Source organism: Genypterus blacodes, unplaced genomic scaffold (genome assembly GCF_046128005.1).
Source record: "Genypterus blacodes isolate CSIRO-AG114 ecotype Tasmania unplaced genomic scaffold, CSIRO-AGI_Gbla_v1 ptg000072l_1, whole genome shotgun sequence".
Lineage (NCBI taxonomy): Eukaryota > Metazoa > Chordata > Actinopteri > Ophidiiformes > Ophidiidae > Genypterus > Genypterus blacodes.
In genome coordinates this window covers 2,212,053-2,353,238 of record NW_027466882.1, presented here as the reverse complement: position 1 = coordinate 2,353,238, position 141,186 = coordinate 2,212,053, and the positions used below count along the sequence as shown (strand labels likewise).

The following is a 141,186-nucleotide window of genomic DNA, read 5'->3' as shown; positions in this document are numbered from 1 at the left end:
AACGTTTTTGTTTTATATTTTGTAGCTGTTGACCAGACAATCAGTAACCAAGTCAGAACCAGCAATCACAAGACAACATCTCATAACAATAGGATGTTTCCCAAGCAGATTTCCAGGAAATTATCCATTTGATTTCCTTCTTAGGCTTTATGACTTTATTATAAATAATAAAGAGCATAATCTGCTCTGCACGTCGTGATTAATTTGCGCATAATTTTAAATTAAATTATTTAAGTTGGTTTACATGAAAATGACACATTTGAGCAATGGACACAAATTAGCAACACGTTAAAGCAGGAATTTAAACTCACTTCTAAAGTTCTATCCCGTGAAGTCATTCTATTTTCATTCTGTGGACTTTCAATCATGTAAACAATACTTGCCATCCACTTCCTTTCACTTTTTTTCAGCTTTTATTGTTTGGTATTATCTGGAGTTTCCTGGCATAGCATTACACGCTTGCTCAGGGTGTCGCTGTTACTCTACACGTCATTTGTGCACTCGAGTTTGATGTACACATGCTCAATTTGGCACAACTTTACTTTTGTGCAGCAATTTTCAGCTTATCAGAGACCTGACATAGCCATTTCCTGATGAGGTGAAAAAGAAGCCAAGAGTTCCTTAATGACCTGAAGAAATATTGTGACTGTGTCATGAGATTTGCATTGATAAGCCATTAGCTGTACATCAATTTGAAAAGAAATATTAGTTTAAAGCAAACATGCACTCCCAGTTTATCAGCAGAAACAGAGAAACCCACTTTTTATATTTGAAGTGATATTTTATACACCAAATATTGTGTTTCTATTCGATTAAAGTAAATAAGTATTTATTATTTATAGGAACTGCATCCATGAAGCCAAATTTGATATTCAACAAGGACAACTTTTTAATAGATAAATATTTTAGTGTGCCAGAATGACTAAGGAAATAAACAGTTCAGTTTAACTACCAGGTTGCCTAAATAGCATCATTGTGCCCTTCTACACTTCTGAAAACACATTGACATGCCTCTGGTGCCTCACTAACATACTGTACCTCTTTGGCGAGTCTACGAGCTTCATAGTAAGGCCTCGCTTTCTCAATACATGCACCAAGCTGGGAGCCTTGAGCATTGAGCTTCCTGGCAGAATCTGTGAGGATCCTCCTGTAGCTTGACCTGGCATCCTGAGGGAAGCAAGCACAGCAAAACACATTCAATCACATTCAGTCCTGCCATTTCAGAAGGTTTTCATGTACACTACATGACCATTTTTGTCTGTGCTACACTTATGACAAGATGGGTTGGATACGATTTTATAGTTCACCAAACACTCATCATGGTTAAGACTGCATTGTATTGAAAGGTGTTTCTAATATTCTCTCCCACCTGCTTAGACACACGATGGAGTCAGAATATTGGAACACCTCTTCAGTACAACAACAAAACACATCTACTTTGTACCATAATCAGATTCCAATGTCCTACACAAAGTGTGTGAATATTTTGTCATGTCTTCAAATATTCTGACTGGCATACAAACAACTTTCTCACATCCAGCTGCAGCTCCAGCTTGTTGATTTCGTCACTGGCCTGGTTGAGGTGCTCCAGCTCCTCCTGGAAAATAGAGAGAGGAAATGACAAAACAATACAACCTTGGAGGGATAATCAAAATATGGGATTGTTCCACTGTTTAACAACGGCAGACATTTGCAGCTCAGCGCTTGACGTTGCTCATGACAGTCACGTTTATTGCTGTGAAGTCTGCTCAGTCAGAATACACTGCGATTGGAATGAAACTTGATCATTTCTGAATACATAAGGGGAACGGCATCGTTTCTATTAAAAGCTGACATATAAAATAAACTCAAATTATTTCAAAATGTTCTATTTCGCAACATGCCTGAATTCTTGGATCCAGTTCCTCTTCATATTTTCCAGCATCTTCTTCACCCACAGTTTGAATCTGGTCCTCCGCATTTCCGTCCTCCTCACACTGGACTTTGGTCTTTTCTGACGTCTCTTCGTCGCCTCCTCTTCGTCTCGACATCCCGGCGTTGCCCTCCCCGCATCTCGCCTCCTCTCCCGGGGTCTCCTCCCGCAGCCCGCCTTGTCTAAGGCACCGCGAGGCACCCGAACGTTCACCCGAGCTCCCCGGATCCATTTGCGGCCTGCCGTTTAGCGTCCTCTTCGACACAAACTCGCCGTGTCAGATCGGTGCATACGTGCAAATGTGTAACTTGATGCACATGTGAAAATTAGAACCGCTTAATGTTGAAGCGTCACGCTGCGGCTGCAGAACAAGCAGTTGAGTCCTGAGAGCGGCACTGAGCAGCAGCGGCGCATCCTCCCCGATGCTGCAGCCTCCCCGCCTCCACTCACTGCGCTCTGACATTAACATGATGATGTGCTGTGTGTGTGTGTGTGTGTGTGTGTGTGTGTGTGTGTGTCTCTCTGTCTGTGTGTCTTTTGAAGTTTTAAAGTTTAAATTGTCAGCTTCAATAACATGGATAAAACATTGTATTATTAATTATTAATTGAAATTGATTTAAGTGATTATGTATGTTGAAAGTCCAATTTCTTTGTGTAGCCCAATATCACATCCAATGTCTCAAAAGGCTTTACAAACCCACAACATCAGGAACATTCCTCACCCGTGCCAAAGCTCTCTAGGAAGACGAGGAAAAACTCCAGAGGAAACCTTCATGTATCAGGAAAAAAGGAATAAACCTCAAGAGGCAACTCCAAGAGAGATTCCCTCTCTGGGAAGGGCTGACTGAGTGATAGGAACTTCCAGTGGAACAAAGATTGAAAGATGCTGAAATAGATGATGAATGTGAAAATGTTTCAGTGTCGATGTGAGGGAAACGTTAAATCAAACAGGAAGGTTATAAGCTCAGACAAAATAAGAAATCCTGCTTCAGGAAATCTGAGTTCTGAGTCTCTTTGTTTCCTTTTTTAGTAATTCTACTGTAAGTCAGGATGAAAGCTGCAGCAGGTGGAGCTATGGAACATTCACTCACACTTAGGAGGAAAGTAGAAACGCAGGTGTCCTCTTAGAGCACAGGAGAAGCTGTCCTCTTCATCAAGAAGTCCCCTTGTAATAGTCTGTCCTTCATCTTCCACACACAGTTCAGTCGTGATTTCTTAGATATTCAAAGTTTGTAGATATTGAATAGAATCAATCTAAGGAATCAGATGAAACTGTTACCTGTGGCAGTCAAAGTGACTCCGGGTCCTCCAACATCTCCTCCGTCCTTCTGCTCTGGTGTGAGCTTGTACTCACCTGCGTCGCTGTGTCTCAGCTCTGTGAGTGCAGGTGTTTGTCTCACAGGTTTGAGTCTGGGTCCACATCCCCCATCCTTCTTTACCACTTTGAATGTGGATGGGCATGTGCAGTTCAAGGTCATGGTTGAACCATTCAGAGCACAGATGTCAGTAGTAGTGCAGGTCACAGCCCAGACATCCTGACCTGTATAGATAGATAGATAGATAGATAGATAGATAGATAGATAGATAGATAGATAGATAGATAGATAGATAGATAGATAGATAGATAGATAGATAGATAGATAGATAGATAGATCCCAAACTGGTTCATTAGTGAACTAAGTCTTCTAGTGTAGATGTATAGTGGCAGTACCTGTTACAGAGAGAGAGAGAGAGAGAGAGAGAGAGAGAGAGAGAGAGAGAGAGAGAGAGAGAGAGAGAGAGAGAGAGAGAGAGAGAGGAGGATGACTACACACACTGCTGCTGTTACACTCACAGCTGCTGGAGCTTCACACACTCAAACCCAAAGTGGTGGGGACTGGAAGAGTCAAAGATGAATTAAATGATTAGTATTTATAAGCTCAATCTGGTTAACAAGTGTACAATTTAGTCAAGAAGTGTGACATCATTGCTGTGGTAACAATTTTCTAATTTTTCTGATGACCATTTCCTTGTTGGAACTTGTTTGCTGGATGACATCACCTTCAATCCAACAGCTGTCATTAAGATTTACAAACTAAATGTGCGGCAGTAGCTCAGTCCATAGAAGACTCAGCTGGGAACCGGATAGTTGCCGGTTTGAGTCCAAGAAAGTGGACTGGCAGCTGGAGAGTTGCCAGCTAACCTCCAGGGCACTGCCGAGGTGTCTGTGAGCAAGGCACCGAACCCCCAACTGCTCCAGGGGTGCCGTAGAATGGCTGCCCTGCACCCCCTCTGTAATGCATGCGTTTGTGTGTGTGATATGTAAGAAGAGGTGCAAGACAATTTGAAGTTACGTGTGATAAACATTGTGAATTGTATGTAACCTGACCAAAATAAAGTATCTTATGTGAGCAGTGTAACCTTATTCAAAATACACAACACACGTGGGTTTGTATTCATGACATACGGTGACTATACTAATGTAGGTAGGAGGCAGTAGCTCAGTAGGGCTTCCGCTTGGGAACTGGAGGGTCGCCAGTTCGAGTCCCTGCCGAGGTGCCCCTGAGCAAGGCACTGAACCCCCAACTGCTCCCCCCCCCTCTGTAATGGGTGGTAATGTAAGTCGCTTTGGATAAAAGCGTCTGCTAAATGATCGTTATGTAACGTAATGTATATTGCTTATTATTGACGTTGCTCTCCTTGACTACGAGTTAGTAAGTTGTTTTGATGAAGTGTATACCAGCAGTGTTTGAGGATTTTTGTACGTTTCATTCATTCATTCATTCTCCATAACCACTTATCCTCCAAATTTATCATCCAAATCTACACGTTGATGTTGAAGAAGACAATAATTACCCTGCCTGCAAATCACATTCAAACAGGGGAAGAAACAACATTTGAGCCGTTATTAATAACAATTTAATGAAAATACAAGACAGTAACATTTCATTAAAAACATTACATAATATAATAATGATGTCATCTTATATCTGTGGAAGTAGTAGTCTTTTGTGTCGGTATACTGACAGCAGTGAACAAGCAGCTAAACAGGAAATCCCCTGTATTTGTAAATCACCAGCACAGGAATAACTGTGATTATTGTGACACCGCTGTTGCTTCATCGTCTTCCTCTGATGTGTTAGGAGTGAGATTTCTGTCTTTTCCAGAACCTTTTGACCTCGCTGTGTCCCTGCGGCGATACCACCATCACTCTGTGAGCCACGTCCTGCCAAACCAGACAGCCCAGCCCCTGCTCGAAAACATGAGAGAGCTTTATTAAACTCAGGCTGCTATTGGATCGATGGTACAGTAAACAAAGGACTAGAAGTGGATGAGGCGTTCTCCCTATCCTGCAGACCAGCTCCAAACAGCCGTATGAGTTCTAAATGTTAACAGGTCTTAAGACAAAATGATTCACTTTTGGAGATTGGAGAAGAAGAAAATATCCAACCTGAGCTCGGTCTCGCAGCACCTCAAAGTCAGCCTGGGAGAGGAACTGGTTATAAAGCACGCCTGAGGGCGACGACATCACAAACAAGAGTGGAGAACACAGAAACATAAAGAATTATGTTGAAGGTCAGCAGAATGTCAATATTCATCCTCTCTGTTACAACTGTCAAACGTGCTGTCAGCTGAAACTCTTTCAAATGTTATTGCAGCATAACACACACTCACACAACAACAACAAACAAACTGCTTATCAACAGTGGTATCTAGTAATCATATTGGAAAATGACTCTATCACAAATCTCGGCAAAGTCCCCTCACATTTTTGAGGCCTAACTTTTCTAATGGACATTTAAACATACATGATCACTTAAATCACTTTCAATTAATAATAACATGTTTTATCCATGTTATTGAAGCAGACATTTAAAACTTCAAAAGACACACACACACACACACACACACACACACACACACACACACACACACACACACACACACACACACACACACACACACACACACACACACACACACACACACACGTACGCACGCACAAGCGCACACACGCACACACACACACACACACACACACACCCTCTGAGAATTGCAGTCGGTCCCTTTCCAGCTCCCAAAGTCTGATCTGGTCTGTGATGGTTGGGGGCAGCACTGGGCTCTGAAGCACACACACAAGATGATGAACACACACACACACTGATCATAGAGCTCAACCTGTCAACATCACTGGGATTGACAGTGTGAGACGGAAGAGGGGGTTTACCTGCTTGAGCATGACAGGGTGTGCTCTGGTCCTCAGAAAGTGAATAATCTGAGAAAGACAAAGAATTGTTACTCAAGTGTGGAGGCAACTCATTGATGTTGGATGTTCTGAGTTGGTAGATCCCTGAAGGTTGTTGCCTGAAGGAGGCTGAAGGAAGCAGACACCTGCTGGGCGGTGATGCCGTTGGCTATGGCTTGTTGCACAGACTCCCGCGTCACGTGAGCCACGACCACATTGGGGAAGCGGTAAAGCATCTCACTGAAGAGAGCAACCAAAGCGATCTGTAGTTCAGAGTCTGGGAGACATAAGATAGGTCAGTACACGCTCCTTTAGGCATGTTCAAATACCAAATCCATTATTAATTAACACTTGACATCGTTGAAGACTTACTTGTGTAAGCGTAGATGCGATAATTGGTTTCCACCACAATGAAGCTCGCATCTCCTGAACTAATGCTGGAAGCCCCATTAGAGGAGGAGGAGGAGGAGGAGGAAGCAGATTTTGCAGTGACTCCTGCAGCCAGCGTAATAGCCAGTCTGGTGGGATAGTACCGCCTTGACTTCCTCTAATGACAGAACAGCATTAAATGAAACTTGTAAAATAGCAAAACCTTTTATACAACTTACACCCATTATCTGGTATGCATGACTTTGAATGACATCATGCGCTCAAGAATAGCAACAACAATGAGGGGCAAGAAGACAAAGGCGACTTCTGATGTCGTGCAACGTAACATAAAGTGATAATCTTCCCTGATAAAGACTTGTAATGAATTTGAAATATAAGAAAAGGATACCATTTGTTACAATGGAATAAAAGTGTTTTTGGATCTTTACCTTCCTCTGGAAAACCAGTCCAAACTCCCGCAGATGCTGCAGGAAGGTGAGCAGTGACTCACTCATGCCCTCAACTGAGTAATCCTGAGAGGAAGAGCCGTCATGTGAAGACAAATAAAGCACTCGCACAGATAAACATACAATACTGCAGTGGGAAACGTTGTACTCACTCTGCCCAGAGTGGAGAAACTCAGCTGGAATAAGAATGACAGGATTTCCACCAGGTCCATCCCCCGAGTCTGCCAGACCAAAAAAGGAATTGAAGCAATTCAAACAAGAGGGAAATTATTGAAAGTAAGCCGACTTAAAACAGAAGTTTTCATATAGGAAACACTGAATCCCACAGTTTCTTCTGTGCACTTCTCTTGGAGGAACCGTTTCTCTCGGGATAAATAAAGTTCCATCTCATCTTAAGTCTAAATAGAGATGAATTTCATTTGAAAGATTTGTTAAGAGTTGTTCAAATGTCTGGATTATTTCGTAACCTCTTTGAATATAGTTACATGCCACCATATACTAAGATAACAAGTAGTTTCCTAGTAGAATTGCTACCCAGAGCTGTATTCACACACTGATCATACTCACTTAGTACCTCAATTATGTATTTGTGTATTCAGACTTTTGTGCAAAGGCATCTGCTTTACATTCTGGGGACACATTACATTTACATTACACATTCTGTTAGTTTCTCCATCCCTTTATACGGCTCTCAACATTTCAGAGCCGTTTACTATTTGTACACCGTTTTTGTCCCAGCATAACAAAATGATGTCTGATTGAGTTTGCTTCTTTACTGGGAGGTTTGGAGGTTTTTAGGCCACAGCTACGGCTACAGCTGCCCAATACGACAATACACAGAATGGATTCGTGTAATATGATGCGTCGCATTGCAGTGGAGCCGGCATACTCTTTGTAAAGACTTCAGGATTGTGTGTAGTATAGTTAGTACAATCAAAGCCTACCTCAGTTTAAATAAAGTTTTAAAATGAATGGGTAGTGTACATCGCATTTGTTTTGGAATACAAACTCTTAAATGTAAAACTAAAACTAAGCCCCCCCCCCAATAACACATTAATCTCACTCATCAACAGATCAAAGCAGTCGCTGTGCAAAGGCACCTGTGCAGTGTTCAGGTACTGCAGTGTGAAATACCACAGCTGAGACGCCGTGTCCAGCAGGAGAAACTGGAAACCGGCTGAGGTGATGTAGGGCGCCTCTCCTGGCTCACTGAGAAAAAAGATGATAAGCACAAAAAGGTTACAGTAAGTATAAGAGACAGGAATGACACAAATGTAGGTTTTGATATAGAATCCCTAATAACACATGCATTTAATCAAGATGAGGAAAGCAAACCAACATGCTTTCCAACTATTTTGAGTGTGAGTATGGTTGGGTGTGTGTGTGTGTGTGTGTGTGTGTGTGTGTGTGTGTGTGTGTGTGTGTGTGTGTGTGTGTGTATCGGGAGCGTGTACCTTCTCATGAGGCCTGCTTGTACCAGCAGCTGAGCCAGGTCCTGACTGACAGCGGCACTGGGTGAACCCACCATAAATTGCAGTATGACCTCCCAGCGCTCCATGGCGTAGCGGTCCAGACTCTCGATGTCTCGTGCGTGGCGATCGGGGCCGAGCGTGCTGCCCTCATCTGCCCAGGCTTTGCCACTGGAGATCAACACAGCGGAGGAGTTGTTCAGCTAAAATGCCTTTCAGAGTATAAATATGGATGTGATATGAATAAGAAGAGCAAGGTTTAGATTTCAAAAACCAAGTGTACCCTCCGAGCAGAGCGATCCTCAGGTTGTCCTTGAACACTGGGTTTAAAGTGTATCCCTGCAGACCTCCCTGCAGCTGCTGACTGTGCCAGAGGCGAAGTCCTGCCAGCACTGACACACACTCATCATGATCCCTACAGCAGGAAGACAAAGAGAAACACCTCAAGATCAAATAAACAGGTGTCCACACTGCAGTAGCCAGGTTTGTTCAGTCGCCAGTCCACCTCATTATGGTGACATTTGAAAGAAAGTGGTGTCAAATCTGAGCATTTTCAAAGTTCTTACATGAGTATAAACGTTCTTATTCTTCAGTGACGTCTCTAACTTACTTCTGACTGTCTTTGCGCACCCACAGAGCCACAGCTGCCTGGGGGAGGGGCTGATCCAGGAACAGCATACGCATCACATAGTTCTTAGCAAGAGAGGGGAGCTCCCTGTAGAGGATGAGACACAGTATGACATTAGACACTGACATGTTGCCGTATGACCTCTATATCACACAGTACAGAGCAGACAGTATGTGATCTGTACCTGTAGACAGCCAGACATGTGGCAGGGTGGTTGTATAATTTGTCCAGAATCTCAGGACTCAACTCTCTCAAATATTCATGGAGGTTCTTGCATTGCAGCTGGACCCGCAGCTTCATTTTCTACAAACTAAAAGGGAAATGTGAATTAGGGTTGAATCCAACACACACACACACACATATAAAGACTGAAAGTGGGATAAAGCATCAACCTTGTGTAATACCTTGTATGTTACAAGCTAAACTCATTAAATATTCTTTCTTTTCCTTGTTTGTTGAAAATTGTTTACCATTACTTTTAGTTTTTCCTCTCACATATGCGAATGATCGATCTTCAGAATGTGTTTTTGAACAGTCCCATCACTGACCATGCCCACCTTCTCTCTCCTCCTTGTCACCACGCCACATTCCAGTCCACACACTCCACTCCCATTCCACCCAGAGCCCACTTACACCTTCTGCAGCTAGAAAGATGATCCAGATCATGAAATACACACTTTAACTGTGATCACAGTGTTATTCCACTCATTGTGATCAAATGTAAGTCAAAGCTTGTACAGCTGGGTCACATGCATGAGGCGATAACAATAGCAAACCCACCTTGTCTGGACTCTCACTGATAGGTATTTTGATTCAGAAGTTGTGAGTTGCGGTACCTACAGCTGGTTAGTGAATAGAGATACAGGGATACAGTATGTAAACAACAACAACTCTAATGCGAGCTGGAAACACAAGTCCGTATAACGTAGAAAGTATATCGATATCACTACTCTATCATTTCACTTCTTCAAATTAAGAGACAAACCTACTACATATTAAAGTTCGTTTACCACAGAATATGGGAGTTCTCCGGAGTTTGAATTACGATATATTAATCAATTAAGGGTTTGTTATCGTCTGACAGCGTGTGCGGCATTGTCAGAGCCAGTGTTTGGGTCTATCACGTGATTTTAAACAGCGTTGGTTATTGGTCTTCACCTTCTTCAGGGGATCACGGAGATCGTTTAACAACCTAAAGTGTGCAATACCGCCACCTAGAGCTCTGGCATACACAGAACAGTCTAAAGAAGTCCCAACCCAACTGCTGTCACAAAACCAGAGACGCTGTGCTTATCTATTTATTAACTCTATTCATTCATAAGTGTTTGTCTTCGTTACTAGTTGATGTTGACATGATGTATTTTGTGAAGCATTCCGTTAGTGTCAAAATATATTTGAAATGTTATGTCAGCCACATTCTTCTACGCAATACTTAAGATTTAAGATACTTAATTCTAGTCATTTTGCATGCAATATAACCAAGGTTTTATCAAAAAGGTTGATTTTGACACAATACGTTAAAGTTAAACCACCTTTTTCAGGGACTTTGTAGGAGTTGGACAAATCCATTCGGTTGAATACTGATTATCTTAATAAAAAATGTCACATCAACGCATCTGCCTCAATACTTGTATCTCTCGTGTCCTCCTGTTCCTTTCCTCTCCTACACTCACTTTCTATCATGGTTGCACTATTTTGGAACTGCATTCATTTTGAAAAAGGGACCAGGGACTTACCATCTCCTCAAATCATTACATTCTCTATATCCAGCATCCATAACAGCAAATGTACTAAATTAAATAAAGTCCAGGGGGTGTTACCCCTGATCTAACAGAACAGTGACGATATGGCTTCACTATTATCACTCTGGTACAGAACAGTTACCACCTGTACAACCTGTGTCAGTCGTTAGCTCAAGTCACTGTTGCTTTATCTCCTTATGCATCTAATCCACATGTGTATCACATCTCCTAGGTCTCAGTAATATCTTTCTTTTCTCGCCCTCTGTCTCCAAAATGTCTCATAACTGCATGCTCACTGTCATGTCAAATGCTTTCGTCATTAAAAAAAGTCAACAAATAAATGATATGGTGGAATTTGTTCTGTGGGGTTTGTCACCGGAGATTCAGCTCATTGGTAAAAGCAAACAGGAGGAGCTTTCTTTCTCCTTCAGTGTAATAAAGGGTGTGTGGTTTTGTAGTTTAATGTGTATACCTTTACTGACACCAGATAAGAAAAACAATAGGACAAAAAGGGAAAATATAGGCATTTAATTTCAACCCGCCCTGCTGTGATCAGCACCATCATGTAGAAAATGAAGTTAATGTATACCAAAAGCACAACATACATGCTATGCAACCAAATAAAAATAAGATTAATGGACGACCAGTTCTAGCAGGAAAGACATCAGAAGAATTCAAACTAGTGTCGTCCGCAACAAAAACTGTGCTGGAACAAAATGAATGAAGGAAATCCTTCTCAGACGGTCCCTTGTGGACTAAGTTAAGGTTAAGTTTAGCAAAATATTTCGCCATATTGATGATTCCATATCCAGAAGGTTTTATCATTTTGCACTGTTCCCGTTATTAAATGGCTTCAGCAATAAATTGCAGAATGTTACCAGACACATAGTTCCTCGAATTGCTGTTTGTTTACATCCAACCATCTGAAAGCAGAGCTCATGTGTGAAACAGAATGCAGATCAGGAGTCCTCTTTCTCTTGATATCTGCAAATGCAAAAGAATCAAAGAAGATCCATTAAAGCGTGTACTCATCTATGGATGTGTAAAGTATATACATATACATAACTAAGGCAACTGAGCTATTTGCATTACCTGCAGTGTATACAGGTGAAGAAGACTGTCTGGCCTTCGTCTGCAGATCTCATCTGTCTGGTGTGATAAACCATCCCCTCTTTATTACAGCGGGAGCAGCGTCGGTCAATCTACAAGAGCAACAATGACACATATAAACACTCAGTCTGAATCCTCATTATGACAGTGTGCCGGACCCGACAGCTTGATTTACATTGTGCCAAATGCAAAAAATGAAAGCTTGCACTCATGTTAAATAAAGAGTTTCTACTCTCATTTGCAGATGCAATGCCAAAACCATTCTATAACTTTATTATAACTTTAAAATGGTGTAATAGTGAAGATGTGAGTGTGTGTGGTTGTGTGCATTGTAATGTTAACGTGTTACTGTAAGTGTGACAGACTCGAACAATCAATCACAAATGTAGAAGATCAACAACCTGTGTCTGCAATATATTCAGTCATAATTTAGATTTTAACACCGACAACTCCATAAAACCCAAATGGCCGAAAAAGAATTTAACTCAGATATCTTTGTTAATTCAATTAAACCTATAATTATCAAAAATACACATAGGAATCAGTAAGCGGAACATAGATTTTCATATTTCCTCACCACAGCTCCCTTCAGCTCTGAATCATCTTTATCCTCCACAGACACTGATGACTGCTCCACTGGGTTGAAGACGACTGTAGAGTGAATCTGCTGTCCTGAGAACTCTGAGAGAAAATGGTGTACGATCAGGAGGATCCATAATAAGGCTGTCATCAAAAGTATTGGACGTCATTGCTATTGTGCTTTCAGACAGAGCAGTCTCACGCACAGTTGTAGAGTTCATGTTTGTTGGGTTCAGTTAACTGTATATAGGAGACACCTGTGCAGTATGTAGGGGATCATAGCACAAACATAGCGGATGATTTCTTGCTCTACTCAACTGACCCCATAGCTAGTCTTCCAGCTGTCCTATCCATCCTTGACACATTCAGCAGTTTTTCTGGGTACAAAATCATTATTTCAAAGAGCGAATGTTACCCCAGTAATACTTGAGGTTTGCAGCTCTGCCGAACACACTTCCCCTTTAATCTCAGTAGCTCACAGTTGAAGTATCTCTGCATCAATGTGACTCGGCCACCTGCCTGCCAACTACACCGCGCTCACCACAACCCTGAAATCTGACTTTCTAAGTTGGAGCAGTTGCTGCTCTCCTTAATTGGGAAAATAAACATGACCAAAATGAATGTTCTGCCAAGATTTCTTTACCAGTTTCAATGTCTTCCTCTATTCCTACCATTTCTTTGACTCTCTCTTTGACATCACTGACGCCATCCTGGACTCTCCGCCCACACTACTGTGCCATGTTTTCACAACCTCCAGGGGCCGTGGCTTCCTGCTGTTCAAATTTCAATCTACTTGTACCTCATATTGCCTATTTTACGTCAGGGTTTACGCAATAAAACAAGAAAGACAACAACAATACTAATAATAATGCTACCTTCTTTGTCTTTATCTCGCTCTCCTTTCCCCCCTCTTTCTGTATAAAAATGATCTCCAAAATGTCCTGACACTGTATGCACACTGTCATGTAAAGTGTGTGTGTGTGTTTGTGTGTGTGTGTGTGTGTGTGTGTGTGTGTGTGTGTGTGTGTGTGTGTGTGTGTCGAGTGAATGGGGAGGTAGGACCCGGCTCTGAACTGTACCTGTTACAGGGATGGAGAAGGAGCATCGTGGGCAGCAAACTGTGTCCTGCATCCCTGGGAGAGGAAGAACATTCCCGCACTCTGGGCAAAAGTTGAGGTCAGCACTAAAACAGGACATCACTGTGCAGCGATACCACAATGCATTAGATCAGTGCAACAACAAAAACAACTGTTGCATTCATCTGTTATTTAGAGACATGAGCTGCAAAAAGCAACTGTTAAAACTGTTGATCATTTTCAGATTTACTGAACAATTCATCTTTTCAACAGGTATGATAAAATGTTTATGTCATATACATGATTGACCTGCATTAATCACAGATTATCGAAGTACGTCATTCCAGGTGGCACGTGTGTGTGACTTCGGAACTTTTGGATGTTGATAACGTTTAAATACAGCATGGTCGTTTTTTTTGGGTCACAAAACAAAGAATAGATATAAAGTTAACTGATTTACCTTTTGATGTATAAGATCCGCTGACAATGCGAAGCCGGAATACTAATAATAAGTGTTCGAGTTCAGCGTTTCTGGCGCAAGTCTGGCATTTGCATCGACGATCTGTTTTGGGTCCTTCAGCTCCCACAGTCGCACGCTGATGTCGTTGTTAGCGTCCAGCTCGAACGATGTTGTCGCCGTCAGCATTATTTCCCTGGAAGAGAAGAAATGGAGAAAGAAACAGAACGTTCATGATGTTGCGTTTCTTCCTGTCATATAATGATTGTTATGTTTGTTGTTAATATAATATATTTTGTTGTAATTGAACTGATTCAGATATTCCTTTTATTGTGATACTTATTGTTTTGCAGAAACAGTAGTATCAGTATGATAACCATTGAGTATACCTTTTAAAAAATGTAATACATTTTTTTACACAATATTAAATCTAATGGTCCACTAGGGATATGAATTTCAATAAATCACGGGATTTCATTACTCGCATTAGCGATCAGGATCAATATACACACTACAGCAATAACTGCATTGTTTTTTACAAGTCTACTTTCAAACATTATTAATGGAGACAACATAACTATTCAACTTCAAAAACTATATATATGATATATGTATATATATATATATATATTTAATATATATATATATATATATATATATATATATATATATATATATATATATATATTTAATATATATGATATAAACAACTGTAAAGGAAGTGTAAGTTGAAATGTTGAAATAGGATAAAAACGAAGACGTATGCCTGATCCAAATCAGTTTCACAGATCCAAATGTATAATTCTGGACAGGGACGACAGATGGTTTGATAGAGGCTATGTATGTAAAGATAGTAATAGTGAAAAAGATAGTGAAACCATCTCTGAACAGGGGAGGAGGTCTACGACACCACCATCAGTCCGCTGGGTGGGCAGCTGGTAGAGGTGGTACAACTCGTAGCTGGTGAGTTGTCAGTTTGCCTCCAGATAACTGCCGAGGTGCATGTGAGCAAGGCACCAAACCCCCAACTGCTCCATGGGCCCCGAAAAATGGCTGCCCTGCACCCCCTCCGTAATGCATGTGTTTGTGTGTGTGTGATATGAAGGGGTGCAAGTTAAATTTCAATTGCATGCAATTTGCTGTGAATTGCATGCAACATGATGATGAATAAAGTATCTTATTTTATTTTATCTTACAATGCTGTTCTCTCATCCGTCCCTGTCCTACACAACCACTCAGCCTCCAATGACCATTGTTACAGCAGAGAGGAGAACCCCAACCACTGTCGTCATTATCCACACCTGACCACAGTGGACTTTAATCACTCTAACTCCATCATTTTAAACATTTTAACCAGGAGTATGAACGACACTGAATATGACTCCACAGAGGTTAATCTCCACCTGTCTTCCTGATTGTGAAGGAGCCTTTCTGGTGAGAGGTGAAACGTCATCAAGCTTTTACTGGCAAGTCCAGTTGTTTCTGATTAACTTTTCTTGGATGGCTCAGTACAATTTATATACAAGCATAAAAATAGACCAATACAAGCTCCTCTGACGTGAATGACGTATCTGCACATGACCGTTATGTCTGGTGGCAGAGGTAAGTTGATCTTCCAATTTAGTAAACCTCATGTCTGAAAATGAGGCCAGAAGTGTTATTCTTCCCCTTTAAAGATCGGTCCTTGGGAATTCCCTTAGACGGGACCCCAGCCAATAACACAGTTAGGGACAGACTGGCTAGAAAGGACCCATTACTCAAAACACATATCAAAGCACGTCATGTAATTTCTCTGCAATGTCAAGTAAAAAAAAAAAAAAGTGTAAAAAGCAATTTCAATGGGTTCATAAACTCTGTCTTCAACTACATTCTGGGTAGAGACTGTGAGTAGAGTGAATATCTGAAGTTTTTGTGAGTGTTTCGCCTTGTGGTCTGTCACTTTCACTGTGTCTCCCTGCAGTTGAGCCGGCGTGTTAGATGTGACAGATCCTGCTGCGGATCTTGCATATCCACTGTGCAGTGGACCACTGACTGTGAATGCAGCTTGTCTTTATGTCGACATAAACATGTCAAACAGCACACATCATCTTCCTCTTCCTGAAGGAGTCCTGTGACTTTTGCTTTTGGAAAGACTCAAAGCAGTAGAGTGATGAAGTAGCCTGCCTGAAAGCTGCCTCACTTCTGATGGCACTTGGTACGGCAGGGTGACTTATGTTCCTCAGCTAGCTTGGTTTAGAGCAGCATATGTTGGGTCTTGAAGAAAAATGAAGCACTTTGCTTGGAAAGTAGTGTCAGGGTTCATGCAGGATCTTGAAAGGATCTTTCTTGGGTTTCCTAGTATAAGGCAGGGCAAGGATATTTAGAAAATGGAAAAATGCTTGATTTCCAGTGGATATTCTATACCAACGCTACAGATTCACGGCAGAAGGCAGACATTTATGTTCACTCTTTCCTTGCTTTGCCGTGCCTTTAACCTACCGGGATTGCAACTAAAACAATAATGATGAGAACAACGCTTAGTCCAAGGTACTGATAACAAGATATAATATTCAATCAACAAGATACAGTAATGACACTGAAGACAACTTCAGAGTCAGATCAAATCCTGGTTTATTTGAGTGCATTTGACATGACTTGAACACTTTCCATAAAATCAAAAAAAGTAGGACAATACACACACGCACGCACACGCGCACACACACCACACACACGCACACACACACACAAGCTCCTCTGACGTGAATTAGGGATGCCGCACATGAACACAGGAACATCTTGCTCCTGTAGGTACTTCTTCGCAGACATGCCCAACGCCACTGCATTAAGAAAGCTGGCATTGACAAAGTTTATTAATTAGCACTGTTGCCATACTGATTAAACCAGATTGTGGGGTTTCAATCTTGTAAAGTCAGTTTATGTGAACATGGCCGAGGTCTGTTGAGCTTCCTTCGTAGTTCAGGCCCCAGGCCATTCAATTCAGTAGACTTCTACATGTTGGTGAAACAGGAAGCAGCATGACGGGATGACAGACAGGAAGCAGGAAGAGAAAACAATAATGAGTCACAGCCGGTGTGAATGAACTGTTGCAGGTATGACACTCCTGCAAACAAAGAGGGACTCCTGCATGTGGACAAATATCAAAATAGTTCATTTTATTTATAATGTATTAAAGTTATAAACACATCAGGCAGTGGTATTACACATCACCATACATTGACATGGAAATCAATCAATCTGGATAATCTCCCAAAGCTAAATACAGTACAATGATAACCACGTATCAAGGTCTGGTCCAATCATTAGCCTTCTCATTACATAAACTAATAAAAACCCATCAAACTATCGGTTTTTTAACAAACCTAAACTTCCCCAAACAATGTCCCTGTAAGAGAGGTTTAGGGTGAAAATATTTCAGTAAAATGTCTGACCCAGCCATGTTGAATCTCAGTTGTGGTGTGGCAAACTCATTACACAGTTATAAATTCCAGAATAGCTTCACCAACATCCTGTTTAAACCTTCATTTGTGTTCCATTAATACAGTTTCATCCCCCTGTAGTGATCGCTGCCAAGGGTCCTTCCTCTGAAATGACCAACCAGTGCAGTTCTGTCCATCACAATGATGGAATTCAAACTGGGCTCTTCAGAGCAATACAAACAATGACATTACAAACGTTCCAAAACCAGTTGGAGGAGATCTGATCTAATCTGATTTAGTGCTGTACCCCCTCATCAGATGTTGAGAAAGAGGACAACGGTGCTGATAATTAAAGAAAAACTTCACCATTAGACTCACAATGTTTTTAAACAGCTAGTCACCAACAAACCAAATAATTCTGTGATAAAGTGTCATTGTAATCTCCCCCCATTGTCCCTTACTGAAAATGTACTGAAATCCTCACAGCCCCTCTGCTGGATTACACCAATGTGACACCATTTAACTCAAATCATTAATGGAACTTTTACTGAACTAAACCACCTAAGCCGGAGCTAAATTGTTTTGTTATGTTGAGGGGTGTGCACGCGCATACGCATGTCTAAAATATAAATGTCCGATGTTAAGATTAACAGAAAACTGGATAATTTAAAGGGACTCCCAAGTTCCCTGAAATAAAGAACATAACCCAGATTGTCCACTGAGGGGCGCTCAGGAAGAGGGGGCAGTTACTATCCTTAAACAGAGAAAGTCCCTTCCTGTGGGTATGAAAGCTGTCAGCCCTGGTGGAAATAACTCTGCAAAGCCTTTAGTGGAGTGGCAAGTGCCCCCTTACCCAGAAATGTCTGCAGGAGTTTCACAGGCTGCAGGAACAGAGAGCAGAACGAGTAAACAGAACTGGAGTTCTGCTCCATTGAACACAGCTGCTCCAAATGACAGGCAGTTAAACTTGCACAAAACATGTAAAGCCAATGTTTTATGGTGACAAAATTGAGGTGTTCATTGAGTGTGACATAACCATTTATGGCGGGATGGGTTCAGTTTCCCATTTTGCATTAAGCCAATACTGAAATATCTTGAATGTGAACGTTCCAGATTTCTTACTGCACGTTGATGTTTCATATGTAGCTGCTGAAATATGTGGGTGCAAGACTCCCTTAAGTCACATTTGACCAGTTGTTGGCAGCAAACAGTCTATGTGGCCCATAAACCTGACATTTCCCATCCTTCACTGCTCCCGGACTCGTTGCATGTATCCTTCATGAACAGTTACAAATACAAAGTAATATTCTTTGGTTTGAGAGGGCGTTTCTCCCTCTTCAACACCATTCACATGATATAGTCTGATAGACAATAGATCTCTCAGCTCCAGCTGATGTCGTAGTGTGTCCAGCCTTCTGGTGGAGCCAAGAACACCCGTCGCCCCCGGTACAGAAAACTGACCACACCCCTGTAGCCTGTACGAGGAACCCCGGATTTGAAGTCATCCATCACTCCTAAATTTCGAGCAAACACCTTAAAACTATCCCGACTTGAGTATTGCACCCGATATGGACCTTGTCTATTTACAACACTACCTTGCTGCAGGGCCTCAATCTTCACCAGCGGCGCACTGTAAACCTCTTTAATGAAGTTTTCATCATAGTTCTCTTTTAACAAATAAGACAAGTTGTGTTTGGTAAAAGGCACAGAATCAGTGTTTAGCTTAATGTAGCGTAGGTATTGGTCAAAGAATTGACCTAAACTGACACCTTTTCGACCAAAGGTGATAGTCCGGGAGATTTCCGGCCGGATGCAGGAGCGTTCCTTGCGCTGTTCTGGCTGGCGCATCCAGTCATCCCAGAAGGCTGAGGGCCATTTGGGTTCTAGCTCATCCCACATTTCCTTCAGAAGCATCCAGCCCAGACCGGGGAAGAAGTCTGTTCTGTAGAGGAGCTCTGCCTTGGCTGGGTTCACCAGGGCATCTCTTCCATTATCGTTCCAGGCAGAAACGCACCACAAGGATGGATCAGAGCGGAGAATGGGATAGAGAGCTCTGAAATACTCAAAAAAGTCCGGTGCTACCTGAAGGAGAGAAGAAGCACAGATCTGTGAGACGCTTCATCATTACACTAACTAGAAGGCACTGTGCATACCTATGCCAAGGCAGAGTAGTCCTACTGACAAACCAACTTTGGAAGCCAATTATATCAAAACTGAACAAGTCACTAGACTCTGGCAATGCTGGACAGGTTGAGAGACACTTAAGTGTGTGTGGTGCTGCGGTTATAAAGCTCAGTGAGGAGACGGTAGGCAGAAAAAGCAGGTTGCAAATTTACTTTCCTTTGCAAATCGACCTTGTAAGGTGTTTGTATTTGGGTCAACGACGTGACATGCATATTTGTGTGTCCAAGCGCAACTGCCTTCAAAAAAAAGTTTTTAGTTTCAATACATTTTCAGTCATTTTTAGCTCCTCAAACCCTTAAAATGGCAGAAGGCACAGCTGCGAAAACAGGTGGTAACAGAACTGTGATTAAAACTCTTGTCTTAATAGTGTAAAATGGACAATCCAGGCAAACACCTGGACAGCTTAGAGACATGTTTTGATCGTGTTACAATTCTGGGAAATGTGGTAGAGACTGGCTCATGCGTAGATAAACAGGACACAGGTAAAACCTAGGGAAAAGAAAATTTGGCCACGAAAATGTTACAATGCAAAGACAACAGATGAGAAAAACATGCAACCAATTTGCAAAGAATTTAACCAATGATGATCTGGAAAATTAAAAACGGTGTGCATTTAGAAAAAGCTATTTTAAAGTTTGAGTGTATAAACCAGTTCAGACTTGAATCTCACTGGTTGATTGCTGTACACTTTATGGGCAATAAACCTGGACTGCACCCGATTATGCCTTTTTGGACTGTTTCTTCACTCTTTTGACTCGTATTTTTGAGATTTTCACTTAGTGTTGGGAGAGAGCTCCAGAACTTGTAAGGTTACAAAAAGCAGCAAAATGCTACGGAATTGGACGCTGCAATCTTCTGCACTGAGCAACTCATGGGGGAGAAACATTTGGCAACAGTCACGTCATCTCATGATTGCGGGTCACCACACTTAATAGCAACGCCTTCTTTGAATTGCCTGGTGCATACACAAAGCACAAGACCCCTGTGATTTGCGACAACATTCACCGACAAGTGCTTGAAAAAAAAAAGAACCTCAAGAGTGGTATTTGACTGCAATGCAAGGTTTCGTCACAGATCTATAGCAGTGACTGATATACAAGCAATGTATCAAGTATGAAGCCAAAGTGGCAACATATGACGTAGATTTTCTTCACTTCCTGTGGTTGCCAAATGACTGACACAACATTTCGCTGAATACAGCACAATTGTTCACCTGTTTGTCGCAATATCGTCTCCCAGCTGTGTCAGTTCTGCCCTAAGAAGTTCCCAGCATATGTGATTGACACCATCAAACTCTTGGGATGATCATATTCCTCAAACATACCAGCTGCAGAGGGAGGAGTGGCTAGAAGACCTTCAGTGTGCCGAGATGCATCAGGCCCAAAGATTTTGGACAGCTTAGATGCCCTATGACATCACTTCTCAGTCACTAGTGCGGATGGTTACAGTGCAGTTTCAAAATGAGTGCAAAATGAAAACAAGAGGCTCTGTCGGGATTTGTTGATCAATTCCTCCCAGGAAAGTTGGAAAGAGTTGTTAAAGTGAAAAGAAAAAGTGAAAATCAGCCGCTGTGCTTGCAATGCGATGTTGAAAGCAGAACTGCAGCTAGAGCTGGAAAATCCAACCTTCTGGATGGACAGCAACAACAGTGCTTAAGTGCATTAGGAACTAAACTAAGATGTAAGTTCAGTGATTCCCCTGCATCTAGCCTGGAACAGACTGGAAGCCCAATCCTGCTGCACTTCATTCTTTGTCATACTACCCTCTATCACTCGTCTCTCCCAACCAAGATCTCAAAGTGCACCAAAAACCCTGTGGTACTCAATACAGGTACCACTTTGTAAATGCATGTCCCTTGGGTTCAGTTCATAACAACTACCTGTCCCCTCCATCATATTTGGATGAATTTGACTAATGGAGTAGGCCTGTTTTTTCTATTTTTCTTTCTTCCCTTTATCTGCCGCAGCTTGTTGCGTCCATGATCTGTTCAGTTTTCTGCACATCCATTTTTGTTTCACCTAAATCTTTCTGGAATGGTAAATGATGCCATCCAGCACACCTACACCGACCATATCATCATACTAACAACAGTGATATCCAGCAGGTTTACACTGATATAACCATAACGGATTGTTTTTTTCCCCCATTTCTTGTTTGTAATAAATATTATTATGGTTCTTTTTCCCTCTCTATGTATAAAAACCTCACAAAGTGAACCCATACTCGCTGATGACCTTTTTCTCTTCATGGAAAAGGCAAAGAGATCTCAGTCACTTTGCTTTCTTAGGGAGAAAAGGGTATTGTAGTTGTTGTGTCAGAGGAGGAAAGAAATACAAACTAATGTGTCCAATGGACTGGATTAACTCAACAGAAGAACACAGCGGAAAAGGAGATGTAGAGAGCCACACTAGGTGGTCAAACCTTGTCTCTTGAAGATATTGACTAATGCTTTATGTGCCATCATTCAGTACTGCCAACTGGAAAGTTTCAGTGTTGACATAACTGCTTTGAAAAATAGAACATCTGGAGCAGGGGTCAGCAACCTTCACCGTCAAAAAAAGCCATGTTTGACCATTTGGGCCCTCCAAAAAATATTTTAGCCTTATAATGAAGGTAAGACAACCTATTAAGGCTAAATTAGCCAACATCATAATTTTCATTTACATTGTTTATGAGCAGTCAATAAATGTTTTACCACATCTGACTTATGGTTCTCATTCTTGTATATTTGCTCTACTTCGCCTATCGCAGCAGTTCCAGGGAAAACAGCGGGAACAGGTAGGTACAGGTAGGTGATGCACGGTGTAAAAGCTACACAATTTTACAATTAAAGAAGGTAAAAATCCCTTACGAATACAATAGATGAAAATCCAAAATTTTCGACAAAATAACCGTTGTTCCTTTCCATAGATTTTTTGTCAAAGCCACAAGGAACCACTGGAGGGCAAAAGAGCCACAAGTTGCTGACCCTTGATCTGGAGTGAAGAAAAGCGGTCACATTTACACACTTGAGCCAATGTTGGAAAAGGGCAAGGCCTTGAGGGTGGGAAGGCAGGCTCAGCAAAGTAGCAATACCTGATGGAAACACCCAGTCTTTCTTGCTAAAGATTAGCACATTCTCACTCTCAACGTATGCCACTGACATGAGCAATCAGGACATTGCAGAAGAGATCACATGCTTTCCAGATTTCGTCTGCAGGACAGGATCAGAAGCATTAATGCAGCTGCCAGACAGATCCTCTCTTCCTGCGTTGTTTGCAGACATTATAGGGGAAAGCTGGGTGGACAAAAGAGGGCAGATTTTCACAAGGAAAGACTGAAACCTGACCCCCCACCATTCACAAATGTGGATAGTGATTATTTTGCCCTGTCAAACACTATGGAGTTATCTTCAGCCCCTTGGCCAGCACACATGGAAATGGCACACACCAGTTCTTGCAACAATGCACTACGCATTCATTTCCAGAAGGGGCCAACTTAGAAAGCCTAACTTTCTGGAAACAGAACGTGAACTGAGAGAAGCTCTGAATCACATTAAAAATTCAAAATCCATAACTTCAGTCTGGAGTGAAATGGAGTTGCAATACTCCATATACCGGTGTCACATCATGTCAAAGCATGGGAATGATCTATTTGCATAGTCACAAAGGTGCTCAACTCTGTACTTCATCAGCAAAAGCTGGATGATGAAGGATTCCAAACTCATCTGTAATGTGGAAGCCATATTGAATGGACGTCCCCTCACCAGGCAACAATAAGGAGCCGAGTAGTCTAAGCCGATTTTGATGTGTTGGGTATAATATATTCTATATTGCTCAACAGAGGGCGTGAACAGAAAGAAAAGAAAAAGAAATTGAAAGCCTTACCCCTTCCACATAAACCTGGCCAATCGCTGTGTGAAGGGGGCATGTGGTGGTGGTGTGCTTGATATAGGTAAAGTTAAGTTAAATATATATATATATCTGAAAGGACACATTGAAGCTCAAGGCCAAAGTACACTTCATCCATATTGCTTGTGAGAGAGTCCAAAACTGGGTTGAAAGTACTGATTTGTCAGCTGGGGTTTCTGTCTTTAAACTTTAAGCTGGAAGGACGGTTCAAGGTGCTGTGTTTGGTGCATCTGTTGTTGTTGTCAAAAAATAACTCCAGTACATTAGATAATTCAATTGTTTCAAGTAATGCTGCAGTATCAAAGTCATACTAATAATAAAAGTGATTTGGTGCCAGTTAGGACCAAATGATCTTTTGAACAAAAGTATCGTTTTAGGATTCTTGTGCCTGGCTAAGATGACCTCTGTGAAGGTTAAAAATAATGTTGACTTGTTGTACAGACAGACAGTTTTATTTAATGAGGTGTGTTTTTGTAGAATGTAGAACTTGCAATTGGCAATTGGTTGAAATTGTTATTGCATTAATTTCCATTAAGTAAATGCAAGTACAATATCGGCAGAAATATTTTGCTGTTATGACATTTGCTATTTGCAGTTATCCTGTACAATCTGATGCATTAGAGAGGGTTGGCTTTTACACTGATGCATTACCATCATAAATTATAATGTGACTAAGATTTTTGGTCGCACACTCACCTCCAGGTCATCCTCCACGATGACCACCGTCGACTGGGAGAACGTGTTGAACACTTGGTTGAGTGCCCAGCGGTAATGTCTGGCAATTTTGTAGTAGCCCTGGAACTTCCTGTGCTCTGGTCGGACTCTGATGTCAGACAGATCTGGTTGGCTAATGTGCGTCACTTGCTCACCGTATGAGCCAATGACACGAGCTGTCTCGCCGTGGCCACAGTCCTGACTGACAATGATTGGAAAGAGTTCTGGCGAGGGGCGGTATTGTATCAGTCTGTCAAGGCTTCGTTTTACCGTGACTCTGTCACAAGCGATGACCAGGATGGGAATAACAACTGGGCTGGCAACAGAAACCTCTAACTTGTTCTCATCTAGCTTATCTTTTATTTCAGAGTCCTGCACAGAATGCGGCGCTCCTGTAGTAATATGATTCTGTGTGTCTTTTATTTCTGCTTGGTCCTTCTTATCCACATTGTCTTCCAGAGGAACAGGAGTCTCAGGCAACTGGAGAACAGTTTCTTTCTTGTGGTCTTCTTTTGCACCATCTGTTTCTCTTTTCCCAACATCCTTCTGCCGAGCCCAGGCAGCCCTGTGACTTTCAATCTGTTTAAGGAGCTTCTTCTGGGTCTCCAGCTGGACTTCAACCTCTTCTGCCAATCGGATGACCTCGCCAGCTAGGTTGACCTGCCCCGCTTTCCCTCTGCCCCAGTCCCACTCTTCCTTTCCCCCCGGTTCAGCTCCTCCACCTTCTCCAAGGCGGCCAACTGGAGGACGACCCCACAGATAGAGCAGGAGCAAAGCATTCCAGGCGACGAACAGGAAAGCACCACAAAGTATAAGAGAACCTTTCTTGCGAACCATGGCCCAATGACGCCACAAAATGGATAAGGTTGAGTCAAAGGATGCAGGTTGGGAAGAAATGATGGAACCAAAGTGGGACAGATGTGTCAGTTTGGGATGAAGCTGAAAATGAAAATACTGAATAGGAAACTCATTCCATGTTTTGGTAAGGAGGATGTTTTACATGCTTTTACTTTGGAGCGCATGTAGAAGGAACACTGAAAAAGGGGGGTTCCAGAAGAAAGGTAAGACTAAAAAAGAGGAGGGCGGGGTTAGGGAAAGTGACTCGTTGGATGTTATCCTTCAGCCATCGTCCTGCAAAGAGAGCAGAAAAGGAACAATGAGCAGCTGAATCGCATATTTCCCCAAAGAACAGAAAAGGGTAGAGTGATGGCCACTTTATCTGTGATGTCCAGCAATGCTGACAGGATTTCCTGTTCTTCACCCTGTGATGCACAATCCATCACTGCACATCTCAAACAAGTCAAAAGATCACGAGTCGTTTCCTGGACTGCTCTTTACTTGTCCCCAATGGTTCTCTTCTGAGAGGAACACACTTGATTCAGAGTTTTCTTTTGTTTTCACACTGTTCAGAGAGCTTTAGTAAGAATTATTCCCCTAAATCCCTCATATCCAAAAATGAAAGAATGTCTCTTTCGTCACAAAGAATTTCAATGTACAATATTAACCTGTGTTTTTCTATGCAAATGACAATAAACTCTTGAAACTTGAAACTTGAAACTTGAAACTTGAAACTTTACTTGCATGCTAAAAAAGTGACCCCGTACCGATACTGAAATTCTACTTCCTGAAAATTTATACCAGTATTATTGCAAGAGTCGAAGATTAACTAGATTTGGCTCTGCCATGGGTTGTCGTCTTGGAACAATGTACTATTTTCAGGCAGCTCAGACTCACAGAAAGAAGCATAATAGCACAGTACCCAAAAGTTGTCATTAAAGCTTTCTTTTAGACTCAAGACTTCGTAATGCCAAATGCTTGGCTGAAAAAGTCAGCAGTTCATATATTTCGGTGATCCTGGGATATTAGCTCCATTCAATCCGATAAATTGAATTCATAGTACACATGCAAAGGCTGTATTCTCAAATAAAACATCAGCAAGACAAATTTTAAAATTTAAGGGAGATAGTGCTGCACCTAATTATTTTTTTGATAAGTTGATTAATCTACAGATTTTTTATTACTAAATTTAATGTAACAATTAATTTCCTCAAAACAAATATCAAGCTTGTGTCATTAATATTTACCTTTTTTATTCAATCATCTTCTCTCAACAAGAATCAAATGTAACAAAACAACACATGCACTGCATTATTCCACAACAAAAAATAGCCCGGTTTTAACTGACAATCTCCGTTTTTCAGTCCAAAATTAAATTAAAGCAAGTGCTTATTCAATTCAAGCCAACAAAAATAAATGTGGCAATGTAATATTCAAGTCAGGAACAAATGTGCAACCTCAAGCTTAGTAGCCCAAATCATCTTGCAGTAAAATTTGAGCAATTCAAGTATTCTTGTGTTACACAAGAATAACTAAAACTTTTAGTCTGAATCAACAACATGAACATTAACAAAATCCATTTCAAGTGACTACTACAAACAGAAACCCGTTCCGCGTGTCGATAATTCTAATATATCATGCTTGGTGGGTGAGGAACTTACAGCGCTGTCTTGCGCTTCGGGATACTTTCGCTTCAGGTGTTCGTGCATAATAGTTGTACTGCTGTGATAAGTAATTTTCGAATTTGCAGATCAGGTCTACATTGTTAGGTGTCTTTCTAAGATACTCCCTAACATGATTGTGGGCGAGTTTTTTTCGCCACAGCTTGTTCTCCGCTGGAGTCTATGCTTTTACCTGGAGTCGCCATTTTATTCTATTGTGACGCATTGACGAACTTTATGCAAATCGATGTATTTTCGTAATCGATTACGTCGACTACTTTGAAGGGTTGCCCCAGGGAGTGTCTACTTTTGCCAAGTAGAAGATAAGTAATTATTGTAAATTATTGTATTTTAAAAGCCTAAATAAGTGAGGTCCAGTCCCACTGTAACTCTGATTTGTGGTGTTCAGTGTTTTCAGTAATAGTGCGTATAAATCTTAATGACTGCATACTCCCTGTGCTTTGAAAGGGAAGCATTGTAACTTCTGCCTATAGTAGTGTGGACAATTGACCAATTATTGATCAACAAAATGCTTAAAAGGTTTGGTTAAGAAGAAGACGATCAGTGAAGAAGCCTTTCAGATGAGAGGTGAAACCCCTTCAAGCCTTTACCGGCAAGTCCAGCTGACTAAGATGAACTTTCCACCCGCTGAAACCCTGACCTGGATAACAGGGAACCTTCACAGACAGTCAAGAAAAAAGAGAAAAATGTGCATGCCTAGTAAGTGATTATAGTCTGTTCATCTAGCGGCATAGCAAATCACATTATGCTTACAGGATTTGTATTCTTTGCAGTATAGAGCTGTTTTTTTTGGAACTGATGAATATTGCTTATTATCTTACTGATCGCTGTTGGAACAATTAGTGAGCAGCAGCGTTGCAATAGCAAAACACATCTGTGCTGTACAATTTAGCATATAACATAGCAGCTCAGAAATAACAGACGTTAGTACAGCTGCTGCACCATCATCAGCTGGTTGCAATGTCCAAACTAAGCCCATGAATGCTAACCAAAGATCAAGAGTGCAGAATTAGTGGCATTTAATACCTACTAACATGATGCTAACCAACAAGAGTGTATGCTAGGCTACCTGCCCGTATCATATACAGGTCAGTTAGTCAAGATGGCTGGTTCTGTCACCTGTGAGGGACTACAAGGACCGGCAAGAGCTTGCAAAGAATATGATTTTCTTACAATACCATTCTATGCCGCTTCACAGAACTGCAGTGGCCATAAACGTCAGGTCCGAGAATGCCACCAACATTCACTACAGTGGGTCTTTTTTTAATTTTATTTATAAATCGAGCAACGCTACAATTTACATCGGCAATTCGACAAAAACTCAGAGCCAAGTATGCTACGCTTAGCCTAAGAGAAAAGCAACAAAAGGTACAATTAAAGGCAGCCTGCATTCTCAGCAGAATGTTTGCAAAAGTTACAGCTACAAATCATGCAGCAGTGAAAGACAGCTTTAGTGTGGCTGAAGAAATCAACCAAAAAGTAAAGGTAATAAATAGGACTTGATAATATTTGCCTGATGGGAAAGCGCAATTAACAATGTAAATCATTAAATTGCTTCTCCTGTTTCTCTGTCTGTCAACACAACTTTTTTTGGCCAACTTCCACCTTTGACTTCCCTGTACAAATGTGGAAGTGGTGACACGGGTCTATTCAAACAACAGCCACTACCGATAGTCTCTGTCCGTGACAGTAAATGTATGTTGTGTTGCTGCAAAGTGAAGGAGGGTTGAAGAAATTAACTCTGTAGAAGATGAAGGTCACACCACGTCCTCCTCAGGATTGGAAGTGCCTAAGCCAATTAGTGCTGATAAATACAGACCAACAATAATCCACTAAGGATGCTTGCCTACACAAACTTTATGCAGGTCAAAACAGTTAACTTCTCCACCTTAACCCTAACAAAACAACAAAGACACCAACTTGTATACTTTGTGTATTTTCCCATGTTTATATTGCATGTGTTTATATTGCTAAGTTAGTTAGACACCTCATTTTGCTTGCTGCCGTACCTCCGTAAATTTCTCTGTGTGGAACAAATAAATGTGTAGCTTATCTAAAATTATCTTAACTGTTCGATGGCTTCAAGGAGGACTGGTCAACTCTGACAAGTCAGAGGACCATCAACATCATTTCTACTGCACTTTACTGCTACTTTCATTTTTAAACATATGTTAATGCTGCATGGAAAGCTGCATTGTTCGCCTGACCTCAGTAGAGTTGTTTTGCATTGTGAACTTCTAATGGAGAGACCTGTCCTGTATCTGCATGCTGATTTTACTATAGTAAAATAGGATCAATGGCTGCCTGGAAGACAGGAAACACACAAATATCTACAATAAACAAATCTTGGTAATGGTTGGCTCTGACCTTTACTAAAGAATCTAATACACTTGTATAATTAGTTAAAACATACACAAGCAGTCACTTCTGTGTGTGTGTGTGTGGGGGGGGGGGGGGGGGGGGGGGGGGGGGAGAGAAAGAGACGTACCGTTGGTAGAGTTGTACAGTAGTTTCGAAGAATAGCTGCTTTAGCCAAAGAAGGAGCACTAACTATTCCCAGCTGCAGCTCAACAGTTGCAAAGTTAAGCTTGAAACCACAACTCGTTCTGAAATACTGAGACACTGGATGCAGTAAGAACAGCAGAAGAATTAGTCCGATCTTTAACAACAGGAAAGTAAGAACTCTACTAACTAAACGGATTAAATCGCCAACAATAGATTAAAATCTAACGTAAAGTGTACCTTCAACTCCTTGGAGATCTGTCACGGCTCCCTGTCCAATTAAAGTAAGTTAGAGACAGAAGGAGGTAGGATGGTAAACGCAGGAGCAGGATGGGGGAGTGGGAGGAAACTGTTAAATCTGCTCCTCCCTCCCCCAGACAACGTGGAGTTGACTGGTGGAATCATACCGGACAGCTCACCGGGGCATCATACTGTGAACCAGCTGCCTCGCATCTTGTGGACATTGTGGAAAGGCAACTCTGGCGCTCAGGCCTCCGAAGCTCGGTGATATTTTGATCTAATCTGATGCAAAATCCCACTATGAATCACAGTAAAGCCCAAAGCATCCGACTGCTTGTAATCGGATACAGATACATTTACAGTCTGACAGTGTTTACATTACCTTTCTTTCACGTTCATCATTCTGACTGTCAGCTCCACGTGAAAGCACACAAGACCCGCTATACGGGCGTACAGTTTGCTAGCTTGTCTCCGTTCACCAGCAAAAGCAGAGCTTTCTGAGTGAAGGCACGGAGGCAGCTGGACACACTCACCTCTCACTAGCTTCGGAGCGGCTCTCTGTGGCTGCCATCCTGGAAGCTGCTGTACTGTGCGGCTAGCTGACTGGCTAGCTAGCTAACGTCAGCTATTAGAGCCAACCTGGTGTTTTCTTCACACACAGCACATCTCTGAACGGCTCCGGTGCAGCTGGACTTCCGCCTCCCATTCCGCACGACTAGCTGCTAACGTTAGCTGCTACCGCGGCGGCTCTCCACACAATGTTCTGCCGTCAGCAGCTCGCACGGTGCCCGGTCAGCTGCTCTGCTTCAGTCCGCTCATACATGGCAGTATTGCTCATCTGACTGTACACACAAACTACACTTCCGGGTTATTGACTCGTTTTAGGACTGAGATGAGCCGTGTTATTTTTGCCCACCCTTGCTCCGACAACAGGGATGTGATTGGTCAATCACTATCGTACTTAATTCAGGTTACACATCGTTGTCGATGATAAATCTAGGTTTGTCTGTTTTCGATTGTGGTGGGCTTCATGTCAGTGAGTACTCCACGAGCCGCGAAACCGTGAGACGGGGAGCGGAAACTTACAAAATGTGTAACAGTCGTTTAGGCTCGGCGGATATCTTCGGACACAAGTCACTCACACTATCATTACGAGCGTGGCAAGCAGCGATTTTTTCCCAAAACAAACACTCTCACTGATGGTGCCACTATTTATTACAACGTAACTACATCTTAAAGTTAATAACATTAAATACTACTATTAACAATTAAAGAGAACGTTCATGTGAATAACAGTTACTACCACTATTATTGAATAATTAAAGAAACCAATCACAGTACGATAAAACAGTAAACGCACTGGGGATTATGTGGATACTTGGTAATTATGGGTTAGGGACTTCCAATAATCCCTAAACATGCTACATTAACATTTGAACAGCGCAGAAGTCTGCAGGGGTTTCAGGGCTGTGTGTTCAAAATGTTAAGTAATTGAATTGAACATACTTTTTCACTGTCACCAGGATTACCGCCAATCCAGTACACTAATAAAGAGGAATTTCATGATATTGCATTAAAACAAAGAACACATATATTAGTACTTTTAATAAGACGTTATTGAAATAAATTTTAGGTGTATCACTTACTTACACCATGATTTAACCAAGGTTTTTTTAGACACCACCTGCTTTTGCATTGGAAATCCCTCACCCTCCTGCTATTTATCAATGGCTGAAGGACATGATGATTTTTCGTAAACTCGAGAAGATCAAGTATACTATGAAAAGACACACTAATAAACCATCAGAAATTACCTATTTCACAGATCTACATGCTTTTCTGTAGCTGCTTTAACCACTGGTTGACATCACCCTGTAACAACTGTACCTATGAGATCATCCCGTCCACACTACTGTGTCATGTTTACACAACCATGGCTTTCTGCTGTTGCCGTTTGTCCCTCTATTGTTTCAATTAATTTGAACATTACATTGCCCAGTTTGCTTCAGGGTCTCAGTTCTCCTTTCTGGCTCTGTGCCCCCCCCCCCCCCACACACACACTGTCATGTCAAATGCTTTCTTTGATAAAAAACAACTAAAATAAGTCAGTTTTGAGTAATAGGCAATTCGAGCAGAGTTCAGTGCTTAAGTAAACTATCAGACCAGTCGGAAAACTTTAAGCTTGGTCAGTGTCGTGTTCAAAATCTTCTTCAGGCCGGCAAGAAGGACTTCAAGTTGAGAGAGGTCACACTTAAGCTGTTTATTAAGCAATAGAGGTTACAGCAATAGAGGTTACGGAGTATTGACTCAGCTGAGGTCTCATGGTCTCAGCTGAAGTCTCATGCGTTTCAGTGGTCCACAGACTGCAAGCAGTTAGCTGGCTACACTTTCACTTTAGGCCCAAACTCAGGATTTTATAACAATATATGTGCAATGTGGATGTGTCTCCTCCTTTGTGTTGGCTTCTGGTTGGTGCACAGGTCATTCCTTTTCTCGCATCCTGTGCATTGCAGATGATATGGAGGTGGCGTCTTCACCATATTGATTATTCAATCACCACCTCTACCTGTAAACCCGGTCCAATGATCACACCGTGCAACATCCCCGATGTGCAACATGTAATGCATTCAGTCATTTGATTCACTCATTGACCCAGAAACCCTTTGTACTTAATACAGCTGTCCTTTGATAGGCTTTTTACTTCGTTAGGCTCTTATCCTAACAGTGCTCTTTATTGCCTTGCACTATCCACTCCGCTGTTGCAACATGTGAACTTCCCTGCTGCGGGACGAATAAAGGACTATCTTCTCTTATCTTGTCAGTTATAGATGACCTTAGTTGGACCTTGTTACTGTGCTCTTTGAATTCCTCCCTCTCTGTGTCAGCAGGCTCTTCCTCACTCATAGTTTACACACAGACAATTCTTAATGAGAAAGCACAATTAAATGGAATAAATATGATTTTACCACTTCATCAGACACCACTTCCGATTCTAGCTGTCTGCTGGTCTGCTTAAGCCAACGGATGTCACTTGTGAACCAGGTGGCCAATTTGTCCCGTTTGTGAGACCTTAGCTCTTGACCTGGCAAGCTCTAAGCTAGCGAGTTTTGTGCACAATCTATGTTTTTTGACAGTAGGTGCACTCCAGAGGCATTGCGGTGCAAGCCATTGCCCCAGGAGGAGGACCAATTGTCCATAAAAACTAAATTCTGCTCCTTGCATTTATCCAGGCACCGGATCAAAAACGTCAGTCTACTAAAGCGCTTATCATTACCCTTTGTGGGGAGGGGGCCAAAGACAACTAATCGATGCAGACACATCCTCCTAGCAGGGTCACAGACCCTTGTTGATTTGGTGACCATCGACTGCCTCATCCTAATGTCATTAGTGCCGACGTGGATTACTATGTTGTCGAGAGGTTTTGTGCTATGAGAGCTACGTATGTGTATGGTGAATGGTTCCTGGCTGTATTAGCCCTTGCATCCACCAGCAATCTAAGTTTATCCTCCACGTGAGGAGCTCTGCCCCCCCCGGTAAACAGCAAATCCGTGGCGGGCCCAGCTAGTCTTCGATCAGGCTCCGGCGTCAATAGCGTCCATGGTGCTAGGTCACGGGGGGAGGTAGAGACACGCCGGCTAGGAGGGCCAGCTTGGTTGAGGCTGGTAGGCTCAGCAGACAGATGAGTACTGGTGTGACCCTCTCAAAAAGGCAAGTAAGACCTTCAGGCTTAAATGTTTTATGTGTTTCTGCATCCACCAAAACAAAATATACATTAGAAATATGCAATAAAATCCTCAAATGTCTTCAGACTTGTGTTTAAATTCAAGCTGATCTATACCGACAATCAATATACACATGCTATCAGGTTTGGGGAATAAATAAATAAAACAATTAAAAAGCAATCATCTTTAATTCATTTTGTGGACAAAGCATTTTAAAGGGGAGCACATGATTATTTGCTCATCAGGAATGAGCCATCAATTGTACACTACTGCAGTATCTCGAATGACCAACGCATAATGACGATGGCGTGTCACATTAACTCAGGAGTTGATGGCCAGTGATTCAGGTGTGATGTCCTTCAGTGTAGAGACAAAGCTGTAGTTAATCTGCCATCTGAATCTCCTGCAGCACCCTGAGCTGTTCCTCAATATTCTTCACTTCCTGCTGCAGGGCTGACATCTGAACAGGAGAACAGTGGAGAGGGTTAAAAACCAGAACTCACACCAGCAAACAATTAGCTTGCTTTAAACTTTAAAATTCTAGGTTATGGAAAGACAAATGTAAGTCTCTGTGAGGCCTTGGGAAGTGACCTGGAAGGAACCAATCAGATGTGATCTTACTCATCATTCACTAGTAAAAGGAAGGTAATTGAGTGCTTAAAGCTTGAGAGCTGGCTTTACACCTAGGGAAGGAAAGCTGCTCTCACAAGTTTCTGACTTCTGTTTCAACATATCATCATATTGGGACCATTGCAGATATTGATCCGGATGGGGGACCGTCCTGCGTAGTGATCTGACCTGTGTAGTGGTCATGGCTTTTAAACTGCATCGTTATATGCCACACCTGTGTAGGAGATTATCTTGACAAAGGAGAAACGCTAGTTTACAGTGATATAAACAAATTTGTGGGCCACATTTAAGAGAAATATTAAATATTAAATAAAATATTTGGGGAAAAAATTTGACAAAATAAATTATGTAGACAATAGAAACAGGTCACATTATTGCAATGATCAAATTAACCAGTTTGAGTTGAGATCATTGGGAAAAGTAAGGGTTGATGGCAGCCAGATGACACTCTCCTGCATCTTGATTCCTACCTTGCTTTCCATCTGCTCCCTCTGACGCTCTGGAAACTTCTGCAGGTAGTTTGGAGCTCTGGTTCTGCAGAGGATCTTCTCCAGCTTGGAAAGAAGTTTCTCTCTGCGATGGGAGAGCTGGGAAACCATTTGTTTTTCACTGTGCAGTCCACCCTGAGAGAGGATATAATATGTATATGAAATTATCAACTTTATCATTACATTTTTAAGTATATTTCACATTTTCACACAGTTCATCTATAATGTTTATCATCATCATCATCATTTCCCACAGGATGTTTCATTAAACAGATCAATACCACTGGTTGCGATAAATAATTCTTCATTCAGATCTACAATGAACACACATCAGTCATTTTACCCTGATGATGACTCAGCTGAACTAAAAACAAGATAACCAAAGTTTCTGCTGTTTGTCCATTCAAATGTTTGATTAAACTTGTGATATGCTAGTGTTTGTGCAGTCTACTGTATGAGATCAGCTGTAGCAGACCTGTCCAATCAGAAACAGAATGTAGGCTGCTCTCATGTTTGCAAGTCAAAATAAGGGCTACTGGAACCTCCCAGATCAGTTTATGCTCACAGGAGAATCAAGCACAAACCATCTAATAATCTCTTTGGAGCGGCTTCACTTTAAGCTTCTGGCCCCTGCGTGTTGCATAAAAGCATCGGCCAAATGAGTAACTGTCCTCTTTTTAAATCATTTACAACATTTGGACTGAGAAAAAGCAGTTTAAAAGTAACAAGTGAAAGAAGCTGGTGGGCTTACTTCAATGTGAAGGTGGAGTTGACATGTTTGGTCCACCACACCAACAATGCTTCCTTTAGGTGGAGGGGTGGAGGAGAGGCCTTCCCCTCCCTCAGGACAGCTGATATGAAGGCTGGAGATCCGGCTTAAAGTCCATACAGCAGACTCAAAGCGAAGAAGGATCTGGGCCTGGCTTGGTGAACACACTGCCCACACTGTAGCACACAACAAAAACCCTCCGCATCACCATACTCTTCAGGGAACTTGAGAGTTGTTCAGGGTCTTCCAATGTTAAGTAACTGGTAATTTAAGATAAACAGACCTTTAAGGCCGACTTGTTTCCAATACACCACCCATCAAGCCCATAAAAGTCTACGCAGTCCTGCTCCTACAGGTTCTCTCACTCACTATGTTTGTTTACTGTTTACTATGATTATTGCACTCAATAGTCTGTTAACCATACTGCATAGGCAAAAATGCAATTAAGATCGAAAGTTAGCATGTGTGCTCTCTTTTATACTGGTACATTTAGTGAACCACAATTGACAGAAATCATGGAAGAAATCAGAAAGTGGAACGTGAGGTTAAGGCTCCCACACACAATGATTATGTCACTTGTGGTTTTTAATATGGATATTTGTGTTAGTGAAACAGCGACGTGTCCCATCAGGACTTACTGGCAGGCTTTTCTCTGGTCATTCCACACTGGGCTCGGAGTGAGCGGGCTACTCTGATCACTTCTTGGACCATATGGAAATCTCTTTCCTCTTCAGGGAAGTGCCAATGTTCCTGACAGGATGGAGAGGAAAGAAAACCACATCATTAAAACGCTGACTAAGTACATTGTAAATGTCACACTGTGGTGATGGAAACGGGATAAACAGCATTTTTCTATTTTCAAGTTCAATGCTGAAGAATTGCTTGTAAGTCTAACAGGCATAGCAGACACATACAGCAGCTGCACATTCAAAAAGTCCACTGCAGTGGTGTGTACTCTGCACGTATTCACTCTCTCTGCCTGCATCCATGTCCTGTGACCTTTAACCTGGTCTGTATGAGCCCACATAAGGCCTGACTGCGACTGCGTTCTCACTGTGATTATTATATGGAAATGTATGAACGGAGGTTGGTCGTGAGAATATATTTTCTTCCTCTTTCATTTGTCATATATAATTATTAAAGGCAGCAACGGCTGACATAACAATTAGCATGGTGTAATTAAAATGTTTTCAGAAATTATCATAAAGCATAGAGAACGACAAATAATGTACAAATAATATGAACTTTAGTCCTAAACATGGAGAGGGAAGAAAAGCAAACAAAATAAGAGAAAAACCTTTTCCAGTTCTGGTGACATCATTGTGACTCTGCTAGTTTAAGTGATAGCTCTGTTGTTCGTTAGATGATGTTTTTACTGTAAGTTTGTTAGATGACATCATTATCCATTCAGAGTATATTAATTGAAAACAATGTAAGGTGGCATAAAAATCACCATGCAATTATACATAAGATGAGCCCTTCCTCCCCAACAACAGAGAGGGATGAGAAACAATAACAACATGAACACAACAAGCACTGACAAGAACGGAAGAACAAAGGACAAAAGAAAAAGAAATGGAACCAACCCACCCTGAAACCCAGCCTCACCCCCATTCACACACCCCATTCTGGCCCACTAGGAATGAAGAACACAGTACATACATAAAACAAAATTACAATATACAGTATTCAGCTGTAACACAGCAAACCAGCCTTTGGCACCCTGGCAGATTTGTTAAGTATGATATGAAAGGTTAAGTGTGTTCTCTCATTGTATATTTAAATTTACTGGGTGTGGTTAAGCCACTGTGAAACAGAGTAGTGAAGTGAGTCGTCAGATGAGATCCTGAAGATGGCAGTAAATGGGCAGGGTTGTAAATGTATTCCTACTAAGGTAGACATATCAAATTTAGCATATCAATAACTGTCCAACCTTGGACAGCAGAAAACATGGTTGAGGTGACAATGTGGGTTCAAACATCCATCACATTTATCCATCTAGGAATATCTTTGATAGTCTCGCTTTAGAGAAACAGACCCTGTGTACTGAAGGAGTGCGAGACGAGCACATAATGAGTATGTAGCCAATCTACTGTACAACCTCTTCCGACCATTCCACATTGAGCCGGAGTCCGAGCTCACACTCCGCGGCAGCCCCTATTTAAGTGTTGGACTGATCACCTAGATCAAGGATGCAGTGATATACTTTATCTCTGAAATCACCAACATTGTTGCATAATGGATTCATGTAGCCCTCGCACCACAAATGAGTAAGGTAAGTTATTTTGTCTAAGGAGACGGAAAAAAAATGTTACGAATAAAGAAATGGAAACTAATTTGGGCAAAAGATATATTTTAACAACATTAATCGTTCCAATGAATGGGAAACAAATTGCCCGTTAGTGAAAGTCAGATTTCAATTTTGTTATGAGCAGGGTGAAGTCGGCAGAATAAAGACCTGAGAATGTGCGTGTCACATTAATACGGAGATACTTAAAACCAGAGTGCACAATGTTGAAGGGCAAGTCACCTTGGTGGAGTTGCAAACCTGCGTCATCATAGGGTAACATTTGCTCTTTGAAATATTTAGCTTATACCCTGAAAAAAAACAACCTGTTCAAGCTTTTTCCAATGAGACTACAATCTCAGGTAAACTATTGGAGTGTGTTGAATAAATTATGTTGAAACGATTATTGATTAAGATTATTTCTAAGTATTAAAATTAATTGACATCCCTTAATGAAGCCTCTGCTTGTTTGGTGGTTGAGTTCTCCAGGTAGCAGGATGGAGCGCTGCACTCACAGTCATCCCTTGTTTTGTTGCTTTTGCTAGAACTTGACATGAGTATTTAATAAAAGGTTTTATAGGAACCTATTTAAAAGAAGAGCTATTGTCAAGTGAGGGGAGGCAACATACCATTCTCCATGGATTCATTAAACCTCATTTCTTAAAGCACTCTCTGTTCTATCTAATCTATCTAATCTATCAGGACCTGAAAAGAATGGAGTTTCATTTTGCAGATATACGAAGATGAGACGTCTTTATAATTTGATTATTAAGAGCCAAAGGTCACTTTTGTTCTGATAAACAATTTGTTTTGATAATTTTCTATTAATTTGTATAAGTTTTATAACCCTTTTCTACAACCTGAATCAGTGTATTTTAGTTTCCACTCATTTAACCAAAACTCACATCATGTTGAGTGAGCTAAAACATGCTTTGATTTTGTTTAAAAGTCCGTTACATTTAGCTATACTTGATTCTGATTACAGGATGTTGTGGGTTTGCATATTTGTGCATTGTTAAACGTAAACAGTACATTCAAGAATTTTTTTCCTCTCATGTTTCTGAATTTTCACAGGGCAGTTGTTCTAAAGCATGTATTGATTTACCGATTTGATTCTATTTCATAGTTCAATTCACAGTTGACAGGGATCGACTACATTTTGTATATTTGAAGTAGAGTTTCTGAATTGCATATCATGAATTATGGAAAAAAAACATAAAAGTCCCAACAAATATTGTAATTTTGCATGGTTAGCAAAAGAATGTGAAACGCCAGAAAACAGCAAAAAATGTCAATTTTGTGTTGTAAATCTGCAAAAAGATGTAAATCTGGTAACAAAAAACACTGATTCTCCTACCAGCTGAGCAGAGCAGGGGTAGGGCTGTAAACACAGGCTGGCCCCTGCAGCACTGGGTCCCAAAGGCTGAAGTCTCTGCCATAACTCCTCAGTGATGAAGGGCATGAAGGGGGAAAGGAGGGCTAAACTCATAGAAACACTGTGGTAGAGGACACTGGTGGCCACCTGCCTCATTCTGTTTCTGTGCTCTGTGTCGATATGGACATGTGGCCCCTCATCCTGAGGGCCCAGCAGAGGCTTCATATACTCCTATAACACAGACACAATCATTACAGCTGATATGATATTGGGCTATACAAATACATTTGACTTTGAACATGTGTTGAAAGCTGCAGTTTGTATAGCTTTATCCGTAGCTCACCAGGTAGATGTCACAGATACTGTGCAACCAGAATGAATATAGGGCAGCTGTGACAGCATTCGTCTTGTAGGCTGCAAAGCCTTGCTCACATTGGACAACAGTGCTGTAGAGTTTAGAGCACAGCCAACGGTCCATACTGCTCAAAGGCTGGGTCTGAAAACGAGACAGCAAAACGAGACACCCACAGTCTCAATCAATAAATGTAAACGTATATTATTAGATCACATTCAATTCATCACTTGAAGCGGTTTGAACTTCAAGCTGAATTCTGCGCAATTGTTAGGTAGAATCCTTTCCCTTTTCTTAAGTGTGGTACTGACTGCAGATCTACACAATTCACAGTGCTCAAGTTGCCAAATCTGACTTTGTACCTTCATGCGAGTTGGAAGTGACTAAAGGTAATGAATGCCACTATTCTTTATTCCATATCAGTGGTCAAACAAATGAAAATGGCCTGGACAAAATTACTGGGACACTTAACCTAATATTTTGTAGCACAGCTTTTGAGGCAGGCACTGCAATCAAGCTCTTTCTGTAGCTCTGAATGAGACTTTTACACTTCTCAGCTGGTCATTTGTTCCTGTTGGAAGAACCCTGAACTGAGACTGGGACCAAAGCAAAAATCCATTATCCATTTAGAAGAAAAAAAAAAGGTTAAAGATCGTTCATGGAGCAAGGCAGACGGATAGGGTTAACATATCTTTGTACTTGCAGATATTTTAATTATCTGCAATCTGCAAAATGTACGTTCTAACATTTACTTGTAAAAAACCATACACTATATTACTATATTACGTAAAATAAAAATGATCTGTGTCCCATTACAGTGACATAAGTTAAATCTTCTCAACCAAGAGCAATAGTATGAATGAACATAATCTTGCTCTACCATCTGCTGTCAACCAATCACTTGCATGAAGGCCTTATTATTTAACAAAAATATTCAGTCGGGAGAATAAAGCGTTTCATTGCTTCACCTTTTCCAGTGTTCCAACTTGGGTTCTGCCGTCAGCTAAAATTCCCAGAGTGAAACGCACCGTCTGCCACATTTTGTTACAGAAGTGTCTGGAACTTAGGACCTTAGAGATGGACAGGCTGATGTCCTCGCCTGATGGACAGACAGAGAGTGGTAAAAGTTATATATACTGATATGGACAGGTCATTTTAGGTCTTCTATCTTTTTCATTTTCCTTGATACATAATGTGAAAATCAAGTAAATCAATACCAAGAGAGCAATATTCACAGTATATACAGATGACAGATTCATTACTGCAGGCCTCCAATGTATAATATGGAATGTTGACTGCAAGAATGAGCTTGGTTGAAAAAGAAATATACAAACAATGTAAAGATTGTATTTTTCTGGTAGGGTTTAAGGGATTAATGTAGTACTAATCAACACTTATAACGTATAACTACAATATAATTATTTCTCCAAACGCTTTAAGACAAAATTCAATTGTATGTAGCCTGGACACAAACATGTTACAGAGTGAAAGGAAGGGGCCATGGATAATTAGCAGAAAGTGAGGTAAAGACATGGTAGCTCCTGATCAACAGGTTTGAACATAAACAGAAGAAAGTAAAGAAAGTTGACTCCACTTCAGCGCATACAGACAGAGCAGAAAGAAATGAAGAAATAACAAAGAAGTAATATTTAAAAAAAACCCCCCAAAGATATGACTTTTGTCCTGCTTAGTCCAGACATTCTACACTGAACAGAAACATAAACACTAACACATTAAGTTTTGCCGCCATTTCAATTTGTTTAAATTATACCTCAAAGATTTAATCTATGCGCTCAACAATTCTTTTAAATTCTGCCCACAACTCTGTTTATATAAATGTGACCTAGCGTTTCTCCTTTGTCAAGATAATCCATCTCCTGCACAGGTGTGGCAAATCAAGATGCTAATGAAAAGCTAAGATGTTGCCACAGAAGCCTTAAGAGTGCAACTGGCATGCTGATTTAGGGAATGTCCCGTACAGCTGTTGCTAGAGTAAGCAAATGGTTGGTTTACACAACTGAAAGAATTCTGCACAAACAGATATTGCCTCAGGGAAGCTCATCTGCATGCTTGCCTTCCTCACAGGGGACTTGATTTGTCTGACTCTATCTCAGTTGACTTTTACTTACCTTTACTTTACTTTTTACTTTTGAACTCGATTCAGAGAATTCAGAAGTGTTAAAGTGTATATGTTTTTGTTCAGTATATATATAAAGTCTTACTAGAATTGACCCAAAATTGCAGAAGATGTAAAAAGAGTGGTTTAAGAAAATTCAGAATGGTGGAAAATCTAGGCACAAATAGACAATCACAGTCTAGATGTGGATTGACCCAAGGAATCAAGGAATTTTGATTTCTTTGACGCACTTTTCAAAAGTTACAGATGGAAAAGTAAAAGCAGTTATTACAGCAGCACTTGCAGAGTCCTAAAGCTTTTTTTCTAAAGGCTAAGAGGTAAACAAGTGGTGGCTGTGGTGTGCTGAGTCCCTGGAGATGCTGACTGCTTTGAGTGCAGCCACTGAAATAAAAGTCCTTTGTTGCACAGTTTGGCTGTTAATGGGTGAATAAGCACAGACTGAAACTACAAGGGCTCTCATTACAAAGCTTTTCTGTATTGATCAGGCACTTCTGTGGTCAAATACTTCCTCTACGTTTGACCAGCCACCACTGTAACCCTGACAGGAGTTAGCCAGCGGTAATGATTGATGATTGAGTCAGTAGACATTGATTAAGAGAGTAACTCACCCTGTATCCTGTGGGAACAAAGGGCAAATCGCAGAGCATCGGTCCCACACTGAGGGATTCCTTTGGGGAAGTCTTTCCTCTGTGGGAAGAAGAGAGAGAGAGAGGCAAAGTTTTGAGTGAACAGTGAACAGTCAGCCAGAAGGAATCATATTTGGGAGAGAATGGTTGACCTGTGCTTCCATGGCCACCGTCTGTTCCCTGGGGTCAAGGTTTCCTGTCTTCACTTTCTCTTGAAGCCTCTAGGAGGAAGAAGAAAAATGGAGATGTGTATCAGGCCTGGTGTCGAACACTGTCACTATGTGTACAATTTGTTTTTGTCTGTACTGCAATTATGGCAAAGTGTGAGTAAGATGTAAACATGGACTGATTGAATTACGTTACACTGATTGCTAATTAATTAACAGTGTGACTAATTTAGCGTCTTAGCCGGTGAATATGCAGGTAGAAATGCATGCAGAAGTGTCTTACTGAAACTATAATGTTTAAGTGCTTGAATAAATTGTGTCACAGGTGTTTTACTCAGAGTAAGTTTCAAACAATTGATTCAGATTTCAACCTATTTATCGCCTATTATTTACATTTTAACATAAGCATACTGACTGCGGTTCTCTGTGGCATTACTAGCTGTATTATTCAAAGCTAGAACAATCTAATCAACTCTCTGGCACCAACCAAGAGGATGCTACATTGGTATACTTTTAAGTCATAGGATGGAATTCATGTATACGTAAATTTGGTGTTTTCGAACAGCGGCGCCAAGTTTAATGTGTGTTGGCGAGTTCAGAGGTCAAGCTTATTTTAATGTCACAAACACAGCGTACAAACACAATCTACAGGCAACTCTATCCTCTGCATTCAATCCTTGAGCAGTGTATGTGGTTGTAGTAGAAGTAATACATAATGTGTAACTTAATTCATAATTGACTGTCACACATCCATGTTGTGTCCGATAAGAATGATGTAGCAGCACTTGCACTGACAATAGTTCAACACACTGTGAGGTCACGGATTGTGTTTTTGACATATTAATATGAAGGCGTGCCTATTGTCATAATTGATACCTAGTTACTAGACTACTGATACCATAGTTACCTCCAGAGAGATGCCATGTATAACATCTAGGGGGTCAATGACATTTCCTAGTGATTTACTCATCTTCCTGCCATATTTATCCCTCACCAGGGAGTGAAGAAGAACCTGAGAGGAAAACAGCAAAAATAGAAGTGGGCATTAATGAAAAGAGTCATTGAAATATTAAGAATGCCTTTATCTGTTGGACTTTCACCTGTTTGAATGGCACCTGGCCAGTCAACTCAGTGCCCAGCATCACCATCCTCGCCACCCAGAAGAAGATCAGGTCACTGCCCGTTTCAAGAATAGAGTTGGGGTAGTACAGCTGAAGATCACTGGTCTATGGGAGGTATGAGTGCGGGTTAGAATATAAGGGGACAAGACAGGTAGGAGTGTTTTCACTGCTGGACCTACACCGGTACCTGCTCAGGCCAACCCAGCATGGCAAAGGGAAAAAGCCCAGAGGAGAACCAAGTATCCAGAACATCAGGGTCTGGCAAATGAGGAACATGGAGATAAAGAAACATAGAGAACACATTCAAATATCGCTGTTCATAATATATCATACCAAAACAGTGTCGTCGTCAGCATTAATGACTATTGTACAGCACTCTGTAATGCTCAACTCTGTTTGGTTCATTATTTTCTCCATTATAACTGCTGAAATTGATAACAGACAGCTCATCTGGGTAATACTTTACTCATTAACTAGCTTCCCTGTATCAATACGCTCAGTTGAGTTGCCTTTGCAGCAATGAAGCAAAGACGCAGCATCTTTGTGTATATAAATATGTCATATATTATCCTGTCTTATATAAACAATAGTTTCTCACGTTATCTGCTTGAACATTTGGATTCATTGATTAGTGGCTGAATGAGCTGCTCACTTTGAATACTTTGAAGACCAAATGTCATGTATTCAGACGACACAGGTCAAACTAAAGCTGCATGTAAGTCACCCTGAGTCAAAGTGATGTCCTCCGGCTTCACTCCATGTATGACAGCTGCTCTCTGTCTGGCCTCATCCTCCGTCCTTCCCCAAACCCATTGCTCCTATTGGAAATGACGCAAAAGCACAAGCAACTCACACTCCACTCTGAAACACAGTTGTCCATCTGATTTAAACATTTCATTGTATTGTGAACCCTGTGTAAACTATTAATAGGAGAAATAAACTTGAAACTTGAGATGATAAGAGGTCCTTCCCTGACAACAACTAGCTCATCAACCCATCCACCATTCTATCCATCCTCTATCTTCTATACACGTCTATTTCTATTCAGGGTCATTGGGTGCTTCATCTTACAGTATTCCAGCATGAATAGGCGAAGATGGCTCTGAACAGGGCTGACGACAAACATGCCCACATTCAGGAGCAACTTAACTAAGAATTTGAAGCAATTTAGGCAGATATAAGTATATCTATTGTTGCGACTTTGTCTCATCTTTGGTCCGACCGCAGGACTGCAGACCACTAAACTGTCTATAATATATATGGACATATACAGTATATGTGTGCATGTGTATTGACCTCTTTGTCATTAGTAGAATGTGGAAGCTCCACTTGGTAAGCAGGGATCTGGTGACCCCACCAAAGTTGCCTGGAAATGCACCAATCACTGCAAAAGAGGAAACAAACAGTTACATTGTATTAAAAAAACAAAGCTGCATTCATCATCAGAATGGTGTCATTTTCTGCACGTCAGTCCAGTAGCGATGGCACGAACCAGCATTGCTCCACCTCACACCATTGTTTATATTTTTCATCTTTTCTGTGTGATATACAGGACAGTCTACCTGATGTTGGACAGCCAGTTATTCCATGTCTTGGTGTAGGAGTGAGGGAGGATTTCCAGCTGTCCATCCTCCACAGCCTGAGGAGTGAGAAGGCATCAGCATTCAGAGGGAAATAAGCGTTGTTCCTTTAATGTAATGATATGGAGGGCCACCACAAGTTGCGCTGCACCCTTGAGAAAATGACATTTTAAAATTAGCTCGTTACCTGTATTGCTCTTTTTGCCATTCCATCACATCGCACGAACCACTGCTTTTTTAGAAGAGGCTCTATGACGTCCCCTGAACGACTGAGACGGGGCAGAAGGGAGACAGAGGAATCACAGACTTAAGTGGTTCATTTCAACGAGAGGTGACACAGCCACAACATCGTCTTGCTTGCTTTCACCTCACGGACAAAAAACTATAAATGGGACATCACAAGAAATGCTGGGGCTCGGGTTTTCAAAGTGTACTGTGTTGAAAGACTGAAACCCACAAGTTTCAAGCTATACTGTACTTTTACTACTCTACATCGCACTTATGCATCAGCACCACAACAAACCACAACAAAGACAAAACAAGAACACAACTTTCTCTCTTGCAGTCTTTTTGTGAAGAAGCCGTCCTGTGCATGAAACATTAACGACCATATCAAACAGGTAAAGATGAAGACAGTCATTAGTCATTAGTTGGGTTCTACCTGCATATGGGTAAAGTCATGGCATGAACTTTCTTTCCTCTGAACAGCTTCTTCTCAGCCAGGGCATCCACAACTTGCTGTCTTGCATCAAACCGCTTCACCCCCTAAGGACAAACATATAAAAATACATAAAATAAAATGATATTCATACCAATCCCATCAGTAGATATAGTCTAACTTTATAGAATATAGTTCTACCAATATGTACCAAAAATGTCAGGTAAGTAAGGTAGTTGATACTATTTAAACATGAATCTTAGTTTCCAGTTTCAGTAAGAATACACATGCTGTCAAATGCAAATCAATAAAGGCAAACGTACCGAAACTACAGGTTATTAAACCATTACATCTAGTCACATCAATCAATTTCAATCAATTAACTACCACAACTATAACTAATCTGTAGCTTTATTGGGCGTAGAGCATAGTTTCCAAAAATGCACTATATTAAAATCAAAGCATCTCATCCTTGAGCTTGTATAACCCTGAAGACAATGATGCTCTTGCACCTCTAGCCATTCTCCACATAGAGGCGTCATTCTCCCGTCTCCTCCGATCACAGTGACGTGAGGCAGTGAGTGTCGCTTTGAGAGTAGAAAGTCAGCGTGGTCATGAGCAGGCGTGACCTTCACTGCGCCTTGAATAACAGACAAGGGAAACAGGCACTTTAAAATAACAGGAAATCTATAATTCTAGTTCTACTTCTGATACTGATCTGCTGATACCTGTTCCCAGCTCCATGTCCACCATCGTATCAGTGATGATTGGCAGGAGTTTGTTGGTGAAGGGGTGTATGCACTGCTTTCCATGAAGAGACTAGAACAAAGCACCACAAAGAGACAACAATCTGAACCCTGTATTCTCACACAACTTTAATTATCAAGTTCAGTTTTGTATTCAATTTGGTGTCTTGGCTTTTCTGTTTAGGGATGATCTTAACACCATATCCTCACATTATCTGTATCATCTATGAAATGACTCAATTTGTCATGGCTTTTCTATAACAACCTACCAAACTGTCTTTCTGCAGTGTAATAACTGAAGCAAACTTTACAACTAGCATGCAAAATACTTTCTTCCGGTATTTAACTACTTGACTATTTACATGTTTGTAATTTTACTACACTGCTTTGCTACGGTTCTGAGCTAAATACATACTTTTACTAAACAAACTTCATTTTCCCTGAAATAAGTTGAAACTGTATAAACTGCTTGTCATCCACCTTTCTTTATTCAATCTTCAATATAACTTAAACTGTGTTTTTTATATGAAATGTAGGTTCTGTTTGAAACAAGCCGTTATCACAGCAGAAGTCAAGACGTTTCTGCTTTGATGCAAGATAGTTTTTTTCAGCAGATGTAACCTCAAGTGCAGTCTCTATGTTTCTCTGTGAATGTTCCTGGTGTTCGAAGCCACAGAACCCATAGGAAACTGATTCAGTGATATTAAACTTGATATTAAGAATTTGTTTTTAATCCTGTCTGCTGGTCCCTGTTTGAAACAAATTTAAAGAGATTCAGATAGTAGTGTGTGTGTGTGTGTGTGTGTGTGTGTGTGTGTGTGTGTGTGTGTGTGTGTGTGTGTGTGTGTGTGTGTGTGTGTGTGTGTGTGCAGGCGCGTCCATGTAAATTTTATGAACTACAACTGTTTTTGTGTTTGTTGATGTTTTCTGGCTGGAAATCACACTTAAATCCATGTGAATTAATATGTATGTGAATTAAAAAATGGAAAATAAGTACTTTATCAATTACCATACTGACTCATTAGCTGTACATATTTGAAATAACAGTGTTCTTGCAAACATTCCTGCTAACAGCACCTGTTTTCACTCAGGCTCACCTGGAATCGAGGATCATCGGGGTGAACGGCCACAGCCACGTCTCCCAGCATGGTCTCAGGTCGGGTGGTGGACACGATCACCTCTCCATCTTAAAAACAAGGACAGGCTCTCCACATTCAGAACAATTTCATGAACATATGGACAATAATATCATACAATCACAAACACTCACCATGTCCTTCTACAGGGTAGGCAAAGGAGAACATTGTTCCAAACTCCACCTTGTTGTCATAACCAGGAACAGACAACATGGTCTTCTTGGAAAGCTCCAGTGAGTCAACCTGACAACACACACACACTGCTAAATGTAACAACCTAATCCACCTTTTGTTAAGCTGAATGACTTTATTATTTGAATACAGTTTTCTTGCAGCCCTCTGCAATTTGCACATTGCATAAATTACTATACTACAGTAAACATCACTTAGCCCTACGTTTGTTTTAGATTGTTTTAGACACGTTCATGAGATACAACACAATCCGTCCATCATCCTACTCACTATAACAAAGTGACAAAGTTGTGACTTGCTATGAATGGTGCCAACCAGGAACATGGACAGTGACGGATGATGACGATTGTCCATGGAGCAAAGAGGACCCAAAACACACACTTAGATCCAATGCTATCTTTACAAATGGATACTCATTCTCAACAATTTCACAGGAGGTTACTTTTTAGGAATCAATTAATGTATCAAATTGAAACAAACGTTTTGTATTCTATTTTCTATTTTAAGTCCACTGCTTGGGGGACATTTTGTAGTGTGTAATATGCTCTAAATTGTTTAACTAATACAGTTGTTAGAATACCTCAAAGCTGAAAAGAAATGTACTGTACATGTAAATCTACACTCAGGCATTCATCATAAGCATTCTTCATATTGGTTGTGACTATCAACAACTGCTCTGTGTGCTGGCAAGTGTTTTTTGGTTTACAGGACACCAAATTCGAGTTCTGAATTCTATTGAGAACATGTGCAAAGCATAAAGTGGAGGTCCGTGCTTGAAGACAGGCACATTAAGATGACCTGGAGCAATTTCCCGTAAGAAATGGGGCCAAGATACTCTAAGAGACAACCAACTGTTGGGGGCTAATGACTCTGTCCTGAACTGTAGCTTGTGGTTGACTGAATGAAGGCTAGAAGAACCCTCTATTTTTGGTAACCATTATTTTGTCTAAAATCCATATTAAAATGTCACACCTCTATATCTGAGATAGCAGATTCCAGTGAACAGCTCCAGTTGACGAGTGCCTCCGAGCGATAAATCAGATCGGAGTCGCTCAGCCGGACAAAGGCCTCAGTCACAGCCCTGCTGAAGCCCTGCACAACAAACCGACAGTTAGAAAAACACCCAGGATTTAAATGCAAAAGACGACTTTGAAATGTGTTTTATAAGCATTAAATTCACTGAAATTTAGGATTGGAGTCTATTTAAGTCGTTAAATGTATCTCTTCGTGTGAAAAAGAAAACAATAGAGGTGTTGCCAAGACCTCAACCAGACCTTAAGAGAGACACTTAACATCACACACCTCAAGCAGTATTCTTCAAAAACAGGTAGGTAAGTGTCTGTCTGTCTGTCTGTCTGTCTGTCTGTCTGTCTGTCTGTCTGTCTGTCTGCACCAAGTTTAATTTGTGTTTGAATACAACAGAACGTGACGTGTTTCTTATATTTGAACAGAAAATTAAAGTGATATATTTCAAAGTGATGTATTACTGGATCCATTGTGAAGCACGCTCTCTTCCAGTCCAGCGAGGCTCCGAGCCTCCTCAGCTGTTCATAGATCTCATCTCCCTTCCTGGGGGAAAAAAAGCAACGCAAATATAATCTACAAAACATGAACACCAAAGAGTCCTTGAGTTATTAAAGGAAAGGGTTTTGGACTCACTCATTCTTCCATCGCCACACCTCCTGTAAAAACTCCTCCCTGGTGAAGTCTTGTCTGCGCTTCCCTTTCTCCCTCAGCAACATCCTCTCTACAACTGTCTAACAGAACCAACACAGCATAATCAGACAATTGGCAAGAAGTAATGTACTTTACACATTAAGAATGCTTCAAAGTAGAACCATCTACATTACCAAAAAGTAATTGCACCAGATTTGCACCCACAATTGTTCAACTGGGATGAAAGAGGAGTGACAGGAAGTCACCTTACCTGTGTTGCAATGCCTGCATGGTCACATCCTGGTACCCACACTACTTTGTATCCCTGCATCCTCCTCCTAATGATTGAGCAAAAATCACTGCAACATCACCCACATCAACTTTCACAGTATCAAATTTAGTTCCAGCCAAAGACTCATAAACCATGCAACATGCTTTATGTATGTTGATGCCATTTACCATCGAACCAGGGCATCTTCTATGGCTACGGTCAGAGCATGGCCCAGGTGCAGTGTGCCCGTCACATTAGGTGGGGGGATGCACAGGGAGAAGTTGCGGTCCACAGCATGAGCGGGTCTCTCCTGAAAAGACACACAAACAACATGCAACATTTTACACACATTGTACTCACTATCAGAGGTCCGGAGCAATTCCAGTAAAGTGCACAGACGAAAAAAATGTTTAAGTTGTCCATAACAGAAGCCTGCTATCTTAGTGGGAGAATATTGCAATGTGAAACACCACTCAAATGCAGTTATCCTTCATGAGATTGCACAGGAATGACCTCACAGAAACTGAAACTGACGATGGCCACACATACTATGGTGAAGCATTAGTGTTATAAACATGCGCAAACTAATAAATGTGCCGTGATAACAAGGCACCCAAAGTTGGGAGAATGGTGGCATATATTTTTCTGGCTATAGTGGAAGAGAGTGAGAGCCGAAGAGGGGACGCAGAAGGCTGTGTTAGAGAGCTGCACAGACAGGAGAGATAAACTGTGTAAGTGTAGTGGGGCAATTCAATTAAACTTTATTTTATATAGTGCCAAATCACAATAGTTATCTCAAGAGAAGGAGAGAGCGAGAGCGAGAGAGAAGAACACATACAATACAAAAGAGGGTCAGGGTCATATGCATTTCATGTATTATTGTTTTGAAAACATGTCCATGTTTGGTCACCAATATGTTGATTAGGGAATGAAACACGACCCTTAAAAACACAGAGTGGGTTGGAATTAATAGGTGAAAACCCAGAGTGGCGTTAGCAGGCGTTGCATTTTGCGAGGAAGGGGCTAGCCAGGGCATATAAGACAATGTTTGCTCATTCAAACTTGTGTCTGTCTGTTTCTGTGCATATGAACCAGCCTCAGTTTGTTGTATTTTTGTTAAACTTGTAGTAAATCGAATTGCAGTAAATCTTAGGGTTGCACTTTTTTTCTTTTACATGTTTAATCTGTATGGAAATTCACATCTGCGCTGTCTGGATGACCAAAACAAAAGATTTGAAGATTTTACCTGCTGCTCTGGGCTGAAGAATCCCTCTTTCTCCCACCACTGATACCAGCTGGATTCCACATACTCTGGGCAATAGGAGGCTGGGAAAGGCACGCTGGTGTCTGCCAGAGAAAATAAAAAACACTTTAGGTCAGCAAAAAGATTTTTAGTGGAGACACCAATTTCCATTTTACTAGCAAATTAAATGGAATAATTCAAATTCACTCATATTTCTAAATAAACATTTACATGTGTGTGTGTGTGTGTGTGTGTGTGCTTTTATAGAAAGGATCTAGATCAGCTTTTACTTTGTAACAAAATGATTCATTCATGCATCCTTCACAACATCCTTCCATGCAGAATTAACACTGAAGTGTGTGTAGAAGCAGCAGTCTGCCCCCTCTTCCCTCTATTTACTTGTTGCACCCAAATTCTGTCTATAATTCCCCATCTATTTCCCCAAATCACATTCCATCACTAGGAGGCGCTGCAGAGGCAGATTTCTCACAGTCAGTTAGTTAGTTAGTTAACATGTAAATATGGCTACGGTTTTATGACTTGTTCTGTTACATTTGAATGTATACATTTAACAAACTTATTTGTGGATTTTTATATACACATCTGCTGCACAACAAATTGCCCAGTGGGGACAAATTAGGTTGAACTTTAGCTACCTTTCTTCTCCCCAGGAGGTGTTTGAGCTGTGTACACTATTCTCTCTTTCTCTGTCCATTTCACTCCCTCATCTTCAACTTTCTGTGAAAAGAACACACCAGTTTAAAAAAAAAAAAATCAGCACAGACCAACAGAGTTCATATGGACTTGCAGTAATCAATGACTGTGTGAATGTAAAAATTAAGTAAATAATACAGTATATGAGTGAGGGGAAGAATGATGGAATATTGGCATCAACCATCCATTATTCCATATTTAATGGAATAGAATCTATTCTATTAAATATGGAATAAAGAATTAAATATGGAATAAAGAATGGTTGATTATATGTTGCGTTAAAGTCACAACAAAAGATCTAATAGATCTTTTGTTGTGATTTTAATGTAACATATCATTATAAATAACTAATGAAAAGAACCAAAATGATTGCTACGCCTTAGAAGTGATATTAAATAACTGGAAAGCAGTGATTAAAAAAACCCAAAACAAACAGGTGTCTTCAACTTTGCAATCATTACAATCAGTCATTTAGTCAATTTCAAGGGACAAAGGTTCTCCCGGTGGGCTCAATGGAGGAAGTCTGACTTTTGAAAGAGAAACAAAGTGCAAGCTGACAAACCACAATACTTCTGGGACACTATTCTTTGACGATGAATCAAAATGAGCTTGTTGGTAAATCACATCAGCTATATGTTCATAGGAGAAAGAAATAAGGTTTCAAAGGAAAGAACGCAGCCCCTTCTGAGAAACTGTGGAGGCTGCGTTACACTATGGGGTCGCTTTGCTGCACCTTGCACAGGGAGTCTGGAATCTGTGCAGGGCACAATAAAAGATCATGACAGTGAAACAAGCTAACAGCTGATGGTTGGAGAAGTCTACAGAGAGATCTTGATTGCAGTGATTGCATCAGAAGGGAGTGCTGCAAAATATTAGGTCATGGGTCCCACACACAATAACACCAAACAGCTCTGGGAAAACTTCCATTAAAGTAGGCTGAATGACTGATTGCAAGATGATTTACAGTTGTATAGACGCAGATCATCAGATATAATCTTGATAAGAGAAATGCTGTGTGTGTCACCTCGTTCTGATTGGACAGTATGGCCGTCTCTCTACGAGTCGTCCGCTTGTGCTTTTCAGCTTGGGCCCGTGCAGAGTTCGGCTGTGATGAAGAGATGGATGAATGTTTGGATGCTTTGCTGGAACACAGTCTAGCTGTACCCCTCTGTGCCAGACTAACAGCTAGGACACGACCTCCTTTCCACATCCTCATTTACACACTTTACACGCTAAAGAAAAATAGCTTCGGATACAAGAGGATACAATTAATATATCTGCTAATTGACCAATACTGCCATGACAGTTCATAATTACTGTCAAGTTCCCGTGCTGTGCTCCGAATACAGACAACGCTCACACAAACCCACTGCGACCTTTGCAGCTACGCCGTCCTTTCAAACGTTTAGCTCGCATGCTAATGCTAAAGCGCATTATAGATAAATTATAAGCTAAAATGTAGGTTTTTTTAACAATTATTTTTCAGAAGTTTTAAATTAGAGCTAGATTTGCTCTAAAGGCATGTCGGGTTTGCTGACGGACACTTTCAATGACACGGACAGGAAGTGAGGACCGTCCGTCTGAAAATACCTTCCCTACAACACTGTTACTGTCAAGTTCACGTGAACATAAAATTGAGCGTTTTTCTTACCTTTCAAAATAAGACGTCGCTTAAAATAGTTTTCCGAATGAATAAAATAAAACCGACACTTTATGTCCGGTTTAACCATATGAACAATTTAATACTTTTACACCATGTTACTGTGAAATGCATGTTCTGGAGCAACTCTGCAATTGCAATCGTTAGCATCGTTTCCAAAAATTGACCTTAACTTTCCGGTCTTCCCCTGGCTAATGTTGTTGTTCTGACAGTAGCTTGACACAGTGTTGACCAGCTCGCGGCACAGCGCCCTAAACCCTCTTCAGATTACCGTTTCATTACTGCTTCAGCGTTCATTTAATTTCAGGGACCGAGTTCGGTTAGTGTCACATCTATAACGTCACATTTCTGGAGGGTCTCTTACTGACGGCTTACTTCAGGTCTTTTCCTATCATAAAGCTAACGGTAGCGTTAGCAGAGCAGCTCCAGGGATGGCGGAGGTTCCCGGGACGTCAAGTGAGACGGTAACGGAGACTATTGAGAGCACCACCCCACCGCCGCCCCCTCAGGTATATGCAGCTGTTTCAAACGCTTACACTGAGTAACGGGTGACATTAAACTCGGCAGCGTTCGTGCAATCACAATGATATGACAACATGGCCTGATTTAACTTCCTCGGGCCTGCACAGGTAGACACACTCACTCACACACATTCATCTGCTTTCAGGATCTTGGTTTAATAGTGGTGTTGTTAGATGACTTGCTGTTTTAATTTTGAAGACGTTTTTCAGTTGGCAGTAAGTGGGCATCTGTCCTGCATCAATCGCGGGGCAGATCAGGCCTGTTGGAGAGAACACCGGTCCTGGATACAGTGTTCCCTCAGTCATGGCCTACTGTACAAAGGACTGAGCACGTACGTTTCAGTTTTGTGGATGACCAGTAAACTCACAGCAGACATCTGTCCATGTTTACAGGAGGGACGAAGCCTCACAATCAAGTTGAGAAAGAGGAAGACCGAGAAGAAGGTTGAGTGGTCAAGTGATACGGTTGACAATGAACATCTGGGGAGGAGGTCTTCAAAGTGTGAGCTCCTCTTCCTTCTTTACACAAATAGAATGCCAGAGCACACTTGTCAAGCAGATTGCACAGTTTAAGGGAATTAAAGGGATGTACCATCTTTACTAGATCACTGACATTGTTTATATGTATGTTGGAGCAGCATATTTTGCATTCACTAAGCAGGGTAGCAGTCAATTGAATGGACCTGTATGGATCCGTTGAACACATGGAAAAGCCTCTAAAAGCTATTCCATGTGGAGTTATAAGTTGTGTTAGATACAGATATGGTCATCGTTAATGTGTTTTCCCATTTGAAGTGGTTTGAATTGTTGAAGAAACCTCATGGAGGATCTGAAAGGGTTCCATTCTGTGGTCTATAGGCCTGACCAGTGAATGCCAAATATGTAAATGCTCTTTAAAATATGATGTCTGTGACTATTAGACAAAAACCATTACTGCTGGATTCATTTCATTCAGCTGTGCTCTAATTTGGGCCTTTTTATAGCTTGTGTTGCCTTCAAGCTAAGTTGGAAATATTGGTACTTTTAATATGGCCGACCCATTATGTTGGTGAATATAGTTGGGGGTGTGGGAATTTGCAGGGACAGACTTTTGTGCATTGTGTCACCTGTTAAACGATTGTTGCCATAGCTGTGATTCTTATATATAAATCTGGTGTACATTAAAATCAACTGCACTGTATTTCTATATTCAAGACAACATTGAATGCATCATCAGCTTTTATGTTCAATATTCATTTGATCAAATTTGTTTCAGGCTGCTGTATTTACGAGAAGCCCAGACAATTTGGAGAGTCCTCTTCTGAAAGCGAGGGAGATGAGGACGACGAAGGATGTGGAAGCGCACACTGTGTCCTAGGTCACGGCAGGAGAGGCCCTGGACAAACGGCGGGCGGCGGGACGACAGTGCCCCCAAACTCCGGAGGGTCAAACGCACATTAGTGGTTGCCGCAGGCTGATATGAGTAATGTCTCATAAACAAAACTTGCACCCGTTGTTTAGTTTCATCACTGAGGCACAGGCAGTCCTTACGCTGCATTGCAGTCACAAGTCAGAAATTCTAAGCTGTAAGGAAGGAACATGGATGATCTAATTAGTCTTAAGTACGACCTGTTGCCTACGCAACAGCTTAACACTTAAAATTGCCATACCAGTCATTTTGCATGTTTTATCTCATTTTTACTTTAAGTATATTTTGGAAAAGGCTCAGAGGTAGTGTCTTAGATTGTTGAAGGCTGTCATCGGTTTCTATTCGTTTTAGTCCCATATCAAAATTTAAGTTGTAAAGACTCGACATTGGTTTGGTTTCAGTGTTGAGCACAGAGCTGGGTTCCAAGTTGGTAAAGTACAGGTTTTCAAGAATTTTATTGAGCTTTTCTTATTGGCGTTGAGTGATTTCCAAAACATTAATTTCAGTGGCTCTCCAAAACAAGTTGGACCAAATTCCACCTCTTAAGCAAATCAAACAAATCAATACCACTTGACCAACATACCACCATTTATTGGAACAAATAACCTGTGTGTGTGAACAGTTACTGATGGAACAGAACTTGCTGCCATATAGGATGTGTTGAACAGTTGCAACACAAAATCGAACATTTTATTTGTGAATAAAATAAGTTGTCACAAAACTGGGAATTTCCACAGATTATTAATTATTTTTGTAGAAATTTCGAAAAGCAAACTGTTATACCATCAGGAGGCACTCCAAGTATTACCAGTGCTACACACAGTATAGTGTGACAACCACTGGCAAATAGCTATCAGAATACAAACATTAAGAACTGAAGTTAAGTCTAGTTTTGGTAGTAAAGGTTTTTGTTTTACTAAACCCTAAGTAGATGTGGTTGGTGATGGATTTACATCGCAGATTCATATTTAACCCAAAGTTTTTTCCAGAGTGAACATCATGACTGCTTTTATTATGCCAAAGCTGTTGTTGTGTGCTCGTGTACTACAGACCTTTTCAACACATTGTCATTAATACACAATTTAAAAACAGCGAATGTGATCGAACAAATTCACACACACCTTTACACCTTTAAATCTGCTTGAGACAATAAATCAGTGGGTTTTTTTTTTCAAAATGTCTTCATAATCACATTGAAATCAGCATAAATCCATGTTTGTGTATTGTGAAAACAGACTTGGATTGTGTGATTGCAAGCCAATCTACTAAAGCATGTACACTTGCCATGTGCTGAAACGTTATTCCTTCCATATATGCATTACTGAACTTTTTTTGTCATTTGTTAGGGAATGTCTTTGGCGATCTTTACAGTGCACTGGCTCCCTACGTGGCTTAACTGGGCTCTGGTGGCATTACGCACCAGGTAGGCTAATGAATGTCATTGCAGCAGAAAACAGGAGTTCAGCCAAAAACAGGAGTTCCGTCAACATACATTCTCTAACAAACATCTTGTTGCACGCTCTCAGCATACTCTTGGTGGCACACGTTCTCCCAACGAGGAAGGACTTGGAGTTAAAGGCTCAAATTTTTACACACATTTAAAAATCCATCCAATCCAAAAACTATCACTTAAAGTAAACGGATTAACTCTATTACTCTTAGTACACCATCAATTTAGGATTCCAGTCTGATAATTGTGTTAAGATGACATTGAAAAAATCTATTTATTGCCTTAATACCGGAGTATAATGGAAGTTGTAACATTCTTTCAGATGGAAGTAGGAATTTCTAACTTTAAGGTACTACTCGAACTTTGAAACGTTCAGGATAGACAGTATGTACAGTGAATTGATGGCTGTGTAATTTACGTTTGACAAAGCATTCAAATTACCTGTGTGTGTGTGTGTGTGTGTGTGTGTATAACAGCATTTTTTTTAATTTTGTAATTTATTTGCTTGTCTCAATATGTTTATGTCTCACATGCTTTTTTGAACACAGCCTGTATAATGACATAATACATTTAAAGGTTTTTGGGCAAATGGGGAAAAGTCATGTTTTCATTCATTTTCTGTAAACCAGATTCAAAGATAATGCCAATCTAAGAGTACTGGTGGCAGAACCTTATACACAGGGCTGTAATTCGTTATTCCTGCATATGCTTTGAGGCTCCATCAGTATAATCTGCTCGTCCAGAGTAGTCAAAAGTCCAAAAGTCACTCGAGTCAAAAGTCACTGGAGTCTAAAGGCTCTCCACTCCAAAGCTTTTTGGGCTTTTCCTTCACTATATTTGCAGCTAGTTGTACTCAATTGTGCTGGTTTATCCTCTGCTGCTTGGTTGGTGCTGTATGCTGCTGTTCTCAGATGATTTATACACATATGGACTGTCCTGTAAAGTAATTTGCATCAAAACCATAGGTTTATGGGTGTGTATTTGAAGCTGGGGATGTAAGGATGTGAATAAAGTCAAAATGGAAGATGATTGATCGAGCCTTCAGCCTCAGTATGAACAGATAACAAAGGTTTGATTCTATTAATGCTAATTTACTTTAATTTGTTGAAAGATGCATCCATATATTACCCTTAAAGTCAATTCAGAAACACGTAGACACATCATTTCACACTTAAAGTCTCTTCAGAGATGAGGCTGACTAGTTGGTGTGAGGGTTAGTCAGTGAAGACGCAGGTTTCATAGAGATTCCCACTCTATACATGTAACACCAGAGCTAATGTGGCATACAGGACAGGTGGTGTGAAGGTGTGACCGCTGGGTCTGCCCCCATCATCAGCGTGTCAGACAGCAGCACTCATGTTTGATATGTGATTGATACTTAATTTATGCCACATCTCCATGGTTACATATGTGCACTGATGTAATGATGTAAACTGGTAATGCACCTTTCTGTAATATCCTATGAAGAATATGAGAGCAGATTTAATGTGAGATAGAATTTAGAACTGTGATTAAAAGGCTTCATAAAATGGTGTTGCACATGGTAAAGCAGAACCTGACACTAGACTTCCATCCAAACTTAAATCAATATGTTCCCCAATTATTTATTCTGACAAAGTGTACAACCTCACCAACACATAGCTCTTGATTTCAGACAGTTACCACTACACATGGACATGCTGTATCCATCCTACTAATGTTGCTAATTTAGTTAGCAATTAGCATTAGCAAATGGCAATACAGGCCTTTTTACAGCTGACGTGTTCGGACTGATCCATTAGAGAGATGGGATAAAGCAACGGTGACACAGCACAGCCAGTGACCTGTACGTAATGGAAAATTACAACAGAGTACTCTTCCAATTTATGAAACTTGTATAACCGAAACGTCTCACACAGATATGAAATTTAATGAAGCACTAACCCTGTACATCCAAATTGTATCACATAAATATCTCCTCGTATGAATCTTATCACTAACTACATACTGCAGATAAACATTCCCACCCTAACCCACAAATGATGAACTCCATATCTGACTCCCATCTCTGTGAATCTGCCTGCCTGTATCTCTTGTCTGTTCTTCCCCAGCTACTGATACTGTGCAGACCCTCCAGAGAACTCTCCTTCATTCTCAGCAATAAACGTCACGAAAGACAAAGATCGACATCAATTCTTTATTCACCGTCATAAAATCAATTTCCATGACAAATCTGGAGGATGGGATGCTGATGACTGATTGAATTACAGTGAAGAGCGGCAGACCCAGTGATTCCTCCCCAGACATCGGAGGACGGGTTGAGAAGCTGACTGCTCCCGGGAATCAATCAGCGCTCGCATCCTGTAGGACAATCAAACAACGGCTGCAAAATCAATTAATGGTGAGAAGTCATTTTGTCTTTTAAGTTGAAGGAATTTGAAACGCTGCAGAAAAAATAAACTCATTGAGCAAGTATCAGTAATTAGGTTTCCCCAAAAAAAGGTAGTTGTTCCAATCCAAGCTCCAAGAATTACCAGCTGTTAATGCAGCTGTGCACGCTTGTGCTCCGATTGTTTCCAACCCAAACACAACCAACCCGAACACAAGTTCCTGTCATGGCTACTTACTTCTCAGTGGTAGATCTCCTGAGAAGACTCTTTTTCCTCTGCTGGGCCCATGGTCCAACACCGAGGACTGTGGCTGCAGCTGAAAAGGCCGTATTGGCTTCTAGGGATTTAGTGGGGTACTAGGATTTGAGTAGCGCATGCTGTGGCTCATATATTACAGCAACAAAAATCTATCTGCACAGCTCTAGTTGAAATATTATAATGTGTTATTGGATATGGCTAACATTGTTGTGAAACATGCTCCCACTGCCACTCCAGGGGAATGCATATTCTCACTTTTTGAGATTTTAGAAACTGTGTGTTCACCATGAGTGGACCTGAATGACATGCCACCCCCTAAAGCTGACCTCGGGCTCTTTGTGGATGGTTCTGCCTCATGATCTGGGTAAAAATCAAGTAGGATTTGCACACATGTACATATACATACATATACAATATAATTGCTACGTTGCTGGACGCCGTCCTTCTCCATGCAGGTATCGCTGTAGTGAAATGTGCAGCTCACACGGGTGCAGCGGACCCTGTCTCTGTGGGTAACGCTGCAGCTGATGAAGCAGCAAAGGCAGCTGCGGTTATGGGGGAGCTGTTTCATATCATGCTTTCTCTCCCTGTCAGACATCTGCCTCCTGATATCTCTGCTGCTTGCCTCCCCTGCAAAACATTGGGCACCAGCCAGGTGCTCTTCTTTTTCAGGCCAGCGGGTGAGACCTTGTTTCCCACGTGCTCTCTTCTCTGCTTATGCAAAGTTGTCTCATGGGAGAGATCACATGGGCAAAGGGGGAACGTGTGATGCGGTCAATGCAAATTGGTACACCAGGTTTTAAAAAATTTGCTGCCAACTTTTATAAACTATGCCTCACACAACAGAGCTGGGGCTAAAACTCCCTTGCTACAGGGTCAACCTCTACCCGGAGGCCCAGGGTAATACTGGATGATGGACTTCATACAATGCTTGCCCCGTGAAGGTAAAAGGTACATAGTTCTAGTGGACATGCTCAGTATGTGGGAGTTCCCAACCTCTAAACAACACACAGGCACAGTTGCCAAAATTCTATTGCGTGAAATCATTCCCAGATGGGGACTCATTACATTACCATCATTTTGGCAGACGCTTATATCCAAAGCGACTTACATTACATTACATAACCACCCTTGCAGAGGGGGGAGCAATTGAGGGTTCGGTGCCTTGCTCAGGGGCACCTCGGCAGGGGCTCGAACCAGCAACCTTCCGGTTCCCAAGCGAACCGGAAGTTCAAAGAAAATACTGCGACCAAACAGGATTAATGTGGGTTTAAGCATTGCCCCTCGTCCTGTATTACATGCACACTCGTCCTCAAGGCAAAGCAGGTCTCACTGTTTGAGTCCAGTGTATGGCTGACCGCCATACACTGGACTCATGCCAATAAGTCCACTTCCATCTGTATTACTGGAGCATAACATGATCGACCTGTGTCAACCTATCAGCTTTAACGTCAGCATTGTATTCACAGGTGAAAGCAGTGTTGTCGCAACCAGCGTCATCTCCCCTGCATGACTTCAAACCTGGCGTAAATAGAGGTTCCAAGGTCCGTCCCAGGTGCTGTTGATCACACATACAGTACTCAGGGTCAAAGGTCGAACCATGTGGGTGCATGCCAGCCACTGCAAGCGCATCACATTGTCCGCTGAGGATCCCCTGCTACAACGTCAAGGGTGAGGGGTGAAATAGTACTCTCCTCCAACAGAAGTCTGCCACGCCTCCGAAGTGGCTGCCGTAAAGAGTGTCTGTGTCACCCACAAGAGATCTACGATGGAATGGAAAACACTGTGGTCAACATCTAGTCGCACTATTTGTTATCTGCTTCGCACAGCTGACATTATTGTAATTCCATGATGAGGATTGTCTCTAGGTGCTGACTGAGCCTTAGGCTGCTCCTCCCATGCTTGCTATTCTCTCTAGGGTTGCTATGCCTGCTTTTGGGGCGAAGGGGGGGGGGGGGGGGGGGGGGGGGGGAATTAAAGGCTGTTATTAACAGCCTTTGCTGAAATGCCACATGTGCTTGAAATGACATAATAATGTAACCACAAAGTCTCAGATGGCATCAGTGTTGCTAGTTTGATGACCTCGTGGGTAGACTTTTTACTGGATGACAGCATACCACCGTACAGGCATTTGCAAAACGCATCATGGGCTGTGGCGAGAGAAAAAAAAAGGGGGGGGACAACAGGAGTAAATAAAGTGAGGGGAGTCCCTTATTTTTAGTTATTGGTTATTGGTCACCTCCATCCAGGATGCAATGATAAATCTCCGAAACGGTCCCTCATAGTGTTGTCTGAACGTAAGCAGATCCGCGCACATTAGTTAAAGAGCCACTACCACTACCTCTGATTTTGAGGTAGTGGTATGCAGGCAATCTGCGTTGTGTTGACTGACAAAAAGCTGCTTATACACAAATTTAGGAAGCATGGTTTGCCTTTGTGAAACCATACTGAGAAGAAAGAGTCCAAAACAGGTTGTTGTTGTTGTGGACTGGACCTGGGGGAGATGAGTTTGCAAATTTAAAGTGCTCAGGACATTGTGTACCAAGTATTGAGAACCTCAGGGTTTTGGGTGCACTTTGAGATCTTGGTTGGGAAAGAAGCAGTGACCGAAGAGGAAGTGCAGCAGGATTGGGCTGCTAGCCTGTACCAGGCTAGGTCAGGGGAGTCAGTGGCGCAATTTATCGGTGTGAATTGCCCAGTTATGGGATTTGAAATTTCAGACCTCCACTGAGTTAACATCTTTATAGTAGTGATTTGTGGATCCTTGGAGGCTTAACACCCCAAATAAAGGCTCTGATTTGTGATAGGAGAAGAGAGAAGAGTTAGAGAATTGTTTGCATTGGAATAAGGGAAGAGACTGAAACAAGTAGAGAAATCTCAGCAAAACATTAATTTTGACGACATTGATTTTTCCAATTAAGGCAGTTTGTTCCATCTCAGAAAGTTTTGTGATGAGCGCGGTAAGTTTGAAAATGTACGTGTCAGGTTGATGCCGAGATTGTTCAACCCTGAGCTATTGAGATTAAGGGGGAAGAGCGGCAAACTTAATGTGTTAATGGGGTAACACTCACTCTTGCAAATTGCTGAAAGTGTCCAAAATGGACATGAGAAACTGTCAATAGAATTAGAGGACATGTCACAGAATGTGTGTGGATAGTTGAATATCCAATAGTGGTGCATGGTCAGATATTAGAATGCTTAAGTCGCCCGAGGAAGCAATACATACGTAAGTCCAAAGAGTTATCTATGAGAAAATAATCTTATGTATGCAAGTGTGAATTGTGTACCTGAGAAAAGAACGAGATATTTATGCTGATATCTTTGTTAATGTTATTTGGATTAAAATAGTTAAAACCTTTATGTTTTAATCATAATCTCTGTTTTTGTATAGCACCTTTCATACCCTTTCATTCAATTAATGTAGGCTCAAACTTTGTGTTTGCTTTTAAGTCAAGAAACAAAAATATATATACAGTATATTCATAAATATGCATACAAATCTTTACTTTACAATATGGACAGCAAAGTAATTTAAGATGCTAAACATTGAACATGAAAGATCATCTTAAGAATAGACTAGAAAATGATCTTCAGGTTAGAGCTGAGGTTTTTGTTTTAACACACTAAATGTGTGGCTTATATAGCAGATTGAAAAAAAGTTAAAAACTTGTGCATCATAGCTTACACATATTGCCTGGCGCCTTTCCTCTGGAGATGAGAGAAACAGATCAATGTTGGAGCTGCTGCCAATGGCAGAAAAGACTTACTGCTGCTTGATTAGTGGTAGCTTTGGAGATTGCACAGCGCCGTTGAAAGGAATACATTAGTCTTTCCAGCGTTGTTTACACATAATTACTAGGGGTTTCTCCTTCAACTTATCACTCAGGTGTGATTGGAAAACTTAAAGGTTTGACATTGCCTCCCAAATTTCACTCATCAACCAGAGCAACATGATGTTAAGTTCAGAGGCTGGTGGATTTCCTTACTTCCTTTGGCACCCATGTCCTGTTGTCAGACAAGAATGTAGGCTCTTGGCACTTACTCTCGTTGTTCACTCTGGACCAGATCTTTGCTTTTGTTCTATTCAAATGTCATACATGCTTCGCTTTGGTTAAAGGCTTCTACCAAAAGGTATCTTCCAAATGACTAAATATAAAAATGTCATCAGGCTGAAGGTGGCAGCCTATCATATTACTATTATTACCTGCACTCAGTACTCTGATTAAAGATTAATGGGAGTGAGGTGTGCACATGAGTGGAGTAAGTAGGGTTCCATGGTTTCCTGAATATTTATGTTGAATAATTAGAGTACGAGTCCACCAGGTCAGGTTGTGGCGCTGTCTCACTCCCTCTATTAAGATGTCAATTATTTATACTCTCATGATGTAGCTGTTTAGCGTAGGTTTATGCAGATTTCAATGAAATTCTGTTCTTAAATTATTTTGGAAAAATGGTTTGGCATTAAACAAAGTAGCATTGAAGAGTTAACCATTATATACCAACAGTAAGATATCTATTTGGAGTGATATGAGCTGCAACCTCCTTGTTAAGGTATTCTACAGCAGCACAAATAGTCAGCATGATCATATTCATATTATTAACCAGAGCAGAAACGTAGTCATAAACACAAAGATACCACAGTAGTCATGTCACAGGACATACTGTAGGTCAGGAACCTTCCGTTGCTTCATTTCATACAAATTTCAGACAGCATATAGATGAAAGAAAAAGACGAGGCAGAAATGTGACAAAAGAAACCACATTTATTGACCCAGTGGGAGAGTGTAGTGATCAGTTAAAAGTGGTCTTAAAGTAGATGTACAGTAAAAGCTCTCCTACCTTTACTTCTTCCAACCCATAAATACACCAAGGCTGCAGTGGAGATCCTTGCTCTATTTTTAAGGGGTCAGGACACGGTGTCGCTAGCTGCAGTGATCCAGCACTCGTTAGGTGTAAGAGTATTACAAAAATAGTTTCCTTTAAGGGCCTATCAGCACAATATCATCTGGGTAAGAAAATGCAAAGAATTACAGACTGTGTGTCACTTCCCTGGGGCTTTGATTGGTTATATAAATTTGTTATGGAAAAACTCCCTTGACTGTTTTTGTCATTCCGAAAAAAACGTGTGACACAAAGACATGATACATATACAAATGTACAGCTACTGTGCCTTTGGAGCAAAAACATAATGAGGCAGGAGAAATCTATTCAACAGATATGCTTACACTTGCCTACATTCTTTTGGGAATTGTCATACAAGCATTGTAAGGAAATATACCCATGTGCAGAGAACACCAAATCTTCTGCTGGTATTGTGTCAATGCTCTAATAATCTACACAGATATCTCCTCATACAAGCAACATTGATACCAAAGCACAACAAAGGTTTGGCAAAAGAGCCCCGTGTACGAAATTGAATCTCTTCAGGCATTGAACCATCTTTTGTGATTAAATGTTGAAAGAGGTGTAAAGTACAAAACAATATTTGATTTCTCCAGTTGTAACAAGCAGCAACCACCAACACCTTGCTGACAGGAATACACACATCACAAAAGCTGCATGTCCTTTCCTGGCTCCAGGAAAACTGGGTTGACCTCTAACCACATATCTCACACACAGTTCTTCTTCAAATACACAATGGTGGCAGCGTCACTCTTCAATTAAAACTTTGTTAGTTATTATCCTTGCCCCTTTGCAAAATTTGAGCAAAATGGAAAAAAACTGGATAATGCAGGGGCCTCCTTTGTGAGAGTTCTGTTTCACAGAGCGGTTCTGGATTGGAGCAAAAATATTGCATCCCAATTTACTACAACCCCAAATCACGAAACTCTATCTTACAGGACCTTGGTGCTTCTGGCAAAGGACCGTCTGAAAAGTTACACTTCTGTCCTGTGGTGTCTAAGGACCCACTCAATTACTAACCTACAGCTGTTTACATATTTGAAATATCTTCCAATCTGTAAACATACAGCCTGCTAAGCACAACCAGCAATGAGGGAAAGTGTTGTGCTGAGCTATAATTACTTGAGTGGCTGCTTGGACACATTATTGAGTCAAATTTTCAGATAGTCCTTTGTAGACAGATGCTGTTGTAAGAATGTTGAGTTTTCTCCAGCACCATTCGGGCTTGGGTCAGTCAAAGATCATTCTTGGTTAGTAAGGCTCACATTGAAAACTCTACCTTTTTGTCTGGTCAGGCTGGAAACAAACATACATTCCTTGGACAGCTATCAGGGTCAGAATCAAAACATTATGGTGCGCACTGGGCCAGGTTGACCTCAGACAGCACTCTTGGTTTATGAGTTCAGTTTGAAATTCAAGCTCTGCTCTGAACTGAAAAATGTCAAGACGTACAGATGTAGACGTGGCTCCGACCTGGAGTCCAAGATCCGAGGTAAACATTGTGTCTACGGTGGTTGCCGCCTGTTTATCTCACATCCGCTCCAGAGAGCAGCTAACCCAGAGCTCATACTCATAACACATGACCTCACCTGTGAGAACAAGAACTGGAAATATGTTGACACACCTCACATAGGATTCCAGATCTCCTTTAGTGACTGGTGCCAGGGACCGAATGTAGAAATGCTTCACCCCGAGAATTGGCAAACATATCAATCGGCATAAACATTCTTATATTCATGAATTGTCTAGTTTGCAATGTTATCATAATCAGAGTAGGAAATTAACATGTTGGCATTTCTCTCTCTCATGTTGCATATCACCTGTTAAGCATGTTGGCTTGTTGGAGCCATTTTGTTTGAGTTCTTAACCATAAAATGTAGTGTTTTTGCTGATGCAGCCTATTGCATTGGTTTGCGTTTCCCCTTGCATGTTGCTGCGTAGTTGGCCAAATGTTGACTTATTTGTTGCTGACAATTAAGTATACATGTTATGGAAGAAAAGTGTCTGACTGATGCAATAAATTCAATAAATTAAAGTAAATGCAGCTGGGATAATAAATACGTCCCCTTGTGCCTTTTAAGAGACAGACACACATCACGTCTGACCCTGGATTAAAGTAGTGTATTTACTTGTTGATCGTTGTAGTGGAATCAATGTCAACATTCTAGTACTGACGAAATTGAAATCAAGTGAGGAACGTTTTACTCAGCGATTAAGAATAGAAAGTGACTTGTGAGTTTTGCACTGCAGTTCTCCAGTCCCGGTCATATAGTGGACTTGTTTTCCCGCTGCACGTGCTGTCATACAACTGGGTGACGTCTCATTCCACTGGACTGCAGGGAACCGATGGCAAGTTTTCCAAAGTAGGACTCCCTGTGGAAATGACAGAGCAGCTTTTAATCAACACATTGAATGAACTAATCAGTGGTAAACCTGTAAAGAATCTGCTGTGACCTTCAGAGGCTGCATCCCACTAGAGTCCTGCATACGTAATGATCAGCATCTGTTGATGTAAATATGCCCCCTATGGAAACTCAGCAGGCTTCTTCATTGCATTTGACGGGTTTTTAAAAAAAAACATGGTTTGGATGATTTGGCCACTGACATTAACTTAAGTCATTAGAGTGCATACCTCTGTTAAGTCCCAGCAATGATATAGGATGAGCTTCAACATGTTCTTCTGTAGAGCGCCCCCAGCCCCCCCCACCCCTCACCCCCACTCACACACCACAAACGGAGATAAACGGGGATAAACAAACTTTTAAAAACTTTTCCCGCGCCTTACCACTGCAGCATAATGTTGAATATACAATTGTGGTGGTTGAATGTTTCTACAGTGATTCTACAAAAGAGACCCATCTGAAAACATGCTTCCTGATAAAGATCTCCATCAGATCACACGACAACAATCTGGGCATGTGTGCTTCTTTTCCTTAGCGCTTCACTGGTTTGTAATAACATAACCTACATATAAAAAATCCCCGCCAAGGATGTCATGGGTTGTTCCCTTGATCCTGTCCAACCTGCCAATCAAGTTCTATGAAAATCAGTTCTAACCTTATCCTGCCACCCAACAGACAACCACGGGCGTAAACATTACCTCCTTGAGAGAGGGTTTCCCTTAGATGATGATTGGTAATTGTTGTTATCATCAACAACAACAACCACAATAACACATATATAATAGTAGGTATTGTTATTAGCCTTTTAGTCTTGGATTACAATATCAAACTGTAAAGTCAACACTAAGCAGGAAACAGTGGCTCTCAGGGCCCTTGTGAATGTGTGCCTGTGCTTGATTTGATGTATTGGATTTAAATCTGACTACTTCTCAATAAAACACAATATGATTTCTCTCTGCTTGGAGGCTTGAACTTGCTGTCTGGTGCTTTCTTTCTTCAACTTCTTTTTTTTATAACCTGTCGTGGTGCATGTGTATTTTTTTTCATTCCGCTTAAACTGTTGGAGAAAAAACCAGTTGCTAATAGCAAATAGTTGTGGATATTGTTGCAGAGGCGAAAACCCTGTGGGAAGACACCGGAAGGGCCTCACACTAACCGGAACATTACAATCTGTGTATTTACATGAAATCTGCATTGGCAAATATGAGTCTGACCAGATTTACTACATTTGAAATTGGCCAAACACTGAAAAATACCATCACTCACGTTCTTCTTCACTATTACATCTTCATTATACATGCATGTGTGCCCCACATCACAAAAATGTAAATGTAGCATAAACGTCTCATTAAAGTACTTACCTACTCTTTAACTCGTCTTCATCTTGTCCTTGGCACACACCTTTCCTTCCATGTGTTCTTTTATTTCCTCACTTTCCTCGTCATTCTTGACGTGGTTCTCTTCCTCCACCCCGAGGATCACACTCTGTCGGACACTGACAGAGATAACCACTGCCTGCACAATGCCATAGAGGAAAGCAAACTGAGGGAGATATTCCTGGATCAACCAGAGCAATCCTGCCATTCCGACTGTGGAAACAAAAAACATGGCCATTCCATGAAACCACAGCTTCAGTGCTCCCTGGACCCCCAAAACCTCCAGAATCAGCTTGGTAGGAGGGGACACGGTCCACAGGAAGCCAACTACAAATAGGTCGAACAAGTGGCGCAGAAAATTGAAGCAGATCTCGTAGTGCTCGGGCACGATTTCCACCTTCAAGCTCTCTGCAAAGAATCGAAAAGGAGACGAGAGAGGAGATGAAGGTGTTGGAGACGGAGGAGGTGTTCCATAGTCAGAAAAGTCCCCATCATTATCAGGGTCCCACGGATGTTTCCTTCGTCTCAGTCCACTTGAATCATTTGTTCTTGGCCAAGGAAGGGATGGGAGAACCTTATTCCACCATCTTGGCACAGTTTCTTTTACCTCCATCTCCTGTTTTCCTGCACCCAGATCTTCGATTTCCACCGGCTGGAGTTTCTCCTGCGCCTCCCAGAACTCCTCCACGGGACCGGTTTGATCACTCTTCCCCCGTGCCCACATCCAAGAGGTCCACCCTCTGAAGCCTCCACTGCTGCTGGCCATCTTCTCCTCAGCTGTCACCTTTGGGCTTTTCTCTGGGACAGCACTGCCACCCCATGTGCGTACCCACCCCCAAGCTCTGCCCACCACAGCTGTCATGGCTGCTCACCGGTTCTTTAGACAGTTAAATTACACTGGATCAAATATGTAGACATTCAATTCTCAACTCGTCTTGCTTTGGTTGACCGCAGAGTTGTGTGAATCGATTGTCAAGCTGGAATAGACGTTGATACAAACTGAGGCCGAGCTCCCTCAGGCTACAGTCACAACTGTAGGTGTGTTTGAACAGAAACAAAGGGTGGTCTCCGCCCCTTTCATTCCTTTCAACGACCTAAAACGAAATTACACTGTTGGGGGTTTAAGCTTCTGAGCCACATGTCTTGGGAACAACACGACATTTAAAAGTCGCGACAAAGACTTCGATGACATCCAGTCAGAAAGTTAGCACTGCTAGCCGGACGGGTCCAAGGCTTTTGACTGGAACCTCTTCGTGCTCTGTAACGGCCGATGTGTCCGTCTCGTACCTGCCAAGAAACCAAGACCTGTACATATTAGTTTAATAACATTAAATCTTATATTTCCATGTCAACGTCGAGGAGTTACACAAGTTGCCTTAGCCAGCCTCTCCACACTTCTTAGCCAACTACATTAGCTAGTTTGCCGCTGGCTGACATCTTCGCATCTTCCGGGCGTAGTTTAGATAAACGTCCTCCATATCTTTCTCAAAAACACCTTTTACGTGCCATTCTGTAAAAAGGCACGTAGTTAAGGGAAGGAAGTTACCTTCAGTTAGGACAGGTTCCAGATAAGGCCGAGTAGCACTTTTAACACTTTCCCCTCATACGGCGCTGTTTCCCCAGATATGGAGAAGCCAGATGAGTGTCACCGTTCGCCCCGCTGGCAAAGAGGAAGCCGACTGCTAACAAAGAACACGGACTACCGGTTCAGCCCTTCAAAATAAGTGAATTTAATGCCAAACAACTTTAACTGCCATTCCCTCGCACTAAGATAAATATACGTTTATTATCCCCGAGGGAAACTGCCTCAGTTACAGTACAGAATGAAACGATAACTCACCTAAACTAGTGCAACAGAACTTTGCCTGCTAGGCTTCTTTACACTCAGAAATACAATACACGTTTAACTTCATTGTCTACATTAGACATTTTGGTAAAAAAAAAAAAATCTTGGAACATTCCTTGTGCCATGAGGTGCATCTTCGTAAATTTGACATCCCTGGTATTCAACGTGAACTCATTCAGTACTGAATATTTGGCCACATTACTCATCAGACCCATAGAAAGCCTCCTCTGCGTGGATAGGGGCTCCACTAGTGTGGAGAGCAGCTCCAGTTTAACGTCCCAACTCGTCACCTCCTGCAAGAGGAAACTGCCCTTTCTCTAGTTCACCCACAGGACTATAAGGCCTACATATTCAGCCATCACTGGTTTATAATTCAATGAACACAACTCCTTGTTTTTTTTTTTTTTTTAAATCACTTTATTCACAACTTCATCCAAATTCAATACATACAGTATGAAAGAATATGCAGCAATGACTCATTCACTGTTTCTACAGCACCAGGAAATAACAGGTACACAATCTTATCTTAAGACAAAAGGTGAACGATCACAAATATACACACACCCATCATTTCCGGCAATTAAGTAGCACTTTATACGCTCATCGACTTGCAGGACTCACCTCATCAAGAATGGCTCCTGTAGAGAATTAAAATAGAAAAAAAAATCAGGAATGGTAAACCAAACGAGGCTGTCAACTGAATTTGAGTACAATCACAAGCCTTTTAAACCACCAAGGCCCTTTTAAAGCCTATATTCTATTATTTGCATCAGCAGTTGAGAATGTGTTTTCTTTGTGTTGTTAATTAGAGGGCATTGAAATGAGGCGGAAATCATTTATGACCACTTGCGACACTAGTCAGCAGTCACCCCATGCTATATAAATAAAGTTGAATTGTATTGAACCCCAGTTAATGTATCAGGAAACCCAGCAGTACCAATATTCAGTTAGTCATCAGAAACTGACCTCATCAATCCATGTGGTTCTGATTGCGTGCAGTGTGGACTGGTACTGCACCTGGAAGAGGAAAAGTCATTAGATCAGTGCCACCAGGACTAAGACCCAGCAGAAGTGCTTTGTTGTCAGAGTGGCTCAGTGCGCTGCGAGTAGAACTTCATTATGCTCAGTCGAACCGAAACTCTGCATCATCATCGACCAACTCTAGACATTTGGAAGGAGCAAGATAAACAGTTGTACTTACTTTTGTGCCACCAGCAGTACAGCCAAGGTCTGTTCATGTGCCACTGAGGAGGAACCACACTTGGGATTAATAACAATGTTACATTGCAAACACATGGATCAGTTCTGTCACCATACCAGTGCAGTGTTTGGTTTCAGCCCTCAATTAGAAATGATTAATTCTTAGACATTACATGCAGACATTTTAAAAACATTCAGCGCTGGACTGCAGGTTCTACAGACGGAGCATATGCAAACCAATAGATAAATATTAAGTTTACTGAACTAAAGAATGTTTGTACACTGGACAGGCTTATTTGCCATCAGACAAGTCTTGCATTCAGTCAGTACAAAGAGAACTTTGAGGCTTTAAAAATGAAGGGAATTCTTTGCAGGCCCTCATTTACAATGCTTAGACGTCCAGTAGAAGTACAAAGATTGCATCCATGACATGATTGCTAGCTTACTTGGAATCTTTAGGGGAAAGGTTTTGATGACAGATCTGTTTCAATTCAGTATTTGCAAGCGTTAGGCTGCCTGTGATTTAACACTTAGTTATGTACGTATGACTCACTGAATGGGCCAAAATCTGCACAAACACTGGTATAATGATTTCAATGTGGTCAGTGCACTGTGAAAGAGCATCATATTGTATCAGCGACTCTAGTCTAGTGAATCATCATCCCACACAAGTGAAACACAAACAGATTCTGCAAACTTACCAGGTAAAAGCGCCTTCCCTTAGGTCAGGTTTCGCAGTCTGTGGAGAGTAGACAGAATGTAGCATTACAATGTATTCTCATTTTTGCAGATTGTAAGCAAGCCATTTGATGCGTGCTCAGTGCACTGTGAATATCTTCAATATATAATCAGAGACTCTAGTCTTGTGATCATCACAGCAGCATTTTGTTCTGATTTCACAACTAACAAAGAAATCATCACTCACCATAAAGCTGTGGCTGTAGAGTCCGGTCACGTCTGAAATCCTGACATTAAAATACCTAAGTACATGTGAACTATGTCACAAGGCAAATTGAATCCACGAGGCCTACACGTGCACATGAGGGATAAGTGCCTGCGTGATCATAGCCGCAGTCTGCCATGTGCTACACACAAGGATCACTGCGGACATACACCGCCCTATTGATCGTTTGAGGTCAATTAACAAAAAGTAAACTTTAAATAATCTAAAGTAGAAGACAAATTTAGATTACATCAGTTTCAAGTATAGAGGAGATAGGCAATGCTGCAGGACACCAATTGCTCAGGAGTAGAAAGACTGAGGGAGTGTCCGCCCAGCGCTTATAAAGAGGGTCTTCATTGGCGCTGTCGCGTCCCTTTGCTGTCCAAATTACTGCCTGCACTAAAATGATAAAGTCAGTTTTATAATACTCAGGAAGGAGGCCATAGACTTCTGTTTTCTCATGTAAATTATTGGATGCAGGTTTCCTCAATTACTTCCAATTTTGCGTCCTCACAATATGACATTAGATTGAGGTGTTGCTACGCCTTATAAATCATTGAATTTTAGAAACTTCCGTCCGCACACCTGAACACTTCTACTCCCACCTGGTGGTTTCCATACCACACTTCACTCATTGGCTGACTTCGAAAACTATTTGAAAATTGAAATTGTTAGGGTCTAAAACTTAGAACATCTAAATAGAGTTAGAAAGGGGAAGGAACAAGAACTTTGCAAAAGATATGTTGAACTTTTGCTTTCCAGAAAAGGCCAATGGTCCTTTCTGTGAAGTTGGCATATTCTACCTATGTCTGGGTGGGCTTCATTGGCGTACACTAGTTTCCCTCACCATCAAGAAGATGGGAGTTATTAATGATCCTACCATTACCCTTTGCCAAGGCACTAAGCTGTAGTTGGACTGTGCTGTGCTACCCGTGGCTCCAGAAGGCGCGTTTACACAAGAAATAACCTGTCTAAGGACAATATTTAGCTTTTGTATTCATCAGGTGCTGATGATGCCAGGCACAAAAAAATTAGATTAGATTAGATTAGATTAGATTCAACTTTATTGTCAGTGAGCAAGTACAGGTACCAGCCAATGAAATGCAGTAGCATCCAACCAGAAGTGCAAAAGTGTACTATTATATATACAGAATACAGAATATATACAGAATATATACAGAATAAACTATATACACTGTATATACTATATAAACTAAATATAAATATAAATTAATAAATATGTAAATAAATAGTGCAAGGAGTCTTAGTGCAAAACTGAAGTGAAATGGAAATGATCAGTGCAAACAGAAAGTTGTGCAAATTGCAGTGGAGTGCAAGATGATGCTAGAGGGAGGATGGAGTTGAGTGGGGGAATGGAGTAGAGTTCAGCAGGGTCAACGCCTTGTGGAAGAAACTCTTCCTGAGCCTGCTGGTGCGAGAGCGGGGGCTTCTGTAACGCCTGCTGGATGGGAGGAGGGTGAAAAGTTTATTGTTGGGGTGGGATGAGTCTTTTATAATGTTCCTGGTTTTGCCCAGACAGCGTCGACGGTAGATCTGTTCAATGCTGTCCAGTTGTGCACCGGTGATCCTTTGGGCAGTTTTCACCACCCGCTGGAGTGCTTTCCGGTCTGATGCGGAGCAGTTGCCATACCATACTGTGATACAGTTTGTGAGAATGCTCTCTATGGTACAGCGGTAGAAGTTCACCAGGATCCTGGGACACAGGTGAGCTTTCTTAAGGCTCCGAAGAAAGTAGAGGCGCTGTTGCGCCTTTTCAACCAGGGTGGAGGAGTTTATGGACCAGGTGAGATCATCGGAGATGTGGATGCCAAGGAACTTGAAGCTGGGCACACGCTCCACTGCAGCTCCGTTGATGGAGATGGGGGTGTGTGCATGGCTCCCGGCCCGCCTGAAGTCCACGATGATCTCCTTGATTTTCGTGGTGTTGAGTGCCAGGTTGTTGTCAGCACACCACGTGGTCACGTGCCGTACTTCCTCCCTGTAGGCCGTCTCATCGTCGCCTCTGATCAGGCCTATCACCGTGGTGTCATCTGCAAACTTAATTATGGAATTGGAACCATAGATGGGAGCGCAGTCATGGGTGAATAGGGATATTACCAATGCAAGTCCAGATCTCTGAAGGAAAAAGTAAACTGGTTATTATTATGATCAATAACAATCTGTCCAGAAAGGTTTAAGAAAAGGGTAGGATGAAAATAAACAACTTTAAACAGCTGGATTATAAAGAAGGGAGTATGTGTTATGTGAGTAATTTTAAGTAATGAAGTATTTTGTTTACAATAGAGAGAGGGAAATCATCTTGATCATCAGTAAATGTTATTTCTTAATTCATTCTCAGATCCATTTTCTAATCTTCCCAAACTTCGAATTAGGGGCTAATCCCCATTGTTGCAACGCACCCATTGGAATTATTCTATATCTCTATTATTGATAACTTTAGATATATTATATATTATTGCCAACTGTTTCGTAAATAATTGTCAAATTTGACACACTAAGTCCAAAGAGCCCTGTGACTTGCTCATTTGGACTGCACCCCACAAATCTAGTGCAACCATCAGGTCAAAGTTCACCATTAGGTTGTACCTTGTAACAGGTTGTTTTTTCCATGAATCCTTGGGTCATGACTTGAATGAATCCTAAAACATGATTTCCACCTTATTAACTTTTGTGCCATTTAGAATTGTACCCGGTGATTAGATACAATCGAAACACATCTTAAATGGTGTTGCCATGTCAATGTCATAACTGAAAACATTGTGATTGTTTACAGGATATGTGGTGTCAATTCAACGCACAGTTTGGTGGAGTTAGGTTACACAACAAACTAAATGAAAATAACAAATCACTGCAGCACCCTTGGGGTTACATTATATTCTTATGTGTTTTCTTTCAAACACATTTTAGCACATTTTACAGTTTATAATTCGCTCCATGCTTCATTATTGTTTGCTTATTTGTTTTTATGAACGACGCTTTGTATTTTTTAAGACAAAAAGAATATAAGTGGAGTATTACACCGGATGGAAAGGCTACTTTTTGGAAAGTCAGATCTGTGTGGATGCCAGGTCTGCCGGTAAAACCGCGATAACATGTAGGGAGTTGTGATCGAGCTTATGCATCGCGGATCTGGCAACTTCTCCCCTGCTGTCGTCACTGAGGTCAGACAGACTGGAGCGAACATGGCGACCGCCTATGAGAGATACAATTTGTAAGTAGAGAAAATAGTGTTGATCGAATTTCTATCTGTCTCGCATCCGCTAATAAATGAACAAACAAGCAGGGTTGATTTCAAACGCGTTTCCCGGGGTGAGAGGCTCGCACTCATGCTCAGCCGGTTCAGCGGGGACCTGTCAACTTTCATTCCTTCTTAGTGGAGAGTATTCAGTAACATGGCAGTGTAATGTGGAGTTTGTTAGATGTGCGTTGCGCTGTAGAGACGCGTCGGTGTGTCTTTTAAAGGGTTTTGTCGTTAGCAGAGAGCCTTGGGCTAATATGTAACTGATGCTAGTAAGCTAGCTGGAGAGGGTGGAGGTGGAGTTAGGGTTAATGTCATACTACCACGGAAGAACCAACCAGCTTTCTCTGGAGACACCAACACCACGGTGTGTCTTTCCTTTTTTACGGACCATGGACAGTCTCAGACTCGGTCAACTGGTTTTTGCTGTTCTCCATGTTCAGTCGAAACAGCTTTACACCTTTGCAGTCTCACCCAGCTTCATACGTCACATTATTTAACATGTTTTCCGTCTTCTTCCGACATTCTTTCCTACCTCAGACACAACAATCACTAGATCAGAGGGTTACTGTAACAGTAGTAGGTATCCGGATGAATTATTCATCTAACAAGTCACATGCTGGTGTAAATGCGTGCAGAACACAATGTGATTTGAACGCTCTTAAGTGTGATTGGCTCCATAACATTTTACACCATCAACATGTGTCCTGGTCCTCCCTGCGTTGTGATCAGATCCCAGTAGGCTCCTCCTTGCTCTGTGGTTGATCGTCATCTATGCGTGGGCTATCACTACCTGTATCCGTGACAGATCCGCATTCAAATCAACGTCACTCTCACTGAAATGACTTCATGCAGGAAAGCAGAGTTGAGCTGAAAAGAGGAGATCGGTTTGCTTTAAAAATCAGTGGGCAGATTTGATATGAAGATTACATCTGAGTTCTGATCTAAATTGCATTTAATGTGGTTACTTTTGACAGAGATTTGATCACAGTGCGAGCCTGACTACATGTGCAGACACATTCGCTGCATCAAATCCGGCCACGAGCGGATCATGTTGCTCGACTTGTCCTCAGAGCTCCATTCACGCTCATTCATAAAGTGATTTGTGTGAGATCTGATCACAATGTGGACAGCGTCTCTAGATAAAGAGGATAATGAATCCAGATGATGAGGTTGATTGTATATACCACATTATGAGACATGTCCACTTATGGCAGTTTAAGCACACTAAAGATAGCTTTGTGATAAAAGTCTGGACAGTGACAGAAATCTAGGAGCAAAATCTCCCAGTGTGATGTCAACAGGAATACAGCATAAAATGTCAGCTCTGTATCTTCCTGCCCACATATTTGTTTACAGCTTGTTCCCTGATTCTGATTGAAGTTTGTTATTCTAGCTGATCCACTCTGAGTAAATCCTTTTATTTTTTAAGGTTGATTCGATCATGATGGTACGCAATGACCACTTTCTACTTTCTTAATGGAAATCCTATTGTTATCTTACACATATAGAGTGTCTTCTTTGTTCTGCAGTATATTTAATATTAAAGTTAGTAAAATATACACCTGACAAACATTTTACTATTATAAATCATCATTTATACTATTATATAAAATTGTCCTATTATCCTCTTAATCTGCTATTTGATGACATCATTACTCTGTTTCATTCATTAATAGTGTGAGTTGAACGTGTCGCTTATGAAAGAGCAACAATGAAGCGTTTGTGTGACCATGTCAGTGTTTGACTCCAGCTTAAAGATGAGGTCACATGTTTTCTGCTGCAGGATTTGAGGCTCTGTATCACCTCTTGTTTTGAGATTTACATGCTGAACTCCTTATCTGGAGTTGTTGCTGATGTTATTTGTGCTCGCTGTGATGATTGGTGGTGTTGACATTACGGTTCATATTCATAATCCTGTACATAAACATACATATTCTTTGGGTTTCAAACTTGTACTGTACTCTTACTATTTCTAAACCTTTTTAAAATGGAAGCAAATTCCCTGTGCAGTTTAGACCGGAGCTGTTAACATAAACTTACATAAAACTTTTCCTGCATGTCTGTTTTTCACCAGCCTGTATTGCTTGTATGTAATCACCGATGATAAACAAAATGACACTCCCAATGTTGGATTTGATTTGATTATTTGTTGGATTAAGCACGTTGTAATAGTCCATGCACTGTAGCTTCAACCGAGTTATGTCACTGCTGTTAGTGGTAAATAAGCAGAATTTCAAGTCAAGTAAAGTTTCCCTTGTCCACGTTGCCTTAACGTAGGGAAGGAACACCTTCAAGAAAGAAGAGAAGGAAGGAACTGATTAGGTTTAGCTCGATAGTGCTACCCTGCACAGGAGTGTGTGTGGTGTGTTGCAATGTTTACCTTTTATTGACAAAATGTCTACTCAGATCAAAATCCTTATCCGTAGCAGATTACAATCTCTCTCTCAAATTGGAACCCGAGCATTTACTCGCCACTTATATTCTTTCCTGATCAGCACAACACCCTAAACCTTCTCTTGTTGTCTCCCTAGGCACACAACCCCGGAGAAGTTCTTCATCGAGGCCTGTGATGAGGGGGCGGATGCTGTCCTGTCCATTGACAGGGTCTCAAATGAAATGACTCTGACAGGTAAAAAAAAAGTATCCAGTATTAATGAAGTCACGATTTCTCTTTAATAGAATCCATCCCAAGCAAAAGCAACATGGGAAGGGCTAATGTGCGTACTGTACAGGGATGTAGGTGCTATATATAGATTTGTTTGATTCAGGAATAAGTTTTACACACATTTTCCCGTTTGTGATGTGCTCTTTTGGAAGGCAGGAAACCATTACAAGTTAAACATGTTTTTATAAGTTTGAATGAACTATTGCCAGTGAAATTTCTTTTTTCTGCAGGTAAGAAGGATGTTCCTCCCTCAGCAGTCACCAGGCCCATCTGTGGCGTCATGGGAACCATCCGCCTGGTCGCAGGTTTGTGCCACAGCAATGTTTTGCCAAAGCTCTGTTCAAGTAACGAAAGAGAAACCGCACACTCTCTTTAGAAGTCATTTATTTGACGAGCATTTTGGCCATAGCCTTCATCTGCGTCTGGTACTGACTGAAACGTTCCGTCTACACAGGAGTCTACCTGATCGTCATCACCAGGAAGAAAAATGTAGGCAGCCTCCTCGGCCACGCTGTGTGGAAGGCCGTGGATTTTGATGTGATCTCCTATAAGAAAACGCTTCTGCATCTCTCGGAGATCCAGGTGAGCAAATCTAGTCTCTGTTACCAAATATAGTCCCAGCATAAATCCTGATAGTCAGTTCCACATAAAACACTATAAATCCCAAACTAAACTCGGTATAACTTATAAAATAAAGGTCTCTGCAACTGTAAAGATATCTTTGCTGCTTTCCCCCTGCTTCCAATATTTACGGTAGGTAAAATTGGCTTAAGACTCACTCATATGTTGGGATCAATACCAAAATTGAATGTGTAAATCTTGGTATTGATCCCAACAAAGAGGATTCCTCCAAATGCCTCCTTCCTTTATGTACACAATAGAAAATACTGACAGGATGTATAAAGTCGCCTCCAAATCAATCTTCAATTCAAGTATATTTGAACAGGAATGTGAAAAATGTTTTAAAATAGAAGACATGAGATATGACATCATTAAAAGAATGAGATATGAATTCTTCTGACACTGGTTGTGGAAATTTGGATTTGTCGTCTGGATCCTTGATGGCCGGGAGACGAGACGAGAGTAGAGGAGTCCTCCACCTCCTGCACGAATCGCTCCACAGCTGCCTGGCGTCACAGTGCTATCTAATTTCAATTGAGCGCGGCGGTGCATTATTTATCTCCTTCTTCTCTTCCACGATCACTAATTGAAAGAGCAGCGTCTGTTGTAAGCTGTCCGATACATTGTGACACTACACAGTAATAGTGACATCAGTTCTTGTGTAGTGTAGTAGCCAGATCTATGAAATTGGAGTCGCCAATGAGGGAGGGAGGGGGAGCAAGAACTTGTGATTTGGTAAGATTTCATTCATGCATTCATGGAAGCAGACTCAAATAGAACAAATGTCTGAGTGAGCCCAAAGCAAGGAGCAGCACAGTATTCTATCCATCGCATAGCTACAGGCGAGGTCTGTCTATAAGACCTTGTGACCAATCAGTAATGCTGTAATGTACAAAATACAGACATCAGAGGTCACAACATAGTCATAGCAACGCTCGATTTTTCTTTTTGCTTCAATCTGGGCTCATTGTTCGTACAAACCTGTTGTACAGAATCCAACAGGAGGCCACTTAAAGGCCCAGCAGTGTTTCCTGAGCTGAGATGAGAAGAGAAGTGAGAGCAGCTTGTGTTGTTGTGTTAGTCGTCTTAGTTTGACTATGCCATCCTGTTCTCAAACACCTTTCAACAATATCTGGCCACCTTGTCTGGATTCTGCAGCTTTCTACAATTGGCCTTTCGATGAAGCTTAAGTGTGCTAATGCGTACTAAGAATTTAGACTATTTAGTGAAAGTTTAGAAGCATTCCTCTCGGTCCTAAACACATACCGGCCCAGATTCCACACTGATGAAACATGGCAGATTGTTATGTGTGTTTTTGTGACGGAGTAATGGCTCTATGCAGGTACATTTGATCAGTTAGCCACTCAAAGACACCGGATTTACCGTGTGTAAATATGTACTTAGCCACTTGTATCAGCTACTTTTTACATTTTGACAGTATTTTCTCTCCCCCACCAGGTTCAAGAGAATAAAACCTTCCTGTCCATGATGAACAATGTGCTGAATACCGATGGCTTTTACTTCTGCACTGATTTTGACCTGACCCACACTCTGCAACGTCTGTCCAACACAAGCCCCGATTTCCTGGAGATGAGCCTCCTGGAGAGGGTGAGAGATTCAACATCCAATAGGACATAATGTGTGGATTCAATAACCAAATCAGTCCCTGGAAGGTGGTGGTTGTTTTCAGAATACTTGCGTTTTTGAAAGTACCGTGTCAAGCCCTTCTGTGTGTGACCTGCAGCTAAAGCATGATCGGGTTGATTCTCTTTAGGCTTTAGATTTGCATTTTGTCTAATGAGCTGAATACATTCCCGCATGAAAAATATGTAAAATCTGGCCGAATTCAACAGAGCAGATCTCTCTCAATTTCCCTTCCTGATGTTTTTTTCTTATCTCTATAATAAGGATCTTTAGGAGTTTTGTTTTCATTAAGTCCCTCTGTTCTTCTGTTGGCCATTTGAGACATTGTTTGACATTTGGCTTTATTTATTTATTTTAGTTGCTACTTGCATTTTACTCGAGTTGACAGTTTTATTATAGCAAGGAGATAATGGTCCATTATCGCATTCCGGTACAGCTCAGTCTAAGTCAGCAATTGCTTTCTTATTGATGTGCCTGATTATGTTCGAACAGGCCAGTTCCTCCTTTTCAGGATTAATGTCTTAATGTCACCATGTAGAAAATAATACCATAACTCTTTCCATTGTTGTTGTTCCATTTTTTTATATATTCCATGATGTAACAATGGGTCTCCTACAATGTTACTTGTTTATGTTTTCAGGCAGATCAGAGGTTTGTGTGGAATGGAAACCTCCTGAGAGAATTGGCCTCACAGCCGGAGGTAACATTCTTGTCTTTTGAACCTGCGCTCATTTATTTTTGTATTATTCACGTTTTTGCAATTTACAATTCATTTCTTTTTTTAAACCCCAGCTTCATAGGTTCGCACTACCTATCGTTCATGGATGTATCCTTTTCACAGAAGTTCCGCACAGAATATCTGCTTTTTAATTTGCGCAAACATTTAACACATTGAGCGAAACGTCAAATTTGTGCTTTCGTCAAAGCTCACCAATAAGCTTATCCTTGACCCTCGCGGTCTCTAGACATTGTCATGAAGCCGTGTCGGATCAACGGCAAGATCTTTGAGTGGATCCTCATATCCAGGAGAAGCTGCTTCCGGGCTGGTGTGCGATACTATGTAAGAGGTAAAAAGTCCTTGTCTTTAAAAGCAGTGTCTTTGTTCACTTGCACACTTTGTCTATTACTTCATCGGTCGTTCCTGGTCAGATGTGGTTACAGATTGCAGACATGACGTGCCTTTAGGTACATGGTGATGTTTTTTTTATCTTCTGTCTGCTTTACAGGCATTGACACAGAAGGCCATGCTGCTAACTTTGTGGAAACGGAGCAGATTGTTTTGTATGAAGGAGCAAGGGCATCGTTTGTGCAGGCAAGTACGAAGACAATGCCCTATTGTTATCGTTATTTGAATTATAGCACACCTGGACACCTTTTTCTCCATCTTTCAGAGAAGCAAAGGATTCCAAAAATGACTTCTTTCCTTTTCCAACAGACACGAGGCTCCATGCCCTTTTACTGGAGTCAGAGGCCCAACCTCAAATACAAACCGAAACCTATAATCAGCAAAACCAGCAGCCATGTAAGAGCACGCATTTTCATTTTTTTCCCTCTGCAAGCTTCTATTAAAAGGCGTTGTAGGCAAACATTTGTTTTCATTCCCGCAGATGGATGGTTTCCAGAGGCATTTTGACTCTCAGGTCCTCATCTACGGAAAGCAAAGCATTCTGAATCTGGTGAGAGCCTCTTCTATGTTACATGTGTTGATTCAGTCCGTACAGAGACGAACTTGGACAACAACTGGGGTGTGTTTTGTCTTCCAGGTTAATCAGAAGGGCTCAGAGAAGCCACTGGAACAGGCGTTTGCCAAGATGGTATCCGGCATGAACAACAGCATGATCCAGTAAGTGTGTGAAACCTTCCTCTGGAGTTTTATGCACTGTTTGCTGTCATGATGATGATGATGAATTCTGTGAGGGAGCATTTTTAATAATCAACATACGGTATATACAGCTCAGTCAGTTGGAAAACAATCTTCTGGTAACACACACACACACACACATGTCTGTCTCTAATTTTATTTTTTATTTTTTATTTTTTATTTTTATTTTATTTTATATTATTATTCTATTTTTCATGACACACACACACACACACACACACACACACACACACACACACACACACACACACACACACACACACACACACACACACACACACACACACACACACACACACACACACACACATTTAGGAATTATGTCACCCAAGCCTGGTATTTAGGTTTTGGGAGGTATTACATTCTCTTCAAAATGCAATTTAATATTTAAAATCGAAACGGCAAATTTGACCACATTTACATTAACCACGTACAATCCTAGCAATCTATCACAAACGACTGACACTAAACAATATTTTTGGATTTATTGATAGATAGGTCAGGAGGGGATGAATATCTCCTCTCACTTCACACCTTTCCCTGCGTCCGAGGCCCATAAAAGAAAAAGAAAAGAGCAATAAAAAGATGCGAGGACAAAGGAAGGAGGATTTGAGAGTAATGAAACATCCTCACTTCTCCGGCATCATCTGAACATAAGCCCTTTACTGATGACAACAGCACAGCAGGATCAGCTGCAAGAATGTTTTGGTTCTTATCTCATTCAGATTTGTACTCAGACAAAGTGAAGTCTAGATAATGGGAGGAATTTAAGTCCTGAGTTGTTGGTATGCTGGTATTTATGTGATAAACAGATGTTGTTATGATCTTGCTGATCAGCAGGAGTACATCTGGCTAGGTTTCAAGATTCAAGGATTTAAAAAACAAACAAAATTGTCATTGGATGGACTCTTGTTTCCTTGCTCATGACTCAACGCTTGGATGTCATTAAAGATGGCAGACCAGATCATTTTCTGGCTTCCCCAAGGAATGATCCAATAAGAGCTTAGAGATGCAGCGACGGTCATCCCTCATCATGTCCGCTCTGATCTTCACTGTGTCTCCTATGTCCCCAGTTATATCGCCTTTGACTTCCACAAAGAATGCAGCCGCATGAGATGGGATCGTCTCCAGATCTTAGTAGATGCTGTCGCCGAGGCTCAAGAGGAATACAGGTCATTTAAACAACAAACCAGTGATTGCGCTGCCTGTATTTTTGCTGTTGTCTAGTTGTGTGAAGGCCTTTTCTGTGTGTGCACTTGTGTGTAGTTATTTCATGGTGAACATGGAGGGGAAGACGGTGACCCAGCAGGCAGGAGTGTTCCGCAGTAACTGCATGGACTGCCTGGACAGGACCAATGTCATCCAGAGCTTACTGGCTCGACGCTCGCTGCAGTCTCAGCTCCAGGTACACACACACGCACACACGCACACACGCACACACGCACACACGCGCACACGCGCACACACGCACACACGCACACACGCACAGACACACGCACACACGCACACACGCACACACGCACACACGCACAGACACACAGACACACAGACACAGACACAGACACACACTGACACAGTCTGCAGTCTCAACTCCAGGCACACACACACACACACTGACACAGTGTGCAGTCTCAGCTCCAGGTACACACACATACTGACAGTCTGCAGTCTCAGCCCAGGTACACACACACACACACACACACACACACTGACACAGTCTGCAGTCTCAGCTCCAGGTACACACACACACGCACGCACACACGCACACACACTGACACAGTCTGCAGTTTCAGCTCCAGGTACACACACACACACACACACACACACACACACACACACACACACACACACACACACACACACACACACACACACACACACACACTGACACAGTCTGCAGTCTCAGCTCCAGGTACACACACACTGACACAGTCTGCCGTCTCTGCTCAAACACACTACACAATAGCTGTCCTAATCCCTTTGACCTTGTGTGTTTTGTAACTGTGTGTTCTCAGAGGATGGGAGTTCTGAATGTGGGCCAGCGGGTGGAAGAGCAGGCTGAATTTGAGAAAATCTACAAGAACGGTAACGGTCCTGTGTTAAAGCTTCAGCATGTCCATAGCAATTAGACAGCAGGTGTGTTCTCTGACCTTGTGTTCTGTGTGTGTGTGCTCTCTAACCAGCATGGGCTGACAATGCCAACGCATGTGCTGTACAGTACGCAGGAACCGGAGCCTTGAAAACCGACTTCACAAGGTAGCGTAATGCATGACACCACACACACGCATACAAGCACAAAGACTAAGCTGTGTGTTGCTGTGTGGAATCCCTCTGGAAGATGGGCTGTCAGGCTGTCAGGCTGCGGTTTGATGCGGTTCTGTTCCTCCTCCATTAGGACAGGGAAGAGAACCCAGTTGGGGCTGTTGATGGACGGCTGGAACTCCATGATCCGCTACTACAAAAATAACTTTTCTGATGGCTACAGACAAGTAAGATGACCAAGAACCAGTTTGCGGCAACACTTGTCCTTTGCAGTGGTAATATTTGTACAACTTACAGGGATCATAAGGGCTTAGAACTACAAATTGTGTTTGTGTGTGACTGGAAAAGTCATGGAGAAACAGACAAGGGTTTGGGAAAAGTCATGAAATTGTGTTTTCATTGTTCTTATACTAATTAAATAAATGATTCATATGAACTGTCAACAATTTCTATTTCCAAAGGCTGTATTAAATGAGAACAAAGACTGATGGCGAGTTAATGTGTGTGTGATGATCTTGATGATGTAATTGAAGTCTCAGGTCACACATTGACACAAACTTAAATGTTATTTACGGATAGATGGAGAAGACGGCACTTGGCATGATTAGGAAGAAATCTTTACACACGATAGATAATTGTAAACAGATTGATTTTCTTAAAGCCAATAGTGAAGTCTCAATAAGATAGCCAAGCACAAACTGATTGTTGCTGACTGTTTGTTTTGTTTTGGACACCAGTCTGATGTTAATCCTCTTCTAATGATTTCAGGATTCCATCGATCTGTTCCTGGGTAACTTTGCTCTCGATGAGTCGGACGGACCCACTCCCCTTCACGTTCAAAAGGATTGGAAGTTCCTGACGGTCAGTTGTTAGTTTTTGTTCCTCCATGATTAGCCAGGAGCATTTCACACAGTCTCTTTCCTCTAACTGTACTCAATCTGAATTCTCTCCCCTGCGCAGCTGCCCGTTATTATGCTGGTGGCGTTTTCCATGTGCATCATTTCTCTTCTCATGGCTGGTAAGTCCCGCCCTCTGCCTATCAATCTCCTATCATGTGGTCTCTGTGGAGCGCATAATGCTTGTTCATACCTACATTTTTGGGTGTGTAAGATACAGAATATAGCAGAACTGACAGGATTGATGGCTAAAACCCCACAAATGAGACTGGTATGAAGTATGAACACACTTCCTCCTCCCTGCAGGTGACACATGGACAGAGACGCTGGCATATGCAATGTTCTGGGGGGCCGCCAGCGCCATCACAGCTGCTATCATCATGTTTAGCGGCCAAGACTTTGTGGATGCCCCCAAGCTGGTTCACAAGGAGAAGATGGACTGATTGGGTTCGGGCGCGGGTGTAGGTGCGGGTGCGGGTTCGGGTGTAAGTGAGGATGTCGGTGTGTGTGTGTGAAGCAGCTGGGCGTAGTAGGCTCAGATACCTCATCTTCTTTGTCCTCTTCCTCCTGCCATTAATTGGTCTGTTTGTCTTAGTAATCATCAGTTATACAGCGGGTCTCTGATTAGAATTTAATATTTGATCCTTTCTTCACACACACAGCGTATACATTACACCGCTTCATCTTGTATGATTTCTGTTTTACTAGACACACCCTGCTCATTTTTTCCCATTCCAAAACTGCCATTTAATCATGTGATAAACCTTAGACAGTCACTTTCTAAGGTATGACACTTAAACATAGCAGCATAGTCGATCCGTTTTTTTTTATACCAAAAAAAATGAAGGGGTGACTCCAACAATTTTACACATCAAAGTTAGTTTTTTTTGTCATAGGCAGAACTGTTTATCATGGGAAATAGCTCAATGAAATGGGGGTGTAAATTCTGGAAAACGGACACTTATGACATCACATTGGTTCCTGTTGGTGCTGAGCTTTTAAAACTGAAGCTCCGCCCCATCCACATGCATACACACATGCATGCACGCACAACTACACAGTGCTGTGAAGATTCTGTAAAATGAGGCCACCTTATATCAACACTACTACAAAATTCAAAATCCACCAAAAAATGGCCCTGGATGCAATTCATTTTTATTTGTCATCAAACAACTATGATAAATAATTGGTAATCAATATCGGTGTAATAGAACAGGTTGGAGTAGAAGTTCACTTGTCTTCCTAACTGGAAAGTATGTCTGGTGATTGTGTCTTATTAAGGGCTGAGTGCTTTTCTTACACCTCAATTTGGAAAACCATGAAAGGAGATGCAGAGAGAACGTGTACATGTTATTATGAGAAGGTATTGCTGTGTGTCAGTGTTATGTGTTCATGTAGAGGATTGCTGTGATAATATATTCAGAGCCAGTATCAGAATCAATTGTCCTCTTTATCTGGAAACGGACTTTCCATTTTAATCGGCCAGTTCTGTTTGTGTTCAAAAATGCATTAGAATGTTATCTCATCGAAAATGCATTCTGATTTAGCTCATCCCTACAGAACCTTTTCGTGAGTATTGAGAGCAGATGGTCAAGCAATAGTCCAAGTCAGTCACATAATGGCACAGTACAGGAATATGGTAAATAACTTTATTACTGTATGTTGCATGATTTTTTTAGTTTGAGAAAATAGAGCACCTCTTGATCAAGACAGAAATGATAATGAAGTCTTCACCTTGATAATGAGCCTAAAATGTATTTGCTATCATTGTGGCTCTTGGCTTTCGGAGCCTGTCACACATATTTCTATAAATGTGTGTGTATGTCTTGATAAATCATTCAGTCCACACTCTTTGCCTTATATAGCCGCCCCCTCATTAAAGAGGGCATTGAAATATTTGCTGTGGTTATTTTGGATTAATCATCGTTGACCAAACCCTTGAAACTTGAGATGTATCAGTTGGGTTAGCACACCTTTGTTCACATTCCATTATTTTTTTCCATCATGAATCCAAATAGTGAAAAGTAGCACAGGGCCACTGTTTGAGTGATTATATGTGATTTTTAAACTATTAATTAAATAAAGGGTGTTTATCTTGTACTCTGATCATGTTAGCATTTCCATTTCACATCTTTGAACTGCTCAGTCAAAAATGTATACTGTTACTTTGGCTTTTACAGTGTGTACAGTCAGTAGCACCTTGATGTACTGTATGTGTGACATTGTATCCTAATATTGTGCCCCATTCACACCTTGCATTATAATATAATCTGTGCCCAGATTATTATGAATGAATGTTAATCCACGCAGCAAACATGTCTAGAATGTAATATAATCAAAATTCGATCTGACCTGTCGAAGCACAAAGTTGTGATCAGACCTAGTACAATCTGTACAACTATGATGCATTGGAGAGATAAAATTCACCCAATAATTGAAAACATCTACAGCCTCATTATTTTGGTACCAGAGTCTAATTCCAATTATCCAGATAAGGTATCCTCATCCACAGATCACATTCTAATGCAGTGTGTTAATGGAGCCTATGTCAGGAAATAAAAAGCATCAGAATGCAACAGATAATGCAGCTTAAGTTTCAAGTACTTTCTATGCTGTGGAAGTTTTGGGATACTCGTAAAGTGTATTTGACTTGTTTGAGGGTATGATCCTATCTGTACCATAATTCCATATATACACTTGGCAGTCATACATTTTAAAAACACAAATCAATTAGAACCACAACGGTTAAACTAAGTTGTATTATAGGACGTTCGATGTGTAATGTGACTTGCAAAATGCATAAAACTTTCATGTCTAGTTGAGGGCATAGCAGAAAGAATGATTCAAAGCGTTGACGATATATGTTGCAAATTGTATTTAGCAAAGGTTTATTGGAGGAGTCATTTGTTTTAGAAGTTGTCAAGTGGCAGTACAGAACATTCTCGTGTTTTTATGTCTATATGTTAGTAAGCAGTGGAAAAAATAAAACATGGGGATTGTATACAGAGTATTGTATCTGCCTAAAGTTGTAGAATTATATATAAATACACTACCAGTCAAAAGTTTGGGCTGAGAAGAGAATGAGAAGGTGTTTCCAAACTTTTGACTGGTAGTGTATATAAGGCATACTTTGTATGTTTATGTTATGTGTGTACAAACACGCGCATATATATACACATGTGTATCACTAATGAGAGAGTTCTGTACAATTTTCGAAAACTTTGAACAGGCATTGCCATAGTCGCCTAATTCTTACACGTCAGTGCGCAACACACATCGCTACCCGATTTGGAGCCGGAAACCCGGTTTAGACCACGCAGCGCGTCGCTTTTAGAAGTGCGTTACATCCGGTCACCGGGTTTCCTTTTACGACATCTGAGAGTGTTGTTACGACATTAAAAAAACTTTATACTCTAACGGTCGTTGATTTGTCCTCACCCTCCTAGCCCTAACCTTAACCTCTTCCCAGCAAATAACTACCTATAATTTACTTTTAAACATTATTGACGGCTACTTAATTTTATAACTTTCTTCATCGTATTATTAGTAAAACATGTATTTAAGTAAACCGTAAAGAAGCTGCCGTATATTGAAACGTTTAAAGACGTGACGTAGATGCGATTTTGCGCATGCGCGGCCTTAATCAGGTTTCCAGGTTCAAATCGGGTAGCAAAGGCGCAAGCGTAAATTAGCCATAGTCCGCTCTATAGCATGACTATCTAGACCGTCTAAATATATACAGATAAGAACGTTTACAGCGCCATCATGAGCACATTATGGATGGGGAACGTAAGTTGTTTAATACTTTTATGAGAAAAACGTACTTCTTACAACGTGGTAGCTAAGCTAGTTTAGCTCAATATGAGTGAAGAAACTAACGCGCAGAACTCCCGTCAGGAAACTCGTATGCTTTTTATTTGCGAGCGCACATGTAAATATAAGACTTAAATCCATACCACGTTCTCCGATCTCTTCTCTAAAATATTAATAATGATATCAGTTTCGAAACGCAGAGCTACACTCAAGTAAAATCCGAAGTCCTGTTTGTTTATATATAGGTAACGTGAACTAGAAGCCCAAGTGAGTGTTGTCGTGAGGCAAAGCTATGTACATGTTAGGGTTATGGTTAGGGATAAGCTTGGAGTTATGTACCCCGAATTTACAATAAGATGGCCGTTAAGATTAGATATAATCAGGTGATATTTTGACCTAGAGGTGAAATGTAGGTGCTACAGCAGCACAAGGGGCGCCCAAGAGGTCTTCCATACCTGTAGACACTGTATTTGTTCTTCAGATATCGCAGGGTGCTTCTGCAGTCTTATGATTAACTACTGATGAAAATTTTGACCATGTTTTTCTGTTCCTCTGTAGTTGGAGACGTACATGGACGAGAAGTTTGTCACCAGAGCCTTTTCCACCATGGGGGAACAGGTCATAAGTGTAAGGATCATACGAAACAAGATGACAGGGTAAGAACTAAGCGTTTCCCTAGTCAGCATGGGTTGACTGATTAAGTACTGAACCTACCACAGAAAAGTTGAATTTGGTAGTTGTTTCACTTCTTTGTTTTCCAACATAGCTTTTCATATTCACACACTTCTGCCAACAATGCTGGCAGGATTTTATTTTGAAAATTCTGCAGAGCTGATATGATCATCTTTTGGCCCAAAACGTTCATATTTGGGAAGAGGTGAAATTCTTAGAGGACAAATCATTTCAGCAGTGTAGCTGGCAAACTAGTGTAAATCCAAACAACTATGGTATCACTACACATTGGTCTAGGTTGTCCATCTTGTAGCCATAGTCACATCTTTAACTTGGAAGAAGAATCTGTGTGCACAAATCAATGCAGTTGATGTGCAAGAACTTCAATTTCTTCCCTGTGTGTCTGGCTCAAAGCCCATCAGTCAACCCTGATCCCTTCCAGATATTGTGTTCTTGTCTCAAGTGTGCCGTTTTCACAGGGGTGCACTGGGTTACTGCTTTGTGGAGATGACTGATGAGGCCACAGCTGAAAGATGTCTCCGCAAAATCAATGGAAAATTACTCCCAGGTGCCACTCCGGTACGTACGCTTTCATTACTATGAGCAAGCCTGTGCATTTTTTTTTCACCCAAGTTTATGTAGTCCTATGAAACATCACTATAAGTACTTGTTGATTTCTTCCAGCCCACGAGGTTCAAGTTAAACCGAGCCACCTTTGGGAAACAAGACAGTGGGTGAGTCTAGCTGTGGGTCGCTGTATGATGAAACACTGAAATGACATTTGTGCCAGTCTCCTTACAAGCCAGCCTTCTGTGATGAAGTTGAAATGACCAGGCCTCTCTTTTTGTTCCTCTCCTGCATGTTGCAGTCAGATGTATTCGCTTTTTGTGGGTGATCTCACACCAGATGTGGATGATGGGATGCTTTATGAGTTCTTCTACAACCGCTACCCCACCTGTCGTGGAGGGAAGGTGGTGCTGGACAGCATGGGCAACTCAAAGTGAGTTGTAATTTCTGTGTGTTGTGTCTTAGTCATTTTCCCATGATTGGGTAGGAGGAGGGAAGGTTTAAGGATAGGGATGCATTCACACCTGCCTTCTTTTAAAATGGACAATGGACAAAGCACCAATCGGCTCTATATAAACATGTATATAAACATATCTTATACCGAAGAGCAGTATGAGAGAGAGATTATGCACTGCTGTAGAAACCATACCCTTGATTTCTCTCACACTTGTCTTAAAGTAGCAATGTTGCTTTTCAGTTTTGCGCATGACAAACACATTTTGAAAAAGCCAAGAAAACGCAACCTGGCAGTCTTCCCATTAAAGGATGTTATGCGAGTAAGAGCTTCACTCACCCTGCATTATTCAGTCAAGAGTGCTTTCCAATTGGAACATAAAACTTTCCACACTTCCACTACAGATTCTCTTGCAGTTCTTATTAAATTGTAATGTGTTGGTGCTTTTCCTGTAGTTTAGCCGCAAGCTTCTTTTGTCTGATTCAGTTCAAGAAAACCTCTTTTCATGATGTTTGAAAACGTGTAGTGAGAGGTTGCTGCATGCTGCTGCAGGTAGAAGTGTCTCGACTTTCTTCAATGTTTGTCACAGCTACAGTTCATCATTCTGTCTTGCTACAGGGGCTGTGGCTTTGTTCAGTTTCCTGATGAGCGGCTGCAGAAGCGAGCATTAGAGGAGTGTCAGGGAGCTGTGGGACTGGGTAGCAAACCCCTGCGACTTAGCCTGGCCGCTAACAAGTAAGTTCATCTGAAGATTCAACTCTGGATATGTCCTTACTGAACTCATACGCTCAGTCGCTTTTGTAAAAACTAAATCACAATAATGGAGCACGGTGTTTGTTTCCTCTGAGTTTAAGGAACAGGCAACAGCAGACGGAGCACAAATCGTGGCAGCCCAGCTCGGGAGCGTACAAGCAGAACTATGACCAGTACAACCAGTACCAACAGCAAGCCTATTCTGGTTATTACTCACCTTGGGGTTATGACCAGAGTGGCGCTGCTTACGGCTACAACTATCAACAGTACGATTACTCACAGTATCCCCCAGCACAGGTCAGTTCACTCTTACGGCTTTAGAGACCCAACATTAATTCATTGTTAATTTGAGATGGGTCATTCTAAAATGCGTTCCTTCTTCTTTATTTTTAGGAAAGTGAAGTTGCTGAGGATGACGGGCTAGAAGGTGTGTATTGAAAGCTTTCAGTTTATTGTTTGTTGTCGGCACTGACGCTGATTCATATTTCATCATGAGGTCTGAACAGGTGTGACGAGTACAAAAACACAGGTTTTGTAGTTGAATATTTTTATTGAAGAAAGCATCAGACATACAGACAACAGTGAGCCTGCGGTTATGAGACATTTTGTAGAAACACACACGTTTTAGTCCGGTTATATAATTTAATTGCATTAATTGAGATCACAAACACAAATACACACAGACTGACACTCACACTGATCAGCCATTAACTCAGTCTGTGCTGTCGGTACCGTACTTTTTGAGTTAAAGCAACACTGGCAACTTTACTTTTCATATTTTCTTTCCTGACTTGGATCACTAACATTATTTGTAGGCCTATTAAAGCATTCTTTTTTATTTTTTGCCGCTTGTTTTTGTTGAAGCAAACATTCTACATGACAGTGCGCATAGTTATAGGATATTGGAGATATTTTTTATACAGAAAGAGGGGGGGAAAGGAGAGAGAGAGAGAGATGGAAAGTATTTGGGAGATAATCCATCAATTTATAACCATACACTCATAATTGGTTTAGAATAAGTCATTGGGGTTTGTGGCTAAAATGGATGTCGTGGCAACAGGAAGACCAATGTGCGTCAGGGGTGCATTAGGCAGCAAGAAAGGCACCCAAGAGAAAGCCGAGCTGTCAGTAGAGGCCCCGCCTAGCCAACATTGAAGCACAACTTGTTGTTCAACAGCAAATGCTTCAGGAAATCACGACCGGGGTGCGCAACATCTTGGCCGCCAGTATTCGTACCCATACGCAGATCAGATATGAGTATGGGTTTAACATTTCATCCAGATGTCATCCTCTAATTATATTTTACACATTTTTCTGTGAGATTGTGTTTTGTGAACCCCTTCACACGCATGTGAATGAGGGTTCAGGGTAAGCACTAAAGAAAAGCCAGATCCAGGCATATATCAGTGAGGGAACACGCTTGCCCGATGCCATTTTCTATCCGTGAAATGATACATTTCTATCCTCAAGTAACTTCTCACTCAGTTTGTATCCAATAGTAACCAGCTTCCATGTGTTGCAGATCCCAGCATGGAGCTAGACGTGATGGATGCTAATAAGAAGTTCATGGAGGTCAGCGAAGAACTGTACGACGCTCTCATTGAGAGTCACTGGCAGTCGGACGATTTCTCTACACAACAGGACTTCATTCTGTCAAACCTACCAGAGGCGATTTGCTGCTAAAAGCAGTGCAAAAGTTTTTTCTTTTCATTTCACTTTATTTCCACTTGTCTGTTTGTATTCCTAATGGCCTGTATTTTATAAGTACATAAAGCAAGTGAGTTTCCCCTCTTGGATCAATAAAGACTTCTGTTTTTCTTATTTAAGTGTTTTCCATGCATTAACCTGTGGATATGTTCAATGGGGGGGAGAGAGACAGAAAAGAAAGATGTTGATTGGGAACGATGGAGTGAGATAAACACGTGGATCAAATGTATGATGGGATGGGGGTGGTGACCCTGGCCAATGGCTTGTGCTGACAAGTTGTTTATAATGGCATTATTGGGGATGAATAGTTGTGTCAAGGTTAAGTGTTGGTTTGATGATCTCACAGGTACAGTTCTTTATTGTTTTACCCATGTCATCAAATCTAGCAATGCTTTTCCAAGGCCCACATCAGGAAAATCCCCAGCCATAATACCCTTTTTTACGAGGTCCCTCCATGTAGATGAAGTCGACTGGACAAATAGAATTGGTGAGGAGTTGGGAAGGAGAAATTTGATGTTTCTATCCCAGGAAGAACAAGCAGACACACCAAAGCTGTCTTTGGAAGACGGCGTTAAGCAAGAGCTAAATATCATCCCCTCTATTTGGAAGATTGTAAAGGTTATGGTTGGACAAGATTTGTACAAAATGATTAAGTGTCTGTGAAATGACTGTGAAATCTGTAAATATCCAATCTATCAGTACAACACTTCATTCATGTATTGATAACTTGCCTCTGTGTTATCTTGATGTCTGTCATCAAGAAATTATAAAAGAATTGGGAGAACTACACAAGAGCTCAGGCGTTTGTTTTGGACTGCTTGGGAATTTCACCAATATCCTCAACAAATACTGAAGATGTTGCTAAAGCTGTTTTGCATGAACTAAAGGGCCCTCCGGATATCACCACAAAACTGAGGGCGAATTAAGACGAGCGTGACCGCAAAAGACTTTGTACGGCAATCTGACAGTCTATCGCTATTTGGAGAAAATAAAGTGATTTTGTTTCACAAAAAAGTGACATTTTTAGTTCTCAGTTGGGTCATGGTGTAAATCAGTATGTGGCCTGTTAGCTTACAATGGTGAAACCTTTCAAAATGGGATACATCATGTTGGAAACAGACCTCTAGAATGCGGGATGTTAAAAAAACAAAGCTTGTTAGACACATAGCAAATAGTATGCTCGACTCAGATTGGAAAAGCATGTTGGTAAAGGGGCAGACACGTGCTCGTGATGTAAACCCTGCTCTCACAGCCATTATAAATAGTTTTCCTTTGAAAGATGATCAAATCAGATTCAGACATGTTGTATCTTTGTGTATTTTTTGCATTGACGTGTGTGTGTTTAAAATAAATGATGTGTATGAAGTCATGAAAAATCTGGCAGAGTTGTTACCCTTGTAACCCTTAATGTGACCCTTAATTCGGATTTTATTAAAATTACACTAACATTACCAATGATTCTATTCATGATGTTATGACATCATTATCAACAAATGTTAATGTGTTTTAAACAGCAACCACCCTCGCTATCAGGAGCTAGTGTACGTGGGATGGGAAGTGTACACTCCATAAACGCTTGACGATAAATTGTGCATGCTTTGCGACAACAACATTTATTTCTTATTGAGCCTACTCCTTTTGGAAAGGAAACACCTCCTTAGATACTTTATTGTACCATTGCTCGAAATCCAATCTTTCTTGGTCAGACATGAACCAAGAAAGCAACCATAGCTGTAAAAGTGTATCTCAGAATGCATTTTTGCATCTGCAAGACCTAAAGCCGCGGGAGACTTTGATAAATGCATCAGCAAAAAACTAAATTAATCAAGCCATCTCTGCTTGAATGAATAGTTGAGCATGATGTAATTATCAAATCCAGATGTGTTGTGTGCAATAAAGGCAAAATTCGTACATTTTGGTTGTCTACATTTTTGGCAATTCACACCACACATCCACAACCTCTGGCCTCGAAAATCAATAGCACAGACATAATTTGCCACATGTCTATTCTCTTCCATCCATGTTTCGAAATCAAAAAGATGTCTTTAGTTGACGGTTTTGAAGGCTTTTCAGGTTGAATAAAACACTGATCACATCTGAAATACATCTCTGCAATGGCCACCTTTTCCTTTCTGACATTTGCACACGGCATTCAGTTTGAAACTCACAATGTACAAACGCCCACAACCTTGACAGCATTTAACCCGATCTAAAGGTTTGGAACTTTTTCCCAGTGCACTTGTCATCTTCCAACTCTCTGTGTATCTTGAAATAAAACTGTTTTGTTTTCTATGTATGTTCTATGTAATAATGCTTGTCGAGATTAAGCCATAAGGTGTTGGGGCTGGGTTGATGAGTCTGGTATAAAGCTGTTAAGAAAAAGAAAAAGTATTGGACCCAGTACAGAGCCTTGAGGAATGCTAACTTATACTAAGTAGAGAAGTCATGTGGTGTCTTTACAAAACGAAAGTGAAACCTTAAATTAGAATGATGTATATCAGGAGAGTGTGGAGGAGGATTAGAACAGAAGTGGTGCTGGAGTCAGCAGTAAGAAGTAGATCATTGGCTACTTTGGTCACTGAGATTTCACTATTGTGCAGTGACATGAAACCAGATTGGTAGGGCTCAAATAAGTTATTGGAGGTAAATACACACACGGTGGTTTCCAACCCCTGACTATTTGCCAGTAATACAGATGATTTTTAATTTTTCACCTGGGTGACCTCATAGCTGGCTACTACCCTGGTTAGAAACAGACACAACTGTTGAGTGTTGGCTTTTTTAGTGGGGGTTTTATTACAACGTCTAGAATAAATAAATAGAGAGATTTTTTATATGGGTTTAAATAGTCACTGTCACTAATGGCACGTCACAGTGACTAGTGACGTGTTATCGGAATCAATTACATGATTTTGTTGCACGAAATACTTGTATCGATGCTTGTATGAATTCCTGTAGTTTCATAAAATGTATTTGGTCATTTAAGAAGAACATAAACATAATCGAAAATAAAAGTAACAAATGACAAGAAACAAAGTAAGATAATGGACACATGTATTCACATAAAACACGCAAAAAAAAAAAAAAACATGATGTGGGACAACGATAAGGGAGCGTCACAGTCAGTTCACGCTTAAAGAGTAAAACATCCTTTAGCGTATCATTCGTAACGTTACGTGCTTACGTCACAGATCCGGAAGAGCAGCGGTACCACAGGAAAAACATTACGCCTATGTGTTTATTTTAAACAACCAACGCAAAACAAGCAAGTATTACTTTACGTTTTTGTATAGAAACAAGTTCCTTCGGCTATATTACTGCCTCGGTCTGTTTACTAGAAAAGAAATGCTCATTTAGTTTGAAACTGACAATTTAGCCAGACACTAACAAACAGCTGAGCGGGGTTCTGTCTGCTCTGCTAGTTAACATAGCAGCTAAGCTACCGTTATGCGTCTGTAAGTGTTGAGGTGACATATCCACTTATCTGTACAATGATATGAACCACGGTGACATGACTGTGCGAAGTTCAGCTCATACAATTCACTGCCTCGCTGTATTAGAAAGAGCCGATATTAGCAGGCTAGCTAACCTTAACCTAGCTGACATTAGTCCGGTCATAGGAGGATAACCTTATGTTAAGACAAACGCTGAATAAGCTAACACCGTTTTTCTCAATATGGTAACTCAGTTTTCCTTAACAGAGTTGAAACCGTTAAGAACTTCTTCCAGCGTTCCGTGTCAGGATGAGTTAGCGTAGGCCGACTGTGTTGAGGGTCTTTATTTAAATAGCCAAAGGGCCTGCAAAGCTTTGTCATGAGGCTTTTGCAGTTGCATCTTTTAATAAATATGGCTATTGTTAAGGAGTCCCTAAGGCGTTTTGTCATGATGATCATTTCTTTCTATTTTGTTCCCAACTAAAGGTCGTTCTGTGACGTCCACACACACTCCTTCAGACATGTCTTATGGTAAAGCAGACAGCTTCCGGCCCATGCCTAGAGACTTCAGCAGCCTCATACAAACATGCAGCTCCAACATCCAGAAGATCACACAGAACAGTAGGTGTTCCACATGGAGTCTGATCGGGTCATTGGGTGTTTGAATGTGAATACAAAAATTAAAGGATTTGAATTGTTCGTTTTTTTTTTTTTTATATTGAAACATCTGAAACTAATTTGAATTCCAATGGCTGTTAAAGAGCCACGATAAGGACAATCTAAAAATTTCCCTTTATGGGACTAATAAAGGTGTATTTATCTAAGACCTGTCAATCAGTTAGGCATTGCCAGCACTGGGTGTAGCTGCAGGAGAAATGCATGACCTGGGATCCTCCCAGTCCAGAGTTACAGTATGAACAAGCTTCTCTACTTGACTGCTTCTGAGACTGATCCTTCTCAGTTTTCCTGTTATGTTACATGCTCAATCTTCTGACACCAGTCTGCCACTTTGTGTGTTGTAGTGGAGAAATGGTTATTTTCTTTCCAACATGTATAGTGGCAAGAAGGCAGGCAGAAAGCTGTAGCCAGTACAGAAGAACCACACCCGAAATGAAATCCAAATAATACAATCAATACGCAAACGTTTATACCTTACAACTGTTAGTGTTGTGATTAAGGGTGGGGTTATGTTGTGTGAGCTCACAGATATATGGCCATATTTGTTGGAAAGAGAGAGAAGTACCACATTCCTGTAACACATGATACCAATTGACCAATTACACCCTTACTGGAATATGTTTGGGTAAAGAAAATTAAACACTGAGGAAGTCTGAAGGTGGACAACACAGTGTTATTTTAAAGGTAAATTTGTAAGTTTAATGGGATCGAGAAATGAATGCTTTATGGAATATCATCCTGGAGACCCAGCCCTTTGACTTGTGTCTTCTGTAGTGGACATTTTGTTCACATGCATCTCCTTTCACTCTTGTGAGCTACTCTGTCAATCCCTGCTGCATTGTACAGAGGACATGTACCAGGGGACATGCTGAAAAATAAAAAAGAATACATTTTCAAAAAGAAAATGACAGATGTTTTTTAAACCGTAAATAGATAGGAAATCGCAAAAAAAGGAAATTGGAAGACACTTTTTTTCCTCGGCTCCCAGGAGGAAATGATATACTGTACGCTTATCTTACTTTGAATTTCAGCAATTGAAAATTCAGGTTTTATGTCTGTCCTCTACAGAATTTGGAATTCAAATTAAATTCAATATTCAGTTTCAGATGTTAAAAAATATACAATTACAGAGTTATAAGTAGACCAACAGACTTCTGTGTTCTAATCCAAACACCCAATAGGACGAATCTAATTCCGTAGTTCTACTGCTGCAATCCTTTATTCAAGTTTTATTGTGCTGTGTCCGTGTGTTATATGATTCAGACTTATCACATGTGTTCCTTCTCCTGACAGCTGCTCAGATCAAAAGCATGGTGAACCAGCTGGGGACCAGACAGGACACCAGTGAGCTCCAGGACCGTCTGTATGTGACATCATTCCCTCCACTAAATCAAACACTCTCTTTTTAGGCTAAAAATGAGAAGCAAAGCTCTATTTTAAACACTTCAACAATAGCAGTGGGCACAGCTCCAGACTGTTTTGTTTTTTTTGGAGTTAGCACCGAGCTGTTGTAGCTGCAAAGACAGTGACTGGTAAAAGATCCGTGTGCACGCATCAGCTTGACTTCTCCCTGCAGCCTGGAATTCTACCTCATGTAATCTATATTAGCTGGAGTAGCTCTATTGCTACTGTCTGCTACTGCTCTCTGTGTCCCTGCAACCATCACTGATTCGATTGGACCCCTGTATGTGTGGTCTCGCATGAAGTGCAGTGATTTTCTATATCAAATTGATTGCTCCTGTTTCTCGCAATGGCTGCTGGGATTGGCTCCAGCCTCCAGATTCCTGCTAATAATAATAATTTAGGGCTGATGCGTCTCTCTCTATTTAGTGTCCACTCATTCCTTCTCCCTTTCACTCCACCTCTTTTAGAGCATTGTGATGACGCAGATAGTTTTGAGGTGTAGTCCGTCTGGGTACAACCTGCCTTGCCATTTCCATGCCCCTAGCTGGTTAACCTTTTCAACCCTATGCTTCTATTTTACTGAAATGAATTTAGCTATGTGGGAGCTGGATTTAATCACTGGACAAGGTGCCTTGAGCCGCCCGTTGCCTTCTAACTACAGCTGTGTACATTAGCAAGTTAAGCTAATTGTACTGTACTTGGTGAGCCGTCTTGCCAAGTCCAATGATTAAGCATTGTTAATGATTAATCAATGAGGATAAGAAAGGGATAAGTGACTTCAGAGATGTATTCCAATAAGGAAAAAGCTGGTGGGATCTTATCGTTGTTTCATGTTTCATCAGTTTATTGTCCATAAAAATCCTTAGCTGATAAAATGTCTTCTGCTTCGGCCAACGGGGTTTAGATCTTTTTACATGTTAGGAAAGAGATCTACCTCAGCAATTGCAAGGAAGGCGAACACGTAAACACCCACTGTGTTGGAACAGTTATACATGTTCCCAGGGTGTGGCCATGTTTTTTCCTGCTTTTCTTGTAGCACAGCAACCCAACTTCCAAAGTTTGGCTCAGCGTGAGGCCATGTTATCCTTGTTGTTTTTTGGCTTTGGGATACTAAACAGTGCAAGTCGTGGCCTTTGCATCTTGTGTGTGTGTGTGTTTTGAGTTTTGAGTATTCAATAATATCAGTTTACAGCTTAATTACAGCTTGAGAAATGTTTCAATGTATTTGAAAAAGGATCTGCTCAAACTATTCAACTCAATTGTAGACTTCGGTTAAATTTGCGTTTATCGTATCGCACCTGTTTTTTTGTATTATTCACACTGTAAAATGGGGGAATCTTATTATCTTATTATGGGTGAATTATCCAACAGATTGACACACACTCATCCGTCTCTGGCTGTTTCCACAGGCAGCAGATACAACATTATACTAACCAAATTGCAAAAGAAACCAACAAGCACCTGAAGGAGTTGGGCTCAATCCCTTTGCCCACATCACCCTCAGAGCAAGTGAGTATTTGTATTTGTCAGTGGATTCCTGGTTTAGAACGATGGTGAAAGTAACAAAAGAAAAGAAGACTCAGCTGTTAAACAATAACACTGAAAATGAGTAAATCTCATTTGAATGTCGTGTTTAGAGCGGCCTCTTTATAGTAATTGAGAGCAATGTAACACTGGTTAAATGTGTTTATACAGTTAATTAACCTGTGCTTAATGTAATATAAAGCTTCTCACCTGTGTTGTGCTCTCTCTCTCACTCTCTCTCTCACTCTCACTCTCACTCTCACTCTCTCTCTCTCACTCACTCACTCACTCACTCACTCACTCACTCACTCTCTCTCTCTCTCTCTCTCTCTCTCTCTCTCTCTCTCTCTCTCTCTCTCTCTCTCTCTCTCTCTCTCTCTCTCTCTCTCTCTCTCTCTCTCTCTCTCTCCTACTGTCTGGTCTGTACTCTCCAGAGGCAGCAGAAGATTCAGAGGGATCGGCTGATGAATGATTTCTCAGCAGCACTCAACAACTTTCAGGCAATCCAGCGGCGTGCAGCAGAGAAGGAAAAGGAGTCGGTTGCCAGAGCGAGAGCTGGATCCCGCGTATCGGTAAGATCCAAACGTTCGGATGAACTTCATTTTTCTTGATATTGTATAAAATAAGTAGAGAGGAAAGATGACGAAATTGTGAAGATGGCGTAGATTTCCTGTTGAATGATCCTTTATGCGATAAATTCAAGGAGTCTTGATAGACAATAGTTAATCTGTCCAGAGCTGACACCAGTCAGTTCTCAAATCTGAGAAGCGGCAGCCAGACAATGTTTTGGCTCTTTTACTGTATAAATGACTCCTCTGGGGGCGGCAGTAGCTCAGTCCATAGGGATTCAGCTTGGCAACCAGAGGGTCGCCGGTTCGAGTCCCGTATCGACCAAGTAAGCAGACTGGTAGCTGGTGAGTTGCCAGTTTGCCTCCAGAGCACTGCCGAGGTGCATGTGAGCAAGGCACCGAACCCCCAACTGCTCCATGGGCATGCACGTGTTTGTGTCTGATATGAGGGGGTGCAAGATACATTTCAATTGCATGCGATTTGCCTTGAATTGCATGCAAAAATTATGAGTAATAAAGTATCTTAATTGGAAGTCGCTTTGGATAAAAGCGTCTGCTAAATGACTGTAAATTAATTAAAAAAAATCTCTGACTAATTGATAATTGAAGTGTTTTCTGTTAAGTAATCCATTATTCATTCCAGCACTAATCAGAATATGATAATACATGTCCTTCATAGCAAGGGTTGATCTACTTCTTACTAATGTTGTTGATTTCCTTTCCTTTAGGTTGAAGAGGGTCCCCGAGATGAAAAACTTGTTTCTTTCGATAAGTAAGAGCAATTTAGTTCACACAGGCTTCTAAGTGATCACTGAATACTTTTAAGTATCACAGCATTGCAAGGAACACTCATTTTCTGACAAATTCAAGCAAGGTACTGCCGACATACAGTACATTGCCAAATACACGTAAAAACCTCAAAAACCATATCAGTGGTGGCTAGGGGGGTGGGGGAAATTGGAAAAATATACGAAAGCTTTAAGCTGTATTTTTCTATTCTAATTTGCTTGTCCTTAATTCCCAATTAACTCCCTGGGATAATGACAAATAAAACATCATTTAATTTAACAATGTATACTAAATGTTTATACTCAGATATTGAATATAACAAAAAAAACACACAATTAAGATGTTTGTTCATTCAGAGAAATCCACTTTATCACTGCAAAGAAGTGTTGTCCAATTAGTGTATATACTAATGTTTTTATGAACCTTGAACAGGACTCTTCTTATTCCCATGGAATAACAACAAATCATTTACTGTTTTTTGAAGTTTTGATACTGTGGAAGCGAAATTCCTTCCCAGGAAACATTTTTCTCTTATTTCCCCAAAACAATGTATGCAATCCAGGAACAATCTCCATACCGTAATAAAAGGTTTTGTTCACATACAAGAAAATGATACGTAAGGGTCAAGAAAGAAAGTGCTTTCCTCTTCTTCCATTAGAGAGAAAATAAAAGGACTCAAGTTAGAGCCCTGTCTATTTCAAATGTAACAATTATACAGCCTGTCACTTCACACATAGTTTTTACAGATTTATTCCTGTTTTTGAGTTTTATTCTCTTGTTTTGTAAAGCCAAGATGACTGGGGTCAGACGACCACCCAGACTGAAGAGGCTGGCATCACTGAGGAGGACCTGGAGCTCATCAAGGAGAGAGAAACAAACATCAGACAGCTGGAGGTCAATATCTCCTTTATGCTCGGTTTAAGATTCTAATATAAGGTTAAAGTTACTGAGGAGGAAATTGTGTCAAGTTCAAAGAAATCTCCAAATTCATTACCCTTACACTTTTATTGTATCATTTAATGTTTTTTTTTTTTTAAACTATTAATTGTAAACAGTGAATACAGCATTGGAGGAATGATTGGACCAGAAATGTTGTTTTTGTTTCAGTCGGATATCATGGATGTAAACCAGATCTTCAAGGACTTGGCAGTGATGATCCATGACCAGGGAGAGATGATAGGTGAGCGTCCCCAGACTTCCTACATTCATGGATCTCTAAAAAGTTACTAAAATTCCGTGGTACTGCACTGGTAACTGAACTGACAACATACTACTATCAGGATCTGTCTGTCGTCTGTTTACGTAGCATTACTTTCAGGGCCTGACCCCCTAACATAACACAGTTCCTATACATGCTTCTCCACATGGTGTTCTCTGACATGCTCTCTCTCCTCCGTTCTTCATTGTTTCTTCATCTCGCTTGAAGAAAACTGGGGCTTTCAAACTCAAGCCAAGCAGTCATTCTAGAGGAAGACTGAAAACCAGACCGAAACGAAGAAAACATCCATACATTCAGAATCAAGCACATCAGTTGTATATACAGTATTCTGTTTTCTGCCCAGCACATAGCAAATGTGGATGAGGTGGAATTCTCCCCTTTGAAAACACTGAGCAGTCTTGTGGGCTTACATCTCTGAAGTCACTTATCCCTGAACAGTGTTTTCCTTGCTCGTATAGTGTGACTTCATTTGTTGTTTTCTGAAATACAGATAGCATCGAGGCCAACGTGGAGAATGCCGAGACCCATGTAGAACGAGGAACAGAGCAGCTCCAGAGAGCGGCCTACTACCAGGTCAGTCAATATAAGTGCTTTGATGGACGAGCAGCAAATATCAAATGTTCTCCACCCAGTGTTCCCTTCAATCACCCTCTTTCTCTTTGCTTTCTTTTATTCTAGCAAAAGTCCCGTAAGAAGATGTGTATCCTCGGTATGGTTTGTTCCCTCGTGCTTGTCATACTTGGCATCATTATTTGGCAAATGGCCAAGTGAGTGCACTCCATCAGTGATGTCACTACTGTAATTACCTTCCTGTGCCCCTCTCCCACAATTTAAGTACCTGCTTGGAATCACAACAGTGAGAAGAGATTGTATGAAGGGAGTGAGACGAGGTTGTATGAAGGGACTGAACACACTCTGGGTACAGTGGAGTGATACCTGGGCACTTATCACAGAAAAACATCTGAATTCAGTCGCACCTTTATACCCGATCAAGATCCTGAGATTTTCTTTATTTGCTTCATTCATTTCTTGTATTATTTTCTGCACTAATACTAGAATTGAAAGTATTTCTAATATAAATATTGCATTGCTTATATTCTGAATGACTTAAAAAACGACAAGTAAAAATGAAAAAAGCAACTTGCGTTGAGTACATACTTTTTTTGCCATCTGTATTTTTTTTAGGCACCTTCTAATTTAAAGTGTTCAGTGTCACTGTGAAGTTGTAGTCATTGTGTTGCTCAGGTGACGAGGTTTGGTTTCAGCCGGCGTCTATGTAAACATCTTGACATGATGACGAGGAGCTAACCTGGTGTGCTGCTTCCTGACCTTCTCAGTGACGTAAGTGGGATGTGTTACTCCTGCCGTGACAGCTGTAGTTGTAAAACACATGTGAATTTATCTAATAGATGACATTATAAATCATATTAAATGTAAATATCACAAAGTCCTGTATTGCTTTCTGTTAAGAACCTTCTCACTGATGGAAATGATCTTCAAAAATGCAACTCCAGTCATGAAACAAAACTTTTTTTAATTGATTTGTATGACTTCTGTCAATATGCTAATAAATGTCTTAAATTCCCGTCTCTCTATGACACTGTTCAATGATGCAAAAAAATACACATACACTGTTTAAACTTGACCTGTAGGGGTCACAATAACAAAGCAAATGTACGCTCTTCAGCTCGTCCAACTGCTTGTTAATGCAAGTAGCTAATCAGCCTGTCACAAAGCAGCAACTCAATGCATTTAGGCATGTTGACATGTTCAAGACGACCTGCTGAAGTTCAAACCGAGCATCAGAATGGGAAAAAGGTGATTTAAAATGGTGGTGTAACGGTGTGGGGGACATTTTCTTTGCACTATTCTGGCCCCTTAGTATGAATTGAGCATTGTTGACCACACTGCACCCATTTTCTGATAGCTACTTCCAGAAGGATAAGGCGCCATGCCACCAAGCTCAAATTATCTCAAATTGGTTTCTTGAACATGACAATGAGTTCACTGTACTCAAATGGCCTCCACAGTCACCAGGTCTCAATCCAGTAGAGCAGCTTTGAGATGTGGAACGGGAGATTTGCATCATGGATGTGCAGCCGACAAATCTACAGGAACTGCGAGATGCTATCATGTCAATATGGATCAACATCTCTAAGGAATGTTTCCAATACCTGAAATCTTGAATCTATGCCACAAAAAATTAAGGCAGTTCTGATGGTTAAAATGTGTCCAACCCGGTACTAGCAAGGTGTTCCTCAATGAAGTGGCTGGTGAGTGTAAGTCTGATAAAAGGGGAAGGATTACAATACAACATCAAGGCTATATCATGTTACACACACTGAGCATGCCATTACCTTCAGTCAGATGTAAGGGTAAACTTAATTATATAATATTAATAAAGAATTAACATTGCTCTACTGACCAAGATAAGTGCTCCTGCCATTGTTATTGACCAAGGCACTAGGGCTGTGGGTTGGTCCCTGGCTGGTTAATAAGCTCCTCTCTAACCTCAAACGGTTGATTGTTATAGCTTGTTTGGGGGGTGTATAAAGTATTTTGCTACCCCAAGAACAAGATACTGATAATTCATAATTTTTTTTTTTTTATTAAAGCAAACATTTTACATGTGCACATACAGTTATATGGATAGGATATTTTGGAGATCATTTTTTAGACAGAAAGAGGGGGAAAAGGAGAGAGAGATAAAGAGAAAGAAGGAAGATTGTATTATTATTATTATTATTGTTCTTGTTAAGCTTTTTACGTAGGCCATGAGGTATAATAGGCAATATGAGGTACAAGTAGATTGAAATTAAAACAGCAGGACGCCACGGCGGCTGTAGGTTGTTAGTTGATGTGATGATCTCATAGGGTAAATAATGTGGCAGCTTACCTGAAGAATTGTGGACTTTGTGATAAAAGCATGAAATTTGGTACAGTTAAGGCGAAAGGCAGTCTGAAAAAAACTGAATATCAGGCCATTGTGAATTTTCAACATGACGGCCGTGGTGGCCATTTTAAAAATGGCTGCCACTGACAACAATATTCAGAACAATTTGTATTATTTTTTGCATGGTATGAACTATGATGTTGATGATCTTGTTAGTTAAATTTATTAACCATACCTAGTTAAAAGAAGTTTAAACATGAAGATTACATATAAATCAATAAAAATTCAAGATGGTTAGCATGATCAGCATGAACATTGTAATTGTAGCAGCCACCGCCCAGATGCTAAAGCCAAGTGCTGTAAAGACCTTCAATGAATATGCCCATGACATCTTCATTCCACATCTGTCTAGAAAACTAAAAAATGTGACCAGGCTTGATTTGGTGTGAGACCGCTACTTGTCTTGACTCTTTGAAGGGAGCAACAAGAGCAAAGCGTGGGAAAGGGATACAGAGACGTGTTGTAGGCGCTGCAGCCACTCCCAGGAATTGGCAAAATATTCTCAGAGTGGACAGCAATAACACTGAGTTGTTCACTTTTCTCTCAGAGGCTCTGCTCAAATGGTTTGAGTTTGTGCACAAGGATAAACAGCTTGTCATCACTAATGATGTGGAAGTCCTCAGCAAGCCACCCCTTGCTGATCTGTCCTCAATTTCTCCATGCACACATGTGGAAGCTTATACTCGTATGTTATTACATGTGGCCCATGCAGATGAAATATTCACCAGAAAATGATGATCCAAACTGTTGATAACGATGTTGTGGTTCTAGCTGTTGCAGAAGCTCAAGGTCTAAAGGCAGGGGATGAGCTTTGATTGGCATTTGGTACTGGAAAGAGTTTTCGATACCTAGCAGCCCATGAAATCTCCATATTGAAAATTTGCGATGGCTTGATAATTTGTTTTGTACCGTCTTTGGCTATAAGTGTACCGAATTTCATGCTTTTATCACAAAGTGCACGATTCTTAGGAATTATGCTGTTAAGCCGCCCCACTGAATACAGTTTTTACAGGATGATGTCAAACAGCAATGTAGGCTACTACAAATAGCATTATAGGCTGTGGTGAAGAGAAGGAGAGAAAAGAGAAACAAAAAAAACAAAAACAAAGAGAGGAAGTCCCACCCAAAGACCCAACCCAACCCTGCAGTCACACAACCCCGCAATTACACAACCCGTCTGGGATGTAAAATAAAATGAATGAATAAAAAGGAACTACTCGGTGTTCAGGTTTTCAGTCACTGGTCTGGCATAGTACTTCATACTTCATATTTCAATTTAATGCTAAATCTCTCCATAGTACAAGAGGTGTTGTCTGATATTCACAAACAGATGGCAGTGCACACCCAGGTTTCTCACACATGCTGTATGAACTCGTGAGAATCCTGTGAGTCACAATTCCCACAACAGAAATAGTTCTTTTTTAGATGAGACGGGGTGAAATGAACTGTGCAGAAAAGTGGAAGAATGTATATTTGTGATCTCCACCCAACTTCAAACAGATAGTCGAAGAACAAAGCTTAATAGAGAAATTCACAGACATTCACAGTGCACACCTGGCAAAATCAGAGTGGCAGCACTGAAGAGTTAAACATTTTCTTTGACCCAAGCTCATCCTGAATGGATCACTAGAAAGGGTGTTTCATCACTTTCCAACTCCAATACACATATTGGATGAAGAAGCATACTACAACCTGTAGTTGACCCAGACAATCTGCCTCCATCTCGCTCTGTCCTTGAGAACATGTTGTATGTTGCTCCAGACGAGGTTAATCTCCACCAGATCAGATGATGTTGTTCTTAGCACATGACCCAGCAACTTAAACTACAGAAGTTTGATCACATACACCACACTGTGGCATTTGGGCTTCATGTTTTTCAAGCCGAAATATCCTACAGAATTGTTAACATTGGTACACGTTGGTGACAAACAGTCTCTTATTTCTATTATCTTAAGTCTCCCCAGTCTCTACAGCAAGCTGAGAACATGTCCAGCAGTCTTTTTCTTTTTTATTTCTTCAAGTTACATCAACATTAATCCATTAAATGAGTAAGATGCCTTGATTCTCTGTAATCTCCTTTAAGATTTACTATGTATGTAATCTCTTGCTCTATCTCTTAGCAACCTTGGTGCTGCTTACACATCTAATTGTGTCTAATTAGCTTCCTGTTCCCATCTCTTCTTGTGAAATGGCGTTGTAAATTCATTTTTTAAGGATACAGGAGGTTGAATTTTCTCAGATTGTTAAATTATTATTCCTTGTGTTTTTGTAGTTTGATTGATCAGAAAATGGTTTGATCCAGTCCAAATGCTTAACCATACAAACACACATTCTTTTGTTTAGGGCTGAACCAATGATTGATGTTTCATAAGTATAATATTTTCTTAGCTGAATATGATCCTCAGCCCCAGAGCCCCTTCTTGTATTTTATGTTATCAATCTGGAATCCAAGACTAGGATACATCAATCAGACCTGCCCCAAAATCAAATGATGTGTTAACGGAAACTAACACTGGCTGCATGAAGTTGAAATCATTTTTAAAGATTTGTTTTGACAATCCACAGCAATAAGATAAACAATTAATTCTATCCTGTTTTTTAAGAAGAGAGAACCTTCACACAGATCCACAGATCATGGTTATCAGTCACTTGTCCTGTTCTCCCCTCTAGACTGGTTCATGTGAGGACCAGTTGTGTGAAAGGGTGTGCACATGGAGACATTAGAACAATCATATGCATTTATCAGACAGTTACATCAGAAAGAGATGAAAGAAGAATACAAAGAGAGTGAGGAAAAAAGTCTCAGAGGGAAAACGTGAGGGAAAGGTGAGGGAAATGTACCATCCATCCAACTGTCCATCATCTGTAACCGCTTATCCTCTAGTGGTACCATTTGCAGCAAAATGTCAGGAGGCATAAGAAAGTCATTTCCCGTGTTAACATTAATGAGAACGAGGATATGTGATACACATGTGAATTAGGTTCAGAAGGCAACAAAGCGACGCTGACATAGCTCAACCAGTCACTTGTACAGTTTGGTTGTACAGGTAATATATACAATTGTTATTATTGTTGAATAACTATGTTCTGTACCAAAATCATAGTTGTGTAAGCAAACAGGGGTTGGTTGTCAGGAATTTAAGATTCTGTGCCTAATTTGGGAGAATGAAGTTTCACTTTTAGCAGGCGTTAACAGACATACACAGGTCACATAGACACATTGTCATCAATGAATCAGATGAATCATATGTAGAAGGTCAGACAAAGCAGAATGACGTAAACAACCAAAGTACAAATATCAACAGTTAGGTGTTAATTTAAGAAGTCTTCTATTAGCATTTGTGAAACCTATATATTGATTTTAGTCTCAGATTTACTTTCATAAACGTTTTAAATATCAGTTTTTAATCCACACATGCCTTGTTTGAGGAAATTTGGTGATAATTCATACATCAATAATTAATAAGTAAGCACATGTGTGCAACTGTGCACAGGAATGTCTAAAAGAAATGTCCCTATCAAATGAAAGCAAACCTACGTCCTTGAGTGTTGGTCCGTGACCTCTTGGCAGATGGCATTTGACTGCTCTAATGTTTTAAGCACTGCTGTGTAGTCCAGTCTCAACTCAGGCCAGTACACCACATCTGAAAGAGAGTGCTTTAATGTGAATCTACTCTGCATGTCAGTTATCTAAGGATAGCTTCATAGCACTGGATAGTCATATGCAGTAAGGACGAGTCCTATACAAGCAAGATGAGAGTGATGGTCTGATGTTGAAGAGAAGAATGGTACTGCAGTAGGATTGTGGGTGAAATTCTAAGTGTGTGCACGGTGCCGGGTTTGGGTGGGTCTCCTTGACTGGGAAAATTGGTCTGACCACTTCATCCACCTTTCCACCCCCCTTTAATTCTTTCCATACAGCCTAATGTTGTAGCTGGAAGGCCTTCAAGGGATTTTCTTGTCCTGGTGCGTGTGAATGAGATGACAAAGGGTGGGTTGGAGGGCAATGCGATATGTCGCTCAGCCTCTGCACAGGAGCTATGGGATTAGTTTGAGAAATCCCCTCCCTTGTCCTTGAGGGCTGTCATCTTACAGCAACACATAGCAGCACACTGACAGCAGCTTGCAGCGTTGCCCTTACTTTGTGCTAGTGGTATTTCCTCTCAGACCAGCTCTGGTTGCAGTCCAAGGGGACATGGCTGCTTCTGCCGGCTGCTTGCAGTCAAAACAGCCTTCAGCTTCAGTCAGCATGTACAAGGCTTCATTTCTGCTGGCAGCCAGGCATGGACACAGAGGAGCTGGTACACATAACAGCTATGTCACACTGTGGTGCTTTCTTTCTGTATTTTCATGATCAAATGACAGTATGACCGTGTGTCCCTGTCTGGGGACACACGGTCATACTGTCATGTCTGTCTGGAGTTACTTGTCAAGCTCTTGTGCGCAGACAGTCGAGTGTGTCTTTCTTAAACACTGAGTGACTATACACTCTTTAGAGTCCTTTAAAAGATGGGAAACATGCTTGTGCTGTACTGTGTGCTTTCTTACTGCTGAGTACTTTTAAAGCTCATTAAGGTAACATTTAATGTATAATACTGATTACTTCAATGTTCTCTTACATTACATTACATTACACTACTTACTCTGTGCTTCTGTTCAATCCAATCTACATTTGGACACGTTAGGGTCCTGCTACTTGCAAACTTACATCGGATTTTGTTTTATTTATCCATTATAGATAAAACAAACACGTAAAACACTTTAATTCTGTTAAGCCTATCTTTATATAGTAATTCAGATTCTGCGGGAGTATCTCTCCTCAGATCTGGTATCTGCAACATTAGTGGTTAGCTTGCTCTCTTTCTCCCTTCAAGTTGCTGCCACCACTATATGGCATCAACTTGACTTAGCGAGTTCTACACTGCTGTCTCCTATGAGGAGATTTTCTGGTGTGTTTGTGTGCATGGGGTTCTGCATGAGTGTGTGTGTGTGGTGGGGTGTCCTGGCCTTAGCTTGGAGCATTTTAATCTAACACTTACATATAAATGTGTTCTGCCAATGTGAATGCCAGCATTGGTTCTGGCACGCCTGTACATTTACTTAGCTGGAACATTCGCGGCATGGGAAGTAATATTATACTTAATATTTCTAGAGGAAATTCACCTTAAGCTTAAAGATCATCATAGGCTGCAGCCCTCCTGGATCGGCCAGATTTAACACTCTAACTTTAATTCCATATCTAGATATGTTGCCATTTTTATCAATAAGAGAACTCAATTCTCATTTTCCAATGTTGTTGCTGAAAAAAACGGTAGATTTTTCATAGTGGCAGGCACACTGAAGCAGACTAAGGTGTTACTGGTCAATGTCCACGTGCCCAATTCTAATGGTGTTGAGTTCCTCAATAAATTACTATCCCTCATAAAGTACTATCCCTCACCTTTGATTGGCCAGGAGCGCATGCTTGCATGAGGCAGTGCAAGATTGTGTATTATTATTTTTGTTATTATTATTATTCCTCTTGTGTGCATTTCCATTCCATCTCAGCAATATGCATCCTAACGTAATGTTATTGAGGTCTATTGATCTATTGATCTATTGATCTAAAACATTGCATTGCCTTGCACAAGCATAGGCACCTGGCCAATCACTCTTGAATGCTACATAGGATGGCTCTTGCCAATAAATTTGTTGGCATCTGGTTGCCATACTAAAAGGTCTGGCAACTTTAGTGGCACCTAGACTTTGGAAAAAATGCACAAACAAAGTGATGACCAGAGCAAACAAACAGCCACTAAGGAGATTTTAGGAGATTTTACCAGTTTGCTGCTAAAAGGGCTTAGTAAATATAATGTCTGTGTACAATTCAGCTTTTTAACAGTATGGTCTGGGGGCGTGAGAGGGCTCAGTGAGTCTACGACAGGAAAGCGTTTCATCCAGAGAGGTTTCATGGCTAGTTTCCAAATCAGGATTTGATTTTGGTTGAAATGGTTCTGCCCTGAGGAAAGGTCATGGGGTCTTGTTAGGACAGACTGCTCCACATCACCATCCTCAATAACTGAAATGTACACAAAGGAAAATACAGTTGTGGTGCACTGTAGCTCTGTAACTCTGTAAAAGCTGTTAATGCTACATGTTAGCATAGGAGAGAATATGTTATGAATGTAACTGTCTCATTCTTACTGTCCATCTGTCTGGAAAGTCAGAATGTCTCTTCACGTCACACAGACACACACCCTTCCCCTGTTTCTTTCTCACTTGGAAAAGCATGTCTGCTACAGTGCTCTGCATTCCTGTGGTGTGACTGGCACTTCCTGCTGTGAAAGAGAAGCATGGCTGCAGTAAAGAACTTTCCCCCAACTCTCATTTCTTTTTCCTCTTGTTTTTCCATGTCTATGCTTTGTGAGAGAATGACCACATTCATTATACATTTCAAATGTTCACCCAGTTACATGATACATAATGTTATTTTCAATCAAGACCGAATTAGATCTGTGTACCTGCCTTTAATAAAATGATGGGGACACACGTGCAGAGAGAGATAGAGCGAGAGAGAGAGCAAGAGAGAGAGAGAGAGAGAGAGAGAGAGAGAGAGAGAGAGAGAGAGAGAGAGAGAGAGATTCTCTTGTCTCCCGTGTTCTTTCCATGTGTGCTTCCGAACACACAGTCCAGTGCAGGTCACAGTTAGGTCCATAAGTATTTGGACATTGACACAATTTTCACAATTTTGGCTCTGTACACCACCACAACAGATTGAAATGAAACAACCAATATGTGCTTTTAAGTACAGACTTTCAGCTTTAATTTGAGGGTATTTACATCCAAATCAGGTGAACGGTGTAGGAATTACAACCATTTCTATATGTGCCTCCCTATTTTCAAGGGACCAAAAGTAATTGGACAATTGGCTGCTCAGCTGTTCCATGGCCAGGTGTGTGTTTTTCCCTAATATCTTTTCATCCACAAGGATCACATAAATGTCTAGAGTTCATTTCAAGTGTGGTATTTGTATCTGGAATCTGTTGCTGTCAACTTTCAACATGAGGTCCAAAGAGCTGTCACTATCAGTGAACCAAACCATAATTCAGATGAAAAATCTAAACAAAGCCATCAGAGAGATAGCTAAAACATTAGGTGTGGCAAAATCAACTGTTAGGTACATTCTTAAAAAAAAAGAACACACTGGTGAGCTCAGCAAGACCAAACGACCTGGAATACCTCAGAAAACAACTGTGGTGTATGACAGAAGAATCATTTCTCTGGTGAAGAAAAACCTCTTCACAACAGTTGGACAAATCAAGAACACTCTCCATGGGGTAGGCGTATCTGTGTCAAAGTCAACAATCAAGAGAAGACTTCACCAGAGTGAATATAGAGGGTTCACCACAAGATGGAAGCCATTGGTGAGCCTCAAAAACAGGAAGACAAGACTAGGGTTAGCTAAAAAACATCTAAAAAAGCCTGTAGAGTTTTGGAACAACATCTTATGGACAGATGAGACAGAGATCAACTTGTACCAGAATGATAGGAAGAGAAGAGTATAGAGAAGGACAGGCACTGCTCATGATCCAAAGCATACCACCTCATCAGTGAAGCATGGTGGTGGTAGTGTTATGGTGTGGGCATGTATGGCTGCTAATGGAACTGGTTCCCTTGTATTCATTGATGATGTGACTGCTGACAAAAGCATCAGGATGAATTCAAAAGTGTTTCGGGCAATATTATCTGCTCATATTCAGCCAAATGCTTCAGAACTCATTGGACGGCGCTTCACAGTGCATATGGACAATGACCTGAAGCGTACTGTGAAAACAACCAAAGAGTTTTTAAAGGCAAAGAAGTGGAATGTTATGCAATGGCCAAGTCAATCACCTGACCTGAATCCAATTGAGCATTGATTTCACTTGGTGAACACAAAACTGAAGGGAAAATGCCCCCAAGAACAAGCAGAAACTGAAGACTGTTGCAGTAGAGGCCAGACAGAGGATCACCAGGGACCAAAGCCAACGTCTGCTGATGTCTATGGGTTCCTGACTGTCCAGGCTGTCATTGACTGAAAGGATTTGGAACCAATCATTAAATGTGACGATTTGATCTATGATTGTTAGTTTGTCCAATTACTTTTGGTCCCTTGTATTATATAGAAATGGTTGTAATTTCTACATCGTTGACCTGATTTGGATGTAAATACCCTCAAATTGAAGCTGAAAGTCTGTACTTAATCACATTTTGATTGTTTCATCTCAAGTCCATTGTGGTGGTGTACAGAGTTGTGAAAATTATGTCAATGTCCAAATACTTATGGACCTAACAGTATATTGAAGGAGTAATGAGCAACAGGAAAGAGGAATTAAAAATCTTGGAAGGAATATAACAGAAACATAAAAAACAAGATTCTTGAGAGGCGATCGTCTTCTGCATTTGCTGGATCTGATTAGAAAGGGAGCTAACCATGGTCAACAAGGGAGAGCTGCATCTATTGCTCCAGTTGCTATGAGTTGCTCCTGCAACTGCTGCATCCTTGTGGAGAGTTGAGGTCAGTAGCTGCTTGTGATGTCGGAGCTGCTGAGCCTGCGTCTGAGAGGACGCAAGCAGAGGACCTTGTCAAAAATACAGAGGAGGCCAACCAACTCAAAAGCATGACCAAACAATTCCACTAACCAGTGGAAGATGGCATTGAGCGAAATAGCGTGATATGAAACATATCTAGTTGACATTGTCCTATTGACCTGCTGCTTACATCAGATTGGCATAGTTTTTACAAAAGACTCGTGATTAGTCCTCCTTAGGATAATTTACTTTGTTTGAACACTCAGATTAAATGTCACTTTTGATTCTAATGTCACAGGAGGAAAACTCTGAACATGACTGAGAATAGTACATCTTATTATACCTTAATTAATCAAGATAACTTTGAAACACCTTTAAATAATTTGTTATTTGATAGCTAATTATAAAACGGTGTGTTGACAGACTGCGCTGATGGCTGTGGAGAAGCCCCTCACAGCATGATGTGTGTGTGTGATTGTGTGTGTGTGTGTGTGTGGTTTTACAAGACTGGGCCAAGAACAGTGGTGCAGTCTCTCAGTGAAGTTCAGCCAAAGTTCACAAGCAGGCAGACATGTTATTTTAGGTTGACAGACTACCTACCAGCATGGGAGGGCGTGCCCAATTAGTGTAGTGAGGCAGCACAGGCTACCTGAACAGCAAGAGAGGCAAGTCAAAGGGTGATTATTCATTCCCACTCTAAAGAGGGTCAAGTGATAAGGGGAGTGGTAAGGGGACATAGCTGGCACGGGGTGGAACACTTCTGAAAGACACTGACAGGATAATTATTTGATTTATGGATGTGTAAAGAGAGATTCTGCTGTGTGGGCAGAAATGAAAGCACAGTGACCATGAGCACAAAGCAAGATATCAGCTTTCAGTACAAGCAGGAGGGCAGAGCTGAAAATATAAAATACATACAGTTAGATGATTTACAGCTACATGTGCGATATGCTGTAAAGCAGTGGTTCCCAACCTTTTTCTTAAGGGACCCCTATTTTATTTTATTAGGGACCCGGAGGGTCGCCAGTTTGAGTTCTGTATGGACCAAGAAAGTGGACTGGCAGAGCTTTGAGCCTGTGTTTCTTGGGCCAGTGATGGGATGTTAGTCATTGTGCCCATCAAGTATTGTTGCATGCCTTTGTTTTGATGGTGACCTGAGCACTGACGGCAGATTCTGATGAATCTGGTGGTTGCGTGAAGTGCAAGTCTTGGAGCGACACCTGGTTTGCAGGGTTTCATTTGCACATTCACTTCTAATTTTGTCCATTGCCTCAATGAAGCCAAACCCGATATAACTTTCCCTGGTAAATCCTCTTCTTCTTCTTGAGAAATTCAGCACTCTCCCCTCCTTTCCTTGACCATTTTTCATCAGCTTTTTGTTTGTACGATGTACATCTGTAATACAGGACCAGGTAATTTAGCTAGCTTGCTCTGCAAGCTTAGAATAGAATAGAATAGAATCTTTATTGGGTCAAATCACACATGCAAACATAGCAATCTGAAATGTGTCTTGCGTGCCCCTCTTACACATACACACACACTTTTTTTTTCTTTACAGAGGGGTCAGGGCAGCCTTGATACGGCGCCCGGGGAGCAGTGTTAGGGGTTCGGAGCCTTGCTCAAGGGCACCTCGGCTGTGCCGAAGAGCTGAGGGAGGAGTGGACAGTGGGCCTCTCGTCAAATCTATTGAAAAACAGATCCACTATTCATTCTCATTTAACACAAATGAAAATATATATTGCATGGTCTTACCTTTACATCTAAATTAAGTCCATTCACCTGTCCTTGGACAAAGTGACGTCATTGTAAAATGATCTTTTTCTTTTTCACAATTTTTGGCAGATGGAGGGAGGGCGAGCGTCAATTATATGGGCTCAAGTAAGGCCAGTCACTGAGAGGTTGCGCAAGCACAGGGTATGCTCAGGTCACTGCTGCCTCACCTCTCACTTTCCCTGTATGTGCAGAGGAGCCCGACAATTTTTGGCTTTAATTTGTTAAAACTGTCTCCCTATGTGTTAACAATCATGTCTTCATGTTGATGAGATCTTCAACAACATGTCTTCATGATGATAAGATCCTCAACAACATGTATGTGTTCCAACATTCCTAGCAAATGTTTATTCGAGCACAAACTGTCCTGAGACACTCTAAGGTCTAGGAGGTGGCTGGGGATAAACAAAAAGGGAAGAAGCATATCTGTCAGCTGGCTGAGCATATAAGGAATGCAGCAGACTTAAACAACATCCTGAGGGAGTAGTTGAGAAAGGTGGGACTGTGGGTCTGTCCAGGAGTCCAGGCTATTTTTAGCTACCTCATCAAAGACCAGTTGTTTTCATAACCCAGCAGTTCTACCACAGGCTCGGCTTCAGGGCAAAAACACCAGGACTCATTGGAATTTATTCAAAGTTTCACTCAAGAAAAATACAACGTTTTCTCGTGAGATTTTTGTGGCAGGAATTCTTCACGAGTCTTTATTTAGGTGTCACATGAGCTCCTGTGTCCTCTTCATCTTGTTTTTCAATATTTTAATAAAGTCTACTGAAGTCAAAAGACTTTGCTGAAGCAAACCCAGTATATACCTGACTTCATGGTGTCTCACCCAAAACAAAAGGCTATTTTAAACATTTTTGGCTAAAGAAAACAATACTTTGGCAAGTTGGAAGTGAGTCAACTATATTGTAAATCAAGCATAATTTAAGATACGTTATTTTGACATTGATTCTTTGATACCTTGTTGATTCTTGTAATTTTTGTAATTTTGTTTTGTGACAGACCTACACATGAAGCTCAGAGGGTCTGTCACAGCAATAATTTGGACAGTTGTAATCCAATTTGGCAGGTTGATAGGGGTTAGGTTCAGGAGCTTCGCTATCATTTTTAAAACTTCCTCCTTATGGTGGGGCAGCATTAACACTTTGGAATTTCACTTTAAATTGTTGAAATTATTACAACTATACGCAGTAGATAATTACTACTGTACTATAACTTTAGCTTGTCACAAAACTTTAAATGAATAATGTGTGGGCCTAACGGAACAACTGTTTAACTGTTTGTTTTTCACATGACAACGAGCATGCAGTTATGAGATATTTTGGAGATTGTTTTTATACTACAAGAGGGGGAGAAAAAAAAAAGGGAAAAAGGGAAAAAGGAAAGAAATAATATGGTGGACCTTACATTATATTAAACATTTGGCTTAGATTGCAGTGTGGGTTCAAACTTGGGCTGGGCAACGATTACAATTTTTAATCGCAATTAATTGCATTGTTCAAAAGAATTCAATAATGACTGCAAAAGTAATGTATTGCGCACTTTTATTTTAAAAGTACTGCAATATGAACAAAAGTGCAGTAACATTTGGTTGCAAACACTTATGATAAGTAAGTAAATAAATAAGTAGCTTTTTAACAGCCGTATTAGCAGTTAAAATAGTTCTTGTAAATCTCAACTTAAACATTAATGTTATCAAATCAAGTATAAAGTGTGTGTATGGTTTACATGGTAAATGCTGGCCCTTTTCTGCATTTGGCCAGGAAACTGTCAAACGCATTGTTCTGTAGATACTGTGACATAATGCTTGAGACGCTACGCAGGAGATGTGTTCAAAAGGAAGAGGTCTATTGGCTGCAGCTATCATATTTTTTGCATCATATCTTGGTTACGCAGCAATGTCCTGAGAGCAACAGTTGGTGCATGTTTTTTTTTTTTTTATGTTGTAATGCCATCGCTTTGGTGGTCCTCACCTTTTTTCGTAAACGCGTCTGTTCTTCTTGGGATGGTGCGTCTTGAGGGAGGCTTATAAGTCATTTGTTGGGATCCTAATAACGTTCCTCAGACCAACATCTTCCATAACACTAATCGGCATGCAGTTTGAAGCTAGTGAGCAACGGACATTAAAAAAAAAAGAGCATAAAGTAATTGTCGGCGTTGATTAATTACTGCATTAACGCAATAATAACGTGTTTACTTGCCCAGCCCTAGTTCAAACATTTATCACATTTTATCCCTCTACTTCTGGGTACATTTTAGATAGTCTCCACAGGACCAAAAGGGACTAAAATCGATCGGATGATGCTGTACAGCAACCTATAGGAATTCCTGAAGAAATTAAAGCAAAAAATGAGATTGCATCTGGCTCAGAACCCATTCTTCCCTGGAACACGATGCACAAAAATGTTAGCTTAATTATATCTATTATAACTAACAGTGTTACTTTAACTATACTGATGAAGCCCTTGTTGCTATGTTAGAACAACTACAGGAAACTAGCCAAATGGCTTGGCAAATTAGGAAAACCTTAGATTGGATCCTAGCTGGAGGAGGGGGGGTCATGTCAAATGTTCAGAGAATTATGTTGCACTTACTATACACTCGTGATAACACTGCCCCCGATGGAAGCCATGTCCAAACATAGTAAGTTAAGACAGGAACTAAAAGATAATGCTGGCAGCGAAGGAAAGTCATGGGATTGGTTAGACTTAAAGCTCAGAAAATGGGGTGCTAGCTTAGCTAAAAAAGGAAAATTTGTGTTTATAGTTTTAGTTATATAGTTTTAGTTTTAGACGCAATAGTACCGATAAATGCTACCATCCTTCATTTAGAAACTCCGCTGCCTCCGGTTATTTCCATGAATCATCCCACTCTGAGAAGTTTGAGTGCCTGGCAAACTCAGTGCATTCCAACAAATAGAAGCTCTTAAAACCTTTCCGGTTCAATGAAGAACTGCAAAAAAGTTTGACTATTGGGTAGTCTGAGGTTTAACAGTTCTTCTCTGCTGAATGTCATCAGAGATTGAAAAGGAAACTTAATTGTGCATTCAAAGACACCCCCTCTCAAAATTAATGCGAGAGTCATACAAAGAAAACTACAATATTAGTACATCAAACGAATCCTAATTCTCATCATTTGAATCAACCAATTTTAACCAGATTTTTTATCTAGAATCTTTTGACATCAATTACATGTCTGTAAGTCAAAAATCCAGGGACTAGTTCGAAAAAGGACACCTGTGTAATAAGCAATTGGTAGAAAAGGGCGTGGCCTATGCCGATTGTATTATATTTATTGATCGAAGGTGTTGATATAGTTTATGTAGATTTATGCTCCATCATCCTGTATCTGAATTTCACGTTTGCATGTTGCACCATTTGGACTGCAGAATCCATTTTTGGTACCCTTTTTATTCCTTCCTTATTTTCTCCAAAAACAGCCGCAAAGCTCCAGCTAGAACTCTTCTTCTGATGTATGAGCTTCAGAGGTGAAAGGAGCAGTGAGGCTGACGCAGGGCCAGTGAGACAGAAAGTATACCTGAGGATTTAATGAAGGATTCAAGTGTTGAACTAATGTCTGGGGCAGAAAAGACCAAAGGGAGGAAACTTATCACCTCAGCTATACCTAAACCCCTCTGTGTCAACGCTCCTTATGCAATGCTTATTTTTCTCCTGTCTTTTTTGCATGAAAATCGTCACCAAATGTGCTGTACACCATCTTTCATTATTTGAACCTGTAATTCACACAAATGTAATTGAAAGCATTTTTAGGTAACAATAATAATGAGTATGATTGACAAGACATTTCAAAGAACAGAACTCCATTAACATTTGAAAGTGCCGAGTTCTTCAACACTTTCGACACCCCACACCGCAGAGAGGTCATCAGAGGTCAGTAATTGCATAAGGGTATGAGTAGTGACGCTGCGGTAAAATATTTGAAAACTGATCCTTTTCCTTACACTGGAGTTTGTCTTTCTGTTGGAAAGCTCATACCTCCTTCATCTCCGAACAGTCCTCCTAAACAACATACATACAGTACATACAGATACAAACTTTTATACATAAAAATTCATGAAATCTGACAATAAGTTTTTTATATTTCTCTTGTTCCTTGAGGGGAAATGTTATGGGTAAGCAGGTATGAAGCAGTTGTGACCTGAGACTCAGGGCGACGCTGTGATTATTATGGTCAATTATGATTATGATTATTATGGTGGTTCAAAGTTTCACTTTCTGTCATCTCAGCAGGAAAGTCTGGGTCTGACTGAGTCACACAGAACTCCACCCGCCTTGTTCATGGGCTAATCTAGCTCCAATAACACTGGTCAGGGCATTAACATGTGAGGTCATGGCACAGGAAATATGAGTCAGCTGTGATAAAAGAGCGAGGTAAGGTGACGACCCGGGCTCCAGCTCTCTCCTCAGCAGGAGCTCAAGGAAATGGACGATAAGCCTGTCTGCCCTCACACATTACCTGAGATATGATATATATGATATATATGTATATGATATGAGATATATTTCTGCCTGTAGATCAGGACTGAAAAATTGAAAAGTGTGTGAGTGAAGTCATTTCTGTAACAGTGACAGCATTGAGCTGAGTCGTCAGAGTGCCGCGAGCTGAGCCCTTTACTGTAACATAGTTTGGAACTGTACAAATCCTGATCCTGCTATTAGCAATAGCCTGCATGGACATGAGGCTTGTTGTCAATAAGTGTACACTCAAGGGTCCAAGGTCAAGCAATCCATGTTCACCAGTGAAAATTACACAACAAATTAATTCACAATTTCCAATTGAGGTAATTGAAGAGCAACTTTTCCTGCTCTGGCACAGACTGCCAGTGTTTGGGCTATAATTTATTGCTGGCACACGGTGCAACTTTGCAGAGTGTACACAGTGTACACAGTGTACACAGTGTCACACTGTCTGTATGAGCAGGATGGGCAGGGGGAAGGAAGGAGGTTCAGGGTTGGCAGGGGTAATGGGTAGGGTTGCGGGGAAGCGGGTGAAATATCAGGAAATATTCTGCCCCATTTGTAGCCTATGAAAGGATCTTTGATTTATGCCCATCATGAAGCCAATAGCCAAGCATTAGGCATTATTGAAAGCAAGGCTTCACAGTCTCTAGATGTTAACATAGAATGGATCCTACCAATATTTCTTAAATGATAAAAGCAAGATTTGATGATCTTGGTTAATTGATTTTCAAAATTAGATTATGATCCAGAGATGTTGAAGGGTGCATATGAATGGGCCTATAAGATGTATCAGAAAAAGTCATTGGTCAGAAATGCATGACATGAGGGCAAAATAATGAGCAAACATGGCAGAGCAGAACTGCTGTCACGTCTGCTCTTACTGACAGCATTCCTGCTTTGGTGTTCCTACGAAACACAGTTGTCAAATCCTGCTCAACATGAAAGCCTGTTAATGCTGCGTGTGGTCTACTGTATTTTGATAAACTTTTTCCATTGAAAAGATGTCGTTGGAGAAGTCAAGCATTGATGCACTCTTCACTCTGCACTGATTCCTGTCGTTGTTTTTTTAGGACCTGAACAAATAGGTTCCATTTTGCCTCGTTAAATGATATAAACTTGTCTCTTTACTCAGTAATGTTTGGTGTTCCACAGGGTTCTTTACTGGGTCCAATACTCCTTTCAAGTTACATGCTTCCACTTGAAAATCTGATGCAGTTTTGCAATATATTTCCAGTCTAATGCGGATGACACTCAGCTGTAAGTCTCCTTAAACACAAACAATAATTCAGGACCTCATAGCTATAATCATGACAGTTGCTGAAACCTTAGTCCATGGGTTTGTTACTTTGTTACTTTCTCTGGAAAATTGTAATGTTCTTTTGACTTGAGCGCTACTGCTCTTAGAAAATTGCAGCACGTTCAACACACTGCAGCAGGACTCCTAACTTAAACCCGTGAATTTGAACATATCACTTCATTTTCTAGCCTTCCTAACTGGCTTCCTGTTAATGCCAGGACCGAATTCAAGATCTTGTTTTTGACTTACAAAATATTGCACATCCTAGCTCTATTACATCTTACTAATCTTATAAGCATGTATGTTCCTGGGTGAGCTCTAAGATCTCAGCCGACATACCTGCTCACTATCCAAAAACCAACAAAAAAATCTTTCGGAAATATTGGAAAGAGCATTCTCTTACTGAGTTCCTTTTCTTTGGAATAAACGTCCTGCACACTTTAAAGCAGCAAATAATCTTTAAATAATCTTTAAATCCAGACTAAAAACACAAATTTTCCTCTACACTTTGAACTATTCCGCCTTCAAACAGGATGTAAACACAGTCTCCTTTGACAGGAGGGGCTTAGGCTTAGCTTAACCTTAGTTTAGCCTTAGTTGGTCAGTGTTAGTGTTAGTATAGTCAGAGTATGGGGCAAAGCAGCTGATTCTATCTTTCGCTTCAGTCCTTGACTGTCCCACTGTCTTATAACACTTGGTGTACATGCTCTCTCCTTTGCTCCTATTAACCATTTCTCTGGTCTGCGGGGCCCTACTCCCTGAGTGTTGTCCACTTCTGTTTTCCAGTTCTCCTGGCTGCTGTGCTGTCTCCCCACACCAACAGGTCGTTGAGAGGGTCAACCAAAATCCATCCACCATCCTGCCACACTGTCCTCGTTTTTTCCAACCCAGCTCTTGGCTGCTGTTGTGGCCCTGTAAATGCCTTTGAGACATTGCATGTGATATTGGGCTATACAAATAAACTTGATTTGAAATTAGTTTCAAAGCTGTCTTGGACCAGTTGTTTTGGTTCACACCAAGTGTGATTGTGCTGTTTTAACTGTCCAAATTAATCCTGCAAACACACCCTGGTGTGATTCAAATAGACTCAACATTGCAGGTGTGCAAACAACCTTTACAGCTTGTTAGAGTGGAGACAACTGTACATCAGCACAACAGTTGAATGCTATCCCACGGATAAGCTGTTTTTTTTAGGACACTGTCAAGGACAGAAAAGTATTTAGAGAAGTTGGTAGTTAATACTGAGGTATGGAGAAAAAACAAATAAACGCAAAACCTCCCTCAGAAAAACAAACCTGACTGATCCTTTTGGTGCTGACACCTTCTGCTTATCAGCATCCAGCCTCTCACAGTCAGACACTGGTCTGTGCCAGCATTAGACACATCAGACTTTAATACGTTTGTCATGCAGCCTCTGTATGAAACACCTACTGGAATTTTCTGCTCTGGTTTCTCTGGATACACCCACCAGCTGCTATTTAAACCTGTTTCTCCTCCCTTCATCAGGCCTCATCAGGCTACTGCAGGCACAATAACACAGAGAACCTCGTGTCACAGGAAGAAACATGTCTGCAGAGTTTTCAGCCACATCCTTTCTTCTCGTACTTATAATCTCAGCGGTAAGTTTACTTTTCACTTAAACCAGTTCTAGGCATCTGTGAAGGTTCTCAGTTCTAGGTAGAAATCAAACTACTGTGGGGACAAAAAGAAAGATAAACTAAAAGTATTTCTTTGCATTATTAATCTACAAATAAATGCACATTTTAGTCGGCACATTTTTTATGAAGAGCTACACTACTTTTATTGAGGCATGAGGCATTTGGGTAGGAACTAAGGCTTTTCTATTGACTGCTTCTTGTTGATACGTTCAGACTAAGATTAAGTAAAAAATTAGATTATATATACAATTCTTAATTTATATGTTTTAGAAAGTTATCTCATATTATTGAGATAACTCAGCCTTTCCCATGTGTTAGTGCTGTGTTTTTGCCAACCCTCCTGCATTCTACACAACAGTGTGGAGGAAAGAAAACATGGTTGGTGTGCTCATGATCTGATGTTGCCCCCCTGTGGTGTCTCATGCACCAACTAAACTCTGGCTAACAGTAACAGGCTTTATTTTGTCCCTTCTGCATGATGGGAAAGTGAATGATGATAAAAACCCATTTAAAAAAGTTAATTATTTATTTACATTCTCTTTTATATTTAATGTTACATATGACATATCATTTTTAGTCCTTCTGCTGCGAAGATATTTTCCCCAAACTGTTCCAGCAGTAATGATTGGAGAACACATACTTATTTTTCCGTCATTACTCATCATTGGAGTATCAAACACTGCTCGACAAAGTTACTGAGTCAGACACAGGTGTTCTCTTTCCACACGGACAAGCGTTACTAATAAACTCTACTAAGTAAATAGACTAGCCACTGAATGAAGGAATGCAATAATTAATGTATAAAAACATATCAATGCATTGATATGTTGACTGACTGACCGAAGCCAACGGACTGCAACATCAATCTATGTTAACACGTGATGTATGTCTCTTGTGCAGACAGTGGCGCAGGACTGCTCCCAGTCCTGTGCCTGCCCTACACGTCCCACACCATGTCCAGTTGGAACCAGCTTGGTCCTGGATGGCTGCGGCTGCTGTAAGGTGTGTGCCAGACAGCAGGGTGAGCCGTGCTCCCTTCTGGAGCCCTGCGACCATCACAAGGAGCTTTACTGTGATTACACACTGCTGAGTGACACAGAGACTGGCATCTGCATGGGTAACTCCTAATCCTGCAAGCTTTCTTATTAGCTGGTGGTGTCCAAACTGTCCATATTTTTGAAAGAATAAATCCTATATATTGTAAAAAAAACATAGGCTCACGTTTGCAAACTCAAGCCTACAGGATGGATTGCTCACGTGCAGATACATAAGTAACGTCAGAGGAGCCTGTGTGCGTGTATTCTCCTAATTTTTTATGATTCTATGTAAAGTATACTGAGCCATTCATGTCAAGTGCACTTAAAATGAAGCTGGATTTGATCTGACTTCATTCGCATATTTTAAGCTGTCTTCAGTGTCATTGCTGTATCTTGTTGATCGAATATCACCTGTGATCGATTGATACCTTATAGTATGAAGCAATATTCTTCTCATTATTGATTTAGTTGTAGCCGCGTCAGCATGAAACACCTGGAAAAGCAAGTAAGAAGCGTAAGTTCTGTAATTTGAGAACAATTATGTCTTCCCCCTGGCTTGCGCAACTCACTCTCATCAATTGTAAATGTACTGGGTGAAAGAAAAGTAACCTGACTCATCAGATAGCCAGAGTCATTTGTGGGTTTGGTTTCTGAGTGAAGTCACATCCATGTCCCAATTATAGAACACTAATATTATTGAATGTTTTACATCTCTAGCCCAGGAGGGCATGACCTGTGACCTGGGAGGAGTCATCTATCGCAGTGGAGAGACTTTCCAGCCCAGCTGTAAGCACCACTGCGTCTGTATGAATGGTGAGATTGGCTGTGTGCCAACCTGTGCCAGCCGCGTCCGACTGCCTTCACCCGACTGTCCATACCTGCGTGCCATTCAGATCCCTGGGAGATGCTGCGAGGAGTGGGTGTGTGATCAGACACCTCAGAACCACCACTACCAGTCTGCTAGGGCTGGTCAGTACCACCTCTCTTTACATTTTCATTGGTGTTCATTATTGTGTCTTGGCAACACGAATAGGGGCGTCCCAAAGGTCTAGTACACACTAATACTACATAGTGCACCGTGCAAACTAATCTTCAACAATATAGTATTTTAAGTAGTTATGTGCATAAATAAGAAGGCACTTAAATCTAACAGAAATACATTTGTGTGCATGATGTTAAACACATACACCTACACCTACACCTAAACCTACACATACACATACACGGATGCCTTCACAATATCCCCCCTTGTGTACATGCTGCATGTTTCCCATCTATCCCTGCTCTACACATTACATTACATTACGATCATTTGGCAGGCGCTTTTATCCAAAGCGACTTACATTACATTACCACCGTTCGCAGAGGGGGGAGCAATTGAGGGTTCGGTGAATTGCTCAGGGGCACCTCGGCAGGGGCTCCAACCGGCGACCCTTCGGTTCCCAAGCGGAAGCTCTACCCACTGAGCTACTGCCTCCCTACACCTACAGCCTAAATCACTTGGACAATAGTTGACACCTTACATATGTGGAAAAGCTAAACACACATCACACAAATTTTTGTATTGTATATTTAGTTTTGTATATTTTTATCGAAATAAGCATTTGACATGACAGTGTGCATACAATTATGGGACATTTTGGAGATCGTTTTTGATACAGAAAGAGGGGGGAAAAGAGAGAGACAGAGAAAGGAAAGAGATGTTGATGGGACCTATGGCATGTGAAAACACGTGGATAAGATGTAAAAGGAGATGAGGGAACGGTGGCCCTGGCCATTGGCTTGTACAGGTTGTTTATATTGGCGTTGTTTGAGATAAATAGTTGTGTTCAGTGTCAAAGTAAAGGTTGTTGGGCCATCCCATCCACTACTGCTAGTCTGATCCATGTGTGTAGCACATTTCCATATACAGGTTGTGTATTTATTATTATGATTTTTCTTTTTTCCTTTGTAAACATGAAGGGAAGCTGGGCAGAGAGCCAGAAAGAGAGAAAAAAGGAGAACTGAGACCCTGAAGCAAATTAGGCAATATAATGTAATGTGATGTTAGATGACATCACATTACGTTGGTTGGATGAAGTCGTAGGTACATATTTTACAGGGCCATGTCAAACAGCAATGTAGGGAGCAACAGATCGCATCAAAGGCTAAAAAGGGACACATGAGGAAGTAGAGAGGAGACAAACAAAGGGGAAGATATCCCACCCAAAGACTCGACCCAACCCAACAGTCACACAACCCCGTCCTGGCCCACCTGCGATAAAGAAACTGTTTGATGTTGGTTTTCGTGTCAGGTTTTCAATCATTGGTCTGACATGGTTTTTGCATCATCATCATCATCATCATCATCAATAATTTGCATATCTGACCAATGAGCTTGGACTTTTTTCTCATGGTTTTACTCTTGAGGATTACAATTGGTGTTACAACCTCTTGGGTTTTCATCCATTCATTTAAATTTTAAATAATAGCATAGAACTTCAGTTTAGGGGCAAATACTTCATTTTGCTAATTTTTACAACTTTGGCACTGGTGATGCAAAACTTGTTTCAGAGGTTAGTGTTTCATAAAGGCCATGAGCAATCAGTCCATGAACATTCTGGGGGACAATGCTGTAATAAGGTGTAGTAAAATTGACCTCTTAGAGGAGAAAATTGTCTCGGAAAATTTTCTCTGCATTTGCATTCATGCGCAACCTTCCACTCTCCTCATCTCATTTTCTTTCACCTGTTTCCTTACAGGGGGCACTCAGACTCAACCACTCATGTCATCGTCTCCTGTCTCAGTATTCAGAAAGGTTTCTCCTCACAGTCCGATGTCTGAGAGTCCCAGGGATAATTGCATAGTCCAGACTACAGAGTGGAGCGAGTGCTCAGCCTCCTGTGGCATGGCCGTCTCATCCCGTATCACCAATGACAACGAACGCTGCCACCTGGAGAGGCAGAGTCGGATTTGTATGGTGCGACCATGCAACAGCCAGCAGGAGAAAGACATAAGGGTGAGTGGATGTGGAGGGATGGTTTGAGAGCAGGTTAGCATCACCTCTGGCTCTGAGGATGTGATTGGTGGTACAAAATGTCATAACTCTTTATCGGTTTTGTAGGAATATGTATTTGTATATTTAGGCTACATAGTACTAATCCTAAACTAATAAGTATTTGTAGGTTTTCACTTGGAGGGTTCATCTGTATTGACTTAAGACAATGATGTCAGGACCAAAACTGGAACAGTGAGGAAAAATTTTGCCACCTGGACAGTTTGGGGAAATTCCTCAACAGATTCTGTGCAGGTGCCTTTGAGCAAGGCAACAGTTCAGTTCAGTGGGAGACAACCGACAAATAACCCAGTGATAGGACCTTTTAGGGCTAATGTCAAAAGAGGTCAACCATCAAGTTATTGCCATTATGCCCTTCTAACGCAAGCTTTCATTTCAAGTTTTTCCACTGTGCTCCAAATACTGCAGAGGGCAATGTTTTGGTTTAGAGAGAGAGAAAGAAAAAGAGAATCCTGATGCTGGAGCAGTAGTCCAGGTAGGCAGTTTGGGGTAGTGAGCGTAGCAGGATGGTGAATGTAGATGCTCTCAAAATGTCACTATGATGGTTGTGACACTTCTATCACACTCTGACCCACAGAAGGGAAAGAAATGCATCCGGACGCCAAAGGCCTTGCAAGGGATGCACTTTGAGCTGTCGGGCTGTTCTAGCACCAGGCTGTACAGGCCAAAGTTCTGTGGTGTTTGCACAGATAACCGCTGCTGCACGCCTCAGACCACCATCACAGCTGAGGTGGAGTTTCTCTGTCCGGAGGGAGACAGCTTCAGGAAGAAAATGATGTTCATCAAGACCTGCTCCTGTCATCATGACTGTCCACGAGATAACGACATCTTCTTGGCCTCCAACACACGGACGATGATCGGGGATTATGACAAGGACATGTGACCAGAGGGTTAATGGCTGCACACACGCACACACACACACATACACTTTCTGACGACATGCATAGGCTGCATTCATACTCAAACCAGCAGATCTTTGTGTTCTCTAAACAAAAACACAATCCCACAATCCAGAATAATAACAAACTGTCCGTCTATTTTAATGAACATTATGCATTTGCTCTTCATAAACACAGATCACATGCTGCAGGGGTTTCAGTCTGCTCTTCATCCCAAGCCTTTTATCTTATAGTCTCTGTCAGGCCTTTGTGTTTTGAGATCTGATTCCAGGGTCCGACCACATCCATATGTCTGACAGATGGAATAGCATTTAGATTGTGATGTCTTCTGTTAGCATTTGCAACTATTAACATGCATATTTTACTTTCTCAATACAGATCACAGAAATGGATAGGGCCTTTGTTCTAAGAGGCAATTCCCAAATGTGTCACCAATAATCTAAAAATGAATTAAAAACAATGACAACAACTTAACATTTCTCAGAAGAAGTGTGAGTACGCTGAGGCTTTTTTTGGATTACATTTGAATAAAGTAGGACACATTACGCTGCTAATATACAGGTCATATTTATTTTTTATATTCTCTCATTTCTGTTCGTAGAAGCATTATTTCCATTTGTCCTGCTTACACGCATTTATTGTGGTGAGCAGTGGGGAAACACAACAACCTTTAGCTGCATAGAGTCATGAAATCCATAACATTGCTGTGTTTTCTGTGAAAATAAGTATGAACCAAAATCAATAAGCCTTCCCTCAAGATAAATAACTAATGGGTCCTACAGACGGTGAGATTTTGGGCTGTCGGACCAAATTTAACAATGAATTCGTATAAGAACTGCTGCAATGTTTCAGATATGACAGATCAAGGGGATGTCGCCCCCTGGCAGCTGTCAGGACACACAGAGGTATGACAACTTAGAATACGATTAGATTTTCTTTTTCATGTAGCTGAATCGATGCTCTGATCCATCTGGTTCAGTGTTCTTCATCATATATGATATTAATGTTTGACATCTTTTTACCTTGTTCTGCTTAATGACAGTCAGAGAGCAGCATTGCAAAGAGAAACAATATGACACGACTGACGGTTATATTATTTAATAGGAAGAAATGACAGATTTACCGTGTGTAAATACTGTAAGACTGTGTACAGCTTTGTACTGTAATTTATGCATTTGTTTATATTATTACTGTATTATTTTTTTCCACTGCAAACTCCTACTAAAAGACATGTGAGTTTTGTTGCACTTTTGCTTTTTTCTGGGAAATAAAATATATTTTTATAGATACACTGGATGTTTGGGTTTGTAACTTGTAACATTGCTGTGCATTTTGCCTGCGGCGAGAAATCTAGAACAATTCTCTTTTATACAATTTCTTCATTTCATTCAGGTCTGAACAAGGTCACTGACATTGTGTTAAGCATTCTGGACATATTTGGCATTCATTTACCAGGTCCTTGAATGGACACTTTATGGAACTCTGTGCTGTTTCTACAACAGCACAAAGACAGAACTTGTGCACAACACAATAAAAGCCAAACATATCTTGTGGATTCCAAGATAGAGCTGTTATAGTGACGGCTTGGCTGTGTCTCCAGCTATTTCTCTCATGTTCCTCTTTCCCTGGGTCTCCTGTTTGTCTCTGTGTGTGTATAGGTGGTGTGGGATCCTACCTGATTATGGCTCATTCACTTGCCCAGCCTGCACTCCTGTATTCCATCAACCTATCATCCTAACATATCTATCTACACTGGTTTTCCCTTCTTTCCTCACCTTGTCTAGTGTTTCTCCCTGTACTCCAGCATTTCCTTGTTCCTTGCCTAGCCTTGATTTCTGAGGTCAGACCTGGGGCCTGTACTACGAAGAAAGCTCAACTGACGTCGGCCTTGTTTGCATAAGCTGGCTTGTCAAAATCAAAATCCTGTAATCAGGCCGAATCGATGTCACAATGTCGGTAATTACCAGACTTTGTTAATGCCGACCTTCTTAATGCAGAGACGTGGGCACTCCAATAAAAGAGTGTGAAGACGAGCCTATAGGAACAAGACGGAACAATCCCGTGCAAATACATGTTTCATGTCATCAGAGCTTGTGTGCATGTATTGTCCTATTTCTATTATTCTATTTAAAGTGTACTGAGACATTCCTGTCAAATACACTTCAAATAAAACTGGATTTGATTTGACTTATTTCACAATATTACAAGTTGTCTTCAGTGTGTTATACTGTAATTACCTTAGACTAAGCATTATTGTCATCATCATCATCCCGGAAGGGTGAAATGCAAGGACAAAGCAAGTAAGAAGCTTATATAAATACTGTCTACCTTTCAGCTGCTTCATGTCAAAAATAGGGATGTTCTAGGATAAAATGACATTCCGAGGCAACAGTGTACATATTTGTATCTAACTACATTCATACCTACATGTTGAGTTGACTCTGATTATACCCACAATCTATTCCAGGTTATGTACACCCTAAGACCAATAGCATGTCCTTATACTTCACCAAGGAACCTTAATTTAGCCTTATTTAACTTAGTCCTGGACTGCAAAATCTAAATTTAGGCTACATGAAAATGAGTTTTTATAAATTTTTACACCTCAACCACACATTAGCATGCACCTGGCAAACTTCCTCCAGTAACATTTATTGTAATTAATGGTGGGCCACACATTATGTAACACTTTCATGATGTGGTCTCTGTGTGAAATGGTTCATTCATATTCATTGTGATGCATTGTATGTGTTATGTTGATAGCACATAGCTAAGACTCATCATTTCCAGCACCATGGACAGTGACATCATGTGAAAACTTCACATTTTAATGGCCTTTTCTCCAATTTTATGAGTAAAGGAGACAATTTGCATCCAATAAATTGAATTTAAAGGTGGAATGTCATTTGTGAAATAATGGAGGTGTAGGAAGATGTGAAAGTTTGGAAACTAGAAATGTTTGAATTTGGTTTGGAGTTTTGAAAAAATAGATCTGTCTAAGAGTGTTTAAAAGCATTAAAGATATTTATTTTTCCAAAGTCCCAAAATGTCTCGAGTGAGCTTAACATTTTTACGCCTGAAGTTTCTAGGATAAAGTTGTAACGGTCCAAAGAAGTGGGAGGAAAAATTAGAATAACAAAATAAACAACAAAAGAAAACACTCATTTGTTTAGAATGTAATAGAATATGCATTTGCATTGCACAAGTAGCAAGTACAGAATAGATATAGAGCTTATAGAAAAGGTGTTAGTTTAGCTACTCAAGCAGAGTGGAGCTGTTAGCATGACTCTGATATCGTCAAAAACGAGACTCAAAAATACAAGACGACATTTTAGAGGACATCGACACACAGAGCGACCAAAGGAAGGACGGCGAGTGAAAATGAAATCTGAGATAATAATAATTGAGAACAAAGTCGCTTGCAGAGTGTTATTTTGAAAACCTCGTCAGTTTCCGGCGTTGGCAGTCCGCGGTGCGTGACGCTGCTGCGTGGAACTAATATCAGGGATCACAGAGCTCATGGAAGCGACCAGCAGCATCCAGCTGTCAGCAGCCTGTGATGAGCAGGTACGAACTCTGAACATTCACACCAGCACTCTTTCCGGTGTACGTCCTGCTTTGTAACCTGAACGTTAAGCCTATTGGAGATGTTTAGCCATGTAGCCCCTCTGCAGCTTTAAAAAAACCTTTTATTGTTTTATTTTTATTTCCGTTGTCAGGTTGATGTAAGGGTTTTGATTGCTCTCTCAGCAGCTACTTGGTGTGACAGACAGGGAGGTGTGGCTGAGCTGAATCACATCATCTGTGTCATGGAGATCTCAGATAAACTTAAGGGACAAATTTGCCAGCATCTATGATTCGCACACCAACAATGACACATCACATCGGATCACATTCCTAAAATCCTACAAATCAATCACTGATCAATCAACACGTCAGTTCAGTATAGACAGTAGGTATGAATTATACACTGAAACAAGCACTTAAATGTGTGTGTTTTTATTTAAATAATCCCTGAAAGCTGGAGGCACATTTGCTTGTCAGTATGTGATTACAGTCTGGTACACTCTGCATGGAGACACGGCCCAGCCTTTACAAAGCTCTGCAGACCCAACACAACCTTTTCCAGTCACACTCAAATATTTAGTGATGAAGAGAATGTTGTGCCAGGCCTTTTATCCTCCTCAGTGTGTCGGAAGTTGGCAGGCAGCCTCCTCCAGAGGTGCTGGCTGCACTATTTTCCCTCTTTGCCCTGAGCCGCCTCTCTAGACCTCTCTATTTGTGATCCATACACAGCTGCTCCATTTCAAATGAGAAAAGTATTGCAATGAATACCCAACATGTAGGGGAGACTTTTTTTTGGGAATGTGTTCACTTGCAGGACTGGTAGCTGTTTTTTGTTTTTGGAAGAATCAGATTATAGAGTCATCAGGCAGGGTGCAGACTCACAAAACAGTCTCTCAGTGGATGACTAAGAGCTAAGCTAAGAATACCATATTGTTGTTGTGGAAGCTACTTTGAAATTTTGCTTTTCAACTTACAAGGCCCTGCTGAATTAAAGTACTTCACACCTTCTAAATTATTCTGTTCATAAATTAGTCAGCTACACTACAAGTTTGAGAGAAAAAGTTGCTAACTACATTGAAGCAACTCAGTCAGCAGACATCCTTCACTACTTCAATGTCTCACCACCAGCCTTTAGAATACTTTTCCATAGGGTTCTCCAGCTAGATGTCAGTCTGACCAGAAGCAACTTTTCGGTCCCGAATTTTAATCTAAAATGCATTAACAATTGTTTATGCTTTTCCAGACCTGTAAAAAGACAATAGCCAAGTCAAGTCAAGTATATTGCCGATTATCACATACAATGTCTCAAATGACTTTACAGGCCCACAACAACAAATGGTCCCTGGTCCCCAGAACAAATCTCAAAACACAAAGAAAAGCTCACAAAATCCTTGACTAGTAAGGAAAAAGGAAGAAAACTTGGGACAAGAGAGAGAGAGAATGAGAGAAACTTATTAATATTAATATGGTGGGGAGGTGGCCATGATGGGCCATTTTAGCCCGGAGAGGGAAGGGTAGATTGTGTGGCAGGATGGGAATGGGATGGCCGACACATCTGAGTATCCTCTGCGGAGGGAAGCCCGCAGAGGATAGGAGAGGATACTGGCACTGAGTCAGCATATTAGCCCAGAAACTGGAAACAGCCGGTCTATGGGCCAGAGGAGGAAGAGGTGGTGAGTAGGTGATAAGAGAGGACCAAAAGGTGAAGTGCTATAGAATAGAATAGAATAGAATAGAATAGAATAGAATAGAAACTTTATTGGGTCATATCACATGCAAACACGTCACCATGCAAACACGTCATCGTAGATTTGTCTTGCGTGCCCCTCTTACATATCACAACACACACATGCATTACAGAGGGGTCAATGCAGAGGGGTCAACTATAGACAGTTAGGACACTAAGAGTAAGAGAAAGAGACAATCAGCTACTCTTCCCCATGATCCTCTGGTCCACACTCACATTGCCACTGACCAACTAAGGCTAAGCTGAGGCTAAACTGAGCCTAAACTATATTTAGGCTGGCTCATCACTCTCCTGCAGTGCAAAGTAACCAAATCTTCCCTTGGCTGAAATTATTTTTAGTGTGTACTATTCATGTTTTTTTTTAATTTGAAAGGTTTTTATTGCTTAAAATGTGTGTTTTGCTCAGGTGTGGTATTTGGATTGTTTTGTGCATATACTGTATGTCTGTGTTAAAATGCCATTTTGTTTTGTTTTTATATTCAAAATGCATTAATCCAAAACTACTACTACTAAGAGACACAAGGGGGCGTCAGAGTGGGCCCATTCAAATTTTGGATGTAGAGCTTTAGGGGGAAACACTCACTGCTGCACTGCAACAATGTCAAAGCAGCACAGTACCTGCCACATATAAAGGCTGGGGTTTGGTTCTATATGATCCCACTTCAGCTTTAACATTTATTAACATTGGGTAATTTGCCTGGGAGATTAGGGAAAGCTTTGAAAAATATATCACATTTTGGCTGTGTTGATGAATTGTAAACTATTTCAATAATTACTGAAATGAGAGTCAGATTTTCCTGACCAATGATTTCCTTTTTGGTTTCATTTTTCACACTTGCTGGGCCTATGTGGGTTTCCTGCTGAAATTCTCTCTCATTCAATGGTGAGTACACGTCTTGCTGTTACCATGGAAACTAGCAAAGAGAACTAGAGCCAGGTGGGAAAAAAATGTTTAAATTCTGAAATTAGTATCTGTAAGTTGTGGGAAAGCTCATAAGTCTGGAGATTTTGTTGTTGTTTTTTTATCCATTATCATTATTTCCGAGTTCAGAAATGTTCACATTAATCTAAGAATTCTTGATCATCTTCCATTAAAAGCAAATTAAAAAACTTCAAGTGGGACACAATTGCACTAAATTCATGTGCTGATGTAGCATTTGCTCACTGCTTTTAGCAACTATTCTTTATGAGAGTGTGCTTTATGTTGCTCTATCACTTCCTCAGTAGCTGCCCTTACAGCTGCATGCAGGGGATGGTATGTATGTATGTGTTTGTGTAGGTGTAAATGTATGGATGGATTGTCACATCACCATAGCAATACTTAATCAATAGTTAGTAAGAGTTAAATGCTTGCTCACCAGAGATGATCAATTTAGACCGAGTGATGGCAAGGAGACCCTGATTAGAAAGAGACCCAGAGAAATTAAACAAGAGCTGCTGTCAGAATTAGGAGTCTAATTTCAAAAATATACACAGACGCTGGCTTGTGTTGTACTTGAATTTGGTTGCTTTTTAAAAAATAGGTAGTTCATGAAATTCAGATTACGTTAATATAAAAGCAACTGAAGATTGTAATGACAGCCCTTTTTTCCCCCATTTTTTAAAGTCATGAGAGTTTGTGTTTTTCACATTTACATCTTCGTGCCGGAAAATTACTATTTTGTCTAGAGCTGTATTTGATTGTATTATGTATTTCTAAAGTCAAATCAAATCAAATTTATTTGTTTAGCCTAATATCACATACCAATGACAGTCAAAGTGTTGTAAAAAGGTGCGTTTAGTCTGAATATACATATATCCAATACTACAATACATAACTGCTTGCTCATTTTACAACTTTCTTCTTTCTTTCCTGTTTTTCCTTTTGGCCATTTCACCGAAACCGTCACACCTTGAAATGCAAAGTTTTTAACTGGCAGCCAATCTAAACCCTATTCTTCTTACTCAATACTTTTACCTTTCATATTTAAGTACATTTTCTGCTTATTCTTCACTCATAGTTAAAGAAGGATTTCTGTGAAAAGAGATGGAAGTGTGCCTCTGTGTTTCTCCAGCAGGCGGCAGCAGATAGTAGAGTTGAAGAAATGGATGAACAGGTGGTGTGTGACTCATGGAGGGATTATCATCATGAAATGTGTGTGTGTGTGTGTGTGTGTGTGTGTGTGTGTGTGTGTCTGTGCGCTGATGGCCTGAGGAGAGCAAAGAATTTCGGGACATTCGCCATGATGTGGAATCAAACATACTGGTTACTGTGCTCTAAAACATCAGCAAGCCCACACTGTGAGGACAGGACGCTCCTCATTGTCCCATGAGATGTACTGAACATAACATATGATGTGCTGTTTAGGACAAAATCCATGTTACATTCACACACACACTAGTGAAACCACACATATGCAACTATGAATGCACCACTCACACACACAAATGAGAAACCTCCCGCATATACACTCATGAAATTACACACATACTGGTAAAAGCGCACACACAAGAGTGAAAGTGCACACACACACAAAAACACACACACAAGTGAAAGCGATGACACTTGCTTAAATGTGAGCTGATTGATGCATGTGTATGTGGTAATTCCTGTCTATGTGTGTGTAGGATTTAATCCTAACTGGCGCTTCAAGAACAACCCTGCCTCCTTAAATATGGAAATCTTCACAGCTTATGTTTCTTTTATTCAGCAGCATCTCATTGGTTGTCCTGCTCTTATCTGAATGTCATGATGAAGGGTGAAAGTTTATTCTCAGATGTTGTCCAGGTCCAGGTGTTGGTGACCTTAAAGTCACCTTGGGCTTCCCCTAACTAAAGGATGTGAGGTCAGATCACATCATAAATATCAAATCTGTTTATTATTTTAGGTGTGGCCCCAAGTTTGCATTAACCCGTTATTCTCTACTATTGACACTAGCTTTTAAAGTCAATCACCAGTCATTTTTTCACCCCGCAAAAAAAAATTATGCTGTATTTGTTTAGACTGAAATTACGTTCGAGTGCATTTTACTCAGAATTCTGCAAAAAGTGAGCCTGTCAACTTTGCACGAATAACCCAAAACAAAATAGTATTCTGTATGTGTTAGAGCGAAGTTAGGACATCAAACTCAGAGATCAGGTTTAATACAGATCTAGGTCAGTTCTGAACCTCTACTTCCGAAGCAGGAGAAGGAAACTCAGTAGTGCTATATTCTTATACAAGCTCCCAGAGTCTCACATCTGGCATGACTAAACTAGCAGAAACAAAAGATATATGGATGAACATACGCAGTATGCTTTACTGAGTACAGACATGCAGGCACCTCGAGTAGAGGGACCCTATATTCCCAGAGGAGAAAGTGACAAAATCTTAAACAATCATTCTACCAAAATCATGGGCTGTTGAAAATCCATATTTGGAATGAGTGTTAATGGTCATTTGGTGGTGGCAATGATAGTTTTGCTGCTTGAGCTGATGTAACTGACAATTTATACGCTTCCAAACACTATCCCTCGGCATCAGCATACCCGGCTAATATAGTTTGGTCATACGGACACAAAGCTGAACCATTACAGTATATCACCAACTCTAGAGGAGTTTGCTGTATATCTACCCTAATACTTGTAGAACAATTGATCAACTCCATGCAATCATTGGCAACATCTTCATCATCTTGACTATTTCAATGCAACAGTGCTTTTAGATGCACAGCCGGATTGGTGTGAGAAGCTGTAGAAATCGTGAGATTCTGTGTCCCTGTCAAAACATGCTCATAATTACTACACCTTTGGCTATATATATGTTAATGAATCACGTTTACAGCATGTCATGTATTCAAAGTCAACAGATGTGCTAAGACTATGAGATTTTCCCACCATTATTGCAGCATCAGCTACAACTGTTAAAAAAGGAACCACGCCTTGAGCACTTAGTGGATTTTGGAATAATACGCCACTGCCCACAACAAGAGTGGTTGGGGTTCTCCTTTCTGCTGAAACAATGTTCATTGGTAGCTGAATGATTGTTTGTTGTTGGGGAGGGATGAGAGAACAACATTGTACGTGGGTGATAAGTGGGGTCATAGGCCTCTTCCTCTGTTCAGAGATGGTTTCTCTATCTATACGTAGAAAGCCTTTCAAACCATCTGTCTTCCCTGTCCAGGATGTGTACATTGTTGTCCTCAAAGGAGTGTCCCTTGTCCTTCAAGTGTAGATGAAGTGCTTTGTCCTGAAGAGCTGGCCCTCCTGTGTTGAGCCATGTGTTTGTTCAATGGTTGTTTAGTTTCCCCAGTGTACAGGTCTGTGCACTCCTCAAATCCTCCAGAGAATAACAAGTTATGTTAGTGAAATTTAGCGGTAATGGAATGACATTGATATGCACAGATAGAGAGGGGAGGAGGAGAAAGGAGCTCAGTGCATCATGGGAAGTGCCCCAGCAGTCTAGGCCTATAGCAGCATAACTAGGGTCTAGTCCAAGGCAAGCCTGGCTGATCCTAACCATAAGCTTTATTAAAAAGGAACGTTTTAAGCCTACTCTTAAACGTAGAGAGGGTGTCTCCCCCCTGGACCGAATCTGGGAGATGGTTCCACAAGAGAGAATCCTGATAACTGAAGGCTCTTCCTCCCTCCCGCTCTACTTTTGGAACTAGGAACCACAAGTAAGCCTGCATTCTGGGGGTGCAGTGTTCTAGGGGGGTAATACGGTACGGTATTCTTTGCAGTTATGCGCTACTCTTGTTTTTGTGATTGGATTATCATTGTTCCCGTTTTCCTGGACTTCCATATCAACTCTCTCTCACCTTCGTCTGTCTCCAGCCCACGTGTTCACCGTCCCTGCTCCAACTTCAAGTTCTCCAGCCGCAGCTCTAGCTTCCGTGTTTCAGTCGCTTCTTCTGTCCCTCTCCAACTGCTTTCAGTTCCCCATCAAACCTGTTGTGGTGATCTTGATCGTGCTCGTTGCATCTTTGGGTCCTCTGAGAACTATCTCTATCTCTATGATTAACACACAACAAAACAATCTGGTCAACATGGACCCAGTGGATACAAACCTGAAAGCGGTCTCAGTTTTCAAGGCTGTCGCTAGCCATGATGCCTCAGCTTGTCGAGCTAAAAAAAACAGGTTGACGCGTTCACCTCAGCGATTTCTCCAGATGTGGTTCTTTGTCCCTCTTTCCTGGACGAGGGACAAAGAACCACATCTCATGACTTCACCTATCGACAGGTAAAAGACCTCTAAAAATCAGTTTGTTTGTCCACATAGTTGATTTTCCTGACTGTGATTGTGGACAAAGAAGGTGACCGGCTTCCCTTCTCCTTTCCCAAACCACATCGGCAGGCATTCCTGCCGGGACAGAAGATTTAGAGCTGAGTGAGTCTCCCCCACTGGACCGCACACACTACACACCACAGACGAACCCGCATCGCCCCGCTCAGTGTAGCCTGGGACCCGACGGACTCACGTCACCGATGTGATTCCTCTAAGTAGGGCTTTGCATCTGGGCAGAAGATGTGAAGAATTCTTTGTGATGTTTTTAGATTGGTTTTACCTTATGTTCTGCTAGTTTTCATTAAGGTGTTCTTCTGAGCCTATAAATGTTAAGCTATAAATGTATCAATGTTAGTTAAGTTACTGCATACCCGCCGTCTATCTCTACCATTGAGTGAAAAACACTGGGAAATGAGAGACTCCCCAGTTTCTGTCCGACTCAGGCCAGTTTAAACTTTTCCGCCTGTGCCGACAGTTCCTCTATGTGTCCTCACATTCACAAAGTCCGATCAACTCCATTGTCCTGCGACTGAATCCGCCATTTTAGGTTTCACACTTTGGCAACCCAAGACCCCACCCTTGTTTCACTCTCCCTTTCACACACACACACTCACGCTTGCTTGCATAGCCCTTGCTGTTTTAATATTTCCTGTTTGTGTTTTTCACATTCATAGTTCTGACAAGGTAATACTGCTGAATGCAATAAATATTGTTATATTGTAACAAGAAGTGTCCTGGTTGTGTTTGCCTGAATGTTGTTTAATTCAACCTCTGCCACGTCAAGATCGCACACATACCTCCAATGAGCTGATCTTTTGGGTGTCATAAACCCAACAGTAATATGATTACTGTTGAATTTGGACCAAATACCCTTTTTTGACTTTTTCTCTTCTGAGATTCCATGGTGTGGAGCCACGCTTTTAATTCACTGAGCCTGGCCTCCTGTGCCACAAATTAACTACCTTTATTACAAGTACCATTATCACTAAAGGAGGTTGAGGCCTGGCTGAACTTATGGCACACAATTTATGGCGCAAAAGAGAGTTTAACTATTGCTAAACGATGCTAAACCGATTTGGCTAACTACAGAGGTAGAGTAGCAAACAACTGAGGGATTAAGCGAGAAGTCGCTGAAAACAAGGAGAGAACTAAGAGTGTTTGAGACAAATTATGGTATGCTAAGATGTACAGTGGCAATCATCCAAAATTAACTTGAATTATAGCAGAATTGAGAAAATTCAGAGCAACCAAAACGCTAAACAGGAACCAATCCAGGTATCTGGACTGTACTTCTTCTCCTGTCATCATGTCAAATGTAAATGAAATGTACATGGTACTACTAGCTTAGACCCACTGTTGTTGAATGTAGTACAGATGTATACATGGACAAAATTAATTGAATCCTTCAGTTCTCAGAATAGAGTATAAGGAGAGTCCAGCTGGAGACAAAGATGTGTTTTACTACAACTATGATGTTTACATCCCTGAATGAATTGTTTTACAATTGCATTATCTAGAAAGCATGCTTTGATTTCTGTCAATCGTAATAGCATCATTGCGTTTACATGGCATTTGACATTTCTTGAAGTACAATTGAAGCTTTAACATACTTTAACAAACGTCCACCAAGGAGCTTATCGGGAGATGTATTGTTCCAGCTGGAGGTTGTAGGGTAGTAGGTTTAAATGTATTTCTCCAGCTCAGCCCTGGCTGGGAGGGGGAGGAGAGGCACAGATTGAGGGGAACAGTGAGAGTGATGAAGAGGTGTTTTGGGGAGGGGGACTGGGAGGGGGGTCTTTTGTGTTATGCAGGGGGGAGGAGTGTTTTTTGGTGTGGGAGCAGGCTGGACAGTATGGCCGCGCTATAGAGTCTAGATGCATCTCTACAAGCTGCTAGTTTACATCTTCTGCGGCCACTTGGTGCGCATCATGATGCCTTGACATTCATTTCTCTCACAGATGAACTAATTAACATGTGATCTCAGTATCCAGATAGATTATCTGGATAGCATCGTCTGATGACAATACTCCATTGAAAGTCCTCTTGGGTCTCATGTAGATTGTTAGGTGGTTTCTCCTCACAAGTAGTTGCAACATCCATTCAGAGTAACTGTATTAAGATCATTTTGGGAAGACGAGGTGGAGGGATGTTTTCAACTTGTGGGTTGATGTTCTACCATGAATGTGTCCCAGCTATATGGGCTATAATTACACATAGACAGTTGTGACAGAGATCTGATCATAAAAAGAGCCAAAACACATTTGTATTTGGTCTATCAAGTCAGCTAGCATCACATTAGCTTCTTTCACACAGAGCTTAATATTGATTGGCAATCTGCCAATTTGCAGCCCTGTGTGAATGAGTCATGACTGTGTTGACTAACACATCTGTTAGGTATAAATGAGAGC

General features: G+C 41.0%; 11 protein-coding genes and 1 long non-coding RNA gene across 27 annotated transcripts in view; 5 read left to right on the top strand and 7 right to left on the bottom strand.

Annotated features, from left to right (window-relative positions):
* The window catches only part of sh3bp5lb (SH3-binding domain protein 5-like, b), a 9,324-nt gene extending 6,896 nt beyond the window's left edge, over positions 1-2,428 (bottom strand). Inside the window, exons 1-3 of the mRNA XM_076157058.1 lie at positions 1,884-2,428; positions 1,535-1,597; positions 1,039-1,167 (exon numbers count right to left, since the gene is read on the bottom strand). Of these exons, the coding sequence (XP_076013173.1) occupies positions 1,039-1,167; positions 1,535-1,597; positions 1,884-2,144 (453 nt within the window). The 5' untranslated portion in view covers positions 2,145-2,428. The remainder of the gene's footprint in view (positions 1-1,038; positions 1,168-1,534; positions 1,598-1,883) is intronic.
* A 2,365-nt stretch (positions 2,429-4,793) lies between these two features.
* gtf2h4 (general transcription factor IIH, polypeptide 4) lies at positions 4,794-10,225 on the bottom strand. Of its 8 annotated transcripts, none has more exons than XM_076157259.1 (16): positions 10,056-10,225; positions 9,851-9,912; positions 9,628-9,714; positions 9,255-9,380; positions 9,053-9,157; positions 8,726-8,857; positions 8,428-8,613; positions 8,074-8,182; positions 7,126-7,194; positions 6,956-7,039; positions 6,510-6,684; positions 6,284-6,414; positions 6,120-6,167; positions 5,936-6,014; positions 5,343-5,404; positions 4,794-5,141 (listed from the first exon to the last, which is right to left on the bottom strand). In XM_076157259.1, exons 4-16 carry the CDS (start codon positions 9,368-9,370, stop codon positions 5,031-5,033), a joined length of 1,407 nt encoding a protein of 468 aa, XP_076013374.1. In that variant the 5' UTR covers positions 9,371-9,380; positions 9,628-9,714; positions 9,851-9,912; positions 10,056-10,225; the 3' UTR covers positions 4,794-5,030. The 8 variants fall into 8 exon arrangements, with proteins under 8 accessions (XP_076013374.1, XP_076013372.1, XP_076013370.1 ...); XM_076157257.1 differs by having other exon boundaries at positions 10,060-10,225; XM_076157255.1 differs by having other exon boundaries at positions 10,081-10,225.
* A 935-nt stretch (positions 10,226-11,160) lies between these two features.
* On the bottom strand, positions 11,161-14,186 carry polr1h (RNA polymerase I subunit H). Its single transcript, XM_076157158.1, has 5 exons — positions 14,038-14,186; positions 13,581-13,700; positions 12,500-12,603; positions 11,905-12,014; positions 11,161-11,796 (listed from the first exon to the last, which is right to left on the bottom strand). Exons 2-5 carry the CDS (start codon positions 13,696-13,698, stop codon positions 11,772-11,774), a joined length of 357 nt encoding a protein of 118 aa, XP_076013273.1. The 5' UTR covers positions 13,699-13,700; positions 14,038-14,186; the 3' UTR covers positions 11,161-11,771.
* Positions 14,187-17,165: 2,979 nt separating this feature from the next.
* On the bottom strand, positions 17,166-30,540 carry mgat1b (alpha-1,3-mannosyl-glycoprotein 2-beta-N-acetylglucosaminyltransferase b). Of its 3 annotated transcripts, none has more exons than XM_076157138.1 (3): positions 30,033-30,540; positions 24,221-25,369; positions 17,166-19,532 (listed from the first exon to the last, which is right to left on the bottom strand). In XM_076157138.1, the coding sequence occupies exons 2-3, from the start codon at positions 25,073-25,075 to the stop codon at positions 18,831-18,833; spliced, it is 1,557 nt and encodes a 518-aa protein (XP_076013253.1). In that variant the 5' UTR covers positions 25,076-25,369; positions 30,033-30,540; the 3' UTR covers positions 17,166-18,830. The 3 variants fall into 3 exon arrangements, with proteins under 3 accessions (XP_076013253.1, XP_076013254.1, XP_076013255.1); XM_076157139.1 differs by lacking the exon at positions 30,033-30,540 and adding an exon at positions 29,500-29,676; XM_076157140.1 differs by lacking the exon at positions 30,033-30,540 and adding an exon at positions 29,246-29,428.
* A 2,850-nt stretch (positions 30,541-33,390) lies between these two features.
* Positions 33,391-52,933, bottom strand: vars2 (valyl-tRNA synthetase 2, mitochondrial). 2 transcript variants are annotated; one of them, XM_076157232.1, is made up of 29 exons: positions 52,394-52,933; positions 51,312-51,393; positions 50,659-50,759; positions 49,601-49,722; positions 49,413-49,479; positions 49,145-49,242; positions 48,973-49,054; positions 48,458-48,577; positions 47,428-47,536; positions 47,255-47,343; positions 46,140-46,230; positions 45,924-46,051; positions 45,415-45,518; positions 44,941-45,022; positions 44,736-44,812; positions 44,470-44,557; positions 43,898-43,991; positions 43,361-43,431; positions 43,153-43,278; positions 42,960-43,064; positions 42,038-42,106; positions 41,868-41,946; positions 40,091-40,221; positions 39,114-39,266; positions 38,753-39,001; positions 35,747-35,858; positions 35,091-35,284; positions 34,322-34,474; positions 33,391-33,681 (listed from the first exon to the last, which is right to left on the bottom strand). In XM_076157232.1, the coding sequence occupies exons 1-29, from the start codon at positions 52,583-52,585 to the stop codon at positions 33,604-33,606; spliced, it is 3,246 nt and encodes a 1,081-aa protein (XP_076013347.1). In that variant the 5' UTR covers positions 52,586-52,933; the 3' UTR covers positions 33,391-33,603. The 2 variants fall into 2 exon arrangements, with proteins under 2 accessions (XP_076013347.1, XP_076013348.1); XM_076157233.1 differs by having other exon boundaries at positions 43,898-43,988.
* A 311-nt stretch (positions 52,934-53,244) lies between these two features.
* Positions 53,245-57,437, top strand: ppp1r11 (protein phosphatase 1, regulatory (inhibitor) subunit 11). Of its 2 annotated transcripts, XM_076157210.1 has the most exons (4): positions 53,246-53,348; positions 53,429-53,538; positions 53,944-54,052; positions 54,806-57,437. In XM_076157210.1, exons 2-4 carry the CDS (start codon positions 53,461-53,463, stop codon positions 54,988-54,990), a joined length of 372 nt encoding a protein of 123 aa, XP_076013325.1. In that variant the 5' UTR covers positions 53,246-53,348; positions 53,429-53,460; the 3' UTR covers positions 54,991-57,437. The 2 variants fall into 2 exon arrangements, with proteins under 2 accessions (XP_076013324.1, XP_076013325.1); XM_076157209.1 differs by having other exon boundaries at positions 53,245-53,538.
* A 6,341-nt stretch (positions 57,438-63,778) lies between these two features.
* On the bottom strand, positions 63,779-69,378 carry cunh6orf47 (chromosome unknown C6orf47 homolog). Of its 3 annotated transcripts, none has more exons than XM_076157185.1 (3): positions 69,262-69,378; positions 67,701-69,020; positions 63,779-66,310 (listed from the first exon to the last, which is right to left on the bottom strand). In XM_076157185.1, exon 2 carries the CDS (start codon positions 68,575-68,577, stop codon positions 67,708-67,710), a length of 870 nt encoding a protein of 289 aa, XP_076013300.1. In that variant the 5' UTR covers positions 68,578-69,020; positions 69,262-69,378; the 3' UTR covers positions 63,779-66,310; positions 67,701-67,707. The 3 variants fall into 3 exon arrangements, with proteins under 3 accessions (XP_076013300.1, XP_076013298.1, XP_076013299.1); XM_076157183.1 differs by having other exon boundaries at positions 67,701-69,002; XM_076157184.1 differs by having other exon boundaries at positions 67,705-69,002.
* Positions 69,379-69,966: 588 nt separating this feature from the next.
* On the bottom strand, positions 69,967-72,012 carry LOC143005849 (uncharacterized). The gene is made up of 5 exons (XR_012964091.1): positions 71,687-72,012; positions 71,463-71,500; positions 70,763-70,805; positions 70,528-70,578; positions 69,967-70,199 (listed from the first exon to the last, which is right to left on the bottom strand). It is a non-coding gene; the product is annotated as an uncharacterized LOC143005849 (long non-coding RNA).
* Positions 72,013-74,853: 2,841 nt separating this feature from the next.
* On the top strand, positions 74,854-87,937 carry sacm1la (SAC1 like phosphatidylinositide phosphatase a). Its single transcript, XM_076157137.1, has 20 exons — positions 74,854-74,936; positions 77,498-77,595; positions 77,862-77,936; positions 78,086-78,213; positions 79,711-79,860; positions 80,537-80,596; positions 80,689-80,722; positions 80,862-80,963; positions 81,123-81,208; positions 81,332-81,418; positions 81,504-81,572; positions 81,660-81,739; positions 82,852-82,950; positions 83,045-83,183; positions 83,794-83,863; positions 83,962-84,034; positions 84,174-84,267; positions 84,809-84,901; positions 85,001-85,058; positions 85,243-87,937. Exons 1-20 carry the CDS (start codon positions 74,908-74,910, stop codon positions 85,377-85,379), a joined length of 1,761 nt encoding a protein of 586 aa, XP_076013252.1. The 5' UTR covers positions 74,854-74,907; the 3' UTR covers positions 85,380-87,937.
* A 623-nt stretch (positions 87,938-88,560) lies between these two features.
* LOC143005835 (tRNA selenocysteine 1-associated protein 1-like) lies at positions 88,561-93,016 on the top strand. Of its 2 annotated transcripts, none has more exons than XM_076157238.1 (9): positions 88,561-88,725; positions 89,308-89,405; positions 89,901-90,000; positions 90,106-90,155; positions 90,290-90,421; positions 91,061-91,177; positions 91,297-91,492; positions 91,589-91,622; positions 92,718-93,016. In XM_076157238.1, exons 1-9 carry the CDS (start codon positions 88,702-88,704, stop codon positions 92,876-92,878), a joined length of 912 nt encoding a protein of 303 aa, XP_076013353.1. In that variant the 5' UTR covers positions 88,561-88,701; the 3' UTR covers positions 92,879-93,016. The 2 variants fall into 2 exon arrangements, with proteins under 2 accessions (XP_076013353.1, XP_076013352.1); XM_076157237.1 differs by having other exon boundaries at positions 91,291-91,492.
* A 3,057-nt stretch (positions 93,017-96,073) lies between these two features.
* stx12 (syntaxin 12) lies at positions 96,074-104,104 on the top strand. Of its 2 annotated transcripts, none has more exons than XM_076157241.1 (10): positions 96,074-96,167; positions 96,823-96,957; positions 98,308-98,377; positions 99,828-99,927; positions 100,377-100,514; positions 101,240-101,283; positions 102,089-102,194; positions 102,408-102,480; positions 103,010-103,092; positions 103,198-104,104. In XM_076157241.1, the coding sequence occupies exons 2-10, from the start codon at positions 96,858-96,860 to the stop codon at positions 103,288-103,290; spliced, it is 807 nt and encodes a 268-aa protein (XP_076013356.1). In that variant the 5' UTR covers positions 96,074-96,167; positions 96,823-96,857; the 3' UTR covers positions 103,291-104,104. The 2 variants fall into 2 exon arrangements, with proteins under 2 accessions (XP_076013356.1, XP_076013357.1); XM_076157242.1 differs by having other exon boundaries at positions 96,087-96,171.
* An 18,978-nt stretch (positions 104,105-123,082) lies between these two features.
* Positions 123,083-128,304, top strand: ccn2b (cellular communication network factor 2b). Its single transcript, XM_076157113.1, has 5 exons — positions 123,083-123,189; positions 124,129-124,345; positions 124,983-125,234; positions 127,007-127,263; positions 127,898-128,304. Exons 1-5 carry the CDS (start codon positions 123,136-123,138, stop codon positions 128,201-128,203), a joined length of 1,086 nt encoding a protein of 361 aa, XP_076013228.1. The 5' UTR covers positions 123,083-123,135; the 3' UTR covers positions 128,204-128,304.
* The last annotated feature ends 12,882 nt before the right edge of the window (positions 128,305-141,186 follow it).

Coding starts and splice junctions, on each gene's coding strand:
- sacm1la (XM_076157137.1), top strand. CDS start 74,908: ATGGCGACCGCCTATGAGAGATACAATTT. Junction 83,184..83,793: donor CGCTGCAGTCTCAGCTCCAG/GTACACACACAC, acceptor GTGTGTTCTCAG/AGGATGGGAGTTCTGAATGT. Junction 84,902..85,000: donor AGGATTGGAAGTTCCTGACG/GTCAGTTGTTAG, acceptor TCCCCTGCGCAG/CTGCCCGTTATTATGCTGGT.
- ccn2b (XM_076157113.1), top strand. CDS start 123,136: ATGTCTGCAGAGTTTTCAGCCACATCCTTTCTTCTCGTACTTATAATC. Junction 123,190..124,128: donor TCGTACTTATAATCTCAGCG/GTAAGTTTACTT, acceptor TCTCTTGTGCAG/ACAGTGGCGCAGGACTGCTC. Junction 125,235..127,006: donor CTACCAGTCTGCTAGGGCTG/GTCAGTACCACC, acceptor GTTTCCTTACAG/GGGGCACTCAGACTCAACCA.
- stx12 (XM_076157241.1), top strand. CDS start 96,858: ATGTCTTATGGTAAAGCAGACAGCTTCCGGCCCATGCCTAGAGACTTC. Junction 98,378..99,827: donor AGTGAGCTCCAGGACCGTCT/GTATGTGACATC, acceptor CTGTTTCCACAG/GCAGCAGATACAACATTATA. Junction 102,481..103,009: donor TGACCAGGGAGAGATGATAG/GTGAGCGTCCCC, acceptor TCTGAAATACAG/ATAGCATCGAGGCCAACGTG.
- vars2 (XM_076157232.1), bottom strand. CDS start 52,585: ATGAGGATGTGGAAAGGAGGTCGTGTCCTAGCTGTTAGTCTGGCACAG. Junction 43,432..43,897: donor GGACATCACTTTGACTCAGG/GTGACTTACATG, acceptor CTCATTTGCCAG/ACCCTGATGTTCTGGATACT. Junction 39,267..40,090: donor AAGTTGGAACACTGGAAAAG/GTGAAGCAATGA, acceptor TCTCGTTTTCAG/ACCCAGCCTTTGAGCAGTAT.
- mgat1b (XM_076157138.1), bottom strand. CDS start 25,075: ATGGTTCGCAAGAAAGGTTCTCTTATACTTTGTGGTGCTTTCCTGTTC. Junction 19,533..24,220: donor TCGTGGAGGATGACCTGGAG/GTGAGTGTGCGA, acceptor TCTCTCCTTCAG/GTAGCACCGGACTTTTTTGA.
- cunh6orf47 (XM_076157185.1), bottom strand. CDS start 68,577: ATGACAGCTGTGGTGGGCAGAGCTTGGGGGTGGGTACGCACATGGGGT.
- gtf2h4 (XM_076157256.1), bottom strand. CDS start 9,370: ATGAAGCTGCGGGTCCAGCTGCAATGCAAGAACCTCCATGAATATTTG. Junction 6,168..6,283: donor ACGGCATCACCGCCCAGCAG/GTGTCTGCTTCC, acceptor TGTCTTTCTCAG/ATTATTCACTTTCTGAGGAC. Junction 5,142..5,342: donor TGCTGCGAGACCGAGCTCAG/GTTGGATATTTT, acceptor GTTTTCGAGCAG/GGGCTGGGCTGTCTGGTTTG.
- LOC143005835 (XM_076157237.1), top strand. CDS start 88,702: ATGAGCACATTATGGATGGGGAAC. Junction 90,156..90,289: donor TTTGGGAAACAAGACAGTGG/GTGAGTCTAGCT, acceptor TGCATGTTGCAG/TCAGATGTATTCGCTTTTTG. Junction 90,422..91,060: donor GACAGCATGGGCAACTCAAA/GTGAGTTGTAAT, acceptor GTCTTGCTACAG/GGGCTGTGGCTTTGTTCAGT.
- ppp1r11 (XM_076157209.1), top strand. CDS start 53,461: ATGGCGGAGGTTCCCGGGACGTCAAGTGAGACGGTAACGGAGACTATT. Junction 53,539..53,943: donor CCCCACCGCCGCCCCCTCAG/GTATATGCAGCT, acceptor CCATGTTTACAG/GAGGGACGAAGCCTCACAAT. Junction 54,053..54,805: donor GGGGAGGAGGTCTTCAAAGT/GTGAGCTCCTCT, acceptor AATTTGTTTCAG/GCTGCTGTATTTACGAGAAG.
- polr1h (XM_076157158.1), bottom strand. CDS start 13,698: ATGTCCTGTTTTAGTGCTGACCTCAACTTTTGCCCAGAGTGCGGGAAT. Junction 12,015..12,499: donor CAGAGCTGAAGGGAGCTGTG/GTGAGGAAATAT, acceptor TTGCTCTTGTAG/ATTGACCGACGCTGCTCCCG. Junction 11,797..11,904: donor TTCACCTGTATACACTGCAG/GTAATGCAAATA, acceptor TTGCATTTGCAG/ATATCAAGAGAAAGAGGACT.